The 142,823-nt window shown below is 48.8% G+C and overlaps 1 protein-coding gene and 3 long non-coding RNA genes across 4 annotated transcripts in view; 2 read left to right on the top strand and 2 right to left on the bottom strand.

The window, feature by feature from the left end:
• The window catches only part of CIMIP1 (ciliary microtubule inner protein 1), an 11,591-nt gene extending 2,349 nt beyond the window's left edge, over window positions 1-9,242 (bottom strand). Inside the window, exons 1-4 of the mRNA XM_036094423.2 lie at window positions 9,134-9,242; window positions 7,121-7,202; window positions 5,562-5,663; window positions 1-1,626 (exon numbers count right to left, since the gene is read on the bottom strand). The exon at window positions 1-1,626 is cut by the window's left edge and continues 2,349 nt beyond it. Coding sequence (XP_035950316.1) covers window positions 1,465-1,626; window positions 5,562-5,663; window positions 7,121-7,202; window positions 9,134-9,201 — 414 coding nt within the window. The 5' untranslated portion in view covers window positions 9,202-9,242 and the 3' untranslated portion in view covers window positions 1-1,464. The remainder of the gene's footprint in view (window positions 1,627-5,561; window positions 5,664-7,120; window positions 7,203-9,133) is intronic.
• A 35,436-nt stretch (window positions 9,243-44,678) lies between these two features.
• LOC144379177 (uncharacterized) lies at window positions 44,679-76,820 on the top strand. Its single transcript, XR_013441545.1, has 3 exons — window positions 44,679-44,753; window positions 74,694-74,873; window positions 75,530-76,820. It is a non-coding gene; the product is annotated as an uncharacterized LOC144379177 (long non-coding RNA).
• On the top strand, window positions 44,923-49,608 carry LOC118537069 (uncharacterized). Its single transcript, XR_004917938.2, has 2 exons — window positions 44,923-46,505; window positions 48,046-49,608. It is a non-coding gene; the product is annotated as an uncharacterized LOC118537069 (long non-coding RNA).
• Window positions 76,821-140,440: 63,620 nt separating the features above from the next.
• The window catches only part of LOC144379176 (uncharacterized), a 2,486-nt gene continuing 103 nt past the window's right edge, over window positions 140,441-142,823 (bottom strand). Inside the window, exons 1-3 of the long non-coding RNA XR_013441544.1 lie at window positions 142,796-142,823; window positions 141,561-141,794; window positions 140,441-140,517 (exon numbers count right to left, since the gene is read on the bottom strand). The exon at window positions 142,796-142,823 is cut by the window's right edge and continues 103 nt beyond it. This is a non-coding gene — a long non-coding RNA (uncharacterized LOC144379176). The remainder of the gene's footprint in view (window positions 140,518-141,560; window positions 141,795-142,795) is intronic.

The following is a 142,823-nucleotide window of genomic DNA, read 5'->3' as shown; positions in this document are numbered from 1 at the left end:
CTCAGAGGGACTATCAAGGCTTCCTGAGGTGGCTGCTTCTCTTGCGTTCTGGCTCTTCCAGGGGAAACCTGGGTTGGAGGAGGGCTGTGGGGGAACAGAGAGCCAACTAGGTGGCCGGGCGTAAGTTTTGCTATGTGGCTCCGTTCTTCGTACCTGAGTAGCCCACTTTGAAGGCGTCTACAGCCAGCATGGTGCAGTAAGAGGCTGCTCACTCACATCACGTTCTGCAGACTTTACAGAGAATAATATCTCTGAACACGAGGGGCTCTTCTGCAGGGGGCTTCTAGGATTTAGAGGCTCTGAGCCGCCCTTGCAGGGGATAGCCCAGATTCAGTAGGATTTCTGTCCCCCTGGTATCTTGTGCCCTCAACGTCATGGAATCCATGTAGAAGCCTGCTAGAGAGGCCAGTGCTCAGGGTTGGGGGAAGGTTCTAGATGAGGGATTCTTGGATTGTAAAGCACATCTATCCACACGTGGATAGGAAGGTGAATAGGAAAAGTTTGGGTGGATGGGCTTTGTGGGTGGATTGCACCCTACAGAAGTCCCCCTGGGCCCCAGTCAAGCAAACACAGGGAGGAACCCAGCCCGTGGGTCTGAAGAAGACATCGAGCTCTGCTACTGAGAAACCTACACAAACCAGCTTCCACAGCTTCTAGCAAACTCTCTGCTTTCTTGCTCCTTAGTCTGGATGGAGGGGCCTACGGGCATGCGGGCTTTTCCCCCCGGCACTCTCTCCAGTGGATGCTCCAGTTTCCACCCTCTTGTCTGTGCCTCATTTGTAGGACCTGGAACAAAACCTCAGGGTTAGTGTCAAATGTCTACGGCGGAAGGAAAATGGCCCATCTGTGCTGCGACAGGGCAGGTAAGGGGGGGGGGCAGGTTTTAACAGAGCCTGGGAGACCCATCCTCTCCTGGAAATCCATACTCAGTGGCAAATCTTGGGCTCATTTCTGCCTTTAAAGCTATTGACTTACTGCAAATATCCTGGGAAAGGAGAATCGAGGCATCCTTGAAGTGCTCTGTTCCTCCTGAAAAGCAGGCCCAGGAATGTCTGGGTGCAGAGACTCCTGGTCTACAATCTCATAAACAGGTGGTGAGAGGTACAGGATCGAAAGCAATATTAAAAGACCTAGACAAAATTTTGTTTTTAAAATAAAATCACGTTGTTTTTTAAAAAGCCATACTTAGAATTCCCAAAGTATAAAAAAAAAAAATCAGAGCATCTATTTTGCCTTATTCATTACATTAACCAAGAATGAGTGTGTGATGAGAATGTTCTGGAAGGGAGGGCTGATGAACTGAAAAAGTCAAAGGGCTATTTCATGTTCTTTGCAACATCCGCTGAGCAAATGTGGAGGGGAACCCCATCTGCTGGGGGAGCGCCCCCCTTCCTGGGCATGGACACTGGGTGCCTGGTGGTCGGGTCAACCCGCTCTTGCCCAGGGCCTGCAGTCTGTCTGGACTCAGTGGATGCCTTGCTTCGGCCAGCCTAGCTCTTTGGCATATGCCCCCTTGCAGCTTCTGATCTCATAATCGTGCTCCAGACACTTGTTCAGGCCAGGCACCCCGGATCTCCAGCCGATGAAGCCCTGGGTCGTCTTCGGGATTGGGGGGGATGGAAGGATCTGGAATGGAAAGGCATGGGGTTTAGCCACCTGGGACCACAGTGACATGAGGCTTGTCCATGGAGGCATCAGGATCGGCGTGGGAGACCTGATGGGGAAAAGACAGGAAAGAAAATATCCCTGATCAAGGTGCGCCCAAGGTATCCACGCTCCAATCACCTGGACCCTGAGACTCACTTCTCCCTGCAAAGGTCATGAACACCGAATGTGTTTCTTTATCTGGTCATGCTTAACACGTTAATTCACAACCTCCAGTAAAATAATTTTCATTTGACAAAAGAGCAAAAAGGGAAAAAAGAGTAAGGTGTAGAAATATCAAATACTACAGTTCACACCACTCTTTATAAAATATAGAACAATATTGTCAGATGGTATCCTGGCACTTATAAATCTGCCGGTTTTGATGGGAAGGCTTTATGATATGTGTGTGTATACACACCCACGCACACCCCAGACTGTGGGGACCACGGGAATGAAAAGCAGTGGAATTTAATTAAAAACCAAAGGGAAATGAGGTTCTGTCTGAGATGAAAAAAAACACAGTTTCATTTGTCAATTCCTTGGACAGACTTGAAATATTTGGAAAATGAGGGCAAATGTTCAGGCTGTTTCTCCCCTTCCATTTGAAATGATGTTCTGTTCTGCTTTTACAGGGTGATTTGAATGACGACAACATGAGGAATATTTGTTCTAACAGAGAACTGAGACAGAGCGGTTTCAGATGCGTGGGGTTATGCGTTCAGTGCTCAGCTCAAGGGATCTGTGCTCGAGGAGGTGGTGGGGGTGGCGGGGGGAGGGGTGGGGGTGGTCCTGGCAGGCTGGCTGCCCCTGCGCACAAGGCCCCCAAACGTACGTTCTCGATGAAGTGCTAAAATTAATCTCCTGAGAGGCCACATTCAGGGAAGGTCATCAACAGATGCCGGAGGGGCCGGCTCTTCCTCGCCTGTCCAGACGGGCCCTTGGGACACACAGACTAGCTTTCAAGTCCACCTCCAACTTGTAAGGGAGATGCAATCGAAAACCACCCTGGAATGCCACCTTTCATCCACCAGTTTGGCAGAGAGATGAAAACACCGCCGTTAACAAGGGCATTGCGGGAGAACAAGTGGGTTCATTGTCTGTGAAGGGTGACCAGAGAAATTATCTACCAAAAATGAAAATGCAAACATCCTTTGACCTGAAATGTACTCCCAGGCACTTGTCCTAAGACATCCTCATATCTGTGCGCGTGCACACCAGTGTTGGTGTGGGGGTTCACTGCAGCCCTGGGGTAAGAGCAAATCACCGGACACAGCCTGCAGGTCACCCGCAGGGGACTCGCTCAGTGGCGCACGATGGAATACGAGAGAATACTACGCGGCAGTCTAACACGGTGAGGCTGGCCTGTATGTTCTGAGACGGGACACGTTGAACATAAACTGCTAAGAGAAAAAAAGGTGCATAAAATAGATAAAATATGGCATAATTAGTGCAACAAGGGCAAAAAGACTAAAGGTCCACACAACACGCTTGCATGTGCCTATCCGGTCTCTGGAAGGGTGCCTGGGAAACTGAGAGTCAGAGGAGGAAAGAGGCTTTTCAGGGCATGCATTTTGGGGTATAGGACACCTGTTAAAAATAAATAGATTTTAAAAGGTTCTAGCCATCCAAAGAAGGGATGGGAAGGAGGAAGAAGGGGACTGTTTCTTCAGCAAGGAAGGACGTTCAGAAGGAAATGGGCCAAGTGCTTTTCTCACCTGGATCAAGGTCCTTGTGCCCCCAGGCCCTCTGCTTCAGTTTCCCCAAGGACGAAATGGGTTTGGTGGTGATTATACCTACCTTCTAGGGTTGTGGTGAAAATAAGATGACCATGTAAAGTACTTAGCATGGTGAGCAGCCAAGACACAATAAGAAGAACTAGCAATTTTTTGGGGGGTGGTGGAGGCATAGCAAAACATCCAGAAGGAGCTCCCCAAAATGCTAACCACGGTCAGGGTATATATGGATATTTTAATTTATTATTATTATTATTTTTAAATATTTTATTTATTTATTTGACAGAGAGAGCAAGAGAGCACAAGCAGGGGGAGCAGCAGAGGGAGAGGGAGAAGCAGGTTCCCTGCTGAGCAGGAAGCCTGATGTGGGGCTCGATCCCAGGACCCTGGGATCATGACCTGAGCTGAGAGCAGACACTTAACCGACTGAGCCACCCAGGTGCTCCTTATTTTATTATTTTGTTGTATTCCTAAAATATCAGTGAATCTATATTGCTGGATAATCGGGGGGAAAACACTCTCAACATATCTCACTGGAGTGTATTCATTCATTCAGCCATCAGACGCACACCCACTGAGCGCTCACCACTGAGCACTCATCCACTGAGCACTCACCCACTGAGCACTCACCTTGTACCTGCTGCTCCGTCTGACCCTGAGAGCATCAGGAAAAGAAAATTCATAGAACCTGACTCCTCCCACCCCTGGCTGCCTTCCATGTGAGTTTACATCCCTTCTTGCATCAGGACACAGAGCTGCTTTCTCCGTAGCCTGGCAGAGGGCAAAATCCAGGACCAAAATGATGGACCCATGAAGGGAGGCCTGGGGATGTACCCAGCTCGGCAGGTTCTAGAGGCATCTGACCCATGTCCACGGCTGACTGGTCTCAGGTGGAAAGACCATCTAAGTCTTCTCCCCTCTGGGATTGCCCATCGCTCACTCCGCAACCACAAGGATCTTTCAAAAAGGCAGTCCTCACCATGCCACCGCTCTGTTTCCCATTGCAGACTGGGCTCAACTCCTTCCTCTGGCCCCTGAGGTCCAGTGGAGTCTGGCTGTGCCCACTTCTCCATCCACCTCACTTCCCTTCCCACTCTGACCCACCCCCAGCTCACTAAATTCCAGCCTCACGGCATCCCTTGCTGTTCCTGAAATATACCAAAATTGTTCTGCCTCAGGGCCTTTGTACATGCTCCTCCCTTTGGCTGGAAAACCTTTCCAGGGCTGGATCCCCCATCCCCTGTTACCCTCCAAAACCTCACCTGTCTCTTTTCTCCATGGCATCTAGCATAGCAAATAGCAATTTTGTTGGGGGGCACCTGGGTGGCTCAGTTGGTGAAGCATCTGCTTTTGGCTCAGGTCATAATCCTGGGGTCCTGGGATCAAGTCCCATGTTGGGCTCTCTGCTGAGCGGGGAGTCTACTTCTCCCTCTCCCTCTGACTCCCCCACTCGTGCTCTCTCTCTCTCTCTCTCTCGTGCACACACACGTGCTCTCTCTCTAAAGTAAATAAATAAAATCTTAAAAAAACACCCCCAATTTTGTTGAATTTCTTGTTTCACGGTGGCCTCCCCCTAATTCCCCACCCCCAAACCAGACTTGTGGGCTGGAGTCTCCTCTTCTTGTTTGCCACTGTTTACCCAACCCAGCACCTGGTGCCTACTTACAGCTAGCCGTCCCTAGCGCTCTCTAAAAGTGCCAGGTAACATTCCAGATCCTTCACAGGCATTATCCCACGGAACCCTGACGCCACTCACTGACGTAGGTGCTTTTGTGAGCCCCCACCGTACTGGGGAAAAGGAGACATGGAGCGATCGAGTCACGTGCAAGACCACACAGAAGGTGAGCAGTCGAGCAGGATTTGGGTCTCAGTGGTCTGACTCCAGAGCCCGGGCCTTTACCCTCCCAGTCCCTGTAAATGTCTGCTGAATGACTGGACCAACCCCTTCATTCTCCTGGCTTCCCTCTGCTTCTGCAGGGCCGAATGCAGTGGCTCCTGCCTGTGTCGAGACCAGTAACCCGATGTGCTCCTTACCTGTGGGCTCGGGAAGGGTGTGGAAACTGGCCTCCCACCTGCCGGCTGCCACTGTGTTCTTACCTTTGGTGGTTGGCTTTGTGCTCCTGGAGCGAACACACTTATTTCTTACTTAGGAAAACAAGTATTCAGAACGACTTTGCAAACCTTGATGTATTTCTCCACTGGGGTCACGGGCCGGATGCGGAACCGCTCGGGAAGCTCGATTTTGGGCTTTGGGGTGGGGGGTTTTTCTTCACCCTTGAGCAACTGCAACATAATCCCCAGAGATGGGAAGCGTCAGACTGAGGTTAGTGGGAGCCTTCTCTGCATCGTCCCCCCAGGACACCGCATTTTGCAGGAGACCAAAGCCGCGCTGAGAAACGTTCGGGAGCGTGGTGCAATCACACAGTTAGGGGCCGTTCGGGGACTGGCTCTTCGGGCCGCTCAGCCTCTGGATACAGTGATCAACCGCCGTGTCCCCTACCACCTTTGGCAACCTGCTAATTTATACTCCCGAGTCATAATTTGAGAAAACTTCACAGGTTACAGACTCAAATAAATAATTGCCAACAAGGTTTCAGGGCCAATCTTTAAAATATTAGAGGAGAGCCCCCACCCCCCTTTTAATTTTTAAAACAATTTCGAACTCTTTGAAATTACAATTTAATTACATTAAGGAATATTAATATAGACTTTTTATGCATTTTATATTAATAAGGACTCATTTTATGCATAACATTTCAAGTTGTATAACTCTGTAAGTATTAAAAAAACTCATTAAGAATGGCATAATTTCAAAGCTAGCGGGATGGGGTGAATTACAAATGGGGTTACGCTGCCTTGAATCATGAATGTTTTGAATTATGGGATTCTCACGTGGTTCTGCATCCCCCCAAAGAAATGTGGCTTCTGGCTGTCTTGTCCTGGAGGTGGTTTGAAAGGCTGTAGTCTGGTGGCCACCATCCCGCTGAAGCCCATATAGGCATTTGGTATCTGTACGGTGTTTTATACATCTGAGCCACTATTCTAGACTCGGATCTCATTTAAACATGTGCATTTCTGGACTCTCTTGAACAATGGGAATATGGAGTTATCCTCTCTGCAAGCTCAGCCCTCGGCTGGGCTGATGGGGGCTCCCCCTGCATGGGGCCGGGGGGTTTCTGCGGACATCCTTACCACTCCTTATTGATTACACCTGGCCCTTTTCCCTGTTCTTGTTACCTAGCTGGCTTAGGAAAATACCGAGAGTATCTTCCCAGTAATCCCTCGTATATCCACCTGGCTTCTACTTCTCATCCCATCTGGACTTCCCCATCGCCCAGGGAGGCAGCTGAGGACTCTCATCCCTTTTACAGATGGGCAGTCTGAGGCCAAGAGGCTCTGGAATCAGACAGACCAGCTTCTCTCCTTGGTGCCTCCTTTTGTTAGCTGTATGACTTCGCAATTCTCTGAGCTCAATTTCCTAATTTACAAAATGGGCATAAAACAGCACCCTCCTCTGTGCAAGGGTCCTTGTGCGGATTAAATGAGCTGGTTCAGATGCAGCACCTGGAGGATGCCTGGCACGTAGTAGGTGCTCAATAAATTCATGAAAGAAAGGTTTCAGAGTTAGCGGTCTTCGTATGCAACATGAACTTTATTCTTGTGGAGTATATGCTTCCTTATCGTTTACTCCTTGGAATAATCAATTCTATCACTTCTGGGCTCATCAAATTTATACTTACCTCCTCGAGAGGGGTTGTTAAAAATCCCCAGTTCTGGGCCCAGTTTTGCCGTGCTTCAGTTTCAGCCTTTAGGCGGTATTTCCTGAAAAAGAAAGTTCCTAAGTGCTGGACGGTATTTGAAAAAGGTGAAAGTAGCAAACCCTAAAAGGATCCACTGGGGAACATTTTACGTTTTTTTAATGCACATTGACTGAATGATGACTCGGTGCCAGGAAGGGAGCTGGGTGCCAGAATAAGCTAGAGCCCCTGTCGCTGGGGACCGTGAGGGAGGCAGGTGTCGGAAGAACCAGAGGTCCTCGTTGGGTGGCACATTGGGGAGAAGACAGGACTGGAGGCCGGCTCTGCCTGAGGGGCCATCTAGGGATGAGATTCCTCATTTTGGTATGGTGAGTGAGGTGGGGAGAGTGAGGCTTCTGGCGTGCAAAATTTAAGGGGGTGCTTCCTTCCAGGTTCCTGCAAGTGCAGAGCCTTCACTTGCATGAACTTGAGAAGGAGCCTTCCTTAATATTGCCCACCAGGGCCCACTTGCCCCGCCCTAATCCTGGCCCTGCTTTTGCTCCACATTACATACCATTTATATAGAATGACCTACTAGTGGAGAGCTGGTGTGCCACATTTTGCAAACATCTAATTCAACATTCGTTCATTTCGATTTTCAAGTTTCTCTTCCTATTTTGGAATCAATATCTGCCCCCCACCCCCATCCCCCAGTGTCTCAACAGTTTTGGAGGCCCCCCTGAACAAGCTTTTTGCCCTGGGCACTGAGCATCTAAAGCGGAGTCTAGTCTAATGGAGATGTAATGTGAGCCTCAAATATGAGCCACGTACATAGTTAACAATTTTCTAGCAGCCGCACTAAAAAAAAAAAAAAAAAAAAAGTGAAAGTAAGCAGGTGAAGTTAATTTTTGATATTACTTTTTGGGGGTGTGAAATCTTTGAAATCTCATATGTATTTCACATTTACAGTTCATTCCAATTTGGACCAGTAATATTTTAAGGGCTCAATAGCCACTTTGGACATGGGACAGAAGAACAATCTAAGGGTTGAACCAGCTCTCTTCATATAGGAGGGGCCATATGATTTGGGTCTTGAAGGATGCATAGGAGTTCATCTGGTGAAGAAGGGAGGAAGGGGCATTTTAAATGGACAGAACATACCTGCTATGGTGATTTTGTAGGTATCCAAGTAGGAGGTACTTAGATAAAGACAAAGATTACAAAAATTAATAGTTGTGTATTTTATGCCAAATGATACTGGCTTTCCATTGACAAGAGTGATATAAAGTTTCCTATAAAAATAAATTTGAGTGAAACAAAGCCAGTTTAAAGAAAAATATGAAGAGATTAACACAGGTTTTACAAGGAAATGGCAAAAATCTGAGAGATGGCAAATAGGATAACTCAGTTTAAGAGGTAAGCAGTTATGCTTTATTGTTACTAAACTTTACTTACTTGCATCTAAATTAGTAGCTTCCCATATTGGTTAAAACCTCAAAGAGATGGTGTATTTAGCAATTCAATAGAATGCCAAATAAAAACATCCATTACAAATGTCTGCTCAACATAAATCTTTTAGAAAAAGGATTTTTTCATAAATCTTTTAGAAAAAGGATTTAAGTTAAAATTTCTTACTATTTAAAAAAGCAGGAGACTCAAGAGAGAATGTAAAGAGCATATTTATCTCTCGTTCAAATTGAACAAATATTAAGATTTTTGTTTTCCTTTTTATAAATTTCGGTAAATCTTAAAAATAACATGTTGGCTCTCAACAAGCAAAGCTCTGCAGATGGTTGTAAAGCCAGATGTAATATCTTTCATCTTCAGTGGTGTGCCTGAGAGAAAAGGAAGAAAGGCTTTCTGGTTGAGCTCATTGCCCCGACCACCTCCAGCGCACGGTCCTCGCGCCCAGAGGTCGACCACCTGCAGGACTTGGAGGGGAAACTGAGGCCGCCAGGTGCGTGCACTTGAGGTGGGAACGGCCCAGCCCACCGGGGACCGGATCCTGGACATTACCAGATCTCGTCCTGGGCCACGAGGTTCATGCGCTCGGCCGCGGCGGTGCTGAGAGGTTTCTGCGCCATGGGGCTCAGGTCTCAGGGGCGCCCGCACGCACCAGCCCCGGGCTCAGCGTCTCGCGTCGCCAGGGAGACCGGTTGCCCAGCAACGCGGGACGCGGAGGCGGAGGCTTCGCTGCACCTGGCGCCGGGTGGGGCGGCGTCCGAGCGCCTGCTGCCCGCCTCCGAGCCCCCTCGCCCTCCTCCCTGCCCACCTGCCTGGCCCCGGTGGCAGTAGCCCCCGTCCTGGGCGGGAAACCCCGGGGAAACCTCAACACCTAACACCCCGGTCCCTTTAAAATTTAGGCCTACATGTGAGACAAGTGTGCAAACGGACACGCGTACCCATCCGAGGTGTACCAAGCTTCATGAATTCTGTCACAGAGAACACACCCCTGCGGCCACCGCCTGGGTTAGGAAATAATCACCGTTCGTCTCCACTCCCGAGGAGGATTCCATCCTGCCGCCGGTTTGGGGCCCGAGATTTTGGCCACCGCGGTGCTGTTCTGAGTATTCCTGTCCGTGGCTTTGGGAGAACACATGCATGCCTGTCTGTCGGCATTCACTCTTTAGAACAATCCCCCAGTGAAACTCACCGATAAGATGGCCTGCAGACCCCACAGCCACACTCTCCTTCCTGCCCGTCAACACCGACCCCTCAAAATTGGGGCGCTCAATCGTTTGTTGACTGACTTATTGACCCAAAGCCTTCCACCATTGCACGTTGTCCTAGGCCTGGAACTGGAAAATGGGTCTACTGACTGAGTGGATGGACAGCACGGGGCAGGGGGACATTTTTCTGCCTGAGCAGCCATGAGATCCGCATGTGCGCAGAGCCTCCTGGGACTGAGTGAGGGGAGGCAGCATGCTTCTGCTGACCAATGGGTCATCTCCCAGATAATGACCAAGGCCACTCAGAGAGGGCACAGGTGTCCGTGATTCTCCCTGACATGTCTCCCTACCTCCCTTTCCCTGACCTCCTTCCTCCCTTGTCAACAGATTTGTGCCTTTATGGGGCTATTTGGAGGCTGTATTTTCTTATAACAATGCTCCCCACACCCAAGGCATGTGATGCTTCTCTTGGCTGTTGGAGGTGCGGGGTAAAGGCCCCAAATTGGGGTGGTCACTTTTGTCCACTCAGCCAAAATAGTGAGGGGACAGGCAGGGGCTGGAAGGAGAGAGGACAGGTTGATTCATGAATACAGAACACACTATGCCCACAGCTGAGCAAGCTGGCGGGATGGCCGGTTTGGGACAGGGGGGACAGGTGTCCAGGTGGGTCCAGGGTTTTCTTTCCGGCCTTTTCTGTGAGGTTGCCATTCTTCCAACAGTGGGTCAGTGACCTGGAAAGAAATGTGAATAGTGGATGGCTGGGGAGAGGAGGGTCCCTCATGCAGGAGGGGCAAAGACTGCTTCCCCCTTGGGAATCTTCCAAGATGATTCTGTTAAAATGATTAATTAAGAATAAATTCATTTACTGACTGTCTATATATGCTGAGCACTGAGGGTTCATTCATTCCATAAATGTTTGCTGAGCACCCCTGATGTGCCTGGGGATCCAGGAAGGAGGGATACCAGCTAAGTCATTGCCCCCGCCCTGGGGGAGGGGCGGCGTGTCTGGAGGGAAGATAGACAAGGAAGCAAGTGAACAAATGCACACACATGCTCAGGCCAGGGAGAGATACATGCCACAAAGCAGGTGACACCAGGAAGGAGGCTCAAGGTTGAACGGCATGGAAGAAACTAGTGTGAGTGGGTGGTCTGGAAAGACCTCTCCAGGGACGGGTCATTTGAGCACAGCTTGGATGAGGGGGGGGGCCTGCAAGGTTCTAGGGAGGAGGGAAGTTCAGATCCTGAGCTGGAACAGGCCTGGGGTGTCCGGAGAACACTAAGGAGGCCGCTGCAGCGGAGGCGCCCCTGGGAAGTGGGATGGGTACAGAAATGGAAAAGCAAGCACGACGCCTTCTGGGCAGTCCGTTGAGTAGGGACATGGATGTGGACCAGGTGATAGGGCCTCATTTTGTAGCGGTAGATGGAGTAAGACTAGGATGCGGAGATGGAGAGCACGCCCCTGGCTGAGGCAGGGAGGCACAGAGCGGGTGAGGAGTGACTTGGGCTTGGAAGGATGAGTGAGAGTTCTCTGGTCCTGCCCACTCTCCTCAGAGATACCTACAGGGGGCACCGGGGGGGGGGGCAGGATGAGAAATTGGGAGAGTCTTGAGGTTGAAAGCACAAGCTTTGGGACTGGGTGTGGCCTCAAGCCTTGCTCTGCTGTGTCCCATCTCGGGGACCTTGGGCAAGTTGGCTAATCTCTCTGAGCCGGTGTCCTCATCTGCCAAATGAACTTGTGGGGATCTTAGGAGGCTGGGGAGGTGGTGGGGGGAGCAAACATAAAAAGCTCCATGTGGTGTCGGAGCTGTTGGCGCTCACCAGCAATGGAGAGTGTCACCCGAGGGGTACCCTGTCGGCTGTCTCAGCTTGAGACACAGAGGGTTTGGGGGACAGTGTGGGGAGATGGAAATGGGGCTTTGAGCGGAACTGGGGTTTGCTCCTTGAGGATGTCAGTTTTGAAGGAGAGGCTGTGGATGGCTGCTGGCCTGGCCTGGACGGCAGGATTCCTTCTTTCCTGAGAGGCAAGAGAGCACTCACCTGGGGTGGCTCCTTGGGCCGTCCTGAGGCCTCAGAACCATCATGGCACCAGCCTTCGCCGGGCCCTGGCTGGGTGCTTGCCGACATTCTCTAATTTCTTGGAAGAGGGATTCCTTCGTGGCCCTTTTGTGGAAGGGAAAACTGGCTCCAACAATTGGTGGGTGAGAAAGGATTTGAAGCAAACTTTAAAGCCTCCTGTCTGAGCATGAACACTGGGTTTGGGGGGGCAGCCCTTCCTCCCCAGGAGCAGGGCCTGCAGGAGGATGGGGCGTCCACATGCCCTGGTCCTCCGCTCTCTTTGGACCCGTCACGATGCCCTTCTCTCTCTGGATGATTTTCAGGTGGCTGGGCTTGGCCGCGGGTGTCCAATCTAAGCAGCAAATAATAGTCGGGAAGAAGCCCAGCTCTGGCTTTGCCGAGGTGAGGCCTGACCGGGTGTGAGGAGTGGTCTTGCGAGGAAGTTTCTGGCCCTGCTGTGCCTCCACCTGAAACTGCTTCCAGGCAGCTGAAGCTGACGGAGGGCCCAAATGGTGCGAGGTCCTGAGCGGCCCCCCGCCCGGGCCTCCGGAACAACCTTCCTGAGCCATGGGCACGGGACTCACTTCAGCCAGAGTCCGGGCTCGCTGTCCTGTCAGGGTGCGAACGATCAGTCTTCGATCAGCAGGGCACCAGCATGGCCCACCAGGTCAATAGGGTTGCCACGTTCAGCCGGTACAGGATGTCCGGCGAAATCTGACCGTCCCCGAGCACACTTACACCAGACCGTACTTAGGCCAACAAATTACGTGTTGCTTCTCTGAAATGAAATCTCGCTGGGCGTCCTGCATCATATCTGACCATCCTTCCCTCAGCGAATTTCTTCGCGGGTATGCATACCATATTCAGCAAATGAGTACATTTGCATGTAGGAAATCCTGTTTATTTTTTATTTCTCGTGGTGGGGTTTTGATTTGTTTCATGGATATCCTTCCTCTCTTCTCCTGGTTCTGGGGGTGGAAGCCTCCTCCCTATGATATTTGAAACGAGACATTCACGGACCTCTGACGGACATGATTTTCTCCGCCTACTACTTGAGTTTTATTCTTCCAGAAAACGTGTTATCCAGCATAGATGTCACATGGGAAGAGCGGAGAGAGAAAAGGGACAGCCATCCTTGCTGATTGGACGTGGGGGACGAAGGAAATATTTACAGCTTGCGGAAGGTTTGCCGTGTTCCTGCATATTAATATTTTTGGCCCTCTCTCAGCATTCTGGGACAGTTTATTTTTTATTTTTTTCATCTTGCTGTTGCTTTATAAAACATTTCAACAACTGGAGCCAACTGCTTCTTTTTACTTTTTAAGCTTAAACAGTTTTCTTTTTTATTGCATGATTTTTTTTTTTTAACCAAAGAATGCTTTGTGCGGCCAACGTCCCCGCCAGCCGGCGTGCCTTTCTTGCAGTGCGGGTGATTATCACCCCCACTGCACAACAAAGACGTGAAGGCTTGAGCTGCAAGTGCCAATTTGCAGGGAAGGTATTTGATGGCTTCACGGAGTTTAAGGAACTCAAAAGTTCTAGTCTTTACAGCCCCATTATGCTAGCTCTGGTCACAGCCAAAGGACTCTTCTCCTACCTTACAAATTGTCTACACCCCACACACCTAAAGTAACAATTAACATCATTCCGTGGGGCTTATTGAGGAAGAACAAAGCTGAATCCCTCCCACGGCACCCCAACCTCCCGATCAGCTTGTTCTCCGCTGGGCCTGATTATCAAGCTCCCCCCTCCCCGCCCCCAGGTTGAGGGTGCATTTTGTTCCCCTCTTTCCCTCTGTCCTGCCCCTCCCTTTCCAGCTTCTCTTGTGCCAACTCAGGCTGAGAGAAAAGCCCAAGCCCTGTGTGAAAAGTCCGTTTGAATGCCAGGGAAAAGAACCAGCTTCGATTTCCAGGTGTGGCGAACGCACGCCGTCTTTGCAATTTAAGGTGGTCAAGTGCCCAAGAGCCCTCCTCGGGCGGCTGCAGATTCGAGAGGGAGGGTGTCCGCGGGCTTTCCCACGGTGCCCCTGCCGTGAGGGCTCCATGCTCCAGGAGGAATCTGCTTAGCAGTGCGTATGCTCGGAGAACTCAGGTGTTGCCCTAGTGACTTTAAGTTCCAGGTAGGTACCCGACTGAACTCACGTGGGGTCGTCACCTGTGACCTGCTCTCCCAGAGACATTTCATCCTGCTGGCCCAGCAACGCGGAGAGGGCTTTGCTGTCCAGGGAGGACCCACTGCCCTGGGTTCTGCCAACAGAGGGCTGGGTGGAAGGTTTTGAAGGAAAACTGGACCTTTGGTTGGGGAGGGGAGGCAGGCAATGGCTTCAATGTTCTGTTCCGTAAGGTTATGGCGGTCGTCTGTTTACTTACCTGGCGGCACTTGGCAGACTTCTCCATTCTCCACTGGCTGAGGCCTAAGGCAGTCTACAGTTTTGAATGGCCATGCATTTACTCATTCATTCAACCAACACAGTTACTGAGTCTCTTCTATGTGCTGGGCACTGTGCCAGGCACTGGGGACCCATCAGGGGCAAGACGGGACTGGTTCCAGCCTTAGGAAGCTTCCAGTTCCGTAAGCAAATAAACCAGGAGACTCTCTGATGGGGACGCGTGTTAAACATATAAGGGGTGGTGTGGGATGAGGCAGTTTTCTCAGTAGGATCGCCTGGGAAGGTGGCATTTGAGCAGGGATACAAGTGATGCGTGGAGGCCATCCCTGGAAACAACACAGGACACCCGTGGGGGCTGGGCCCTCCAGCAGGCCTTGCAGGTGGGCGTGGGGAATTTAGACTTTCTTCCAAGTTCAGTGGGAGGTGCTTAGTGCATTTGGGTAGCTCTGTCCAGTCCAACCCACGGGCTTTGTGGCCTTGGGCATGGTGTTGGACCCCCTAGGTCCCCACAGTCCCCCAGACAATATTCTCTGATGTTCTCTTTGCTGCTTTTTAGGGTTGGTTCAAGGCTGAGACCTCACAAGAGAGAGGAGGAAGGCTGTGTCCTGGAATCTTTTGCAGACTATCCCCTTCCATGCTTGGAGTGATTCTGGGATAGCAGCTAATTATACTGTCCTCCAGCCTGGCTCGGTCTGCTGATCAGCAGGTGGCATTTTCCTGGCCAGACAGGAGGACATGTGACTGAAGCAGGGCCAATCAGAGTCTTTCCCTGGGAGTTTATGAACAGACACCAGGCTGGGATGACAAAAGTCTCTTTTTGTGCCTGGGCTGGGATACGGAAAGCTTAGAGCTGCCTATGGCTGATCCCCTCTCTTCCCGCCCCTACTCATGCTGCTTACCAGGCTGTATGGATGGAAGAAGTCTAAATGCCACAGGGAGGTCTGAGGCCCGTGTGCAGAGAGTGGAGAGGGGAGGGGAGGGGAGGAGAGAGAGAGAAAATCTAGTGACCATTTGAAGGTCTGCCGCTCCCTGAGGCCAGCTCTGCCCCTGGGTTTCCCAGTTACTTGAACCAATTAAAGCCCACTTCAATTTTAGTTGTGATGGGTTTCTATCACTTACAACAAAGCACATTTCAGACCGTTTCACTCCGGAACCTCATCGAGCTCTTCTGCCCCGGGGAAAGTCGTGTGGCTACCAACTGCGTATCCTAACTCCATGAGGTCACACGTACTCCGTCTTCTTCTGCTTAATCGCACCACCCCACCCCCTGGTGGCCCCAGGTGCTTCGAGGGCTGGGTCTGGTTGCTGAGTGCCAGGGCCTGTATTAGGTCCTAGGGACGCCCTGTGGGTGAGGCTCACGCCCAGTCCCCCGTGGCTGGGAGACAGAGTCACTTCTAGAGGGGTAAGGAAGCAGCACGGAGGGCCTGCAGGGGTGGCTCAGGGACCAGCATGTTAATCTTGGAGCTCTGGGGACACCCTCATGTCTCCCCGTGACTCCAGTTAGCACCCAGAGGGTCTCTGTGGCTATTCCTTTCGAGAGTTTACTTTCTCTGCTGGGCTGGGAGTAGGGCCTCCTGAAGTGTGTACCGCTTAGCTGTCCCTGTCATGATGACGATGACAAAGAAGAGTTGAAGCTTATTTAGCACTTACGTAGTAAGTACTTCCCAAGCATGGCTGCCTTTCAGCCTCCCAGCAGCCCCATGATGTGGGAGTGATGAACATTCTTATTCTGTAGAGGTAGACACAGAATCAGAGAAGTCAAGGCACTTGTCCATGGTCACACAGCTTTAGAGCTAGAAAGCCAAGATGCAGATGCACTTAGTCATCAACGAGGCAAATAGCAAGGGGAAGGATCACCTGGAATGTCCAGGTAGGCCTCTGAGATGGAAAATAGGCAGCAGTATGCTGACCCCACCACACCCCCCCCCAAGCTTGAGTGGGTATCTGTGGGGTATCTGTGAAGGACCTACTGCATGCGGGGCTCCAGGTGTGGGTGGTCTAGGGACTAAGTGTCATTCCGTGCTCCAGACCCAGCCAGCGGTCAGTGTTGTGCGTGCAGTAGGCTCTCTGCAGAAGCATGTTTGATGGAAGGAAGGCTGTTCCAGCCATCCTGCGGCTGGACGCCTCACCCGGGGCATGACACGGCACCACGGGGGGCTGAGAAACGTGGTCCCCATCTCTGTGTCAGGCAGAGGCCTCTCCCTGTCATGGACGTGGAGACAGGGCTGGCTGGGACTCTGCATATTTGATCTAAGAGGCAAATTGATTTTGTGGATTCATCTCCTTCAGCGTCCTCGAATCGGTGTCTGGGGAGACGTCTCTTTGAGGCTCCTATTGTTCACTTTCAGATGACTTCATATCAAATGGATTTTAAATGAAATCTTGGGGGCTCCACAAAATGCAGAAGGCTAAGTGGGGAATGTGTTATTTCAGAGATTTGCCAGTGCTGCGATGACCGAGGAGCCACGTCCGGGCTGGGGTCTCTCAGAACCAGTGAGGATTGCAGTGGCTCTCAGCTCCGGACTGTCTGCCCAGTTGTCAGACTGACTTGAGAGGGGGTGGTGGACGGGGACTGGGGGCACCGCTGTCTGTGGTCAACCACACTGTCCTTCATTTTCTTTCTCGTGACTGGGGGAAAGAGAGGGAGAGCCGAGGCTGTGTTCAGGAAACACCTGCCAGCCACTGATGCTGTGGAGATGAGGTCCTGGCTCCAAGATACGGGGTCTCCCAGACTCGCCAGGGAGCTGCTGGTCCTCCTGGATGGGAGGGAGTTTGGAGCCTCCAAGGAGAATGGGAAGCCCGCTGCTGGAGACCCCCAATGTCCTGCTGACACCCAGAAGACCCCCAAATGCCCTGTGGTCAGCTTGCACTTTGCCCTCACTGGGGAGCCTTTGAAAGTTTGGAGGGAAGGGGTTACCAGGCCCCCTGGAGGAAGGGTTACTAGGCCCATTTTGTATAGGTTGCTCTAGCCTGGAGAATGGACCGTGGAGGGACTGGAGTCCAGGGGACCAGCTGAGGAGCTGTTAATGATACCTGGACAGGTAGCAACAGGGCCTGGGCCCAGAGGAATGGCATTTGGGGTGGGGAGAAGGAGATATGGTGGCGTATGGAAGAAATTAGCCAGGACTCTTCCTTGAAAGTGTTAGATATACCCCTCAAATCAGCGTGAATAACAAAAGGGAGATGTGTAGCTCCTGTATGTGGAAAATTCTAAGGCTTCAGGTAAGGCTGTATCCAGCAGTTCCTCAGGACTGGTGTCCTCCACCCCTTGACTTTGTGCAACTCCCGGCTGACTCATCTCAGGCAGGTTCTCTCTGGCCGTAGCAGCTCCAGCCCCCAGGTTGGGTGGAGGGTCTTCTTTCCCCATTGCTCTCCACAAATCTCTGGATTCTCTCTGACTAGACTGGGCTGCCACAGGTCATGTGCCATCTGTGACAGGATCACCATGGCCAGTGACAGAAGGAGCTGATTGATGGGCTGGGGCCATGTGTCCACTCCAACACCTGGATGGACAGGAAGGCACGTTGGTTTCAGGAGAGACGGTCAAGGTGTGGGCAGGCAAATCGGAATAAACCACCACGCAGGGTGGGCGGGCCCAGGGGGTGTGGGGGAGGAGTGCATGCTACAGGTGACTCTGAGCATCACGCTGGGATGCGGGGTGCGGTGAGCGAGCCTGCCGACAAGGGGGTATGAGGCAATGACATTTGGACAAAATGAAACCAGAGTAACCGTCTGGCTCTGCCCGAGGTCGGTGTTCCTGATTTATAGATCTGTGATGATCTGGCCTTTGTTTGCCTATAACTCAGCTGTCATTTCCACTTTATCTCTTACTTAAGATCTTGTCACACTGCTGTGTGTTCACTGCTCCTCGTTCAGGGAAAAAGGATGAGCCAGAGCAATTTTGCTTTTTATCTCCTGGGACAATCGGCTTATCACACTGATGATAATCAGGATGGGTTTTACAGGAAAACAACTTTTTTTTTCCCCCAATGAAACAAACGTCTTGCTGGTAAGTTTGTTGTGTGGAGGAACGTCAGAGCCTGAGCTCAGGGACGTGTTTGGGTGTGTCGGGGCAGCTCAAGCCATATGGTTAAATTGTGAGTCTCCCTCACCACCCAGCGTGGGGGGCTCCAACCCACCTGTAGCCTTTTGCTGGGTTTTCTAACAAAAATGTGTCTTCCCATCCACAGGTTCTACACCCTTTAAGACTCACATCAAGTCCTTTGGGATTGTAGGGTCTCCACTTGTCCTTGAGGTCCCTGTGCTTGTGATCAGTCCCCGTCTCTCAGAGGCTCCCCCATTTTGTCTGTGGTTCAAAAGCAGTGAAGGGCATGGGCTCAAAGGATGTCTGGATACTATTGCTCCTGAACTCTGGTCTCTAATGATAATCACCCAACAACCACACAGGAGCCACAAGTGGGAACCCTTCCACGGAGGCAGCCAGGGGTTATGCATCTCTATGCATGATCTGTGTGGACTCATGGGGGATGATACCATGTTTGCCACATACCCATGGTACAGCATGTCCACCACTCAGAGACCACCGGTGACTTGGCTATTGGTGACGTGGTTTTGTGAAACAACTCTGGATCTTACCTGGATGCATCCAGGACAAGAGAGGGACACACATGGGTCTGCAGGGGTGTGTGGGGGTCGGATGTTCTCAGGTGGCCGACAACTTGGCAGTCTCCTAGAACATTGACTTTGAAACAGAAAAGTGTCAGAAATCCTTGCTGTCATCAATTCTGGAAGCTTAAGGCTCATGACACCTGATGGCTCTATTTTAGTTCAGTTAACACTGAAATTCATTCATTCAACAAATGTTTATGAGCGTCCCAGGTGCACGTGGATAGGTGAGCAAGGCTTGTGTGGTCCCTGCCTTCGGGAGCCTTTCTGTAAGTCCCAGTTGGTGGGAGGTCCATGGTGGACAGTGGCGTACGGTGGGAGTAAGCCTCCGAGAGCTCCCGGGCTGTGGGGTGGCCGGACATGTCCAGTTGCATGTGGGCAGTGAAGGAGGGAGTGCAGTGTTTCATCAAGGACCCACCTTGTCCCAGCACAACATGGTCGAGGGCACAGGCTGTTGCAGCTAAGTCATAAAATCTGAGCAGTGGGGAGCAGTGGGGAGCCGGCCGAGAGAACCGGTGACACAGCACTGGGCTGGGAAATAGCATGTCCATGGCCCCTGACTTTGTTCACCTCCCATCCCGCCTGATGAGCCCCCACCTGGCCCCTTTCACTGCTCCCCATGGGCGGCCAGGGTGGGCTCGGCAGTCACATTCTGGAGCATGTACCCTCCCTAAACGCCCCCAATGGCCCTTCTTTGTCCTCAGGAGTGATGCTGTGGGAAGAACACTGGGCTGCTGAGCCAGGCTCCCTGGGTTTGAATCCTTCCCTGTTTACCAGCCCATGCCCAGTTGGGAAGATGCTTCCTCGTCTGTAAAATGGGGATCATGGTAACACCCACCTCGACAGTTGTCATGAGGACAGAATGACTTACTGCCCTATATGACAGCCATTTGCACCCTGCCTAGCACGTGTTAAAGACAAGTGTCAAGTGGAGGCTGCCCACGGCGGACATGGCCCTGCCTGCGCTGACCCGTTCACCTGGACCTCACCTCCAACCGCTCACGGTCTGAGCTCCTGCCACACTGGTTGGGTTCCATCTAGGAACCACTTCAGGCATATTCCTGCCTCCGGGCCTTTGCACTTGCCTTCTCTATGCCTGGAATGCATGCTGCTTTTCTTCCTCTTCCCTTAGAAAGTAACTCTGCTGTCACTTCCTCCAGGAAGGCTTCCCAGACCAGGCCAGAGGCCCTCCCCACAGTTTGGTAGCCCTTGTAAGAATGTTCTTTCCCTTATAGTGTGTTTCATAGTGAATTTTCATAGGTGAATTTTGCTCAACACTGAACTCTCAGAGTCCAGGACAATGATGGCTCTTGGTCGGCACTCAGTAAATAGTTGTCGAATGCACGGATGAGGTGATGTTGAGAGAATGTTAGCCTGCTTTTTTTTTTTTAAATTTTTTATTTATTTATTTTGAGAGAGAGCGAGAGAGTACAAACAGGGGGAGCAGAGGGAGAAGCAGGCTCCCCGCTGAGCAGGGAGCCCGACACGGGGCTCGATCCCAGGACCCTGAGATCATGATCTGAGCCGAAGGCAGACGCCCAACTGACTGAGCCACCCAGGCTCCCACAGCCTGCTCTTCTTACCACATGCTCATCCAAATGGCTGCTGATCACTGTGCTGAACGTTCGCGGGGGTGTTCGCAGAGCTCGGGACAAGGCAGGAACAGCACAAGACTGTCTTTCCACCTCTGTCTTCCTCCCTCCCCTGGGGTTTCTAGCTCTCAGGGGCGCGTGCTGCAGAACAAGGGAAGGTGCACGCCCCAGCTGGGCCCCCCCAGACCCCTGCCGAACGCCGATGACTGGGCCGGGCACATTAAGGCAGAAGTAAAAAGACGAAACTTTGAGTTCTTTGGCTCCTTTTGGGTTTAAATCAAACTCTTAGTGTAATTTCAAACTCCTTTTTTTTTTTTTTTTGGTGGATATATTTTATACAGAGCATGTTTCAAATCAAAGAGAGAGAACATTTTCCCCCCTTCTTCCCGTGAAAGGCAGGGGGTCTAAGACATTTTAATAGCTTTCATATTCCTCGCTCCAAATATATTATTTCAACACAATAGTTTCTTTGCGGGAGAATTGCTTAAATGATTCAAAATGGATTTAAAAATATATTTCAAGTTTTAATTTTATGCACAGAACATTAATGAGCAGAGTGCCTTAGAGACTGCCTGTCAGTTTAACATATTCACAATATTCTCAACACAGATGTTATTCCATCTAAATCCTTTTAGAGGGAAGAAACCAGTAATTTTTTTCTTGGAGGATGTCAGAAAATATATTATTTTTGAAATTGTATTTTGATCCCAGAATTCTGCACAAAATATCGTTGTTAGGGTCTGGGTGTGCTGAGTCACTTGGACACCAAACTTTTATAAAAGTCCAGGGAAGAGAAGCAGCCGAACTCTTTATCCATTTCATGTTCTTCGTGTTCTCTCGCGAGGACTCTGAGCTTCGACAAGCGGAAGGGGGAGATAATGAAGACTTCACCGCTCTCTGCATCAGCAGGGTCAGTCTTAGCGGTTAGGGTCGGAGGTCAGGGTCAGGCTTAGGGGTTAGGGTCAGGGTTAGGGTTAGGGTCAGGGTAAGGGTTAGGGTCAGGGTAAGGGTTAGGGTCAGAGTTAGGGTTTAGGGTAAAGGTTAGGGTTAGGGGTTAGGTTAGGAATTAGGTTTAGGGTTAGGGTTAAGGGTTAGAGTTATGGTTAGGTCTTAGGGTTAGGGTTATTGGTTAGGGTTAAGGTTGAGCATATTTCAAACAACAGCGATGGGTGAACACATACTAGATTTGATGTGGGAACATATTGAAAGAATGACTCTCATTATTTTGTTTCGTCTATTGAATGCTGCTGGCTCCTGGCATCAACGCAATTATATCTCCTTTGCTTCTCGGAGGGCAAGTCAGTCTCAGCCGGTTTTGTTCTTATATATATGCTGGCAATCAGTGCCTTTGTTCATAAATGTCCACATAGTCAGGGAGGAGCCCAGGGACATTGCATGTTTTCTTCCAGGGTGCTGCCAGCCCTGGTGGCTTTGGTCCTGCACAGAGCAGTGGTCTGGGTGTGGAGCAGCGTTCAGCCCAATTGCTCCGGAGCCTTGTGGATGTGGATGAGAGTGAAGCTTTCTAGAGGCTTCTCCATGAAATGGGGGATGTGGTTAGTGTGCAGCATCTGGCATAGGACACTGTGTGGCCCCGTGAGCACTCAGGGGCCTTGACCCCCTATTTTTATCCGTGTAGTGGATGTTTTCCTCGCTGTCCACGCGTTCTGTTGGCTGGGGGCCTCCCAAGCCCTGCAGACCCTCGGAGAGAGAACACATGCTCCGTCCTGGGCTCTCTGCAGTTGGAGCTGTGGTCGGAGCTGATTCGCGTTCAAGCCAGTGCCCTGTCCACAGGCTTCTAGCAAGGGTACCCAGCTCCCAGCCAGGAACGGGGTTGTAAAGTTCTGGGTCACAATCCTGCTCCCGCACAATGTGTTAGCTTGTCTGAAGGCGACTTTGCAGGAGGGGACTGGGCGCCAGATGTGGGGCTTCTGGAGTCTGGGGCTCCATCCTCCCATCCCCTGCCTTCCCGGTGAAGGAAGTTCAGGGAACGCCCCCGGAGGGGGGGTTGGGGGACCAGGGCCTCGTTCCAGATGGACCTGCAGCCACTTTCTGTTTTAAAGCTGGCATATCTTCATTCTTGGTGTATAAGAGAGAGCAGTCCTTTCCCTGTTTTAATAATGAAAGAAATTTTATTTTGAAAAATTATTAAAGTGATGCATAAAAACATGATCTCAGAGTTCATATGGAGGAATAAATGACCCCCAAATAGCTAGGGAGATGTGAAAAATGAAGACACTGATGGGGACTTAGCCCTCCAGATACTAGTTCGTGCTCTAAGGACCCCGTAAAGTCAGTATTGGTGGGAGAACAGGCACCTTGATGCGTGAACTGGTACGTGCTGGTGTAACTCAGGGGCCATCTCTACAGACAGCCAGTGTGCTGGTTCACTTTCGAGGAGGAACGATGGATCCATTGACAAATGCAAGAAAAATGGAACCAATCGTCCCCCATATACAGAAATAAATTCTGGAAGGATTAAAGTCTTACAAGTAATAAAACAATAGCAATAGTCTTGCAAGAAATTTATGATACTGCACATACAATCTAGGGGCTGAGAACTTCCTAATCAGGATTGCAAACCCAAAAGCTATAAAGAAAAGATTGATTTTTTTTTTTTACTCTGTGAAATAAAAAACTTTTCCATGCCAAAGATATCACAAAGGCAGTACACACATGGCTAAAGGAGGCAAAATATAACTTATATGTCAGACAAAGGGTTAATTTCTATGCAACACAGACATTCAAATAATCCAGATGGGTTTAAAGTAAAAAGTGAATGTTTTCCCCCCAGCCCGCAAGCCCCTTCCCTAGGGGGGAATCGCTTTTAGTGGTTTGGTGAATTTCCTTCCGGACGCTCTTTCTTCTTCATCACCCTGCAAAAGGAATTAATTTTAGTTTTCTTTTGAGCTGCAGCATAGGGAAAGCAGGAGAACCCACTTGGATTTTATTCCTGTTGATGGTCCTCATTCCCAAACCTGCCATTCACATCCCCCCACCACATCTCTGTTATTATTAATCTTTTTTGTACATTTACACACCTTCATTTAAAAAGGAAACTTTGAATCCTTACTGTAAATGGAAAACCAGTACCATTTGCTGTATGTAGAAGGTGGTTGGAAAAGTAATGGACACCAAGGTGGTGAAGGTCTAGTTCGATGTTGTAGCCGCTTGCCCTCTTTATTAAAAACGGGGTTCGCAGCATTAGGGATTGGTTGTAAGTAAGGTAGCCCCTACTTATAGGGATGCTCTTTGGCCAACTCAGGGGATTACGGAGGAATAACTTTGTCAGCGTGTTTCCACACTGTGTGAGCCTCTTGCACTTCTAGAACCACCTCTGACCTCCCTTTTGGGACCTGTCCCCTTCCAAGAACTGCTGTTTTGATGTCACTGGATGGAAGGAGAAGATAGTGCTCCTCAAGGTCAGCACAGTTTGCAACCAGCTCTTCAGTCTTGCAAATACCACGGTTTATCTTCAGAATGAACATGTCCTCCGAGGAGGACCCCACCAAGAAGGAAACTTGCATCTCCCTAACCGGACATTTTTCAAAACTCCCACAGCACTTCTTTTTATTACTTCAATTTGTTGATGTGGTATTTTGAGAAGCACTGGAATATTTAGACAAATTTGGTTGTTACTAATGACAACTAAATGCCCTTGCTTTTTTTTTTTTTTTTTTTAAGTAAAGGAAAAAGTGATCGTTTGGTGAAGTTTTCAGAGCGCTTGCCAGTCACTGCTGGGAAAGATGTTGTTTGTTTCTCGCAACTTGGGAAAAAATGAAGACTCTGATCTTGTGATTCTTTTTTTCTTCTTTTTTCATCTCACCACTTTTTCCCCTGACACTGAAAGGTTTGTCTTTTTGACAAGTTGAGGTAGAAAGCAGCACATCTGTGACCCACGGAGAAACAGGAAAATATGTCTAATCCCAGGGAGTTCAGAGACGGTAGCTTTGGTGTGAATTTTAGAAGAGATCTCGCTGAAATACGCCTCTTCTGAGTGTCCTGTGACCAGCTCAGGGCTGGGCATCGGGGAACACCGGTTACCGCCGGTGAATGAAAGGAATATTTGAGCCCTCCATTGACCATGCTGGGGAAAGGATTTGATTTCAAAGAGACTATTTCATAAAGCATCACGTTTGGTTTTAAGGTGTGCTCAAATTCACCATCTTCTAAAGGACTGTGGAGACAAGGAAATATTTCAAAGTGTTATTTCTCGGTGGCATTCTGCCATCCTGTAATTATGTGTTTCTATGTGTTACTATTTGTTACTGTCTGTGTTCCCCGCTGCTCTGTAATAAACTGGCTCATCTCCTGCCCCTGGTAACTAGCTCACTGCCTGGCACACATGGCAGAGCTAAAGAAAATGGAAATGCAGGTTTATGTCCCAAGGTATAAATAGACACAACAAGTGAGTGTGTTTCCAGTGATTAGCTCCATAATTGCAGGCAGAGAGCGTCAGACTTTCTGCTGGTCTCCTGAGGAGTGTTCAGTATCTAAAAACCTCCCAGCATTGTCAAAAGCAAGTGCCCTAATTAAGTTAATTCAACGAAGGCAAAGAAGGGGGAAAAAATTAAGACGCTTGCAGTTTGTGGCAAAGAACCAGGGAGGATGAAAATAAGAAAAGAATTCAGCAGAGGAACAAAACTGCAACCCCGTCTGAGTGCGGTTCTCATTTTCCCACACAAGCTGCCCCCTGAGAGGCCAAGGTCAAAGTCATCAGCAAAATGATGACTCAGCATCCGCTTGACAGACTGGTGGGGGCAAGGGGGGGTGAGGAGAGGAGGAGGGAGGGAAGGAAACTGACAGACAGTAGGGTCCCCTCACTCACTCACTCACTCTATTCAAGTCCAGAAGGGGTTGGTTTCCTGATATGAAGCCACAGAGGGAAAAAGTTTGAAGTCTTCCAAAATGTTTAGAGACTTCTTTAAGGCTGAATTTTTTAAATTGTTTTTTATTTTCATAAAATATGATACTTTATAGTGTCTGTCTGTGCCACGCGTTCTCCCTGCTTCCAGGCGGGCTTCCCGCAGATCCCAGCTTGAGGTCGCCTTCACCTGTTACTTAGCAGTGGCATGATCCCGGCTGCGCGCTCCCACTCTTCTGGGCCTCAGTGTGCTCAGCTGTAAAATGGGCATGACGAGAGCCCTAGCTCTGACCTTGGGGCATGCCCTTCCTCAAATGGGACTACTGCAGCCTGTAACCTCCGGTGACTGGTCACAACACCGGTCTCCTCAAGGAAGTTGTTGAGGAGGCGGGACTCCAGAGGAGACACAGACCAAAACAAAAATGTGAAAATACTTGTTTTTGGTAAGTAATAGAACTAATAGGCCTCGGATTACAAAGTGCTGTAACCCATTATATCTTGGGCATGAGTGTGGTGTGTGCATGTGCGTGCAATCATTCCCATTTTATCCACCAGGACACCCAAGCTCAGAGAGGTTAAGTTACTTGCCAGGGCCCCACAGCTAGTGAATGAAAGCATTACCCAGGCCCAGCTTTCCTGGCTCTTACTCCTGTAGACCCTAGGCCATTCGTTATGATGGTGAGGACCCCATTTCCTGAAGATAGGGGCTCAGAGGGAGATTTAGTTTGCTTTAAAGGAAAACAAAAGGAATCTGACAGTTTGGGAACCCAGAGTTTGTGGCTGTAGATTTATATTTGGTGCATAAGCCTTAGACAACTGGCTTACAAACCCAGGGAGGATTTATGGATGACCCACAGAGGGACAGGAGTGTCAGTCCTTGTCCCCGGGAGCTCTGCGTGGTTGTAGGGAAGGGAAGGGTGTGATCGTGGAGGAAACAGGAGAGCCCTTGAGTACCACCAGCTGAGCCCATCTGATGCTGCTGGGAGGTGATAAACACTAGCGTAAACCCGGGGGCGGGGGGCAGCCCCTCTACAGCTGGGGGGGTGGGTGAGGGGTGTGGGGGGAGGCGCAGGGCTGGGGGAGGGCGAGAGGAGGGGTGGGGCATCTCTGCGTGGGTCGCAGTCTCTCCACTGTGCGCGGTTGGCTGACGAAGTCCCACGACAACCTTCTACGTTTGCTACCGACCCCTGCGAGGAGGCGGAAAGGCTTAAGGAGCTCTTGGCTCCATGAGACCCTTATTAACAGCTTAAAAGTCAAAACTGGAGTTTGAGAGGGGCTGCAGGGAAGAGCTGCAGCTTTAAACGCATTTGTACTCACCCTGAATTTCCCTCGATGCTTGGGATGCGGAGGCAGTTGGGACAATTCTGACCCGACATGTGGAGAAACAAGCCTGCCTGTCGGTCACAGGCATCCACAACAGTGGGGTCGGAGCTCCGGAAGAGGGGTGATTCTGACAACAGCCGTGATGGAGTGGAATGGTTTTTTTGTTGGAATCCATGACTTTTTTGTTACTGCCAATTAAATGGGAACAAAAAGTTGGAGCAGGTTCCAATCTTCAGCTTAGTGTAGCTGCTCCCTGCATGCACAGGGATACTCGAGGCTGGAGTCATTCTGCCGCGACAGAGTGGTGTTTGGGGGTGCTTGGGTGTTCCAGTTTTTAAAGATAAGAATGATCTCATGACAGCTGGTCTGGCCTGGCGTTTCTAGAGGTGACGGTGGCCTGGAATTCGGTCTGTTTCATTTCTTTTTTATTTTAAAAAAAGATTTTATTTATTTATTTGAGAGAGAGAGCAGAGTGGGAAGAGGGAGAAGCAGGCTCCCTGCTCTGCTGGGCTCCATCCCAGGACTCCAGGATCATGACCTGAGCCAAAGGCAGAGGCTTAACTGACTGAGCCACCCAGGCGCCCCTGTTTGGGCGTTTCTAATCACTGACCACACCTGGAGTGACATGTGCCTGCCCAGGAAGTGGGTATGTGTGGAAGGTAGAGACTCACGGAAGGAGAGGGCGCACACACGAGAGGGGGCAGGTGCTAAGATGCAAGGTACGGAGGCTGAAGGCATGTGTGCACAGCCAAGCAGGGTGCAGATGTGGCCGTGGGCTCACTGGGATGAGATGGGTCTCTAGCGTGTGCTCACTTACAGGGAATACGCTGAAGCAAGTGGACACCATGAGGGACCTAGGTCTGGCTGCGCCTTGGTTAAACCAGCCGATGCCAGTTTCTACTCCAGTGGACCCAGTGGCCCTGTGGTCACCCCCCAAAAGGATGCTTCTGGATGACCATTTCTGTGAGGCAGGGCATGGGCACTGCTCCTCTTACTGGGCTTGAGGTCTTTGAGAAGGCTTCTGCCAAATGCTTTGCCTAAAAGACCCTAGCCAGGTGTAACCCTTCTCTCCCCTACTCCCTCGCTTCCCTCCCACCACGTGTGTAACCAGGGTACAGGGTGGCATAAGCAAAGTCTTATTAAAGTGGACTCCTTTGGGGTGGCAACTGTGTCTTATTTATCAGCCTACACCCCTCTGTGTAGGGTCTGTTCCACTCATCTGTTCACCTACCCATCATCCATCCATCCCTCCACACACCCACCCATCCACCCATCCATCCATCATCTGTCCATCTGTCCCTCCTCCGTCAACCCATTCATCCATCCAACGACCACGAACAAACACCTGCCACATGCCAGACCCTGGGCTTGGCATTGGGAGTAAAACAACAGGAAGGGTTCCTGTTGGAACCCCAGCGCTTGGTATACAGTAGTTTCTCATGTAATGTTTGTTGAATAAATGTAAGACAAAACAAATGATATGATGCTCAGAAGACATCTACACATCCTCATGCTATGGCTTATGAAGACTCGGCCACAGCAGGCTTTAGAATTCTGGGGGGGGGTGGAGGAGTTACGTGTCCAGCTCACGGGAACTGGCCAGAAGAGGCCCCTCCCTCGGTGCATGCCGCCCCTCCGAGGCTGTGATCAAGTTCTGTCAAACAACAGAGCCAGCAGTGAGGCATTTCCTTCCCCGCCCACCCAGCTGCCAGTGTGCGGCTGAGACTCTGGGGTTTACGGTAATGAATTCCATTCTGACTGCTGGTGACAGAACAGAGGTAGGGGTTTCAGGAAGGCACATGTGAGGGCTGAGGGTGGAGGTGGGTAGATTGCCAGGGGTGGGTGAGACAAAAGAGAGGTCTGCTCGAGGGGGTGTCTTTTGGGGGAAATGAATAACATCCTTGGCAGGGATTAGCTAACCACAAGTGGGGAGGAAAAGGAGTGGGGAGGTCTTCTGCCTGCAGGCAGAGTAGGGCTACTCATTTTCCACCTGTGGTGAGCCCAGTACATTGTCCTCAGAGCCAGGAAAAAGCTGGAAGCTTTCCCTAATGAATATTTCTGGGCTGCATGCATATATGGCTTGAGTGTGTGCATGTCCACGTCCTTGACTCTGCGTGTGTGAGCATGTGCCTACATGCATGTGTGGGGCAGTGTGGCAACACACGTGGAGTTAAATGCCTCTGTCTTTGGGTATGTGTGTGGGGGTCTGAGCATATGATATGTATTTGTGTCACAGTAATGTGTGCAATACATCTCAAGCAGTAATGTGGGGTAGTGGCCCAAAGCTCGACAAACCTGGGTTCAAGCTCAAATCTCACACTTAGCAGCTCTTACCAGGTATCTCGGCATGTGATGAAACCACTCTTCGCCTTTGCTTCCACCTCTGTAAAGTACAGCTAATACTAGTACCAACTCCACTGAGTTGCAGGTTGAAATGAGATACTCTATGTCAGGTGCTTCGAAGAGTGCCTGGCACATAGAATAGCAAATATCTTTGTGCCCTGACTTATAACCTCTTGCTTTCCCTGTAATTTCAGCTGTGTCTGTTGTGGGTTCCAGGAGCTTTCGCTCACCTCACCATTGGAGCCTCCAGCCTCCCGGTGTGGCGTGTGTAGCTCTAATTAACGCCCCTGCCCTGGAGATTCTCTGATGCCGCAACCACTGTTGGGAACCTGCTCTCCCATCACACGCTTTCCGCCTGAAAGTGCAGGGAAGTTAACGCCCCAGGGGAAACCCTCAAGCAATGGGGAATGGGAGTGTCTGATTAAATAACTCTCTAGGTAGATCCTTGGGTAGACAATTCTGAGAGGTGTTCTCTTCCAGCACTTTAAAGATGTCATTCCATCGTCTTCTAACCACCATTGTTTTTAAATGAAATGTCAGTATAATTCTTCCTCTCATCCCCCTATATATAAAGTGTTTCTTTTCTTTGGTTGCTTTCAAATTTTTTTCTTTGTCTTTGGTTTTCAGCGGTTTAACTATGATGTGCCAAAGTGGATTTTTCTTTGTATTCATCTTTTTTTTTTTTCCTTTGGATCTATCTTACTTGGGCTTTTCGGAGCTGCTTGGATATGTAAGTCTATGTTTTCCACCAAATTGGGGGAGTTTTTAGCCATTATTTATTCAAATATATTTTCTGCTCCTGTCTTGCTTTCTCCTCTTTTAGAGATACTCAGTACACATACGTTAAACTATGTGACGTTGTGCCACAGAACCCTGAGGTCTACTCATTTTCTTCAATCCCATTTGTCTCTGTTCTTAATGTTAGATCATTTCTATTCATCTGTCTTCAAGTTCACCAACTCTTTTGCCATGTTCAGTGCAGTGTTAAGTACCCTAGAAAATTTTAGATTTCACTTATTGCAATTTCAGTTTTACTATTTTTATTTGGTTCTTTTTTTTTATGTTTTAGGTTTTTATTTAAATTCGAATTGGTTAACATATAGTGTAATATTAGTTTCAGGGATAGAATTTAGTGATTCATCACTTACATATAACACCCAGTGCTCATCACAAGTGCCCTCCTTAAAGCTTATCACCCGTTTAACCCATCCCCCTGCCCACCTCCCCTCCAGCAACGCTCAGTTTGTTCTCTATATTGAAGAGTCTCTATGGTTTGCCTCCCTCTCCTTTTTTTTCTTTCCCCTATGCTCATCTGTTTTGTTTCTTAAATTCCACACATGAGTGAAATCATATGGTATTTGTCTTTCTCTGACTGACTTACTTTGCTTAGCATAATATACTCTAGCTCCATCCATGTTGTTGCAAATGGCAAGATTTCATTCTTTTTTTTATGGCTGAGAAATATACCATTGTATATATTTACCACATCTTCTTTATCCATTCATCAGTCAATGGACATTTGGGCTCTTTCCATAATTTGGCTACTGTTGATAATGCTGCTTTAAACATCAGGGTGTATGTGCCCCTTTGAATCAGTATTTTTGTGTCCTTTGGGTAAATACCTAGTAGTGTGATTGCTGAGTCATAGAGTAGTTCTTTTTTTAACTTTTTAAGGGAACTCCATATTGTTTTCCAGAGCAGCTGCACCAGTTTGCATTCCCACCAACAGTGTAAGAGGGTTCCCCTTTCTCCACATCCTCACCAACATCTGTTGTTTCCTGTGTTATTAATTTTAGCCATTCTGACAGGTGTGAGGTGGTATCTCATTGTGGTTTTGATTTGTATTTCCCTGATGACGAATGATGTCAAACATCTTTTTATGTATCTGTCAGCCATCTGTATGTCTTCTTTGGGAAAATGTCTATTCATGTCTTCTGCCCATTTCTTAACTGGATTATTTGTTTTTTGGGTGTTGAGTTTGATAGGTTCTTTATAAATTTTGGGTACTAACCCTTCATCAGATATATCATTTGCAAATATCTTCTCCCATTCTGAAGTTTGCTTTTTAGTTTTGTTTATTGTTTCCTTCACTGTGCAGAAGATTTGTATCTTGATGAAGTCCCAATAGTTCATTTTTGCTGTTGTTACCCTTGCCTCTGGAGACGTGTCTGGTAAGAAATTGCTACAGTCGATGTCAAAGAGGTTGCTGCCTGTGTTCTCCTCTTGGATTTTCATGGTTTCCTGCCTCACATTGAGGTCTTTCATCCATTTTGAGTTTATTTTTGTGTGTGGTGTAAGAGAATGGTCCAGTTTCATTCTTCTGCATGTGGCTGTCCAGTTTTCCCAACACCATTTGTTAAAGAGACTGTCTTTTTTCCATTGGATATTCTTTCTTGTTTTGTCAAAGATTATTTGGCCATACAGTTGTAGGTCCATTTCTGGGTTTTCTATTCTGTTCCATTGGTCTATGTGTCTGTTTTTGTGCCATTACCATACTGTCTTGATGATGACAGCTTTGTAGTATAGCTTGAAGTCTGGAACTGTGATGCCTCCAGCTTTGCTTTTCTTTTTCAATAGCTTTGGCTATTTGGGGTCATTTGTGGTTCCATACAAATTTTAGGATTGTTTGTTCTAGCTCTGTGAAAAATGCTGGTGGTATTTTAATAAGAATTGCATTGAATGTGTGGATTGCTTTGGGTAGATAGGTATTTAAAAAATATTTGTTCTTCCAATCCATGAGCATGGAATATTTTTCCATTTCTTTGTGTCATCTTCAATTTCTTTCATAAGCATTCTATAGTTTTCAGAGTACAGATCTTTTACCTCTTTGGTTAGGTTTATTCCTAGCTATCTTATGGCTTTTGGTGCAGTTGTAAATGGGATTAATTCCTTGATTTCTCTGCTGCTTCATTATTGGTGTAGAGACATGCAACAGATTTCTGTATGTTGATTTTGGATCTTGTGATTTTACTGAATTCATGTATCAGTTCTAGTATTTTTTTTTTTTTTTTTTTTGGTTTAGTCTTTTGGGTTTTCTACATACACTATCATGTCATCTGCAAATAGTGTAAGTTTGACTTCTTCCTTGCCTATTTGGATGACTTTTATTTCTTTTTGTTGTCTGATTGCTGAGGCTAGGACTTCCAGTACTATATTAAATAACATTGGTGAGAGTAGATATCCCTGCCTTGTTCCTGACTGTGGAGGAAAAACTCTTAGTTTTTCCCCATTGAGGATGATATTAGCTGTGGGGTTTTCATATATGGCCTCGGTTCTTTTTTTATAATTTTCATTTTGCTGCAGAAATTCCCTACTTGAACAATCATTAAGACCATATTTTCCTTGAATTATTTTAACATATTTATAAAAGCTGCTTTAACATCTTTGCTAAGTCCAACATCTGGACCACCTTGTTTCAGTTTCTATTGAGTAATTTTCATTCTTTTTTTTTTTTTTTTTTTTACTATGAACAACATTTTCCTCTTTCTTTGTAGGTCTATTGTTTTTTATTTATTTATTGAATCTCAGAGGTATGGAAACTATATTGTAGAGACTCTGGATTCTGTTATCTTACTCTGAAGAGTGTTCTTTGTTTTACCAAGCTATTCAATTGCTGGCTGTTTTTCTTGAAATTTTTTTGTAGGTTTGGTTTCATGCTTTCGTCCTGTGAGTCTGTATAAAACATAGGGGCATCCCAAGCTTCTAACTTAGTGAGACTTAACCTCTAAGCACTGCAGCCCCCTGTAGATCATATGAGAGCTTGATTATAGGCTTTGTTAGGGAAGTTCTAAAGTAGGCTCTACTCTATGATGTTCTTCTTACTCCTAAGGATAATGTGGTATCTCAGCTGGGTGTCAGGCATGTTAATGAGCTGTTAATAAACTCTCTTCACTGGTGAGGGTCAGAACCTCTAGTATGCCTCTACTCTCAATCACACAACAGCCACTACCTGGTAGACCTCAGATGGTTCAGAACCTATCTTTAATTAAGGAGGGGGTCCCCACATGGACCTCTGGGGTCCTTTGCACAAGCTTCCACATTTCTGATGCCCCAAATCTATAGGTTGCAGCTGCTTCAGTTGCCTTGAGCTCTGTTCTCTGCCTCCTCAGCTCAGTGGACCTAACAAATCCTACATGGGCTCCTCTTGCACGAGCCTAAGAATTGTCACTAGTTACACACTGGCATTGGTTGCATTCACTTCATGGGTTTCCTTTATTAGGGACTGTAGTCTTGTACTGCCTGTTGTCCATTGCCTGGAAAATGTTCTTTCATATATCTTGTCCAATTTTATATTATGATAGGAGGATTAGCACACTACTGATTCATCTGTCACGATGAGAAACAGAAGCCTGAGAGGCGTTTTATATACCTTTGGAAGGCTAGGGGCAGGACTGAACACAATTATCCTCTGGGAGACCTTAACAATGTGTCCCTGTGGTGTCATTTCCTCCTTGTTTCCTATTCCCACATTCCTGCTCCCTGGGATTGCCTCCCAAATGAATTATTTATGCACAGATCCTTCTCTCAGGCTCTGTTGTTTTGGGAGGGGACACGAAACTAAGATATAGAGTAAGTGTTGTATAAATCTTAGCTATCATTACAAGAGCAGTGTATTTGTATAGGCACGAAGAATGTGTGCCTGCAAACTCTCTGTGTTTGTGTGTGTTATGTCTGAGTGTGTCCCCAATCAGCACATGTGCATTTAGTTCACCCTACATGTCTTTATGTAGATCTGTGTTTCTCTGTGTGAATACACAACACACACTTGCAAATCTAGACTGGGAAGGCACTGCAGGTGACAGATCCTGAGAGGTCATAGTTTTTGTGAAGTCTAATTTGTCTATTTTTCTTTTGCTGTTTTTGTCTTGCGTGTCCTACCCAAGAAATCATTGCCAAATCCAACATCATGATGCTTTTGTCCTGTTTTGTTTTGTTTTGTTTTTTCCCCTAAGAGTTTTATTGTTCCTAAAGACTTACCTTTAGGTCTTTGAGCCATATTGAGTTGATTTTTGTATATGGGGCTAATTAAGGGTCAAAATTCATTGTCCTGCATGTTCCTATCCAGTTTCCCAGCACGATTTGTTGGGTGGGGATAGGGACCTGCTATTGTGCTAAGAGCTGAAACTGACTGAAGTTAACCAAAATTTACTGTCCAAGCCTTCCTTTGGAAGTTGCAAACCTTCAGTAGATCCCAGAGTTCCCAAATAGTTATATTAGACAGATTCTGCCAGAGCAATTGTTGTCTAGGTGGAGAGACAGATTCCTGATGCTTCCTGCTCTACCAGCTTCCCAGGATGCTATCTCGTACCCCTTCACTTTTAACCCATCAGAGTCTTTATGCTTAAAGTGTATTTCTAGTATACAACATACACTGGGTCTCGTTTTGAGGTACTCTGACAACCTCCATCTTTTAATTGTTGTATTAGACATTCACATTTAAATTGACCACTGATAAAATTTTATTGATATCAACCATTGATATAATTTTATTAACATCAACCACTGATATAATTTTATTAATAGAACTGGTTTCTATTCCATTACCAAAAGCTTTCTGCCTTCTCTGGTTTTAATCGACCATGATATAATTCCATTTTATCTCCTCTCAGTGTCAATTTTACTTCTTTTAAAAACATTTCTTTTTTTTTGTGGTTGCCCTAGAGTTCTCAGGATACATGTTTAACTATTATAAGTCCACCTTCAAATATTTCTGTAAAGCTTTATGTGTAATGCAGATGTTTCATTATGCAAAATTCTCAATTCCTCCCTCCTATTCCCTCTTCCACTGCTGTCATATCTTTCACTTATTCACATGCTATAATCACCCAATAAAATGTTACTGTTTTCTCTGTACAGAATTATGTCCCCCCCTCCTCCACAATTCATGTGTTGAAGCCCTAACACCCAATATGACAGAATTTGAAGACAAGGCTTAGAAGGAGGTATTTAAAGTTAAATGAGGGGAACCCTGGTTGGCTCAGTTGGTTGAGCATCTGCCTTCGGCTCAGGTCATGATCCCAGGACCCTGTGACATCCAGTCCCACATCAGGCTTTCTGCTCAGTGGGGAGCCTGCTTCTCCCTCTGCCTGCTGCTCCCCCTGCTTGTGTGCACTCTCTCTCTCTCTGACATATAAATAAATAAAATCTTAAAAAAAATAAAGTTAAATGAAGTCATAAGGGTGGGGCCCTGATCCCACAGGATTAGTGTTGCAATAAGAAGAGACATCAGAGAGCTTGTTCTTGCTCTATCTCCATGCGAATGATCCAAGGAAGCCATGTGAGGACAAAATGGCCATCTGAGAGCAAGGAGAAGGATGCTTGCCTGAAAACAAATCAACTGGAGCCTTGATCTTGAACTTTCCAGCCTACAGAACTGTGAGAAAACAAATGTCTGTTGGCTAAGCCCCTCCTTTCCCCCCAGTCTGGCAGCCCAAGCTGACTAAGAAACTATTGCTAATTTACATGGTTATCTTTTAGATTAAATACAAATAAGAAAAATAAAGGATTTTATTTTCATTTATGTCTTCTCTGACACCCTTTCTTTTTCTTTTTTTAATGTAGATGAGCTGGGTGTTATATGAAAACAATGAATCGTGACGGATCACTACATCAAAAAATAATGATGTATTTTATGGTGACTAACATAACATAATAAAATAAAATTTAAAAAAAATGTAGATCCAAGTTTCTAACCTCTAGCATTTTCTTTTTGCCTGAAGAAAATCTCTTAACATTTCTCAGAGAGCATGAACCCTGGCAACACATTCCCTTAGTATTTGTTTATATGAGAAATTATTTCTCTAGTGGTTTTGGAGGATAAACTTATGGGAATATAGAATTCTAAGTTGGTCTTTTTTTTTTTTTTTTAATTCAACATTTTAAATATTTTACTCTACTCTTTTTTGCTTGCATGGTTTCTGATATAATTCTTGTCTTTGTTCCTTCAGAGATAAGGTTTTTCCACCCTACCCCTGCTTCATTCAAAATTTTCTTTTTGTCTTTGGTTTTCTGCAGTTTGATTATAATCTGCTTAGGTGTGTAGCTTCTCGGCATCCTCTGAGTTTTGTGGATCTTCCTGGATCTATGCTTTGGGATCTGTCATTAACTTGGAATGTTCTCAGCCACTACTTCTTCAAATACCACTCTTTGTTCTTTTTCTTCTGTTTTTGGCATTCTAATTACATATGTGTTACATCTTTTGATAATTTCCTACACTCCTTGGGTATTCTGTTCCATGTTTATCCTTTCCTCTCTTTGTGTTTCAGTTTGGGAAGTTTCTACTGATGTATCTTCAAGATCACTAACTCCTTCCTCAGCCGTGTCCAGTCTATTGAGCGCATGAGAGACATTCTTCATTTCAGTTAGAGTGGTTTTGATCTTGAGCATTTTTTTGATTATTTCTTAGAATTTCTGTTTCTCTAGCTGTATTATCCATTTGTATTGCATAATTGTCTATTTTTTTTCCATCAGGGTTCTTAATATACGAATCATAGTTATTCAGATTTCCCTGTCTGCTGATTTCAACAACTGTGTCATATCTGAGTCCGGTTCTGATGCCTGCTTTATCTCTTCAGGCTGTTTTTTTTTCTTTTTCTTTTGGTGTGCCTTGTAATTTTGTGTCACAAGCCAGAAATGTTGTATCAAGTAATGGATATTGAGGCAAATGGGCCTTTAGTGTGAGGATTTATTTTAATCTAGCTCAGGGGTGCCGGGGTGGCTCAGTTGGTTAAGCTCCTGCCTTCAGCTCAGGTCATGATCTCAGGGTCCTGGGATGGAGCCCCTGAGTTGGGCTCCCTGCTCAGCGGGGAGCCTGCTTCTCCTTCTCCCTGTGCCATTGCCCCTGTTTGTGCTCTCTCTCTCTCAAATAAATAAATAAATAAATAAATAAAATCTTTGAAAAAAAATCTGGCTCAGAGTTCACTATGTTTCATGTTTGCTGTAGCTGTAGGTGCCAGAGGCTTCACATTCTTCTGGACTCTTTGTTTTTTAATTCCTTCCTGAGTTTGAACTTCCCTAACTTCTGCCCTAGAGATCCTGTGTCCTAGAGCCTTCAGTTGTAATCCCTGCTGTTATACTTACTGGAGCCCCGTTGGTGTGGTGCTAAGGAGTGGGGGACGGGCGTGTTCTATAATTTTCAGGTAAATCTGTCTTCCCGTGGGCCTGTGTGTCTAGTGTGTGACCCTCACAAGTGTGTCTCCCCAACACACCCATCCTTGGGTGAGACAGGGAGGTTGGAGGGGGTTGAAGATGAAGCCCTCCCCTGCTGGGAAAAGGCTCTGGCAAAGTCCTTTCCCTGGAGAGTAGGCTTTCCTTATGGAGAAGGCTCTAGAGTGTAATTAATGGGGATTACTCTTTCCTTCCCCTGCCAGAGCCAGGAGAGGATCTTTTTGGGATTTTCACAGTAAGAACCTGGTGGAGTTCCTGGTAAAAAAAAAAAAAGCTCATAAAATTGTGGGCCCCTCCCCAAGCCTGCAGCAACCCTCCCCACTGCCCCGGGGTTCTTCACTCTCACCAGTTTATACTCAGCCTTTAGCAACTCAGGAGAATTAGCACTTAACTCTTCCTACTGCTTATGGCTCCAGCACTTTTTGCTTCAGGTAAGCACAGTGCAGCTGTGGCTCAGGATCCATCCATCTGTCCAGAGTTCAGAGCAGCAGTTTATCTCAGAAGCCCAGTTCTCTGGTGGGTCCAAGAAAAGTAATCAATTTTTCAGTTTGTTCAGCTTTTTATTTATGTGTTGTTACTGTTGTAAGGGTGGGAGTGATGACTCCCAGGCTCCTTACATGGAGGAGTCAAAACTGGAGCCCATTGCAGTTTTCACGGCTTAGAAAAAATGTGCTCATTTGGTACGTGTTCTTTTTTGACAGACCACAAAGACAAACTTTGGAAGGAGGGCGCCAACAAGTTTTGTTCAGCAGCAGAGCATCCAATCCTTTGCAGAGTAGGTGCCATTTATTTCACTTGTCCTGATGACCCTGTGCCAAAGGGACGGATACCTCAATTTCCAGCAGAGAGCTCAGTGAGGTTTGGTCAACAGTCCGAAGTCACACGGCCTGCTGGGTACAAAGTTGGGTTTCAAACACGGCTTCCATGCCAGGGTCCTTCCCAAGAATCCAAGCCACAAGACCCTCTCAATGTTGTCATTGGTTGAGATGTAACTGCACGCCTAAAAATGGCTATCTTTCTAGTTGCTTCCCGCATCCGTCCTAATAGGTCAGGTTTTGGGGTTTTTCAACATCAACTGTGAAATTGAGCAAGACTCCAAAGATAAAGGTTTTATTCCCTCAGTCGAGTGTCGGCAAACTTCCTGTAAGGGACATATAGCAAAATTTTCCGATTTACAGGTCACATGTCTCTGTGGCCATTTACTCAGCTCTGCTCTTCTGCTCACAGCAGAGACTATACATAAGTAAATGGGCATGCAAGATGTCCATCAACAGATGAATGGATGAAGAAGATGTGGTACATATACACAATGGAATATTATGCGGCCATCAAAAGGAATGAGATCTTGCCATTTGCAACGACGTGGATGGAACTGGAGGGTATTATGCTGAGCGAAATAAGTCAAACAGAGAAAGACATGTATCATATGACCTCACTGATATGAGGAATTCTTAATCTCAGGAAACAAACTGAGGGTTGCTGGAGTGGGGGGTGGGGTGGGAGGGACGGGGTGACTGGGTGATGGACACTGGGAGGGTATGTGTTCTGGTAAGCGCTGTGAATTGTGCAAGACTGTTGAATCTCAGATCTGTACCTCTGAAACAAATAATGCAATATATGTTAAGAAAGAAAAAAAGAAGAAGAATGTAGCAGGAGGGGAAGAAGGAAGGGGGGGAGATTGGAGGGGGAGACGAACCATGAGAGACGATGGACTCTGAAAAACAAACTGAGGGTTCTAGAGGGGAGGGGGTTGGGAGGATGGGTTAGCCTGGTGATGGGTATTGAGGAGGGCACGTTCTGCATGGAGCACTGGGTGTTATGCACAAACAATGAATCATGGAACACTATATCTAAAACTAATGATGTAATGTATGGGGATTAACATAACAATAAAAAAATTAAAAAAAAAAAAGTAAATGGGCATGGCTGGGTCTCAATGAAACTATTTGTAAATATTGAAATTTGAATTTCATTTAACTCCCACATGTCGCAAAATAATATTCTTCTTTTGATCTTTATCTGTCCATTAACAAATGTAAAAGCTGTTATTTAGTTCAACAGGTGCACAAAACCAGGTGGCCAGCAGGGTCTGGCCCACCAGCTGTGGTTTGCTCTAAGTCCCACAGACAATGGTACCCGTTAAGAATGAAGGTCAAGGCTGCATTTGAAAGGGTGACACGAGCTTGGAAGGTATCTGATGTCATAGTTACAGAGAGGTGATAATGGTGATAATAATGGGTATTTATGAGCAGAATTGAAACAAGTCGTGCTAAGTCCTTTGTGTAGAGATCTTCCTCGCTTCCCTCCACAGCCCTCAGGAGGACCTATAATGGATGCGCCCATTTAACAGATGAGAAACTGGAAGCCGAGTCACACGCTAAGTGACAGAGTGGACATTCGGTCTCAATGGCTCCTGTCAGTTCCGCTTTGGGGGAGTGGTGGGGGTGGGCTGGGGTACGATGAGTATGTGAAATCTGCCATCTGGGACAGATTCTCTATCACACATTAAAAGGATGGGAAGAAAGGCGTCTCTCTGGATTCAGAAGCTGGGACACCCCTGCTTTTCAGCTTTCACGGACTCATTCTCCTTTTTCCTGGTGACTCTAGCACTGTATGTGACTCACTGTCCCCAAGACCGTCTGCTTTCTCTGAGCGGCCAGCCCAGAGCCCACCGTGTAGGATGTTACCCCTAGACCTGTGTTAGCACGGGAGGCAAATCGCTGAGCGTCGGAACATTGTTGTGAGCTTTGGCATAATGTGTCTTATTACCGTGAATCGGTGCTTAAGCCACCGGGGCTAGTGAGCGGCTAATTTAACATAGACTATAACTTAATGAAAGCCTGCATCCTGGCCCCTTAGCCTGTTCCTGCCTTCGTACAATGCACTTTGCACATTAAAGTAATTGCAAAAACTTATGAGGACGCCAGGAAAGTTGACTCTTCCTCTTTATGAAGAAAACAAATGTGTTTTTCTGCAGACTGCCAAGGCTCCGTTGTAATGATTTAGCAGATGGAGCCAGCACATGGGAGCCTGCCGGGCGCAGCTGTCTGCTTTTTCCAGTCTGAGGGGTTTGTGACTGCACCCATAGCACAGACGTGGGCAAAACATTCTCTCTCCCTGCAGCCCACTCTGCGAGCCCGCGATGTCACTCCGGGTGGGGGCGGGGGACCTGTTGGGAGACGGGCTGAGAACCAGCCCAAAGCATCGGCGCCTGAGAAAGCTGACTGCAGGTTCTCTACATTGTTTTACTCACATTTGGGTTGAAGCCCCTCCAAAGTGCCTTGTCACTGTAGGAGGGGGGTGCCCCGGCTGGCCCATGACCTAGGCGGGAGGTCAAGGCTGAGCTGCTGCTCTTCTCCGACATCCCTCCTGCTGTGCTCCAAAAATAAACCGTTTGAGGGCAAGGGGGCAGCAAAGAGAAAGGGTAGGGAATCTGCTTTTGAAGATTCACCTGGCTGTGAGATTTTGGTTCTATCTGTTAAGTGCTTTCTCTTTTGAATTCAGCCAGAATTCAAAACTTAGGTGCTTTTTTTTTTTTTTAACTGACCCATCTTTAGTATGAATAGTTTAGGGGAAAAAAAACAAGAAACAAGTTTAGGGTCTGGGCTTATGAACAACCCACTATGCAAAGTTATATTTGTGTTCGAACAAATGAAGACAAACTTAGTGGCTTAAAACAGCATAAATTTATTCCAGCTCTGGAGGTCAAAATCAAGGTGTTAGCAGGGCTGCACTCCTTCTGGGGGCTCTGGGTGGTGGGGTGTATGCTTTCTTGCCTTTTACAGCTGCTGGAGACTGGCTGCACCCATCGGCTTGGGGCCCCTTCCTTCGTCTTCAAAGCCGACAACGTAGCATCTTCTAATCTTTCCATCTCTGCCTCTCCTGCTTCCCTCTTTCTCTTATAAGACCTTTGTGATCACACTGGGCATACCTAGATAATCAAAATAATTCAGAATAATCTTCCCATCTCAAAACTCTTAACTTAATCACATCTCAAAGTCCCTTTTTGCCACAGCAGGTGGCAAATGCACACGTCTCGTGGATTAGGATGTGGGCATCTTTGGGAGGTGATTATCCTGTCTACCACAAAAGCATTTTGTATTAAATTTCCCTTTCCTGATGGGCCAAGGACTTTCCCAGGAATAAGGTCTCCTGGTAACGGTTGGAATCACAAGACCAAATTATATGGCGAAGGCTTTTTTGGTTGTAAGTAACGGAAACCCACTTGACTAGCTTAAGAAAAAGAGGGGGTTTGTTATTGCTGAGGTCTGAAGACCAGGAAGTAGAGTCAGACCCCATGAAGGTTCAGAACCAGGACCTGGAAAAATTCTTCTCCATGGAACACATGACTCTCATTTCTGCTTTACCTCTAGGCTCCTCTTCCCCACTGGCCGGTTATAATAGCTCAGGCTGTCATAACGAAGGACCACAGACTGGGAGGCTGGAACAAGAGAAATTAATGGTATCCCAGTTCTGGAGGCCGGAAGACCAAGATCAAGGTATCAGCAGGGTTGGTTTCTTCTGAGGCTTCTCTCCTTGGCTTGCAGGTGGCTGTCTTCTCTGTGTCCTCACGTGGTCTTCCCTCTGTGTGTGTCTGTGTCCTAGTCTCTTCTTATAAGGACATCAGCCATTTTGGATTAGGGCCCACCCTGGTGACCTCATTTTCACTTACTCACCTATATAAAAGACTCACCTGTCTCCCAATACAGTTACATTCTGAGGTACTGGGGTTAGCATTTCAACATATGAATGGGGGGGTATCACTCAGCCCCTAATACCAGCTTTCTCCTCTCCTCTGAGCATCTGACCACCCTAAGGTGCCTGCTTGAACTTATCTGCCAAAAAAGACCACTTAGGCTCCTGAGCACCAAAGCCGAATTCTTTGGGGGAGGTAATTCAGTGGGTCTAAGTTGGGCAGGGCAGTCACTCACGTGCCAGGCGCTGCTGGCCAAAAAAAGTAGGGATTCCCTAGCCTGTCGGTCTAAGTGGGCCAAATGCTGGGCAAACAGCCCCTCGATCTCAGTGGCTTCACATCATCCAAATTTGACCTCATCCATGGCACAGTCCCCATTGCTGACCGCCATGGTTCCCCAAAGGGTCTTTTCCTCTTCAAGCTAATGAGCTCCCAAGCAGCCACCCACTGGCTCACCATGCGCCTCTTTGTTAGGGTGACCAACTGTTTTCCTGGGCCCAAGAAGGACCCTGGCACACAGGGACTTTCAATTTTAAAACTGGGATAGTCCTAGAGAACCCAGAATGAGCGGGTCACTCTCATGTTTGTTCAAACACATTTTTCAGTAACAGAGAGAACTCACTTCGCCACCCTGGAATTAATGAGAACCCGAGAGAAGCTGACATGCAACCATATGAGCCACGCTGCTGGCAAATGTCTGTTCCCCAAATCTCATGGATCAAACTCTCTGCTTAACATCTGGCCTGAGGGCAGGATCCATCTGAGGCTCCCTGGGCCAAGCACCTGGACATTAAAAAAAAAAAATGTGACTAGGTCTCATCCTTGGGCGATCTGAATTAATACAGTTATCTCACTACTCCTGAAAAACCAAGAGGTCGGGTACCAGGCTGTGTTCTCCACAAGGCAGCATCATCTGGAGCTGTGTGCAGGGTCCTCTGGGATGGGGACTGGGGCGTTCAGCCCCCCGTGGTGTCACCAATCTCTTTTCTCTCCTGTCTAGCTCACTGACCGTGACATCCCTGGCTGGCCACCGAGGCAGTTGTGTTGGTCAGAGGTGGTGTTCACTTCCAGACTTTGACCCAGTCAATCTTGGAAGATGAAATCTCAGTGTGGATTTCTTCTCATGAAACACTCATCTTTTCGGGGCAGTTGTAAACTCCATCCCCCCACACCCCATCCAATCTCAGTTTTCAGGCTCTATATTACCTTCACGGGGAGAAAGAGGTCAGGGAAAAGGAAGCTAGGTGGGCAGAACCCGGTTTCCTGGTGATTTTGAGTCGCTCAAGCCGGCAGCCTGCTCCACCAGCGTCGTAATACCCAGACAGGTAGCCCGCCCTGGGGGCCTCCGGGTTCCGGGGGCTCAAAGCAGAGTCCTCACCTGTCATTTTTCTTAGCAACGGGGCCTCCACTGTCTCCACGCCTTGTCTTGCAGTGTCAGGAGTTTCTATTTACCAGCCAAAAAGGAGGCTGAAGGGTTTGATGCTTGCTTTGAAATCAGCACCTGGGGTTTGGATTGTGTTCTCTGTCTCCTGGTGGGCTCGTGTTCCTCTCCGAATCAAAAGCAAAAGGAAAAGAGACAGACTGGGGTAAAAATATTGGAGAAACTTGAAGAAAATGCTGTCCTAGTTTATCTTCAGAGGATATTCACCCAGCCCTTCTGATGGTGCAGGAATTCGCTGCAACTCTTTCTGACTCCCACTGACCCTTAAAAAATTAAGGGACAATGACAGTAAAAGAGGCTTTGTGACATGTTAATTTACTGAGTGTGGGTGGTGGGCTATGTAGTGATGGGGGTTTCATGCATGGGGTCAAAGTGGCTTTCTTGAAATATTTATTTACTTGACAAATGTCTGAGAGTGTCTATCATGTTTCTGGCACCAAAGTGGGAAGCCTAGGGTTACGATGGCATCCCAGGGCAGGTCTTCTCCCAAGTAGACTGTATTAGGGTTCCCCTGAGAAAACCAATAAGGAATATATATATATATATATGTGTGTGTGTATATATATATATATGCATGTATATGTATATATATATGTATGTGTATATATATATATATATATATATATATATATATATATATAATTTATTATAAGGAATTGGCTCATGCTATTATGGAGGCTGAGAAGTCCCATGATCTGCTATTTGCAAGCTGGAGCTAGAGACCCAGCAGAGCTGGCAAGGTTCTTTGCTGGCCCGAGAGTAGGAGGACCCCCGGTGTTGATTCCAGCCTGAGTCTGAAGGCCTGAGAACCAGGAACCCTGAGGGCAGGGGAAGAGCTAAGTCCCCACTCAGTCAGGCAGAGAGCCAACTCAACCTTCCTCTGCCTTTTTATTCTATTTGAGCTCTGAATAGATTGGCTGAGACACACCCACACTGGGGAGGGCAATCTATGTGCTTTGTCTATGGATTCAAATGTTAGTCTTACCCAGAAACATCCTCCCAGACGCACCCAAAATCATTCTTGACCAAATGCCTGGACAACCTATGACCCAGCCACATTGACACATAAATTTACCCATCATCAGGCGGGCGCGTCCCCATCTCAGCCCAAGAAGGCCAGGAATCTTTTACCAGAGGGAAAAAGGTATAGGGCAAGCAAAACCAGAAGATGTCCTTCCCATCACTACAAGGTTTCCAGGGTGGGAGGGACTGCTTCATTTGCACTTTTCTCAGGCTGAGTCTGTGATCGCAGCCTCTTCCAGACCAGCAGCAGGTGCCCCTTGGGTTGGCCACGCATCCTGAGGGCAGGTGCACCAGCTCAGTCCAACTGAGGACTTGTTCTTGTTGCTGGGTCCGAATGACTGGATTGGTCCTGGCCCCTCCCTCTGTGACGCCGAGTCCTCTGTTCACCCTTGTCCCAGCTCCCTACCTTGCAGCCTGGGACGATGGTGCAAGTCTGGTGTCGCAAAAACCTCTGGGTAAGTGTCACCATAATTTATGCAATGCTGTGGGCTCCCCACACAGAGTCACAGCTAGATCTCTGCTGCTTGCGAAACGTCATTTATTTCCACGTTTGTTACTTCCATCTTGCAGCCTGTGGGCAGGCTTTCTCTAAAGCAATTATAATGGGGCGGGGGGTGGGGAGATCCTTGGACCTGAGTTGGGCAGCTGTTGACGTCGCGCTGGGTAATGTCATAAGTGCGATCAGCCCGTCCGAGGATTGAACGACTGCAGGCATTTTGCGAGGTGATGACCACGCACTGAGATTCTGGAGCCAAATAGCGTCTAGTCTTGCCTCCCTCCCGCCCTTGGTCAACCCACCCTGCACACTCCGGCTTTGTTCTGAAACTGGCCGAGGTCCTCTGGAGCTTGGAGCGTGACTGGGCCGGACAGAGTGGCCTTTGGACGCATCAAGTGCAGGGGCTCTTGAAGCGCACACCTGTTGTTGCCTGGGCGCACGGGTGTGGCTGAACACGGCCGGGAACCACAAACGGAGCAACCGTCGCTTTTCTGTTCTTTTAAACGGCTCTCACCGCTTCAAGGGGAAAGTCTCAGTGGGGTGCAAATCTGCTCTTCCTACTTCCCTCGCCTTCCAGCAAAGAGAGAGGGGGACGCAGGCGCAGAAACTTCAGGTGGGGCTCCGTAGCCAGAGAGCATCACAGAGAATTCCACTGTATTTATGTTCGTGGGTAGTTTTTATTTGGGGGAAGGGATGCCTGTTTTTCCTTTAAGACAGTTTTTTAAAAGTTACTTGTAAATACACTTAGGACACAAAAGTGAGAATTCAAGCAAGATACCAGGTTTGGGGGGGTGGCAGGGGATGCGCCGTGAACCCCACCCTTGGCTACGGCCTGCCACACGTTGTTGCGTAAATGCCTGGCTCCCGGCTCTGCAGTGTGCTTCGGGCCGGTGCATGGGCGTCACCTGGGAGCCGGTGAGGGATGTAGGAGCCTAGGCCAACCCCAGGCCGGCTGAACAAGAAGCACTTTAACAGGAATCCTGGGGTTTTGTGTGCAGGTTAAAATTCGAGGTGTCTTGATCCAACACCTAGATATGTACATCCTATCTCCTGGTAGACTCCTTGAGGTTAGAGACCCCACTCCATAAGACCCAGAGGCACCACTATCTTATTTAGCAAAACAGACACACAATAATTTTGGTGTCACCAGACCGTGCCACCTCATTACTCAGCTACCAGTCGTGGAAAGAATGGAGATATCGCTGCAGCCAGAAGCAATGAAGGAAGGAAGGAATGAATGGACATACAATTCTTACCAAGTACCCACCATTTCCCAAACAGATGCTAAGCTAGGAGGTGTAGCGAAGATTAAAACAAAGAGCTTGCCCTCAGGGAAGTCAAGTCTCCTAGAGGAAACTGAGGCACGAACACATAATTACCACCCAGTGGATTGCATGAGGCAATAGCACTGTACGCAGGGACTCCTGGGAACCAAAGAATAGGAATATTGTTTGGTGCAGGCCAGAAGTTAGGGAGGGCTTCTTGGAGGAGGAGACTCTTCTTGCTGTATTTGAAAAGATGAGAAGGATTTGAGCAAAGAGGGGAAGGGAGGAATTCTAGGCACTGGGGGTGGCACAAGGAGAGGCAAGGGGTCAGGAATAACAAGGTCTGGCCTGGGGCCTGGTTTGGAGAGGGAGGCAGCGCCAGATCACAGAAGGTTCCAGAAGCCATGGTGTGGAAGCTGAGCTCGTTGAAGCAGGGGAAAAAAGAGGTCAGCATGGTCATATGTCTTAGCAGGGGACACCCTGGTTCAGGGTGGAAAATGAGGGGGCGGCGTGTGGCGCGAAACTGACCCATGTGGGGGCTGCTGTTCTGGTCCAGGTGGGAGGTGAGGGAGTCTGGAACTGGGGCAGGGGCAGGGCGGGGACAGTGCGGAGAAATACCTTTTCCTCCCTGGGTTCCAGACTGTGGGAGATGCTCCTGCTCTCTGCTTCAGCAGGGATGCTGAAGAGAGGAGGCATCCCTTTCTTTCTTTCTTTCTTTCTTTTTTTTTTTTTAAGATTTTATTTATTTATTTGACAGAGAGAGAGAGAGAGAGAGAGCACAAGCAGGGGGAGCAGATAGAGGGGGAGGGAGAAGCAGGCTCTCTGCTGAGCAGGAAGCCCGATGCGGGGCTCGATCCCAGGACCCCGGGATCATGACCTGAGCCGAAGGCAGATGCTTAACCGACTGAGCCACCCAGGCGCCCCAAGGCATCCCTTTCTTTGCTCAGCCTGCAGCCAACCCCAAATTTCATGGGCACCTCCTTGTGGCAGCCAGCTTGAGATGAGTTTTTCTTGATGGAACATTTGTGGGAAGTAATTCCCATCCCTGCCTTGAACTCCTGCCTTCCCACTGTGATTTCAGGTTCAAAATTGTCCACTGCTCTGAAGTTTGTGTTGGTGGTGTGTGGGGGGGGAGTCCTCCAGTTGATTCCCCACCAGACACAGGCTCTCATAGACACAGTTCATTTGGAACATGAACCCGGGAACCTCCATACGGGTGTAAGTAGACAGGAAAGGGAAGGAAGCCAGGTGTCATCAAGCCAAGGATCACTGAGGGCACCTGGAGCTTGTGCGGCTGGGGAATTCTGGAAGCCAGTGTGGAGGACTTGACTGAGTCATCCCAACTGATGTGCTTCTACCTCTTACCAGCGAGGGGCGCCCATGTGCTCGGCTCTCCCCAACTCTGCGTGCGCCCAGTGACATCGCATTGGTTGCTTGAGATGGGCCGCGCGTGGTAGGAGTGTTCACGGGGCTGTGGGTGCAGGGGGCTGCCTTCACGGGTCCAGGCTTCAGAACCATCACTGGGTCCTTCTCTTCATTCCTCCTGTACCTTCGGGGATGTGACAAGAAGTGAACGGGGTCAGGCACATGGCCATGCTAACTGATTTTAGATGTCGTCGCAAAGGCTCTCCGAATCAATGACTGGGACAAGGCTCCCTGTAGGGGAGGGCCGCCCGGCGCCTTGGGGAGGGCTGAGGACTGGCCCCAGACATCGCGCAGTGGAAAGCAGGAAATGACCAAGAACAGGGGTTGGTTGGGTACACGTCTAGTAGCCGCACAAGGAAACGCCACGCGACCAGTGATCACCGTGGAAAATAAGCCAGCTAGAAACAAGTATTTGCAATAGGATCCCATTTTGGTAAGAGAGGTAATCTGGGTGGTTATTGCACTAAAATGCAGCATTGGTTTGAGAGGCTAATTTTAGCTTACTTGTCATTTTTACAATGAGCTATGGAATTAAATGCTGTGTCTGTTCTTCAAGGACAGGGTGTCCATCAGTGTCAGCTCAGTGCTTTCTCCACGGTTACCCGGATCTTCGATGACTCAGCTGTGAGCCTCGGTTTCCTCAGCTGTAAGGCAAGGATAAAAGCAGTACCTGGCTTAAAGGCTCAAGCAGGGACATGCAATAAAAGTGCTTTTAAAATATAAGATTCAGTGTAAACGCTACTTATTAATTTATCCCAGGGATGATGGCCCAGTTTCTGCTGCGATGAAGGAAGACATGGAGACCCAGAGAGAAAGAGCAATTGGAAAGGCCACTGGGCACCGGCAGGGCTGTGCTGAAACCAGCCTTTGGCCAAAATCCATCCGGTTCCACAGCCGTGTGGCCGCGCAGCCCCAGGACTTTGTAAAGGAAAGAACGGTGGATGAGTTTCCTGAAATGAATACTCCCCGAGCCCGTTTCCCTAGGACAGCGTGTCTTTTCTTTTCTTTTCTTTTAAAATGTTTTATTTATTTATTCATGAGAGTCAGAGAGACAGAGAAGCAGAGGCAGAGGGAGAAACAGGCTCCCCGCCTAGCAGGGAGTCCGATGCGGGACTCGATCCCAGGATCCTGGGATCATGACCTGAGCCGAAGGCAGACGCTTAACCATCTGAGCCACCCAGGTGCCCCAGCGTGTCTTCTCTGAGGCTGTTTTGAAATGATAACAACTAGAAATGCAGTGATTCCTCTGGGAGCACCCCCTACCCCCCACTCTAAGGAGCCCCTAGAAGGGGCTCTGGCCAGCAGCGTCCTCTGGGGTAGACACAGCAGTGACCCCACGGAAGAGCTGGAACTTTCTCTGCAGATGCAATGTGTCTTTGTTCCAGGGTAGGATGAGGTAGGGAGGGAAGGGGAGGGAAAGGCTGCCCTGGAAACCCAGACCCCCAGCAGCCCCACTGCTGGCCTTGGATTCAAAGGGCACTAGCTACAGACCGCCTCCAGAAAGAATGAAGATGCCAAGATGATAGTCTCTTTTCCTGTGAAGTCACCTGGCCCCAGTGCTCTGATGCTCTCCGGAAGGTTCCCTCTGGCAGGAAGAGAAGGTGAAAATCCCTGGAAGGGGAGGGGGGCTGGAAAGAAATGGAGGAGTGGGCACCAGTAAAAAAACCCGTCTGTTTCTATGAAGACCTGAGGCTGGAGTTCCTCGCTTGTGGCTGCAGCTGTTTCAGAGGGATGGAGGGACAGAGGCACCTGGACAGTGAGGACAGTGACAATGACCGCGGTGACAACAACAGCAGGGGCAAACGCCCTTCTAGGGTGCCCTGGGGGGGACAGGTGTGCAAGGCTGAAGGTGGGGGCCGGACTGTGGCTTAGGAGCCTTGGTCTGGATGCCCCACCATCCTGCTGCTAAGACACTCATTCTTAGGAAAAAGCCAGTTCCATGGAAGATTATCCTCAGGAAACTAAGAAAAAGTGGGTCCCCATTCAACCACAGAAGGGCCATGTGATCTGGGTGGGTTGTGCACACAGACCACATTTCTGGTTGAAGAGAGCAGACATCTGCATGTGCCCTCCTCCCTCCCTCCTTCCTCCCCTCTTCCTCCTGCCTTTCTCCCCTCTCCTTCCTTCCCTCCCTCCTCCCTCCATCCCCTGCTTCTCACCTCCCTCCTTCCTCCCTCTTCCTTCACTTCCTCTTTTCCTTCAGTCCACAAACACTTGTCAAGCACCTACTGGCCCCCCCATGCTCTCTGCTGGGCACAGAGTAATTCCAAGGGGAAGAAGACATGGTCCATTTTCTTGCAGGAGTCATGGGCTGCCGGGGAGATGGACTTGACCCCAATAAAGGCCAAGCCACATACTCTAAGAGAGAGATGCGTGCACTGCCTGGCGCGCAGATCAGCACCTGCCTCTTATTATTTGCTGCCTGCCTGGCAGGTTGGCTTCCAAATGACACTGTGTGCATACTCATCTCCCCTGAACATTCGATCTGTTCCAATAAAATCCTATTCATCTGAATGCCAGTTGATGAAAATTCATAAATTAAGCAGATTCAGATGGAGCACCTCGCAGTTTTGGCCGCAGGTTGAGGTGTCCTCTGCCACCTTCTGGGGTGAGAGCTCGTTCTGTCCCTCTCCTGATGTACCCCACTGCTAGCCAGCTGGGTGCCATGCTTCAGAGGAACGTGCCTCCGTCTTATGCTCAGAAACAGTCCTCTACATGGTTTGAACAACGCCTTCATGGTCTGGGCAGTAGCCGGGGCTGCTCGGGGCTTCCTTAGCACCCTTGGGTGCATCTGAGAACTTTCCTGCTGTCCCTGGCGGGAAGGGCATCTGCTGTGGTCATGGCAGATGAAGATGGCAAATGAGCTCTTCCACTTTGGGTCCAGGTGGGCTCTTGTCACTGTCCACGTGGGCTGCCCATGGGGTGAGGGCCGTGGGTGCAAGAGGCTGCCTTCATGGAAGGACCACTGTGTGGCTGAGTGGGTCATTAGGGCAGCCTTACCCAGATGTCTCTGAATTTTTGCTTCTAAATGAATCTCAGTGAAAGATGACCTGTCCCAAGGCCTGAGGCCTCGCCTTGCATTTCTCTTCTGGGGGAAGTAAACTCTGATGGGCGTTTTCTCCTATAATTCACACCTGTCTTGTTTGCCTGCCTCCAAACACACCTGGATTCTCCTCGGAGCCCCGCTGGCCCGAGTGGAGTTGGCACCACCCATCTTCAGGGACAGCAGGAGACCCTGGTCTCAACCCATCAGCCGGTTCCATCCCCCTGCCCACCGTGATTGGCTCAGGGGTGTGCTTGTGACCAAGTTCTGGCCAATGAGGGCTTAGAACCTGGACTTTTGCAGGGACTGACAAGGAAGAAATAGTTCTTTTCTCTGGGGACTGGACCCTAGAACATTCTTTTCACTCCAAGCATCTGGGAATTCATATTTCAGACCTTTGAATGTGTCTACCAAGTATAGATTTAAAAAACCTCCTTGGCATTTCGTGTTTTCAGTAATTTCTAGTCATTCGATGGTTTCCATTCTTGATTGTGAAAGCTTTAGTTCTTCCAACCTGTTCTCCTTGGCAGGAACCATGTTGCTCAATTATTTTGGTCTCCATTTGCAAAACGTGTAGTGATGTGGGCATCTTCAATGTCTTTGCTTCTTCCCCTGGTACAGATGGCTTCAGTCCAGCAGCGACAGACCCCGGTCCCCACTGGTCTAGCTGATGTTCTCCCTCTTTCCTGGCTGGGGGGCGTGCCCGAGCTCCGGGCACACACCGGCAAGGATTGATGTGCCCTAAAGTCAGTTGATTTTGCAAGGGTCACACTCCCTTCTTTGCTTTGGGTCTGCCCCCAACTTTCATGGTTTTCTTTCTTCTCCTTGGCCCCGTAGCAAGAGCGACAGCATCACACCTTGAATTGGGACTCAGACACCTGCACCACATTTTAAATCTTCGGCATAATTTCAAGTGGGGTGGGGCAGGGAAAGGATGCTGGCCTCATCCGGTAGAAGGACTGCGGGGGGTCAGAGCATTTTTTTGTGGGGTGGCCGGCTGGCTGCGTGCTGGTGTGGCCAGGCCGGCTGGGAGGATGCGGGAGGGACAGGGTGCGGGGCGCCCAGGACCATGTCCACTCCTTCCTCCATGGTTGCTCTGAGCCACAGCTGTCGAGGCCCCCCCACTATTTGTTTATCCAGCTTCCTTCATTTTATTTTCCAAAGCTGGCTTTGTTTTTCTCATGCCTTTGTTTTCCTAGGAAAATGGAATACCCACTTTCTAAACCCTCTCTGACCCTGAAACCCCCTTGTGATTGGAATTACATTAAATTCACTTATTAATTCAGGAAACACTGGTATGTTTACAAATATTGAGTCTCCCCATCCAAACACACTGTTTGTATCTCTGTGTATTGGGGTCTTCTAGAATGTTCTTTAATAAGATGTTGTGGGATTTTTCCTATAGATTTTGCAGTTATTTCTTAGTTTACTCCTAGATATTTTATAATTAAAAAAAAGCAGTTGTGAAGAGACCATATCTATCTGTTTATATGTTGAACTTTCAACATATATGTTTATTTCATGTGCCTTTCAAAGAGCATGTTCTGGGATATGCTCATAAATTCTGTTTTTCTCTGTTTTCTAATTTTTTAATTTTTATTTTATCTTTATTAATTCCTTCTTGCTCTCCTTGGGTTCGTTTTTTCTTTTTTTTAGCTCTTTGCTTTGACTGCTTTCTTCACTAAGTTTAGTTATTTCTTGTTCAAATATGAAAACATTTCAATCTCTCATTTCTTTTCTCAGAGTGCAGACTTGGCCACATCCCATACATTTTTATGTGGATTGTTGTTTCTATCATATTTTGTAAAAAAAATCTAATTTCAGTTTCGATTTCTTCTTTGACTGAAGCAATTTCAAAAAGTGATTTTTAGTTTCTGGCAGGTTGGAATTTTTTATTTGTTTTTTAAATTTTGGTTTATCCTTTCATTATAAGGTCAGAGAATGTCATCTGTATAGTTTCTCCATTTTGATATTTATTAAAGTTTTCCTTTGGCCACATGTGTATGGTGGATCTTTACAAACAGCCACAAACATTTGAAAAAAATTGTGTGTTCTCTTAGGGATACAGAATTGAATATGTATCTATGTGTCATACATTTCACAAATATTTATTGGTAGACTGGTGAGCATTACGCTGGGCATTGAAGAAAATGAGCAAGACAGACGTTGAGCCCCCCACCCCAGCAGCTGCCAACTGGGCTAAAATACCAGTGGGAGTGGGGGATGGGTGGTTAAACAGGTCATTATAAATACTGACATACATTTTGTGACGAGGCAGGTAGAGTGACCCATAGATGCCGGGAGGCATCCTGGGAGGTTTTCTGCAGGAAGAAATATCTAAGCTTAATGTCTCGAATCTGTTTTCTTCCTAGATTTTAGCACTATGTTATTTAATACATGAAGATTCTTGACTACTGTATCATCATTGTGGTTGCTGGCTTTTATATATATAAATACAAAATAAACTCTTTGTCACACTTTATGTCTTGAATTCTATCGCTTAATCTTTCCAAGAGTCCTTTTTTGAAGTTGTTTCTTTGGGTTTGCGGTATGTACGCACACACACACACACACACAATATACATCTCTGTGTGTGTCTCTTTGCATAGCTCTTGTGCGTACCTCTTTGTATTTTGCCTGGGGGATGGTGTGATTTGATTTTAGGTGTGTCTCTCATAAGCAGCATATAAGCAGATGTTCTTTTGAATGCCACTGAAATGACCTTCAATGCCCTTTGTTCTCATTATAGGCAAAATGAGAGCTTGGGCCACTTAGGTGAATAGTTAAAGTAAATAATTAATTGTCTAAAAGCCACTGCGTCACTTGCCATGCACCAGTTGCTGTTTTAACCACTTCACATAAATCAGTTGATTCCAGAAGCAACACTCTGAGTTAGGAATTTTTAATGCTCATTTGCAGGTGAAGAGACCAGAACTCAGAGGAGCCGGCGGCTGGTCCTGGCTCTCAGCTGTGGTACCTTGGGGATTCCATCCAGGCTCCAGAGAGCAGGCGTGTAAACCCACCCCACACTCCCTCTCCATTCCCGCTTACTGGTCAGGAAACTGAGGCCAGAGCACTCTGGAAGTGGGAGCAACAAGGTGGGGTGGGGGCAGCAGTGTCCGTTTTCCCAGGACTGACAGGGTTCCTGATGTCGGGGGAGGGACTTCCAGTGCTAAGGCTTGGTCCTCCCCGAGTACAGACTCCACCTCCTACTCCATGCTGACCCCCGGCCTCTGCGTCCTCTGCTGTTGCCCCACGGAGTCCTGGAAAGACATAGCCACGTGGAGGACAAGGTAATCTGGGGGAACTGTCTGGAATTTAGGGGACATGCTTTGATTTATAGCAAACGGAGGGACTAGTCAGTTCATGGCTTCTTTTATGAGTCCCACCCGCCCTGTCCCCCATACAAAGAAGTCCTGTGAGCAGCGGAGGACAATAGGGCCCTTCAGGGCAGGAGAAAGGGCCCTTTTATGCCTGCCCAGGACCTCTGTCCTTTGAGGGACCCTCCTTGTCCTGGGGGTTGGGGACTGTGGGAGGATCAGAGCTGGGATGATGACAGGGTTGGGTGGCTATCAGGACAGCCTGTGGCCAAAACTGGGGGTGTGAGTGTCTCTGCAGGGACTGAAGTTGGGGGCCCATCACAGGCCTGGGGGTTGTTCGGAGGCCGCCTGAGGAGGCCCAGTTCCCAGTGTGAGCTGGCCAGGCAGTGCCCACCTGAAGGCAGGTTATGGGGTCAGGAAGGGGTGGCACCTTGTCCCAAATGACCTTGCCTACTTGCTCAGATGGAACCTTCTCTGTAGGGCTTTTCAACTTCCTTCCAGAGAGAGCCCCCCTGCCTTCTGTAGCCCCCACATAGCCTGGGGGGGCAGTTACCCCACCCAAAGGAGAGCTACGGGTGCTTAATAGTGTTTGTCTATCAGACTGGATGCAGAAAAATGGCCTGTCCGCACCCTGCCCCCAACCCTCCCTCCTTTCCTTGACTAGATGGAACTCTGTAATTACTACTAGTTACACACAGGACTAGCTGGCTGTGATTGGATGTCACCCATGATGGCTTGTCCCATGGAGGGTCTCTCTGTTACCTTCTGAGGAGGGGGAGGAGGGAGTGGAAAGAGGCCACTCAGCTGTTGGGGCCTGTCCCCTGAGGCCCTCGGGGGACAGCCCCCAACAGCCCCAGCCCAGGAAGAGGGTGTCAGATGTCCTGATGGAGAGGGGTAAGGGGCGTTCCCTCCGCACCTGGCAGAACCACCGCAGACACCTGCTGAGTTAGGGTCCCGGCTCTAGGGTCTCTGTCATCCTCCTCACCCCTTTCTTGGGCAGCTCCTTCTCCTCGGACCCCTGCACCTCCTCACAGATTGCAAACCCCAGTGTCTTATGTCTGGGACGTTTCACTGCCTGGGCTGCTGTGGAAAGTCAAAGCGCCTTTTAATCTGGAATTCTCGCTGCTGGTGGCAGAGGTCATGTCTCATGGGAGGGGGTGAAGGTTGGGGGCAAGGTGGGGGCCTCATCGTGAACCTTGGGGCCCCCTCAGTCTGGTGTTGACCTTGCTGCCCTCTGTCCTGACAAGGGTACCTCCCATATGCTCCTCCCCCCTTCTGAATTCCGGGGCTTCCTTTTCCTCCATTTGGGGGGTGGGCTAGGGAGGGAGGAGGGAGAGGCCTCAGGGATACAAGGTGGGGTGCAGAGCGGCTCCAGGGGACTCCAGCCCAGCTTGGGTCAGGAAGGCTTCCTGGAGGGCTGGCAGTAGCTAAGCTCGGAGCTGTAGCAGTGACAGGAAGCAGAGGTGCCCTGTGCAGCTGGGAGGGGGTGTTGCGAATTGAGGGAAGAACAATGAGTGGTGCACCTCCCCACGAGCCTGTCTACTCCACAGCAGAGTGTGTCCCGGGTCTGGGGCTTCTCCCCACCTCCATGGGGCTACTGTGGTCCAGGCCCCCAGCTGGGATCCCTGCTGCTCTTCCAATCCCTCCGGGCCTGTCCTACACCACAACCAGACTGACTGTGAAAAGAAAAATCAGATCACATCATGTCCCTGCCCAAAGCCTTCTGAACCTCCCCACTGCAGGTGTTCACACTCCCGACCTCTCCTGCAAGGCCAGTGGCCCACTACTGCCTCCCTTCCCATTCACTCTGCTCTTGCCACTGGCGAAGCACTAAGCTTGCTCGCACCTCAGGGCCTTTGCACATGCTGTTCTCTTTGCTTGGCCCAGATGCCCCTATGCTCCACTCTCTCACCTCATTCAGGAGGGGGAGAGGACACCCCAACCCATGTCCATATTCCCACCTCCCCATGTCCCACCCCTCCCTGCTTTCTTCCTCTCCTGCTTTCTTCCTGATATTCATCCTTGTCTTGATTATATTATATATTTGCCTGCTACTTATTTAGTATATCCCTTCTGCACAGATCATAAGCTCCTGCTCACCACTCAGTACTTAGCATGTAGTTGTTGCCTAGTAAAACATCTGTTGAATGAATGACTGGTGGGAAAACTGAATCTGTATGATATAAATGTACGAGGCAGGGTCGGATCATACAGGGCAGTGGTCTTCAGCCCTGGCTGTACGTGGAATGCTTTCCAAAGACACCTGCTGCTTTGTCTTCAGGCTGAGGGCAACAGGACAGGGAATACTGTAGGATTTGGGGTTTTCAGAGATCACCTTGGTTACAGCTCCGAGAGCACTGTGAGAGCAGGAGGAGTGGACGCAGGGAGCCCACTCAGGCTCAGACTGTGGAGGTTGGGGAGATGTATGGGGGCGCCATGCTCATTTCTATATTCCCAGGGCTGAGCATGGTTCCTGGTACAGAGCAGGGGACCAACAAGTATTTCCTGAGTGAATGATGCCTCGCTGAGGAAACAGTCCCACATTCTTCCCACCCATCAGCGCCTATACCCACTTCTCAAAATGTGGTCCTCAGACCAGCAGCATTAGCCTCACCTGGGAGCATGTTAGAAATGCAAACTCTTGGCTGTATACCTGACCTACTCAATCAGAAGCTTTGGGTCATGGGTCTGGGTAAGACAAACCATGTTTTAGCAAGCCCTCTGGGTGATGCATGGTCAAGTTTGAGAGCCCCTGCCGGAGAGTGATCACGTGGGTGCATTTCACATTGGGACGTACATTTCAAGACCTTGTACAAAGAACAATTTCCAGCAAAGCCTGTTGTGGGTGATGCTACCAAAAGACAACACTGCCTTTCCTTTACCTGATCCTAAGATCTTAGAGTGCTATGGTAAATGGCCATAAACTGGACTCAGCCCATCTTTGGGTCTTTATTAAGCTCTTATTGCATCCTCAGGAAAGTGCCAGCCACTCTGGGGAGGGTTTATAAGACGGACGCAGTTGGTGCCCTCATTCTGCCCCCTCATCTGGTTGAGGACTGTATTCCTTTCCTTGGGCTGGTGTAACAAAGTCCCATGAGCCGGTGGCTTAAGCAGCAGAAATGTATTCTCTTACATTTCCTGAGGCCAGAAGTCCGAGATCAGATGTTGGAGGGGTTGGTTCCTTCTGGAAGCTCGGAGGGAGAACCCGTTCTGTGCCCCTCTCCTGGCTGCTGGTGGCTTCCGTCTCCACTTTGTTTCTGTCCTCACACGGACTTCCTCTCTTTGTCCTCCTGTCTCAGATCTCCCTTTCCTCATGAGGCACAGATCGCCAGCTTTAGGGCCTACCCGAAATCCAGGATGATCTCATCTCAAGATCCTTAACTTGATTACATCTCTAAGGACCCTATTTCCAAATAAGGTTCCAGGGGTTAGGACCAAACCCTTGGAACAACATTGGGACAGGCCAGGTAGCCCGGGGCTAGGGCTGGCTTCCCTCCATCCAGAGAAGAGAGGACAATGGGAGTTCTTCCCTGTACCCAGAGTTCTCCACCGCCGACAGTGAGTTTCCCACCCCTCGAAGCTGGGGGACCGCTTGCTGCATGTGTGCTGAGACATTCAGCCCCAGGCTCCTCCAACTTGGCCAATGCTCAGAATCATGGAACAGCTGGGCCCAAGCCCAGAGGTTGATCAATCTGTCTAGGGTGCAGCCTGGGGGTCGATACTTCTAGGAAGCTTCCCAGCCGGGTTTGGACTAATGCCTTCAGCAGAAAAGGATGGTTCTATTAGATTAGGGTTGCCAGAAAAAATACAGGATGCCCACTTGGTGTTTGCATCCCAGGTCAACAATGAACAGTTTTTTAGTGTAAATATGTCCCAGTATTATATAGGACATACTTATACTAAACAAATTATTAATCATTTATTTGAAATTCAAATGTAACTGGCATATTGTTTTTTTGTTTGTTTGTTTGTTTTTTACTAAACCTTGCTATCCTATACTAGACGATTTTTTCTTTTTTGGATTTTTTCCAATTTGAAGAGTCACAGAAGTGTCAAAGATTTATCGGACACTTTCTATGTTCCCAGCGATGCTCTAGGCACCAGGAAAGCAGGAGGGAAGAACCTCTGCCCTCAAAGACCCTATATATTCTGTTTGGGGGTAGGGAGTGGGCGTGAAGCTACAAAATCAGATAAATATACAAGGGCAACTGCTGCTGGCAAAGGTGGCCATAAAGAAAAGAAGACTGTGACTGATGGCAGGGGGGGTGATGAGGGTGGGAGTGAGCCAGAGTGGGTGGGCAGGGAGGGTGGCTCTGGAGGCAGCTCTGGGCTGAGACCCAGAGGAGGGGGAGCAGCCAGTCCTGAAAAGATGGTCCAGGCAGGAGGAACAGCAAGTATGAAGGCCAGGAGGTGGGAGGGAGCCCAGCATGTCCCAGAAGGAGAAAGGAGGCCAGCAAGGTGGAGCAGAGTGAGCAAAGATGATGGGGATGGAGGAGCCAGGTTACCTGGGCTCCTGGGTCTTGAGAAAGAACAAGCCCAGACAGGCACCTGTATTTTCTGTGCAGTGGAAACCATTGGAGGGCTTTGGCAAGGGAGTGACAAGATCGGATGTAGGTTATAGAGAGATCAGTGTGGCTGTCGCTGGGAAGCGGGTGGGAGGTGAACAGAGCAGAAGTGTTGCATCTTCCTTCAGCTGAGCATGTCTGGTGAGCCGGGCTAGCGCGGGAGTGGTAGAGCACCAGAGAAGTGGGAAGTTTTGATGGATGCTTTTGGGGTAGAGCAGGCAGGACTTGAATTGGATGCAGGGGATGAGGGAAAGTGGCTCAGGAGTGAGTCCTGGGTGATGGTGCTGGTGCCAGTTACTGTGATGGAGGATGGGGAGGAGCAGGTTTGGGATGGGAGCATGGGCTCAGGAATTCTGTAGCTCCAGCAAAGGACAGCCCAGGGGAGGAAGGAGGACCAGGGTAGGTTTTTGTGAAGTTTGGGAGTGCCCTCTGCACGTGTGCTGACTAGGGGGGATGGGGGGGATTTGGCTGCTCTTCGGGCATGCCAACCTTCTCTACCCTGAAGCATGACCACAGAAAAACTACTTCAACATGTCACTCCCCTGGCTCTAGGAATTTTGCAGCTCATGCGGTTGGCCGACCACCATGAGTTTTTAATAATAATAAACATGAACCTTGAGCGGAAGATGGGGAGCCCATCTGAAGGGGTGGACAGGAATTCAAGAACCCACAGTTTTCCAGAATTCTTTTCTGGGGCCACTGAGCCTGCTGTGTGTTTTCAATCATGAATCTTGGCAAGGACAGACTGAAAGCATCTTATTGAATTGCTCTGATATCTTCCTTCAGGCTGGTCCAATGCGGGACATGGGAAGGCAGAGAAATACCTATGATAGTGGGTTCCCTCTTGAAAAAAATTCTCGTCTTGGTGGTCAATCCACTGTCTGCGCAAACAGAGGAGTCCATCCGTCCAATCTGGCTTGGAACTGGCCACAGGAGGGACAAGCCATTCTCAGAAAAGTCCCTGAGATGAGAGCTGGACCTTGAGGTTCACGCAAAGCAAATCCTAAAGAATGCATTCAGCTGTAGGTTACAGCAGATCCACCCACCCTGGGTTCTTTATAAGCAAGTCCATGGGTAGGAGAGCTATTGGTTCTGGGCTGAGCCTTCAACTATGTCCTCAGGGATCCAGCCTTTTCTATCTTTCTGTTCACCATTCTTGGGATATTGACTCATTTTTCTCATGTGCCTCATGGTCACAAGATGGTGGCCATAGCTCCAGGTGCTAGTTCAAGGCAAGAAGAAGTGGGGAGGGTTGCATTAGTCACGTGACTCCTTTAACAAAAAAAGAAGTTTTCCCAGAAAACTCACCATCAGATTTTTACTTGGAACCAAATCACAAGACCACTCCTACATGCAAGGGAGGCTAAAAGAGTAGGAAGCCAGATTTCTGAATTGGCTTGGATGTTTCAAGTCCCATTGCTGGCCGTTGATGCTCAAATCCCACTTGGGATCTGTTCACAAAGAAGAAAGGGACTTGATCTCTTGATCTCTTGACAGAGATCTGGGAGTATCTCCTATGTGGTGCTGTCCTCAACATTGACCTGCCTCCGTCCCTTGTAGAATGGAGTCTATTGCACATAAATCCGGATCAGTCAGTTAGGAAGGATTCAGACCCAGCTCCTACACTGAGCACTGTGGACACACAAGTGAAATAGGAGCGATGCTTATTAAGTGTTTACTGTATGCTTACAACTGGACAGTAAAGCACAATTTTAATATCTATCTCAAGAACCCTATGAGGTGGGTCTTTTTCTTGTTTTCATTATGCAAATGAGGAAACTCACGCTTTTCAGAATAACTTGCCCAAAGTCAGATAAGTCACAAGAGGCAGAGTGAGGATGCAAAGCGTTTGCTTCTTGAATCTGGGCTCTGCACAACTCAGCACTGGTCTCTCCTCCCAGGGAAATCTGGTGCACTCGGTGTTCTCACATCTGAGAGGAGAGCACAGAGCACAGGACACTGGGACTTGGGGCCAGTAAAACTATCACTAGCTTTCTGTGCCAGACAGCAGGCTTCACAGTCTGTGATCACGGGACTTTTGTGGGGTGTCTGTCTCCCCCATTAACATGTGCTCATGGACACAGGGAATATGTCTGCCCCATTCATTGTTGTATGTGCTGAAAATCAGTAGAACGCTCAAAAATGAGCCACAGACCTGAAGTCACTGCAGCAGATGCTGCAAAATGCAGATGTTGGTTTGCAATTGAGCTGCATCAGACACAGGCAACTCTAAGTGTGAGCTCTGGGGTGAAAAAGAGCAAGGATTTTTTAAAAAATTTAACAAAGTGTAATGATTCTCCGGAGCAACATTGGGCTGGCCAGCTAGGAATAAAATCAGAGAGTAAGTAAATAATGGCGCTTTGGATCTGGTCGCCTGGCTGGAGTTCTGGGCTCAGACCACGAGGGGGCAGCACTCGAGAGATGATGCTCCCAGGTATGTGCTGCCTTCTCCCCTAGGGATTTTGCAGTCAGACTCTTTGATTTGGCTGGTTTCTCTTCTGTCCAAGAACAAGCAAGCACCAGAATTCTTAGAATTAATTTTTACAGCAGTTAAAGGCCAGAGAGGAGAGTTGGGGTGCAGCTAGAAGTAGTCCAGGAAGGCTGCCTGGTGGAGGTGCATCTTGGTCTGGATGGGTCAAGGTTACTTGTACCAACTTCAACAATTCAATTCACCAGTGTGGTGAGATCCTGTCCTAGGTGCAGTGGGCATGACAGCAACATCAGATGGGACCTCTTGGGGTAGGGGACCCCTTGGTTGGGACCCAAGGGGATGCTCACATAGCTATAATGTAAGACAGAAGTCGACAAAGGCAACAAAGAAAAGATAAAAAGTTCAGATTTATCTTGACTGATGGGATGTGGAGAAGTATCTCAGAAAAGGAGACATTGCAGCTGGACCCTGAGGAGCGGGTATCATTAATCAGGATGGCTCATGGGGTCTCACCCTGAGCTTTTTCCACCTGAATTGAGAAGTGACACAAAGAAAGCACTTACCACGTGGTGTGTGTGTGTGTGTGTGTGTGTGTGTGCGCGCACCCAGCTGTGTGGTTAAGAATGCAAACTTCAGTATTGGGCAAATCTGACTTCAAGTCTCAGCTTGGCTTTTACTAAGCTGGGTCACCCTGAAACTATTTAACCTTTTTGCATTTACATTTTCTCACTTACAACATGGGTCATAATATTTGTATTTACCTCATAGGTTGTTCTGTAGGTAAATCACATAAACAGGGAAAAAGATTGTCAATATCTTGGGACCAAAATTCCAAATAACTTACGACCTAGGAAGAGAGAGATATAAAGGCATGTATTCATTCATTTAACAGATATTTATAAAGCACCTACTATGTACCAGGCACTATGCCAGGCCCTTGAGATATAACAGACTGGAAAAAGATAAATATTCTTGTCCTCATGGAACTAGTGCAGAAGAATAATAGACGAAATAACCCAATTATAGCAGGTCAGGTGGCCTTAAGTTTTATGGAGGAGATATGTCAGGGAGGAAGGTAGGAAATACCAGTTTGGAGGGAGGGGTGGTTTTGTAAGTAGTTTGCTCAAGGACGTGGCCTGAGGGCTTGCCTTGGGGGAAGTGGTGGTAAAAAGTAAATATTTAAAAAATTTTGATACTGACAGAGAAATATAGGTTTAAATATGTTTGGTAAAACCTTTAAAGGCAAACAATAATCAGATTTCCAAAGTCTAAGAGAAAGATAGGGGGAACAAGGAAAACTTAATTCAGTAAAAATAAAGGAAAGAAAACACAGAGTAAGCATAAAATGAAATTTGATGGCAAATGTATGTTACCAAACAGGTGGATTTCTAGAGACTCTCAGATTTGATTTAAAAAACAAAGCCAAACTGTTACCAAGAGATGTACAATAGAATGACCCAGAGAGGTTAACGATAAAGAGATGAGTGACGATCAACTAGGCATCGCAAAGAGAAAAGCAAGTCGGGATGGAAATGCTAAGATTGGGTTGGGTAGAACTGAAGGCCAAAGGCAGTAAACAGGAAAAAGAAAAATATTTTGTATTGATAAAATCTGTAGTCCACCAGGGAGATATACAGGCATGAATCTTAACCCACCAAACGTTTCACTGAGTGCAGACGCTAATACAAGATCTTGACAGAGCCAGGATCATGGTAATAACAGGCAGTCCCCTTTCAGAATTCTGTAGATCATGTGGGCCAAAATGCAGATAAAGAATTTCAGCAACACAATTAACAAGTTTGATTAATTAATTATGAATACAACTTTGTCCAAAGGAACAACCCCATTCTTCTCTGCTCATTGAGCATTCTCAACGTTAAGTAATGGCCTTGGCTTACTGGTAGATTCTTAGCAGCAATGAGCAGAAACCTGGACTCACACAGGGTTAAACCAGGAGGAAAAGTGTGAGCCCACATGCAGGAGGTCTGGGAAGGGTGAGCACCGGGGTGACTGGGGTCTTCTGCCTCTGCACTCTGCTGTCCTTGATAATGCCTCCATCCTAAGGCTATGGAGAGGATTAACAACAGAGGCAGAAGCTCCTTTGTTCCCATCCACTGGGAAAGAGAGAGGAATTTCTCTTCCATCCATGGAATAAAAGTCCTTCTCTTTGGTCAGATTTGGACTAACTGATGTCACATACCTGCCCTCGAATCTAAAAAATTTTGCCAAGAGAATGCACAGATTGGCTTAACCCTGGAACCTTGGGCAAGATGGATGGAATCATGGTTGGCCAAGATCACTCATGACCCACCCCTAGAGCTGCGTGGAGTCAGCTTCCCTATGGGCTGCCTGGGGACAGGGGATCCTGGGGCAAAATTAGGCTTGGGGTGGGAGGGAGGAAGGGGAGAAGAGAGCTTTTAAGAGGAATCTGTGGAGACCATCACTCTGGCCAAGAAGAAAATGTTAACAAATTCCAGAAAGGAGATAACTTACAGGCCACTTCCTCTGCCAATAATGTTTTATAGTATTTGTAAGAAAACTAGATTCTGCCCCCCCTTAAAAATGAAAGTATATACTACATACCATAAAGGGCACAAACATTAAATGTACACCTCAATGAATTTTTGCACATGTGAGACCACCTGGAACCTCCTAAAGATTCCCCAATGTTCCCTCCCTGGAGGCAGCTACAGTTCTAACCCATAGCCACAGATTAGTTTTTCTGTTCTCGAATCTTACACAAATGCAATGATGTAGCGTGTCTGGCTTCTTTTGTTCCACAGGATGTGGGTAACATTCATACATACTGTAGTGTATATCGGTCTCGTGATTTAATTCTACATAGTATTCCTTTGTATGAATTTATTACAACTTAGTGAAATTTTCTTTAGTTGATAGATAATTTCACTGGGAAATTTTAAACCATACTCCTCTAAATAATTTTTAGATCAAGGAGGAAATAAATCCTTAAATATTATCTCTTTTAAATATTCTTATATTGTAACAACAACTTGGATGTAGCCAAAGCTATATTCAGAGGAAAATCGATAGCCTAAAATATTTTTATTATTAAAAAAAAAAAATGAGTGGATATGAATGAACCGACAATTCAACCAAATAATATAGGAAGGAAACAACATAAATAAACCAGGAAACAGAAGGTTCTTAGAGATTAAAGCAGAAATTAATTAAGAAAAATAGTAAAGTTGATAAATAGTTGGTTATTTCAAAAAGACTAATAAAATAGAGGGGCGCCTGGGTAGCTCAGTCATTAAGTCTGCCTTCAGCTCAGGTCATGATCCCAGGGTCCTAGGATCGAGCCCCGCATTGGGCTCTCCCCTCAGTGGGAGGCCTGCTACTCCCTCTCCCACTCCCCCTGCTTGTGTTCCCTCTCTTGCGGTCTCTCTGTCAAATAAATAAAATCTTTAAAAAAAAAACAAAACAAAAAGACTAATAAAATAGACACCACCTCATAAACTTGTGTTATAAAAAGAGTAAGACAAATATTTGCACCATAAATAAAGAGAAAGGATATATGATCCCAGATATAAACAAGATTTTAAATATTATAAGCCAATATTTCAAAATTTAGTGAAATATTAAATCACTTTCTTAAATAGTATATAAGTATATAAAATTGACACAAAAAGACTTAAAAAAAATCCCTACACAGAACAACCATATGAGAAATTCAAAAGCATGTCAAAGATCTATCATAAAAAATACTTTAAGTGAATTTGATTTTATATGGGTTCAAGCTAATCTTCAAAGAAGTGATAATTCCATTTAAACTTCATCAGACCGTTGAAAAAGAGCAAAATCTTCTTAATTAATTTTGTGAGGCTGGCAAACTCTGCACACCCCACTTTGATAAATTGGCTCACAAACAGAGCCACACAGGGCAAGGGAGGACCACTTGGCACTGGGTTCTGGCCCAGGTATCACCACTTGGAAATATGGGCTCTGATTGGCAGCATCTCGTTTTTCAAAGAAGGCCAACAATCGAATGTTTGTGTTTAATTTTCCAATTTTTCCGTGTTGGCAACAAATGCATTTTTTTTAACACCCAATATGGACTAAATCAAATCTGCTGACTGGCTTTGTATACCCTTTTGCAACCTTTATTCAAATGGCCTTGGACCCACGATTTGAAGCAGGGAGCCCAAGGAGGCTGCTCCTTACTGTCCCCTTCAGTTTCTCTGAAAAGAAACCCTAATTCTGCACTGTTTAGTAGGGATATAATGTGAGCCACATGTATAATTTTATATTTTCTAGCAAAAAAAGAAATGAGAAACGCACTAAAAAATAGAAACAGATGAAATTAATTTTTAAAATATGTTTTATGTATATCCAAAATGTATCATTTCAGCATGTAAAAACAGAAAAATTATTGGTGAGATATTTTGCCTTCTTTTTGTTTTGTTTTAATTCTTGACAATCCAGTGTATGTATTTTATACTTACAGGATATTTCAATTTAGCCACTAAGTTTTTGTCAAAAATAGTTGATCTGTATTTAGATTTTATAAAGTTTACAGTTGAAAAAACTAGACTCCTATATCTAAATTATTCCAAACACGCCAAAAAGCTTTCCAATAACTAAATTGTATATAAAAGTCACTTTCCTTTAATATTTGCATCTCCATTTATAAAACTGGACCATCTTTTTAAAAAGCGATTTGACTTTGAAGCAAAAGCATATGAGTTTTAAAACTGTTGGAGGTAAGTAAATTTACTAACTTTTGTGCTAACTCAATGTTATCAACGCTGAAGGCAATAAAAGCATCCCTTCAATGGAAAAGCAACTTTAAATTTATCATTATCAACAAAGAGCTCTTCAAATTTTTCTTATAGTTTTTTGCAGCCAATTTACGTAATGCTGTCAATTGCGATTAAAATCTTCTGTGTATTGATTCATGTTGGAGAAGTGTGAGAGTCACTGTTATTGATTTGGATTATGAAAGGTTTAAATCTCAGCATAAATTCTCGTACCTGTCTAGCGAGGTCACCAATAACCTTTTCTTTTTTTGGAGCTTATAGTTTAGCTCTTTCTCATGTTGTGTGATAACAATGAGAAAACTTTAAATCAAACCACCATTTTGTTTGTTTGTTTGTTTTTGGTCTTCGATTGTTGAATATTTGGCAAGTATATCTTTTGTTTCAAAGAAATCTTGAATTGGAATTAACACTACAGCAAATCTTTGTAAAACTCATGACTCGACAAATAAGCAAAGAACACAAGATCATTAAATTTATTGTCTTCTTCTTTCTGAGTTCTATAAACTGATGATGATTCATAGAATTTGCACATAAATACTAAATGACTTTAACTCTTGAATCCATGACACTTTTCAGAGTCTTCTCCAGAAAACGGAATGCAAATATTTTATGTGTATCACAGAGTGGAACAGAACATGAAAGGAAACATCAGTCTCAGGTTTTAAAATTTCAGTAAATCTGAATTTTTGATCTAACAAAGCTGAAGCATCATCTGTCGTCATAGAAACCAATTTTGTTATTTCTAGCTGAAATTCGTTTTTGACAGATGTAGAAAATGCAAAAGTATCTATGCCAAGAGTTCCATGTTTTTAAAACTAAGATAATTTTTTAGAGCAATTTTAAGTTCACATTTATACCCCTTACCCCCCTCCTCCCCCAGCCTTCTCCATTAGCAATATCCCCCACTAGAAGGGCACTTTTGTTACAATTGGTGAACCTATACTGACACATCAAAATCACCCACAGTCTGTAATTTACGTTACGGTTCATTCTTGGTGCTGTACATTCTATGGATTCTACGGGTTTGTCTATGGGTATGACATGTGTCCATCCTTATGGTATGCCTTGGAAATCCTCTGTGTTCTGCTTTCATCCCTCACCGCAAATGCCCCCCAATCCCAGACACATATTAATCTTTTAACTATCTCCATAGTTTTGCCTTTTTCAGAAAGTCATATAGTTAGAATCATACAGAATGTAGCCTTTTCAGATTGGCTTCTTTCACTTAGTAATATGCATTTACTAGTCCTCCACATCTTTTCTTGGCTTGATAGCTCATTTCCTTTTAGACCTGAGTAATATTCCATTGTCTGGATGGACCACAGCTTGTTTATCCACTCACCTACTGAAGGACATCTTGGTTGCTTCCAAATTTTGCCAATGATGAATAAAGCTGCTATAAATATCCATGTGTAGGTTTTTGTGTAGATTTAAGTTTTCTAATCTTTTGGGTAAATAGAAGGAGTATGAGTGCTGGTTTGTATGGTAAAGTACATTTAGATTTGTAAGAAATCCATCAGACTGTCTTCCCGAGTGGCTGCGCCATTTTGCATTCCCGGCGGCATGAATGAACTCTTGCTGCTCCACATCCTCGCCAGGGTCTGGTGTCGTCAACGCTCTGGATTTTGGCCCTTCTCGGAGCTTATCTTTGCTCCATAGTATTGCTTTTGATATTTTGTCAAAGGTCAGTTGACTAGAGTTATGGGGGTGAATTTCTGGGATCTCTGTTTTGTTCCATTGATCTGTTTGTCTATTACTTCATCTATATCACAGTGTCTTAATTATTGTAGCTTTTTAGTAAGTCTTGGAATCAGGTAGTATCAGTCTTCCAACTTTGTTCTTCCAGATTGTGTTGGCTGTTCTGGGTCTTTTTCCTCTCCATATGCACTTTAGAGTCAGTTTGTCAATACCCACAAAATGACTTGCTGGGATTTTGATTGGGATTGCATCAGTAGGTCAAATTTGGAAGAACTCACATCTTGACAATATTGAGTCTTCCTAACCATCCACACAGAGCACTCTCCATTTATTTAGATCTTCTTTGATTTTCTTCATCAGAGTTCGGTGGTTTTCCTCATCTAGATCTTGAACATATTTGGTGAAATTTCTACCTAAGTGTTTCATTTTGGGGGGTACTAATGTAAATGGTATTGTGTTTTTAATTTCAAATTCCACTTGTTCATTGCTGGTGTATAAGAAAGGGATTGAGTGTTGCATATTAACCTGTATCCAGAAAACCTGCTATAATTGCTATTAGTACCAGTTTTTTTTTTATCGGCTCTTTCAGAGTTTCTGCATAGACAATCATGTCATCTCTGAACAAAGACAGTGTTATTTTTTTCCTTCCCAATCCCTATACCTTTTGTTTCCTCTTCTTGTCCTTATTGCATTAGCTGAGGCTTCCAATCTTTGATAATTTTAGAAAGGTTTTGAATTCTATAGTCAACTGCTTGCTGGTTTAATTGAAGATCTTATCCTTTTGGCAACGTATCTTTTTTAATGTTTTCCCCATATTCTAACAATTTTTTTAACTGACACCATAATTTAAAAAAATCATTTCTCCATCTAAAAATGGTTTCCTTTTTCTGTGCAAGTATTTGGGTCATTTTATAGCTGGCCAGAGTTGCAAGCTCAGATCCTGTTAAAGTTCATTAAATGTTTTTTATTTAGAAATTTTATTTCTTTCTGATTCTAGTTGGTTTTTGTTGATTCTTTTTGACGGTTGGGAGGAAATTTCTTTTCAAATCCTTTATGTGTTTGCTAAAAGTGTCTGTTACTATTGTCCATTTTATTATCTTTTACCCAACAAACAAAAAACTTTTTCCCTTGCTAAATCAAATTGCAATTACCATTCATCCCAAAATTTGTGACATCTCACATTGTCTTTATGGTTTCCATGTCTACTTGATTCTGCATCAGTAGGGATTCCTCCATTTTAAACCTAAAAATCTGTTCATGCTTATTTTTTAACTAGAAAAATAACTATTATATTAAAATTAAAATAATAAGAATTTCCATTTAAGTACATACATATCATGGTAATTTGTGCTCTCTGCATAAAATATTTAGATAAAAATATTACAGTGTTACATTTGTGTGTAGAAAAATAATCATCCCCACTGAATCCATGCATTGATACCACCTAGGTGCATGATGTGTTTATGTACAATATTCGAAATCGTGCACTTGCCCAACACCTGCACGATGCTCCAATAGCATCCGATGGGATGGAAAGGTTAATGCGAACTGTACTGTGGTAGTCGGAATAGGGTGCCCCAAAGATATCCGTATCTTAGTCCCCGGAGCCTGTGCATATGTCACCTTACATGGCAAAAGGGAAGTAAGGTAACAGACGCAATGAAGGTTGCTGATCAGCTGACCTTGAAATGAGGAGCCGGTCAGTTCTGGATTATCAGGGTGGGCCCAATGAAGTGAAAATTTTCCCTAAAAGGAAAGAACCATTTGTGACCAGACGGAGCCAGGACCATGGAAACAGAGTCAGAAGGATCCAACACAGAGGGAGATGGAACCAAGAATGTGGGTGGCCTCTGGAAGTTGGAAAAGCAAGCAAAGGGATCCTCCTCTAGACCTTCAGGAAGGAATACAGCCCTGCGGACATCCTGATGGTAGCCTGCTAAGACCCACGTCAGACTTCTGCTCTCCAGAACTTCGAGAGCAAACATCAGTATTATTTTTAAGCTACAAAATTTCTGGTGATTTATCATGGCAGCAGTAGGAAACGAATACGGTAGTTCCACGAAACAACAAAGTCTTACAGAAACATATTTTACTGTTCACTTTTCACATTCGAGTTTATTAAAATTAAATAAAATAGAAAAATTCAGTTCTCCAGTTGCACCTTCCACTTTGCAAGTGCTCAAAGACCAGGTGTCCCTAGTCGCTGCCGAACTGGGCGGTCCAGGTGTCGGTGGTTGGAAGCTCTGAAGGGGGAGGGCGGGGGTGCGTGGGACCCTATTTGCCATCGCCAGTAAACCCTCTGGGGGCAGCTGTGCAAGCTCTGAGAATGTGATTTAAATTTCAAGCTCTGTTTCAGGGTTGTTTTTGGAGACGCCTATATTTTAGAAGGCCTGCTGGCTGGTGAGGGGAGAGCATCTTAATAGAAACTTACATCTTTTGTTCTGGGGACTCAGATCGAAGATACAGCTTGTGGTTGCTGAATAAGCATTTGAGCTCCAGGATTTCCCACGAACTTTTCCAGCGCCTGACTCTGCTCCAAGCAGGATGTTTGGAAAGGCTGGTGAGCCACACTATTTATCTATTGGTTTTGATTTCCATCTCCTCTTGGGGCATAGCTAGCTAGAGAGGAAGCCCATCTCCAGCCCCTACCCAGTGCAAGCACAAGCCGGGGGTGGAGTCTGGGGGGAGGGAGGAAGGGGGTTGAGTTGAAACAGCTGCAGGGCTCATAGAAACCAGGGACTGCCAAAAATGAGCAAAGAGAGGCTTTGGGCAGGGGACGGACGAGCAGGGGAGAGGGAATGAGTCAGGGCCAGCTGGGGGTTTGCTGCTTGCTTCTGCGATCAAAGAAAACACCCAAGGGTCTGCTTAGAGCTTGAGGGGATGGGGGTCATGGCCAGGGAGGGGTGGGGGGCACGGGCTCTTGGGAGTTTGTGGAGGAAACACAACTTCAGCGCTATTTCTGAAGTTCATCCCAGCAAAGACTGCAGTGTCTCAGGGATCTTTTGTCTTCTCTGCCCTCCCCTCCTCTCCCTTCCTTCCTCCCTCCCTTTCCTCCCCTTCTCCCTTCCCTCCCTGCCTCCTGAATGTTCCTTCCTCAAAGCCACCACCCCTCCCTTCAGGTCTCTCAGCTTCTTTCCCTTTCTTTTGCCCTTCTGCATTTGTACTCCCTCTCTTTCTCTTCTCTGTGACCCCAGGCTTTGCCTCCTGGCAAAATGGCTAAACCAGGAGTGAGGGTCCCACTCACATCTACTTTTTACTTAAAATTTAATGACTTGACCTTTTTCACCATGAAGCAACATGTTTAGTGAAAGCATCTGAAAAAAAAAAAAAAAAAAACAACATAAAAGGAAAATAGACACCACCTGTAATTGATCTAATTAGAGGAAAACACTATCAAAATCATGGTATATTTCTTTGACACCTTTGTCGTGTGTGTGTGTGTGTGTGTGTGTGTGTGTGAAGTGTGGTTACAAATATGGAGGTCTTTGGGTAGTTTTATAGCCCCTCTTTTTGCATGTGATATTGTATCATAGACATTCTGTCACATTAGTAAGAGTTTTAAAAAAATAAATTGTTGATGGCTGAATAGTTTTCTAGTGTACAGATATGCTATCATTGACCTGTTTATATGGCTTCTAGTGGTTGTTGTTTTTCCCCCCAGAGATTGCTAGTTGCCTACCCAACACCCATCTTTAGTAACAGAACACTGATTTTATTTTGGGTGGCAATGTGCTTATCTAAAAGACTACATTTCCCAACCCCTATTGCAATCAGAGGTGGCCAGTGAGATATAGATAAAAGCTGTTTGTTTGTTCTCTGGGAATGCACATAGAGTCTGTCCTTTTTCCCAACGAGGAATGCAGACGATATCGCTGGCGCACCAGCAGCCATCTTGGATCATAAGATGACCTTGAAGAAAGAAACTACACACTGAGAATAGAGGAATCCAAGGATAGAAAGCACGTGGGTCCCAGAGAACAATGTGTGGTTGCCACAGCAACCCTGGACCATCTAGCTTGGGATTTCTTTTATGTGCAGGAGAAATAAACTTCCATATTGCTTGCTTTCATCTCCTATTAGTAGCTGAGTATAATTCCTACAACAGATTCATTCATTCAATAGTCAAATGCAACAAATATTTACTGAATGTCTTCTCTGTAGCAGTTCCCACTTACATACCAGTGAACAAAACATAGAAAATTCCCTGTCATGTATGGAGCTGACATTCTGCTGGGGAAAGACAGATGATAAAAAGGTAGACAAGTGAAATATTTTGGTGGGTTTGATCATAAGTGCTAAGGAGAAACAATAAAGGAGGGTAAAGGGATGTGTTATGTTTTGGGGGCTTGGGGTGATGTTGAAATTCTGGGTAACTCAGAGAAAGCCTCGCTAAGGTAATTATTCTCTAACCTATGAATTCAAAATGGCATCTTGATAGCACTTTTCACATTTTTTAATGCTTAGAAATTAGTGGCTAGTGGGGTTGCAGAAGAGTTGGTGACTAGACTCTTCATGAGGATTGTCTCTGACATTATAATTAGTTGCGCTTCTTTCTGTTGCAGGTGCAAGAAACTCAACTCAAATAGGCTTAAGGAAACTGGGGAACACTGTGACTCACAAAATTAAAATATCCAAGGGGTGGTCCCAGCATGGCTGAAGCCAGGTGCTCAGAAACGTTGCCAGAAATCTGTCCTCCCCATGTCCTTGTCTTGCTTCCCTATGTGTTGGCGCCATTCTCAGCTCCCCGGGACGCCCACCTCGGGAGGGAAGCTGGCCTCCTGCTGCTGCAGACCAATGACCGGTAGCCTGGGATGGGGGTGGGAAGGGGTCTCTTTCCCAGTCATTGCCACAAATATCCCAGGGCTCACTCTCATTGGCTGGGGTTGAGTCACATGCCCAATCCCGAACCAATGCCAGGGCCCCACCGGAGTCAGACAGGCTGATGGGTGGGGCCTGCGTCCTAGGATCCCTCCCGCAGCTGGTGGAGTGGGCCCGCCCCCCGGGGCTTAGAGCTGGGGGCGCTGTGCAGAGGAACCCCGCAGCTCCCACCAGCAGGGGCGCACCGTGCCGGGCAGGCTCTTCTGCAGCTGCTCAGCCCCGGGGAGTAGTCAGATCCGTTTCTTCTTCAGCTTTCCTTTTGCCTGGTGATTGTTTTCTCCCACTTTACAAATGAACAACCAAATGCCTAAAGACCATAAATTATAAACGAGCCGTTCAAATGAGGCGAGTGATGGCAATGAGTAAAATCTAATTAAGCAGTTTGAGATCTAAGCGATATTGTTATTAAAGTGCCGCGTTAACAGAGCGTCTGATCAGCTTCTAATCTGCTATGTGAGTTAGTTGGAGGTGAGCTCCGTTCTGATTGACATCGAGATCAATCCATTCTGTAGCGAGAGATAAAGTGCAGCCGCACGGAAGGGACGGAATTCTTGATGAGGGTTTGTCCTTGTAAGCAGCCGGCCCGGGCCCCGCGTGTCTGCGCTCCTTCCACAGCGCCGCTCACAGTCCCGGCTGGAGGATTTGGGGTACCACCTTTAAAAAGCACGATTGCCGGCTTTTTAAGATCTCCTGGGATTTCCAGAGCTTGGCTCTGACGTTCACTTTTTCGTAAACTCAAAGTGATTTAGCAAGCGTATCCTGCGTGCCAGACACTGCCATTTGAGGGAGAGAGATGGGCATGGTCTCGGCTCTTGCGGAGCTCACAGTCTGCGCCCATTCTGGTGGTAACGATCTGTCTTCAGGGAAGAAAGAGGAGGCATTTGAGCCATTTATTCCTTCAGCCCCCAGGTCTCTAGAGAGAGGTTCTTGGTAAGGAGGCACCAGGACCCTCCAGGCTGGGGTTTGTGGGGGTGGGGGCACCAGCAGGTGGCTGCAAAGTGTGAGCCAGGGTTGGGGGGGGAAGCTCCAGTCTTGGTGGGGAGGACCCCTTTGTCTGCTTTTGCTTCTCTGGGTTGGGGTGGTTGAATTTGCTTAATTAAATTTTAGCTTGGGTTCGGCGAGTTACCCCCTTTCCTAGCCACAGAGGCTGAGCACGCAGGGGCTGAGCAGGATACTCAAAGCCACTGGGGCAGGAGCTGATGGACCCGGTCAGACCCAGGTCTGTCTCAGTCCAGAGTCCAGGCTTTGGCCTGCGCCTGGGCTGGCTCTCTACCAGGCTGTCCTGAGGAAGGCTGAGAGAATGAGCTCACACTGGCCTGACTTAGCCCTGGTCCCTCCGGTGGGAGTTCGACATCCCCTCCAAAGCCTGTGGGGTACTGTGGCCTTCCCGGAGCTCCACGGGACCCTGGGTAAGCCCCAGCCTTGCAGAGTGTGGTGAAGGAGAGCAGGGGCTTCTCTTTCCTCCCAGGACAGACTCAGGAGGGAGGAGGTAGTAGTTCCTGGAAACGCTGGGAAATTTCTCCATATTTCTCCAGGCTCCATCTCACTGTCTTTTCACTCCACCCTAACCATTTCCCACTCTTTTGGCTTAGGGAGGCTCTTTCCTTCCCGGGAGGCAAAGACATCTCCTCCCTCTTGATCTCTTAACCAAAGAGCTTCATTTGGTAACAAAATTTGGTACTTCTTGGCAGGTCCACCCAGTCTTCCCACCTCTGTCTGTGCTCTCAGGATCATTCCGGTGGGAAATGATCTCTGGAAGTTGCTTACCTCTCAACACATGTTCCATGGTAGAAAGAGCCAGGGCTCTTGATTCTGTGTGGCACGTGTAGGCTGTGTGACCTTGGGCAAGTCACTTACCCTCTCTGGCAGTCTGTCTCCCTGTCTGTAAGATAGAGACCCTAGCACCCATCTCACAGAGTGCTCTTAGGTATTAAACAAGCCGGTGGATGACAGCTCATACTGCACAACTAATGTTAGTTACTTTCTTTTAGGGGAAATGAAGATTTTTCACAGGGGCTCACCCATGCATTAACCTCTAAGAGCCCTCGGGGGCATTGACTACATACAACTTTGTCTACCTGTACCTGCTGATTAGAAGAGAGATTCACCCCCATTTTTCTTTTTTTTTTTTTTTTAAAGATTTTATTTATTTGACAGAGAGAGACGCAGCGAGAGAGGGAACACAAGCAGGGGGAGTGGGAGAGGGAGAAGCAGGCTTCCCGCCGAGCAGGGAGCCCGATGTGGGGCTCGATCCCAGGACCCTGGGATCATGATCTGAGCCGAAGGCAGACGCTTAACGACTGAGCCACCCAGGCGCCCCTCACCCCCATTTTTCTATAGGGCTGTTTGTGCTGCGTCTCTCTCCTCTGCTAGAGAAGGAATCCATTTCCCTCTTTGAACAAATCCAGGCCAGAGCCAGTGCAGAGATTGTCTCTCTGGGATAACTTTTGGGGTGTGTTCATTCACTACAGTCTTTGAAACATCTCGTCCCTTCAGGACAGACCGGTTAGAGACTGAAGAGCAGAGAGACCTCTACGGAGCTGCTCTACCAAGTGTGGTCCCTGGACCAGCAGCACCCGGGAGCCGGTTAGAAATAGAGTCTCGGGCCCTGCCCCGCCCCCTGCATCAGCACCTGCGTTGCACGGGACGCCCAGGGCGTTCTGGGCACATCACGGGGTGAGTGGCATGGCACTGACATCATTCCTCTCTCCCTCAGCAGGTGAGCCAGCCGGTGAGGTCGGGCTGACCTCCTCTGATGGGCGTGGGGGCACCTGAGGTTCATCCCGGGTGCAGTCTCTGGCCAAGGGGGCGGGGAGCGAGAAGGGGGAACAGGAGGTTCTCTGGGAGCCCAGCAAGGGTCTGCAGGTGCCTGGGGCTGAGCGAGCTGAGGGTGCCGGCCGAGGGCTGGCGGGGGAGGCTGGGGCTGTCTGCGTGTGGCTGCAGGGCTGACCAGCCCCCACTCAGAAACCGCCACTGGCTTGCTGCTCCCGGCCGCACTCAGCTCTCTGATGGAAAAGCGTGCGGGCGGGCCCTGGGGAACATTCTGAAGTGCCCGTAGGAGTGACAGAACAGATGACCACAAACTGGGTGGCTTGAAACAACAGAAATTTATTTATTCTCTCACAATTCTGGAGCCCAGAAGTCCAAAATCAAGGTGTTGGTCGTGCTGCACTCCATCCGCAGACTGCGGGAGAATCCATTCCTTGCCCCTTCCAGCTTCTGGTGGCTCCTGGTGTCCCTGACTTGTGGCCACATCACTCCAGTCTCTGCCGGTGTCATCACACGGCCTCCTCCTCTGTGTGTCTATGGGTGCCTCTTTCCTCTTCTTATAGGACCTCAGTCTGCGGATTTAGGTCCCATTCTGATCCAATAGGAACCATCTGCAGGGACCGTACTTCCGTCCACTCCGTGCATCGACCTGGTATTGTAGGACTGTACTTCTAAATAAAGTCACCTTCTAAGGTTCGGGGTGGACATGAATTTTGAGGGGACACCGTTCAAGCCACTGCAATACTCGATAGGACTTTGTGGAAGAGTTGGCATCTTCTCTCTCTGCTTTCTTTCTTCATTTGCTATTAAGAGTAGAAAAAGAAAGTTGATTGGAATCTTGAATGGATTTGAAATCTCCCTTCTCCCACGGAAGCCTCAGCCCCGTTTGAATTTCGGCTGCGAGATTGTGTTCAATGACTGTGGACAAAGGAGAGCTGGAGGACCAGCCTCATTAAATATTTATATTTAGTAATAATTTGGTTTGCAAAACTGCCTGGGCATGGCCAGAAGGCAGGGCTGCCCTTCCTCCAATAGTGTTGATGCAAAGAACCCAGTTAATTATCTCTTGCTAAATATAATAAACCTCTCAAAAGTCATTCTCTGAGCAATGCCTTGAGGGTCCTGTGACCCGTGGGTACATTTCCCGGGTCTCGGGGCCTGCCGTGGTGGGAATTTGAGCCCAGCAGGTGGGGAGGCGGGGATCATGTCTACACTCGTCTTCTGGTGGTGTTTCTTCACCTCTCCCAGTCTCAGTCACTTCTTCTCTAAAATGGGAATGAATTTAGTCAGCAGATATGGATTGCCTGGTACCATGTGCTGGACACTGAGGTTTAACGGCAAGCTAGGCAGACGTGATCTCTGTCCTCACAAAGCTCTCTTTTCAATAAGAGACACAACAACAACAAACAAACAAGTCTATGCAGCCTGATGCCAGGTGGGGAGAGGTGCCATAAAGGAAGGTAAGACGAGGTAAGTGTGTGGAGAGTCTGGAGGTCATGCCGTTGTTTTACCTGAGCAATCAGGGAAGGCTGCTCAGAGGAGGTAGTATTTGAGCAGGGACAGAAGGAAGTGAGGGAGAGAGATGGGATTATTTGGGAGGGGAGGAGAGCAATCTGGACAAAGGCCATCGCAGGGGCAAGGTCCCTGAAGAGGATCCTTGCTGGGGGAAGCAGAGTGACTGATGGGAAGGGGGGTGAGCCATGAGACCAACTGGGCTGGGGGCAGATCATGGGGGCTCTTAGGCCCCAGAGAGGAAGGATTCTGCATGTTGTTCTGTGTGGGATGAGAAGCCTCTGAAAATTTGTTCCCATTTTAAAAGCATCAGCTGGCTGTGGTCAGGAGAATGGACAGTGGAGTGGGAGGGGAGAAGCAGGAGACCAGGTGAGGGGAGGTGGCCTGGTGGGGGGGGTGTATGGGAGGTGGGGGGGATGGGGGCTGATTCCCCAAAGGTCTCGTGGTCCGGCACGGCCAGCAGCCTTCAGTTCAGTCCACTCTTTGAGTAGAAAGGTCCCCACAAAAGAGTCGGTCACTAGGGCCTTCCTGGGCAGAGCAGGTGTGGGACCACTCAGCCCTCAGGTCCCAGTGACACATCTCTATTTGTGATATTTTTGTTTATTTATGTGATGTTTATGCCCCTGCCTAGTTCCAAAAGGAGCGTGAGGCCTTACAAGAAAAGGCAAGGAAATAGTGACAACCTGAACAGCAAGCAGTGGCCAGAAGCACCTCATTGACCCGTCAATCGGACTGCCGCCCTCCTTCCCTCCCCTCCCCCAAACCCGGCAGAGAGGAAGGCGGAGTGAGAGGCAGGCTGACTCTGACCCGAACTTCAAACCCCTTCTCGATGTCAGGGCCGGTGGGGGGACTTTGATTTCCTTCATGGGGAGTCAGGGGGTCCGTGCTTGAGAGGATCCCTGTGTACTCAGGAGGGCTGGGAAGTGGCTTTGAATAAGCCAGGCAGAGCGAGCTGTGCCCGGGAGAGGGAAACCAAGTCTCATGAGCCTTGCTGAAGCCACCGACCATAGGAATTCTCCAGAACCTTTCTGCAAAGCTCACCAGACACACAGTGTGTGTGTATGGGGGGAGGGGGAGTCCAAGGTTTGGTGCTGAGGTCACGGCGGTAAAGCAGGAGTGTAACACAATTTGGTCACTGCTGTGACAGGTGGCGGTGACATCAGGGAGGACCTCAGAAACCTCGCTGAGTTCAGAGTCAGCAGTGCCCCGGAGTGCTGAAGCCTGCCTGCCCAGCACCATGCCCTCTCTTTTCCGTGTGAGCACCCCGACTCCTTTGGGGACCTGCTCTTCCCTGGCATGGGCTCTGGGATGGATCAGCATGCAGAGCATCAGGGGACAGGGAGGCCAGCTTTGTGACCTTCCAGGAGAAGAAGTGTCTGCTGGGCAGGGGTGGGGGGAAGGGGGGTGGGAAGGAGGATTCAGGGAGGGGCAGAGCATCCGTGCTGGGGACGGTAGACAGCCACTCCTGTGAAGTCATTTAAACTCTTAACCTCTTCACTATTGCAAACCCATGAGTCCAGGGCTGCTGCCGGGCCGTAGTATTATTTTTCTCCTTCGAAGGTCAGTGACGTGTTGCGGCTGATTATGTCCCTGAACCGTACAGACAGGCAGACCCTGTTCGCCGACTTCCCTGTGTCCCCGCTCCGGAAGACGCGAGATCACACCGAGCCCCGTCCATCACTGGCTAGCAACTGGCACTTGGAAATGAAAGAGACTCGTTCCATATTCCCAATCAATGTCTGTCTGCCATCTCTGTCGATAACTGCCGGGCGGTCCAATCTTTCCCCTGACAGAAAGGCACCCAGGGGGTCAGCCTGAAGATGCGCTGGAGGGAAAAGGGGGCCGTTTGATTCAGAGCCTCCTCGCCGGGCTGGAATTAAGTTGGCTTCTCCTCTAATGAAACTGACTCCAAGGGTCTCCGTGTGCCAGAGGTTCAATGGCTCTCGGGAGAAGCAATGATAGTTCTGGGGCTGAAGCCGTGCACACAGGCAGCCTCGCGCTCCTACCCCCTCTGATGAGGCTCGCAAGGGGCTTGGAGCCTCGGAGGAGGTGGCCACCACCTGGCACGCCGTGCAATGCATAGTAAGCACACAGTGAATGCAGAGGGCCTGGCCCCTGGTCGCTGCCTTTCCCAGTCTTTTGATGGAGAGACCAAGGCATTAAAAGGCCTGGAAGCTCTCTCGTGGTTTGAGTCCCTTACCACGGTTCTCGTGTGTGCAAGCGGCAGAGGCCAAACCACAAAGGAGAAGGTACTAGGGGGGTTAGGGGCTCCGCCTTTAGGCAAAGCTCTATACTGGAGTCTTGAGTCCCAATTCCAAATGACCAGAGGAAAGAAAGATTCCGATCGGCCCAGCCAGGGATAGGCATCCATTCCTGTCCAGTCAGCTGTTACCAAGAGGCTCGGGGCCTCATAAGGTAAAACTGGCACCACGCGTGGCTGGGGAGGGGAGGGGCCAGGTATCTCCTGGGCCACTCTACTTCAATAGCCGCAAAATAAACCCCAGATTTGGGAGTTGCTTTCCTTGCAGCTGGGTGAGAATTTCATTCAGATTTGTGGATCAGTGAGGGTGAGAATGAGCAGACATGGTCATCAGAAATTGGGTTGAAAAACCCAACCAGAAGAATGCAGGGGGCTTCTTTTCTTGGAGAAGCATGAGGGGCAGGGGAGCCTCCTGGAGCTCGGGGCAGCCACAGGTGGAAGGGTCACGCTCAGTGGCCCTACTCTCTACCCTGGACATGGCCTGCTGGAGCTCTCAGTGGACCCTATGTCCCCGCTCCTAAACCTGTCTGTACGCTCATGCCTCGGTGAGTGTTCACAACTTCACTGGGGACACAGCCCCTACCCCACGTGGTGTCCACCCATTGGAATCTTGCCCCAGTTTCTTAAAGTGCCATCATTTACTGGAAGCCTCCTGTGATCCTCCATCAGAATGACTCCTCTTCCTCTGGTGAGCACTTGTCAATGCCTTGGGCTTCTTTTCCTGAGAGTTACTTACAGCTTGTCTACTCTCTCCCTGCAAGTCCCAGGAGCCTCCAGCACGACCAGGCCTTGTGGAAAGGAGGAGATAAGATTTACATTGAATATAAGATTGGGTTTTTAAAAGTATTTTATTTATTTGAGAGAGAGAGTGAGCACGAGAGGGGGAAGGGCAAGCAGACTCCCCACTGAGCAGGGAGCTCAATGTGGGGCTCGATCCCAGGACCCCAAGATCATGACCTGAGCCAAAGACAGAAGCTTAACCAGGCACCCCAAGATTGGATTTTTAAACTGGACTGACTTAATTGTGACTTGAAAGTGATGAAATCTGCCGAACATGTCTTTAAAGGATGGTATATTCTGGTTTGGTTGTAAGACCCACAAATAACATTGGACAAGACAAGATAGAAGTTGATTTTTCCTTCTTGTAAAAGATTTCTGGAGGTGGGAATCCAGGCCTGATGTGGTGGCTCTGTAGCATGAGGCTACCAGGGACTGGGCTTTCTACCCCACCATACTTAGAATGTGACCCTTGTCTACGTGGCCCAATATGGCTGCTAGTGCTCCAGCCAACACAACAACATTCTAAGCAGTAGGATGGAGGAAGGGAAGACTTCCTTTTGAGAATTACTCCCAGGCATACACCACTACACTTCCTCTTCTGTCTCCTTGGCCAGAAGTTAGTCACATAACCAAACTTAGCTGTGTCAGTGAGCGATGGTGTTCTGTTACTAAAGTAGAAGTAAAGACTGGTATTAGGGCAAAACCAGCGGTTTCCACTTCAGATAAGAAAAGGAGGCTGGCAAGAGTTCTGTGGAAAGCAGTGATTGGAACAATTCGCCTCTGACACCATCTCCCCCCGTTGAGACTGGGAAAGAGGAATTTAATTTGCGCTGGGAGGTTATGAGCAGGGTTACCAGATAAAATACAGATGTCTGCTTAACAAATAATTCTTTAGTATTTGTATGTCCCAAATAATACATGGGCTATACTTACACTAAAAGTGATTTGTTGTTTATCTGAAATTCAGTTTAACTGCGCGTCCTGTATTTTCATCTGCTCAATCTGGCAACTTAGTTATGAGGGGAGGTGGGAAACCCTCCGGAGGTGAGAAGATGCTGGGGTGGCGCCATCTACAGAGCTTGCCGTGGTGTTGGGAAATCACCCTCCCTCTCTCCCCCTCTTGAGGATGTTGGTCTTCTCCCTGGTGCCCCTGCAATGGGTGGTCTGTCAAGAGTCCTCAGAACTCCTCCACTAGCCAGAAAATTCGGAGGCACTGCAAATTTATCAAGCCCTGCTGATAAATTACATATGTAAGTCCGATTACTTGGGATTTATGTACTATTCCCTTCCACAAATGATTTGCAGAAATTTCACAGACTCTGCTGATGAATTACATCTATAGTTACATTTTCTTAAGATTTATGCTCCTCCTAGTTTCTTAAAGGATTTGAAGGTATTTTATAAAGTTCATCCCAAGGAAAAATCACAGGTCAATTACAAATTAAAAAAAAACAAACCCAGAGCAAAAGCTACTTGGAAGAAGCAGAGCAATGGATTTCAGGTCCACGTGGAGTGAGCTCTGTGCTGACGAAATGTGATTTGGCACCAGGGTGGAGATGAACATTACCATGGTGTGCATAGATCTCGATTCAGTGCGTGGAATTCAGTTTCTACCGAAGATAAATCATGGCGTTGTGTTGTACTTTAAACAGTGATCCTGCAGGTTAAAAATCCCTGTGGGTTTTCACTGTATCCCGGGTCTCCTTGTGGGAGGTGGTCCCAGGAGGACAAGCCTGAGGACGTCCTGCTTGCTCACACTTGGTGGGTCAGGACAACCACCTGGGAGGCTTCCAAACCTCAGAAAGCCCAGGGCACACCCCAGGCCACTACCTACTTTGCAGGTAGTAGGTGCCCAGGTGCCAGGATGATGAAGGCTCCCCAGGGGATGTCCACCTGGGAACCACAGGAGTAAAGGGTTCTCTTTCATTTTCTGGGTGGGGAAGCAGAGGCTCAGCAAGGGAGTCACTCGATCTGGTGGCACTATGACAGCTGAGACCTTTGATTCTCTGACCCCGGTTCACTGCTCACTCCGCACACACACTATTTTGTCAACGCACAGCTCTCCAAGTGCTGGTGAAAACCCGTTCTGCTGACTGACCTCAGTTGGGGGCAGAGACCATGCTGGCGGAGACGTGCGCCGGCCCTCCCGCCTGCTGGCCGTGGTGCTATCGTGAGCGCCGGGCTACTTCATACTGACGGTCCGTGTAAGCCTCGCAGCAGCTCTGCCGGGGAGGCGCCTAACCAATGAGAAGACCGAGGCCCGCAGAGGGCGACTGGCCCCAAGCCACAGATCTGGTGAGTGATGGAGCCCGGACTGGAATCCCCCCAGCCTGACTCCAGACCCTGTGCATTAACCATCTCACCCCATAAAGCACCTCCCATCCTTAAAACCGGCGCTTCCCAAATGCAGTGAACACACGAGTCACCCATACCTGCATCACACGGGTCAGCGGGTCTGGGGTGGAGCCAGGACTCCGCGTTTCTGACAAGTTCCTGGCGCTGCGGCTGCTGCTGATCCGGGGACCACACTCGGAGTTGCAAGGATGTAAAGCATCACCATCGTCATCACTGTTTTCGGTGGTTGTTTTTGGCTTGTTTTGCCTTTAAAAAACACTTTTACAGGGGTGCTTGGGTGGCTCAGTTGGCTAAGCATCTGCTTTTGGCTCAGGTCATGATCCCAGGGTCCAGGGACTGAGCCCCGCATAGGGCTCCCTGCTTAGCAGGAAATCTGCTTCTCCCTCTGCCACTCCCCCCACCCCCCATGCTCTCTTTCACATGCTCTCTCTCTCTCTCTCAAATGAATAAATAAAATCTTAAAAAAAAAAACAAAACAGAAAACACTTCTACAAAATGAGTGAATGCTGAGCGCAAGTATGGATTTTGTCACATGTCCCCACCTGGATTCAACAAGGGTCATTATGACTTCGTAAGGGTGAAATTAATCAATAGCAATGTAACAGTACTTCATTTGGATTTAGATTTCTCCTGACCTTCGTTAGGTAGTCCATTTGACAGCCAGGTAAACCCAGGAGATGTTCTCAGCTCGGTTTATAAATGTTAGAGTAGATGCCCATATTAATGAGAAAAGTCAGCCCCTCGCTCTGACAAATTGGAATAATGTCTTAGTTTGGGTTCCTCTTAGAGCAGACTGAGACAAGCTTTGGGTACAAGTAGTTGATTTGGGAGGTGGGGAAGGGAAGGGAGGCAGGGAAGGAGGAAAACCAATCCATGGGGGAATAATGCGGGGGGTAACTGGGCGCAGCCCTCCTGGGGTCCCTCCAAGGTACTATGTGGACCACTCCCTGGAATAGTCACACCAAGGAGCAAGGACGTTATGGTGCTTGGGCAAAGCTCACCTGGGCAGAGAGGTGCAGGTGCTCGTGGTCAGATGCCGCAGGGTCAGCTGTCCGCTGTAGCTGGCCGTGATGGGCCAAGCCTCAGCCACTGACAGCTGCCATCACCTGACTGAGGAAGCAGGGACATCATGCTGGGCTTGTGTTATTAGACATTTCCAAGGGGAAGCTGGGCCTGTTTCTAGAAATGAAAAACCAGCAGAGACTCTTGGTCAGCTTGAGAAAGAAGGGGACCATTTCCCAGATGATGCCACTGAGGCAAAGCTGAGAGACTGGATGTGCATGAGTTTGGGGACATCAATCTGATACTTGCCCAAAAGAGTAAGCATTTCATCAACCATAACCTCTTTGTGATCATTCAACAGCAGGACAGGGAGAGGCACGGGGACGGATCTAGGGTACAAAATTTAAGGAGGCACTCACTTCTAGGGTCATCCAAGTGGGCCCTTAAATTACCTTGGCATCTTTGTGGAAAATCAATGGACTCTGTAAGTAAGGATCTATTTCTTGCATCTAGTCTGTCCTATTGGCTTGTTTGTCGAACTCTCTGTCGATACTGCACTGTCTTGAATACTGTAGCTTTATGGTAAATCTTGAAATTGGGCATCATGAGTTTAAAGTTTTCTTTAACGTCCTGCTGAAATTCCCAACAAGCTTTTTGTAGAAATGGACAAGCTACTTCTAAAATTCATATGGTAGTGCAAAGGCACTAGAATAGACGCCCTTCCATCTCTATCTCCTGCCTGACAACCTGCCTTGAGCTTTAATTGCAATGCAGGGCCGTTGGCGACCAGTCCTTCCGCATTTGTATGTCTGAAAAGTCTCTATTTCATTTTTATTTTTGAAAGGTATTTTTTTCTGGGCATAGAAAGATAGGTTTAGTTTTCTTATTTTCTTTAGTACTTTATTTTTTTTTTAAAGATTTTATTTATTTAAGAGAGAGAAAGTGAGCATGAGCTGGGGGAGGGGCAGAGGGAGAAGCAGACTCCCCGCTGAGCAGGGAGCCCGATGCGGGGCTCAACCCCACGACCCTGGGATCATGACCTGAGCCGAAGGCAGATGCTTAACCAACTGAGCCACCCAGGCGCCCCTTCTTTAGTTTAAGATGTTACTCTGTTGTTTTCTGGCTTGCATTACCCCCGCGCCCCACTCCGAGACACCTATTGTCAACCTTCTGTTTGTTGCTCTTTATGTAAGGTGCTTGAGCTGCTTTTAAGACATTTTTATCACCTGTTTTGTGCTACTTGATCATGATGTACCTTTTTAACATATTTCTCGGGCTTGGTGTTCATTGAGCTTCCTGGTTCTGTGGGTTTATAGTTTTCATCAAATTTGGGAAAAAAATCCCAGCCATGAATTCTTCTGATCTTTTTCCTATTCTCCTCTTTCTCAGGGTACTGCAAGTGTACATATATTGGGATGCCTGAAGTGGTCCCTGAGCTAACTGGGGCTCTGCTCATTTTTCCCCCATTCACTTATCTCTGTGTGGATGATTTTGGGTAGTTCCTATTGTTACGGCTTCAAGTTCACTAATATTTGGTCCGGCCGTGTCTAAGCTGCCATTAATCCTACTCAGTACATCTAATAGTTTTTGTGTCTCTACTGTATATCATTGAGAGTCTGGATATTGTGTCTTTTTTTTTTTCAAAGAACATTAGGTTTTATTATAGCAGGAAATTAATTTCCTGGAAGATCACCTTCAGTCTACTGTGACTTGGTTTTGGACTTTCTTGGGTTGAGTGTGCAGTAACCCCACAGTCTATTTGCAAGAGTGGATTTTGTGGGCTGTCCCCTGAATAAGGGCACACAGTGCCTCTCCATCTGGGTTGGTCTGAACTCCAGCGTCTCTTAGCTCTGCCCAAAGTTAGACTCTCTATTCACCCCCTGTCCTCTGGCTCCCCGCTCGTCTCCACCAGACCTCACAGAAACTCGCTCTGTACATATGCAGCTTGATATTCAGCCAAAGACTGAAGGGATTCCTCATGTAGATTTCTGGAGCTCCTTCTCTATACAACTGCTTCCTCTGGGGTTCTCTGCTCTGCATATTCCGGCTGCCTTGGGATGCCGAATGCCGATCTCTCTTTCCTCTGTCCGGTGGGAACACTGCTGTGTTTGAGCTCCTCTTCCCTGCACCAGAGTTTGTAAAGATCCCCAGTCAGTGACTCCGGATATCCATGGGGCTCCCTTATGGGAAACCACTCAAAGATCACAGCTCTATATGGTCAGTTGTCCAATGAAACAGTCGCTTTATAAGAACGCCTCGTTCGCCCCTGCTGGTGGCAGAGGGTAAGTCTCAGTCGTTACACCCCGAGGGCTGGATCTGGGAGTCTGGCGTTCTGTTTCTCTATGGGACCAGCCCCAGTGGAGTGTTTGGAGCAGAAGGGCTGTGCTGAAGCCTGAGCTCCCGTGCCATCTTGCCGGGAAGCACACAGTGGTTTCAAGAGAAGTTTCCAGAGGTGTTCTTGGAGACGCTGGTTGAGTGACATCTGATGACACAAAAGAGCTTCTGTTGGCTTTCCCTGGTGCCAGTCCTTTGCTGTCGTTTTCAAGGGCCTCCAGCACTAGGGTCACTCTGGGTCCCAAAGGGGAGGAAGCCGTCAGTGTCACCAAGCCCACCTTTCACCCACTCTGCCTCTGGTGAAGGGAGCCAAGGAGACAGGATCTAAGTCAGAAACACAAACATCTCCTGTGGAAAAAGCTACCAGTTTTCTCCCAGAACTGCCATCTTGGCAGCATACCATTGTGAGCCTGGGGCCCGCGGGACCCCAGGTCGGCTGGAAGATGATGGAGGACAGGGCAGCCCCCCGGTGGCGGTGACTCCAGGGGGCCATGGGATCTTGCAGTGTTCACTCCAGCCCAGAAACAGAGCAGGGACTGTGTCCATGGGTGCTGTTTCGGGGATCCTGGTGGGACTTTTGGATTTCTGGGCATTCCACAGAAACCAGCGTGGTCAAGATAAGTGAATGTTCAAACTAGTTATGTGTAATTTCTACCTTTATAGAGTGCCTGCTGTTCGTGAGCCACATGCTAATTGCTTTACATGCATGGGACAGGCACTCTCTCTCCTTTCTCCAGGTAGGGAAAATGAAAGTCAGAGAGGTAAATGCACCAGCCCAAGAGCACACAGCTTGTATGTGGCAGTCGCGAGGGGATGAACCATGACGTGAGGCTGCCTTCTGTGTTCAGGGTTTAAGCTTGAAAGGGTTTCTAAGTCTAAACATGTTGTTGGGGGAAGAAAAAAAATGGGGAATTAACATCCAATCAAGTCCTTTAGTAAAACAAATGACAGTATAGTTCGTTGAACTTTCCAAGTACCTTTCTTTTTCTTCACGTTTTATCGTCTCTGAGATTTGGATTCATCTCCCACCGATGGTGGGTCATAGATGAATTGCTGGAATCCTTCTCTTTCCCAGCAACACCTGAAATGACAGCGTGCCTCGCCGTCTGCAGCTTGGTCGGCAAGCTTTCTCCGTAAAGGGCCAGGTGGTAAATATTTTGGACTCTGAGAGCCCAGTGGTGTCCATCACGACTCAACTCTACCTGCCACTGTAGTGTGCAAGCAGCGAGACACCGAGCGAGCAAGCAGGGGTGCCCGTGTCCCGGTTCGGCGTGATGTGCAGAAACCCGGGAAGGGCAGATGTGGCCCGTGGGCCATGTTTGCGGGCTACTTCTCCAAGGCACCTTGGGTTTGCTGAAGCCTGGGGTTAACAGTAGCCATGCGGCAGCAAGGACACATGGAGGCCGTTGAGCCCGCAGTGCTGAGCTCTGCTCTGGGGTTTCACACGGGCTGCGCCGCAATCTGACATGGGGATGCTCTTACCCTACACCTGTTTTCAAATGCGAGAACAGCTTCAGAGAGGTTAAGGTGCCTGCCTCGGGTCATCTGCAGTGAGGGCTATCAGCAGCTGGCCTGAGCGGTGAGCACGGAGTTGGGGGCACGCTGAGCCCTCTCTGGGGGACCCCCGAGGCACACAGTCCCCTAGCTCCACGTATTCATGTCTGGCGCCTTCTGTTGTCTAATTCAATTAAGTATCAGGTGGCAACAAGAAAGAACATTTGCCTTTGAAAGAACCAACAGCTCTCCTTGCTGGATTCAGAACTGTGGATGGAGGAAGAACAGAAAAACAACACAGCTGACTGCACGTGTGGGGGTGAAGATGCGCAGGGCAGCCGTGGCCCTGGCACCAGGGACGGTGACATCAGTGACATCAGAGCGAGGGTCTGGCAGTTTACCCATGAACTTGGGCTGGCGTCTTGTTCCTGCAAGCCAGGCCTGCCGCTGTGCAGAAGACACCAAGGGCCAGTGCTTGTTGTCCCAGCTGAGGAGGTCTCTTTAGTCTATGAGTTCTAGACTATGTGATTCTACAAGTTCATTTCTAGATCATGGAACCATGAATCCAATTTTCCAGTTCAGGTCCCACTTCTATGAGACGCGGGCACAAAATAGGAGGGAAATGCCCTGACCGAGGAGACGATCTGGACCTCACAGACACTGTTAGGTTGTCCCTTGGACAACCCCTGCTGTCCAAAGCCAAGTTCAAATACACAGACTTTGGTCAGTGAGGTCATTGCTTTGAATGCTGCTCTCTGCCCAGCAGTGTGCTGTCGGGCAAATTCCTTGGTTTCGCAGAACATGAAATGTGGACGACACTAGCAGTTTCGCCTTGGCTGGTTGTTCTGTGCTGGTTCCCAGGGAGCGTGCCTGGTGCACAATGAGGCTATTATTATTATTTGTGGTTATTCTTATTGATGAGCTTTTTAAAAGATTTTATTTATTTATTTGAGAGAAAGAGAGCGAGTGGGAGGGAGAGGGAGAGAGAATCTGAAGCTGACTCCATGCTGAGTGCAGAGCCCGATGCGGGGCTCGATCCCATGACCACAAGGTCAGGACCTGAGCTGAAACCAAGAGCCAGGTGCTCAATGGACTGAGCCACCCAGGCGCCCCTCCTACTGATGATTTCATGAGGTAACATACAAACCACAGTGCCGCGCATGGAGTGCTTCATAAATGGTCACCATCATTGTTATGATTATTATCTTCTGCAGTGGGTGTGATCGAGACCAGACAGTATCATGTGAATCTGAGGAGCAGGAGTGGCTGCAGAAGCTCGAACAACACGTTTCATCCCATGATGTCAACATGAGAAATGGAAAGTTCCCTCAGGAAGGGCCTGGACTTGGAGAAGGTGACTTCATGCTGTCTTCATGCCCCAGGCTGCAACCCGCCTCTCCCCGTGACCTCTTTCCCACCATCATGCTTGGGCTGTGACCCAGGCAGGGGGAGAGCATGCCAGAGGTCCTGGCGGGAGCAGGACAGGTGCCAGGCTGGGATTAGGAGTCCCTCAGCCTGGAGGGACTCAGGCTTGTTTAATCAGAAGGCAAGGCAGCCCAAGGAGGATTATCATGGGGCTGAGCCTGGGCCAGTTACCCTGCCCCAAAGATCCCCATGCCTCCCCTGGAGAAAGCCCAGGTCCTCCACCCAGGCCGCATGGGAGCCTCCTCCCATCTGGCTCCTGACGCCTGGTCCCAGCTAGCTCAGACTCCTGGGCTCACTTGTCCTCCTCCTTTCCTGCTCCTCCCCTCAGTGACACTCCACTCCTGCCTCTGGGTGTCCATCATGGTGCTTTTTATGCTACCTGGAGGAGTTTGCCCATTCCCTGGTCACCTCCCTGGGCTGTGGGCTTCTTTCTTCAGCTGGTTCTGCCCAGATCCTCAGTTTCTCTCTCTGTAGAATAGGGATAACAAACATTCTTCCTTACAGGGTTGTGGTGATAGAAATAAAAAGCTCAGAATGTTACTTGGCTTATAGTAAGTGCTCAATAAACCCTGGCTGTTACTATCATTGCTCTTGTTATTCTCATCTGCATCCTCCAAGTCCAGCATGGGTTGGCACAGGGCAGGTATGTCAGTTCGTAAATGTATGCCTTTCTAGCAGAGACCTTCCAACGTTCATGACAAAATGGCTTCTGGGTATGTTTTGTGGATATTAAAACTAGGATTTATAGCTTGTCAGTGACCTCCTGCCTCCCCAGGGCTCCTAAGGGCATTTAGCTCTTCTTTCTCCCTCCCTAGATCCCTCTCTTCTTTCTTTCCTTTTTCCTCCTTTTCCTCCCCTCTCCTCTCTGTTCCATTCTTTCCAATATGAGGAGCAGAGCCGTGCTGTGATGATTACATACATCCTTGTGGCTATTTCTGCCTTTATCTTTGGGCTTGGTTTCTAGCAGAGGACCTGATCACTCAATAAAACCAACTAACTGCTCCTAAGAAGCCCAAGAAACCCTGAGCCATGCTGGCACTCAGTGGATGCCTGTCTATCCACCGTTGAATGCCTCTGTCCTTCTGTTGTCCATGGGACACCACATGCTCTGGGTCCCACACCAGCCCTTGAACCCGTCCCTTATTGATTCAGATTCTTTCAGGAACACCAGTGATCTTGCCCCAGGGCCCTGTCCTCAGCAGACAAACAAGTCATTTGGTTATGCCTTGGGCCTGGCGAGTCCTATGACTCATGCAGAATCCAAAGGAGCTGCCCCAGGAGGGGCACTGTGGGTGGTGATGTCATGAGCAGCCAGATGTCAGGAGACTGGGTGGCCTCAGATGGCAAGCTTTGGATTTTAACTCTTCTTTGTTCCTAACAATTGGAAACTCCAAAAGCACTCAATGAATGCCCAACCGGAAGACTCGACATGCATAAATAGGCTTTGAAAGCAACCCCTGACTCAGTCACAGCTCCCCTTGTGTGGAATGTGCATGGAGATAGGTTCGTGGCTGTAGATTTTAAGCCAGGGCATCCCTGGGAGGAGCCTGACCTTCACCTTCGTGTTGGCGTCCATTCCTGGAATCACCAGTCTGACCCCCCTACCAGGATCCCTGTGAGGAAGCCAAGAATACAGGCTTTGCCGCCAGTTGGTGCTGGGTTTGACTGTGATTCTGCCACCTGCCTGGGAGCCTCTTAACTTCCCTGAGTCTGTTTCCTTCCCTGAAACATGGGACGGTAGTAGTATTTCACTCCCAGAATGCTTCTGAGGGCTGACACATAGCAAATACATTATGAATTATTATTATTTCTATTGTTGTCATTCTAACTTCAAGAACAACCTGGCTAAATTATTCAAAGCACATTTTCAGCAGGAAACTGAGTTCAATCATTATATTCTTCCTGCTAATAGCCTGGCTATAAACAATTACTCTTCCCAATTTCCTTGGCTTAGACAGGGTTTCCTCTGAGTCAGTCTGTAAACAAACTGCATCCTAATTAATCCTCATTATCCAACCACTCAGAGCAGGTTGAATGAGGACAACTACCTGTCCCTGCTCCCAGAAATATCTGTTCTCTCATCACCAGCAGGCTAACTGGGTGCATGGCTACCCAGACTACAAGACTACATTTCCCAGAAGGCCCTGCAGCTGGTAGGGGCTGTGTGACCACGTGTTAGCCAATGAGAAGCCATAGGGACAAGTTCCTAGTTATGTCCTTTAAGGAGTGGGAGCTGCCCTCCCCTCCCTTTCTCTCTGCCAGGACAGGGACATGCTGGCATTTTTGGTCAAGGGCTACACGCCAGGGGAGGTGGAGAAAGAAGATGGAAGGAGTTTTGGTGCTCCATGAAACTGCTTTATCAGCCATAGGTGGTTACTGAGGAGAGAAAGTAACTATTTTTTTTTTTTTGGTGTTGTGATGAATGATGCTGACCACCTTTTCCCATATGTTTTGGCTGTTTGTGTATCTTCTTTCAACATATGCCAATTTGGATCATTTACCCATGTTTTAATTGGGTGTCTTCATTGCTGAGTTGCAAGGGGTCCTTTATATATTCTGGATATAAGATCCTTTCCAGATATATGATTTCCAAATATTTTCTCCTGTTTTGTGGATTGTTTTCACTCTCTTGATAGTGTCTGTTGAAGCACAAAAGCTTTTAATTTTGATAAAGTACAATTTATCTACTTTTTTCTCTGGTTGCTTATAATTTAGTTGTTATAGCTCATAAAGCATTCAAAGGTAGGGTCTGTGCTGAATCTATAGATCAACTTGGAGAGTGTCCAGGTTTTTGACAATATTAAATCTTCTGATCCATGACCTTGGTATGTCTTTCCATTTATTCAGGTCTTCTTTGGTTCCTTCCAGCAATGTCTTGTAGTTTTCAGTATACATATCTTCTCTTCTTTTGTTAAATTTATTCCCAAGTATTTTATTCTTTTTAATGCTATTATGAATGGAGTTACTTTCTTAATTCCAGTTTTGGATTATTTATTGCTGATGTGTAGAAAAACAATTGAATTATATATATATATATCTTTTATCCTGCAAACTTTCTCAACTTGTTTGTTGGCTCTAATAGTTTATCTGTGGGTTCGTTAGGATTTCCTATACACAAGATCATGTCATTTCCAAATAGAGATGGCTTTACTTCTTCCTTTTTATTTCCTTTTCTTGCCTAATTTCCTGGCTAGAACCTACAGGATGATGTTGTATAAGAGTGGTGAGATAGAAATTTTTGCTTGTTCCTGATTTTAGAGAGAAAGCTAGCATTTCGCATTAAGTATAGCTATGAGTTTTTCATAGGTGCCCCTTATCAGATTGAGGAAGTTCCTTATTTCTAGTCTGTTGAGTGTTTTTATCATGAAAGAAATTTTTCTGTGTCTATTGAGATGATCATGTGGCTTTTGCCCTTAATTCTATTAATGTAGTGTATTGCATTGTTTTTCATGTGTGGCCACTGAAGTCTCTGCTCAGCTAGCTGACTGGTAAGCTAATGATTGGACAGAGATTTCCTTAAGTGATTGGGACGATGGTACTCTGTGTGTATGTTGGGGCACATCTTCAACACTTGGCAGATTTGTCTTCCTGCTTGTGCTGACCTTCAAGGTCAAACAGAGGTGAGATCATAGGGCTTTCTCAGGTCTTTCCTAAACATTCACACAGACCTATATGGCCTTCCAAATTGTCAGGAATATGTTGGAAATTTTCAAAGCCCCTGTGGGCATATTCTCCAGCTTTTTATTTTAAGCTTTTCAGCTATTGTTTGCCCCAACTATTACTCACCACCTCAGGGGGCCAGGAAGCCAATCAATTACTTCTCATAGTTTCTGACGGATGCCCAGGCTTTTCACACTGGGCAAGGTTCAAGTAGGGTCAAATAAAGACAGCCTTGCAAGTAGAATCATCCAGGGACCTACCAGACAAGTCCCGTGATGACAGTTCTCTGGGAATGAGACTTCAAAGGAGCTCCAACCTTGTCTTGCCCCTTCCAGTGGCTCCAGACTATTATTTTTCACTGTGATTGCAGGCTGTTGTTTTTCAAAGCTAACTCAGAATTGGAAAGGAGGGGATGGAAATAGAGCAAGTTAATATGCCATGAAACTCACTGTTCTTACTGAGATTCAGCCATTTTTCTTGAATAAATGCTCTCTAGATTTCTTTAAGCCTCCGGTTAATTTCTGTAGTTCTGAAAAAAGTTGATTCTAACATTTCTGCCAGTTTTTGTCTTGACTTTTATAGAATAGAGAATTTTCAGAGATCTTTTGTCTGCCATTTTTACTGAATCTCTATGGTTTCCTTTTATTCATTCTAAATGAATATCCACCTTTTATTCATGTTAAATGAATCTAAATCTCTACTTGATGATGATAAAAGATTCCCTTTTAAATAAATTTATTTAAGTAAAAAAATAAAGTGATTTGAGGAAGCCAGTCTGAAAGGCTACATCTTGTATGCATCCAACTATATGACATTCTGGAAAAGGCAAAACTATAAAGATAGTTAAGAGATTAGTGGTTACCAGAACTTCATGGAGAGGTTATAGGAATGAGTAGGTGGAGTGCAGGGCAATTTTTAGGGTAGTAAAAGTACTCTGTATAATACTGTAATAGAGGATGTGTGTCATTACGTATTTGTCAAAACCCATAGAGCTATGCAACATAAAGAGTGAGCCTTAATGTAAACTATGGGCTTTAGGTAAAAATAATGGATCAATATTGGTTATTCAGTCATAACAAATGTATCACCCTAATGCAAGATGATAATAATAGGGAAAAGGTGTGCAGGGAGGAGAGGGAAAATACTCTCTGTACTTTCCATTTATTTTTTCTGTAAATCTAAAACTGCTCTAAAAGATAAGATCTATTAAGAATTTTTAAAAAGTGGGTTGATTTTAGGAAACATACTCAATATAGAATAGTAGGTGTTATAAGAGTATGGCAAAAATAATGTGGGAGGTATGTGGGTGCTTGACATTTGGGAAACATGATGCAAGAAATATATATTAAACTGGGGTCTCTTTTAAGGCAGGAAAATGGAGAAAAGAGCCAAATAGATTGAATAAAAAAACAAAAATATTTGTGAATAACTTGGGATCTCTTGGAACTGTCTATTCTACACTGGGTACAGCTGCTGGTGAGTTTTCTCTGCTTTGAAGGTTAAGAATAACTTGGGAAGAAACAAGAAACAGTAAAGGTAAGACTTCTAATACAAAGCGTCCACTGGCCAATGGAGAAGCTCATCAGGAAGGGGAAGAAGAGACAAGTAAGAAATGTTGGAAGTCTCAGTCGAACACTTTGGGGACTGTCAAAACCGTGAGCTGAGTGGTTAAGTCTTGTAGCTTCCCACACGAATGGCTATAGCCATTCAACATTAGCCAGCTCTGTGCCTCTTCCTGGTACCATGGACAGCAGCCAGACCTACTGGGGTGAGAGAGCTCGTGACTGAAAAGGGCAAGAATTTTACCTCCATTCCATGGTGTCTGGGTTTGCATTAGGGTCCGTTTGGTATACAGGGAAGAGCAAGGAGTTCATCTACTGGGACATCTGACCCTTTCACATAGAGCTACATAGAAGTCCAGGAGGCATGAGGGGAGTGTGCTGGACGTAGAGTAGGAAAGGTTGGTCCAAGCTGCCACTTGGCCAAGTCACAGGGTTAGTGACAGAGCATGACCCCTCTTGGAATCTCCCTTTCCTCTTCTGCAAAATGAACTTGATCCTCCACTGGTTCCCATGGCACAGAATAAGTGCCGGACAGACATTCAGTGAAAGGGCTTCAGAGGATACTTCCCTTGGGTGTGGGGCAGCAGCTGAGGTGGCCTTGTTTAGTGCTCTACCTCTGCCTCCCAGCACATCATCTGCCACATAGTCAGCACTTCAGCCAGCGCTCAAGGAAGGAAGAAAGGAGGGAGGATGCGTTGCTCATGTACCTCCCTACTCAGCCTACAGTGCTGAGACTGGCACCCAGGGGCCCACTGCCACATCCCTCCTTCCTAAGCAGCCTGTGTCTCTCTTACAGGGTGCAGAGCCCAGGAGGCAGCCTTACTGGCACATTCGACTCATCTTTAGCAGCGGCAGAGCTCAAAAGGAGTGGTGGGAGCCTACCCCCACAGCACAGGGCCCATTAGAAGGTCCAGAGTGCTAGGAGTCTTGGAAATGCTCCCTTACCTCCACCTCTCAGCCTGGAGTTCAGGAATATTCCTCCCACTTCATTTCCAACTGCAGACACCTGCTGAGGCGAGTCCCTGGGGAGTCTGGTTTGTAGAAGGCTGGCTCTCAAGGCTTTTGTGATGAAGTCACAGGCCCTTGATGTATTATTCAGGCTGGGTACCAATCAATGCCAGACGCCCATCCATCCTCCACTGGTCCCCCTGCTTGGGTTCTGCTGTTTCAGAAACAAGTGCTAAAATCCAAAGAGAAATTGCCTGCCTTTGTCTAGCTGCAGTGTAAATACCTGGCACCAGTCACTGGGGAGCGATGCTAGTTCCATATCATCTGATCCCATTATTTCCAGTTTTCTTGCTGGTTGTAATCACCCCTTGTGCCTTTAACCTTAGGGGGAGGATGCAACATTTCAGCTGCAGGTAAAAGTTGGGCTAGTTTTGGATTTGCTGAAATGCTGTATCTCGTTTTGTCTCCATGTCTAGAAAGAGATGTGATCAAAAGCAAAATACCTTGGAAAAAATCAGAATGGACCACCAGGTACCAGCCAGATACCTGGGATGTGCAGAGGGCTAGGAGAAGTGCAGCACGGTGGGGGGCTGGGTGCTGACTGGGCATTGGGGTTCGGGCTCCTGTCCACTCTACCACTTCTGAATTGGGGCAACTATGGAAAAGTTACTTAGATCTGCTTTACAGAAATGCCAAGATGTATAAGGCGAGATTAGTCCTGTCCACCCTGCCCTCCTCATGGGGTTCTTGTGCACATAAAATCCAGTAGGAACTTTGACATCATGCCCTGGGGCCAGGTTGGCCTGAATTCGAATCCCAGCTCTGTTTTTCAGGAGCTGTGTGACTTTGTAAAAGTGACTTCACCTCTCTGTGTCTCTCTACGATGGGGAAAATAATACCCCTCTCATAGGGCGGTGAGGGCTAAATGTGTTAATCTATGTAAAGCACTCAGAACAATGTTTGGAATATAGGAAATGTTTACTGAATGGTAGCCTCCATTATTAGTGAAGGATATTAGTAAGTGCTGTACTCCAGGTGGTGTACTGACTCAGTTACATGCATGATCTAATCTAATCTGCACAGAGCCTCAGAAGGGAAGTTTGATGGCCCGCCAGGAAACTGTCTCAGAGGATGAAATAAGATCTGAAGTTTCTGCTACTCACCATGTTAGACTTTAAAGCACTTTCTTAGGGGCGCCTGGGTGGCTCAGCTGGTTAAGCGGCTGCCTTTGGCTCAGGTCATGATCCCGGAGTCCTGCGACTGAGCCCCAACTCGGGCTCCCTGCTCAGCAAGGAGTCTGCTTCTCTCTCTCCCTCTGTCTGAAGCTCCCCCTGCTTGTGCTCTCTCTCTCTCTGTCAAATAAATAAATAGAATCTAAAAAAAAAAAAAAAAAGTGTTCTCCTGGTCTTGCTGGGGAAACAAGCTGAAGAAATTATTACTTATTTATTTATTTAAATAGATTTTTGCATATTTTTCAAGATTTTATTACAGGCACTTCGTAACCTGGAGTGCTCCTGGGTGCGGTGACTTCTCACCTCTAGCCCCGTGGGTTCCACCGCCCAGGTGTTCACCTAGCACGCCGGCCTCCTGCACACGGAGCCTTGACTGCTCTTCTTGGAGCCCTCGGGGCGGGCAGGTGCCTTGAGGGAGGCTTTGGGGCTCCAGACCCAGGTTTGAATCCTGGCTGTGCCTTTGTAGCTGGGAGGCCTCAAGCATGTCTTTGTCTTCTCCAAGGTCACTCCCTTCCTGTATATGGGGGCCGTAAGGGGCCACTCGGTGCTCGTGTAGGTGGGCTGGCCTGGAAGATCGGCCAGCCTGACACCCGTTTTCAAGTGTAACCTGGTCCACGGTCCCACAATGTACAATGCTGTTGTCCATTCTTCCCTTGTTGGTCACGCTTGACATTTTTCCAGATGGAGGGGAGTCCACGTCATCCCTCAAGCTCTAGAACCCACGGCTGTAAACGCCAGCTGGAGAATTCCACTGTGCGGCACTTTCTCTCACCCTGCCTCGTGCTCTCCTCTGCTCCCCCCACCTGTGCCTGTCCGATGGATGTTCTGACAAGGATGCAGGGCTGCAGTGGCCTGATCTTATCTGCCTCCACCAGTCGCTACTTCACTGCTGCCTCCTGCCTCGAAAGCCAGTCCCAGGGGCTTGGAAAAATAAATGACAGCACCTGGCTTCGGCCCCAGCACTCCCAAACTCCAACAAACCCTCTGGCACAGCGTCCTTCTGGGCAGGCCACCTCCTAGGCGGGGCCCAGCGTGGAGCTCATCTGTGAGGCACGGGCCCTGGGAACTGATGGACGCCCACCCTCTGCAGATGGGTACGGCGCAGGACGGCTGGCCAGGGCCCTGGGGGGGCTACAGCAACAGCCAAGCTGGGGCCCCACTGAGGTCCTTTGAGCCCCTCTGCACCACCTGCCCTCAGCTGTACACCCTCGGCAGGTGCTGTCCCCTGAAGTTCCTTGTTGCCCAAATAGTCCAGACCCCCTCCCCGCCAAGAGGCAGGCCCACCTCTCAGTGGGCTGAAAGACCTCTTTACCAGGCAGATATGATCAGATCAGCCCAGATTTAAACACACGAGCCTTGGAATACAGACCGAACTCTTTACCTTTGTCCCCCAGGCCCTCCAAATTTCCCAGCTTCTTCTCATCCTTCTCCGCCTTATTGTGTGCTCCCCTACCCCAGCCTTTCCTCTGCCCCCTGCCACCCAGGGCCTGTGCCCGTGTCTTAGCCTGCAAAGCACCCCCTCCCCTAGGCAGCCCCACCGTCCCGTCAGATTTCATCCCAGATGGGGCCCCTTCCAGACCCGCTCCTGCCCTGTGCCCTTTTGCAGGTTGGGGCGGCTCCCCTTCACCAGAGACTTCAGCTGCCATTTTTAATGGGTCTTTGATTCCTTCTCTGCACACGGACCAAGAGAGCAGGACAGGGACTTGCAGGTTAGGCTCTTCAGAAGCACAGAATTTGGGGTCCGGCATGTTTATCAGGGATCGGCACCTGTCAGAGGAAGTCAAAGACGGGAAGCGGGACTGAGCAGAGGGAGAAGTCCAGCACTGGCGTGGCAAGGCTGGGCCCCGCTGGCGGCGGGGGGGGCGGGGCGTGGAGGTGGAGGGGGGGTGCTGCGCCAGGGGATCCCAGCATGGTCCTGCCTCGAGCCCTGCCTCGAGCCCCGACAGCCAGACCTTTGGCCCCAGCGAGGCTCAGTTGCCAACGCCAGGTGTGCTGGGAAGGCGTGACCTTGTGAAGGACGCTCTCACAGCTGGGCAGTCCTTCCTTGAAGGGGGCAGGGCACCTCTCCTTGCACAGCACGCATGCGTCCGTGGGGCTCAGCAGAGGGTGTAAATCCAGCCCGGTGCTCCTATTCCAGTGGAGCAGCCTCCTCCGAAGGGGATGTGCTTCCGAATTTGCATGAGGGCAGCATATGGCCTGGCAGCCCCAGACATCCCAGCGGACAGAACGGAGGAAGACTCTTCAAACGTCTAGCTAGGGACCCCAGACACATGCAGCTGCCCTGGCCTGGCCCCCCATTTGCCAAAGAGTTGATACCAAGCAGGTTTGTGCTCAATTAGAATTCTACGCATCTGTTTGTTTCTTTGATGGAAACACCTTCAGTCTTGTTTTTCAAATCCATCAGCTGGCACTCCCCAGCCCCAGAGTTATGGGACAGCAGGGGCTGGCCCCGTTCGTCTCACTCTCTCCACCGCCAACAAGAACTTGTTACTGTTTTCAGGTGTGGAGATGGAAGGTGCAAAGTGTCTGTGTGTCTCTTGCACAGTATCGGGGAGGAGCAGAGTGGAGGAGCCAATGAGCTCAGCTCTCGACTTATCTCTTCATTTTCAATATCATCAGAAGCATTGAAGGACTTTTTCCTTCCCAGGGAGAGTTCGTTCAGTAATATTATCTTGGCCAGCTGGGCAGGAAGAGAGATTTTTCTAAGCCAGGACCCAAGTACATCTAAGTGCACTCTTCCCTCGAACCCCCTGCTGCCCCCTACTTGAGATTTAAATGCAATTTATGTCAACTTCACTTCTATTTGCCAAGTGACTTTCATTCTAAACATATCCCATAATACTTCACGCAGATAAAGAGTAACATTTACGAAAATGTGTGATGCGGATGTAGAGAAACCTTGGGCTAGATTTCCATGAGTCGTAGAATGGAGCAGAAAGGGGGAAGGCAGGTTGGAAAGATTACTAGGAAATAAAGTAGTGATGGGGCAGGTTGCTAATTAACTAGAAATGAAATTTTTTCTACTAGTTAATTTTTAAAATGTTTTCCATAACCAGTTAACTAGTTTAAAAGCTTAAAGGAGCCCTACGTGTGGGTCAGTAAAGCCACTTCCTGAGGCTAAGACATGTCAAGTCCCACCCACCTTGGGAGGAGGCACCACGTCAACTACCATCACATGACTGCTCTTTACTGAGCCCTTGCTGGTTACCGAGCTCCTTACACGTGTTTCAATCTTTAATCAACCCCATGGAGCTGTCATTCGATGTCTATTTCGTAGATAAGGCACCGAGGCAGAGAGAGCTGCTCCTTGCCCAAGGTCAGCACTGTCTATGTCCATGGTCCACCATCTGCTCACCCATTCGGTGCTCGTCTGAGCCCAGGAGAGTCCACCTAAATCTCCTTCCTGATCGCCCATCTGGCTTCATCTTGGCTCTGGACCCACAGGGCTTTATGAAGCGACGCTGATGCGTTGTGGATAGGAGCACCTCGGTGGGTGACAGCTGGGTTCAGATCCAACTTCTGGTATTGGCACGTTGTGTGACCAGGGCAAGAAACCGTGTCTTTCTGAGCCTCTGCTTTCCAACCTGGGAAACAGAGGGAGTTACAGGAATCCCCCAGTTTTCAAGTTTGCATATTGTGACTCTGCTTCTATAAGAGACCTGTGTTAGGATATGGCTAAAGAAAGAAATCCAAGGAGAATTTCTGCTTTTACAAAAAAGGTGAAAAGTGAAAATCGAATTCAGCGTTTGTTTTGCATTGAGGCTTCACAGAGGCTGCGAGGGTGGTGCCCCCCAGCTCCTTCCCGGGGAACCACACGCAGCCTCTCAGCCTCCAGCCTCCAGAGCCCGAACTGTGCCTGTGGGCATCCGTGCTTTATCTCGATCTATTTTGCGACTTTGTTAGCAAGATGTGTCCTAAGGTATCAGAAAAACCTGAGAGATGATTTATTGGGTCTGGGAACACTCAAAGAATTGTCCATGTAAATTAATGGTAATTGCTTCTTGGCTTTGTGCCATGGCTGCTTATGAAAGTTTTCGTAGGAACACTCTACTTTCAGAGAGCGGGGGAGACCCGTATCACCTTGTTGAGTTGTTGTTAGTAATAAGTGAAATGGTTAAAAACTGTATCTGGCACATTGCGGACACTAAACTTTTCATTGATATGGCTCTTACATGTTACCAAGTGCTTCTGAGTTCACCACCCTAGACAGTGTTTTTCAAAGTATGTTGCATGGACCACCTTCATTAGGGTGACATGGGAGGCTTGTAAAGCACACGGATTCCAGGGTCCTACCCAAGCCCTCCTGAACCTGAATAGTGGGGGCCGGGCCCGGGAGTCTGCATTCTTAGGAGGCCCCCACCCCCTGCCAGCCTGGTAATTCAGCTGCCTGCCAAGTCTGAGGACCCTGAAGTATCACAGGTCAGTGGGGATGAGGACAGTGAGCCCACACAAGTGCCAGGGACTGAATATTCGGGTCCCCCAAATTCATAAGTTGAAATCTAACCCCCAAGGTGATGGTGTTAGGAGGTGGGGCCTGTGGACGTGGTTAGGTCATGACAGGGGAGCTGGAGCCCCCATGGTGGGATTCGCGGCCTTTCAAGACCAGGAGAGCCCATCTCCCTCTCCACCACTTGAGGACACAGTGAGAAGCAGAACTTCTGCATGCCAGGGAGCGTGCCTCCACCAGGAGATTCGCTGGCCAGCGCCTTGATCTTGGACTTCCCAGTCTCCCCATGTCTGCTGTTAAGCTCCCCACTTATGGATGTTGTTACTGCCCCCCAAACAGACTAAGACAACCGGAACAAGAGAGTTAAATCAAAGAGCCTTGAATGTACTGTCTTCTACCTTCCTGGAAACTGGATAGGAGCGGAGGTAGCCGCCAACACAGGTCTTACTTGGGAGGAGGGCGAGGATCTGGCGGATGGGACGGTTCCCTGCGTTGCTCACCTCGCGTTCCCCAGAACACAGTAGGCAAAATCATACCCAACCTTCTGACCTTGAGGGAGCATGGTGACCCGCATCTTCTTCCCCAAATCTGCCCCAGCTATCCAAGCCCACTCTTTCCTTCACTTCCATCACAGGGCTGCATTTTTAGAAGGGAAAATAAATTGAGCCATTGATGCACAGCAAGTTATCATATGAAAGCAACAGGGTGTTGAGGAAAGAACTAGGACTTTGGAAGCAGACTTCCATCACCAATGCATCGACATACACACACACACACACACACACACACACACACCCGGACCATCTGCCATCTGCCAGGCACCACGTGGGCATTTGGGATGGCGTGGTGGACAGGAAAGCGGTCCTGGCCCTTCTCACAGGATTTACACTCATGTGCGTGCCTGTGTGTGCCAACAACTTACAAAGCACTTACTTCGCGGTCCAGTAAGTGCTGTGATTAGAGAAATCTGGAAGCAGGGAGACCGGGACCCTTAAAGGAACAAAGAAGCTTAGAGCAGGGAGAGAAGGGGTGAGAGAGAGACACAGGGAGGAGAGAGAGAGAGAATATGACAGAATGAGAATGGATATAAGATGTTGGTAACCGGGCTGGACGGGAGGTGGGGGTAGGTGATGAGCTCCTCTAGGAACCACATTAAGGAGTTTGTACTTTCTCCCCCAGAGCACTGGGGAGCCCCTGAAGGATACGGAGCTCTGTAGGTAGGGCTTGACCATTTAGAGAGCTCTGACTGCAGGTTGGCGGATAGACAGAAGGACTGGGGTGGGGGGTGGCGGGCGGTCAGGAGCTGTGTTGTGAGTGCGGAAGCGCCCCGTCTCACCTCTTGCTGCCTCTGACCTGTTGAGGCCCAGGACTCCCATGGCACGGAGGCAGAGGGGCTCCTTGCGTGCAGGGCTGAGTAAGTGATCATATGCGGGCCAGGCGGGCACACTGTGTACGTACATCAGCAATGGCAGCGGTCCTCTTGTGGCTGCCCTTTGGCCCCGTCCTGGGCTTGGAGTCTGGGTGACTTCCTTCATGTCCCCGTTAGTGCCTCGGGGGCTGGAGAAGCCCTGCCCACACCAGCGTCAGGACCTGCCAATCATTCCAAACCCCAGGGCTCGGGCGGGGGGGGTGGGGGGGGCAGGGCTCTGAGGTCCTGACAGCAGCTTTTCTCTGCAAGGAGACCCTGGCCCGGCCAGCAGGTTGATGTGGGTGGGGCCCCCGCACGCCCCTGGACCTGAGCCCCAGCCCTAGTCAGAAATGCGTCTTTAATAACGACTTGTACCCCTCGGCTGATGGACGGGCCGTCAACTTCCCACAGCCCGAGCGCAGAGCGAACGAGACGAAGGAGGGTTTCGGAGACGAGTGTGCAGGCGTCCAGCGCCCGGCCTCTTCCCAGGCCCTTCCTGGCATCCGTCCTCTTTGTGCAGGGTTCAAGACCAGACGCGGCCAAGTTTCTGCCTGCGTCTCTTGCCGTGGCAGCCGGTCAACATCTTAATAGCTCAAGCAGCTGACAAAAGCAAGGGGAAGCCGAGTGTGCACAGAGAACTGTTCACTCCCCGGCCGCAGGGCAGAGGGCGAGGTGGGGTGGCAGGGGGGCCAGAGAGAGGCCCTCTCCTCAAAACTACAGAGGATGCTGGCTGCCTGGGCGTTCAGAGGGGGGCCTATGCTCAGCACAAGCCTTCAGGCCCTTCTTAGGGGATGAGATGCTCCGAGGAAGCTGGCCAAGGAAGAGGAAATCCACCGGGTCAGAGACGGTGCGAGTGGCAATTCCCCCGTGCAGAGGGACTCCTCTCTGTCCACTTGCTGACTCGCTGTCCACAACGCGGTGGCCTGCTGCTCTCTACAGAGAGGCTGTGTTCTGTGGCGGTTCTGGGGGGGGCGTGGTGCAGACGGCCCAAGTTCAGGTCTGGCTGTGTGCTTCCGAGGGAGGGAGGCCAGCCTGAACTCGAGCCTCTGCACCCGGGATGCAGGATGTTGGGAGGATGAAGTGAGCCACTGGCCGATCGGAAGCCAGGACAGTGCATGTGGGATGAATGTGCTAACACAGGTTTGGGCAGCGCAACAAGAATGTGATGGGCGCTGGAGCTGGGAGTGAAGCAGAGAACAAGACGCTGATGTCGTTCCGGTGGGACAGACAGACCCAGGAGGAGTTGCAAGTGCAAAGGCCCTGGGGTGGGAGGGAGTGTGGTGTGTTTGAGGATGCACAGGGAGGCCATGGGGCTGGAGGGGAGTGGTTGCAGGGGGAGGGGCAGAGAGCGCTTGAGGGCGGGCAGAGCCTGAGAGTCATGGTAAGGACTGGCTGCCAATGAGGGAGGAAGGCATGCGGGGTTACAAGATACGTGTTATAGAGCACCTGCGGTGTGCCGGGTGCTGGGGATCCAAGAGTAGGAGGGCAGGTATGGCTCCCCTTCAGAATCCAAGGGGACTTTCTTCTGAAGAGCTCCAAGGCCATCTGTGAGGATTGCCTCACTTACGCCCCAACCACCATGTCCAGCAGCTTACACCCATTTGGCAGGTAGAGAAACCGAGGCCAGAGGGGACTCCCATACCCAGGAAGACTGCTGTGTGGCCCGGCTCCCTTGCTCTCTGGTTTCTGGTTGGGTTGCCTAACGGGAGCCTCCAGCACTTGTTCAGGGGGTGGGAGGAGAGAGGGGCTGTGGTATCTATGTCTCTGGTTGCCTCTTTTGGAGCTGGGGTTGACTGCACCTGCATTCCTCCACCTCTGTGGGGTGACCACTAGCTGCAGGTCTTGCCAGGGGCCAAGAGCCCTTCCTTGGAAAGGGGGTAACAGCTTCCGTGGTTGCTAGTCTAGGGTGGGAGCCCTGCGTCTTGTGGTTCCCACACCTTTGTAAAGAAGACTGTCATTAAGTTCATGGTTTTCACCCCTTTTGAGTGGGTGCTGTTCTACCCAGGACCTGCCGGAGACACAATGAACAGGGAACAAAACAGGAAGATACCAGGGAGGGTCCCCATGACATCACCAAGTTGCTGAAGCCCATCCTTTGCTGGATGTCCTGTTACAAGAGCCAGTTACAGTCCTCATGCCATTCGGAGGTCGATTTGCTGTTCCTTGCAAAGCGATTCAGTCATGCTGAATTACTTCCCCCAGGCACCCAGCATCTGGTGAAGAACATAGACTCCAGGCCACACAGAAGTAGGATCAAATCCCAACCTGGCCACTTAAGAGCTGTGTGACCTTGGGCAGGTTACTTAACCTCTCTGTGCATCAGCTTTCTGTTTCCTACCCTGGGAAGGATAACGGTTCCTACCCCACGGGAGTTACGGTTGTAAGATTCAATGAACGACTTCACAGTGCCTGGCACATAGTGAACCCTCTAAAGGTTGCTTAGCGCTGCTTTTTTACCCTTACTTTTGCACACTGAAAACAATTTTGCTGCATTTCCATTACTGAAATGAAGAAATGGTGCTCATAATTTTTTTCTGCCTCAACATACCCATTAGTAAATAGCACTTAGATGCTGCCCTCGGTGGCAGTGGCATTCATGAGGATTCTGTCTGTGACTTGAACACTGCTCCATCTCTGAATCCTGTGCCACCTGTGACATGCTGGGTGGCACTCTGCTCTGAGCCACCGTGGGGTCTGGGGGTGGTTGTCTTAATGCGGAGGAGGGCGCGTCCCAGGGTGCTCACGTAGGACAGCAGGTTGTGTCCTTCCCGCGTCTTCTGTGGGGCATATACCCAGCAATGTCCCTGAGCCTGGCTGTCTCCGGACAGAGGGGCCAGCGCTTAAGGAACCCATGACGTGCAGCCCAGGACCTCAGAGCACCAGCTGGGGAGGCAGCAATGAGTTTTGATGGATGAGTCCATTGTTTTCTGAAGAGGACTGATGTGAGGATGCCAATTATTTTTCCCCTTCCAGGATGTTTAAACTTTCTGGATCCATCATCCGTTCCTTTATTGCATCAATACGTATTGACTGCCCTTTATATTCTGGTGACTGTTTTAGGTGCTGGGGATATAATGGTTAACAAGACAGAAAATTCCAAATACAGACCTTTCCTCCCTCTGGGACACCCAATTAAAAGCTGAAAGATGAAACAAGTAGAAAATAGACACATAATTTTTTCCTCCGATTACAAGGCCGCAGTGGAAAATATGGAAAGGCGCTAGGAAGAAAGGATCCCGTTCCCCAGAGACCATCACTGTCATATTTCAGGGGATTTTCTTCTGTTCTTCCAACATGTGTATTTTAAGTACCATCAAGACAATTCAGTGTTTGCAGGGTTTTAACCTTCCTTTATTGTAAAGTAAAGCAGACCGAAAGCCACTCTAAACAAGTGTATAGCTGGGTGTGTTACTATACTCTGGACATCCTCGCAGCTCCCCCGGAGCGAAGGAGCAGGACTTTGCCTTCCATCCTCAAAGACCCTCCGCTATCCCCTCCCCTGCCTCCAAAAGGAAGGGTTCCCGCCTTTCAAGCAACCGCTTTCTTGCATTTCTCTATGGTTTTACCGCCCGGGTGGGCTGCCCTAGCCACTATGGTTCAGGGCTGCCCATTTGAGAAAATCTGTTATGTCTTTCAAATCTCTTTTAACCTACTGTTTCCTCCTCTTCCCCTGCCACCCTTCCCTGGATTTGTTATAATCTGTAGCAGAGCCCAAGAAGATTGACCTGTGGAATTTCCCACGGTCTGGGGCACTTTAACATATTTCTTTGTCCTCAGCGTTCTCTGCAAATTGGCAGCCGGTTCACTGGCCATTTAGGCAAAAGCAGCAAATGACTGAGAAGAGAAATTATGTGATTATACTTCTTTGAGTCTTGCAATTTTACTTTAGAATATGACCCAGGGATGGTCCTTCTGGGTGAATATCCTCAGGTACCGTGTACCCTCGCAGTATGTAATTTTAAATCATTTTTTTAAACGGACGTATAGTTTGCCTACAGTGAAATTCACGCTTCATGTTGTACATTTTTATTAGCCTTGACAGGGCCATGTAGCCACCGCCACGATACAGATCTAAAACAGTTCCATCCTTCCTTCCGTAGGAGGAGTCCAATCTCCTTGTGTTCAGCGATGTTTCCTGTTGGTTGCGTGTCCTTGCTTTGCTGGGTTTCCTGGGAGACTCCTGTTATCTCTTCCTTACAGCTTCTTCTCCACGCTTCAAATCTCATCACTTTTCCAGAAATCCTCTTCTTTTTGTTGTTCTTAGTTCTCTCTGCCTTTTTGGGTATTTTCTATTGTTAAGTATTTAGGTTCACGCCTCTTTTCTTCTGTGGTGTCTGGTCTGTTAGGAATCGCATCCAGGGTGTTTCTCTTGTCAGACATTCTTAGTTTCATCTCTAGAAGTTTGGGTTCTTTTTTATATTTTCCATGTATCTCCTTGATGCTTTCCCCCATCTTCTTGACAATCGATGTCACCTCAAACCAAAGTAGTTACCTGGATGTTTTTCCCCATCCTTCTCTCTGGATCCCATTCTTTCTCTGGTGTGACCACTCGCCATACAGAAAAGGCTTGTTGTTCATTTGTCCAGCCCTCTATCTGTTCAGTGTACGTTTATTGAGCACCTACTGCATGCTGGTCACTGGGCTCACGGAACAGGGCAGACGAGGTGCAGTCTCTGCTCTTACAGAGCTTTCATTCCACTATGAGAAGATAGAAAACAAACAAGGAAGCCGATGTATAATCAGAAATTATGACGATGCTATGAAGCACAAGAATTTTGGGGGAAATCTACAAAGAGGTCTGAGAGGTGGTGACATTGAAGCTAATCCTGAAAGAGCAGAAGGATCCAATCGTGGGGGCAAAAAGAGATTCTGGGCAGAGAGGATGGCTTGACAAAAGGCCCTGGGGCAGGAAATGGGTCTGAACCAAGGCCAGCGTGTGGTTTTTGGTGCTGGGAGAGAAGAATAATGAAAGGGGAGGTTGGAGTCTTGATTCATAGAGTTTGGTCTTAATCCTAAGAATGAAGGGAAACCATGGAAAGTGTTCAAGTAGGAGAGTAAGATAATAAATTAAATTTCCTGGAGACATCAGTGGTAGTGCAGAGGATGGACTGGGAAGAAGGAAAGTGAAACAGGGGGGACAGGTAGGGAGTGACCTTTTCAGAGGGGATGGCGCTGGCCTTGCTCAAGGAGCCAGTGAGCAGTAAGGGACTTGGGTAAGTTTGGGCGGTAGAAGAGATGGGCTTGTGGTGTTGGGGGAAAGAAACTTGATTCCATCCTTGGGTTGGCCAGTGGTCAGCTGGATGGACCTGGAAATTTCTCATCCCTCCCCTCCCTTTCCTCAATTTTCCAAATTGTGGTAAAACTTACATAACGTAAACTTTACCATCCAAACCATTTTTAAGAACACAGTTCAGTGGTATTAAATACGTTCCCAGTGCTGGGCCGGCACCACCACCACCATCTCTAGAACTCCTTCATCTTCTAAAACTGAAACTCTGTGCACGTTAAATTATAGCCCCTCACTCCCTCCTCCCCCAGCCCCTGGCCACCACCACTCTACTGTCTGTCTCTATGGTTTTGACTACTCTAGGTATTTCGTATAAATGGAAGCATATAGCACTCATCTTGTTGTGACTAGCTTACTAACTTAGCATAATGTCCTCAAGATTCATCCAGGTGGTAGCAAGTGTCAGAATTTCCTTCCTTTTTAAGGCTGAATAATATTCTGCTGTATGTACGGACCACATTTTGTTATCTCTGTGTGCCTCAGCACCTGATAGGTGGTGCTTCATGTGTTTCACGAGTGAATGGAAAGAGACATGGATGGATGAACTGATAAGTTGGTGGGTGGATCCATCCATGCATGATGGATGGGTGGATGGATGGATGGGTGGATAGATGGATGAGTGATGCATGGGTGGATGGACACACGGATGGATGATGGCTGGTTGGGTGGATGAATCAGTGGGCAGGTGAACGATGACGAATGGATGGATGGAATGGTGAATGCAGGTGGATGATAGATGCATGGATGGATTGATGCATAAACAGCCTTTCTGCAAGAGGCATTTCCTGAATGGCTCTTTCTAAAGCTCTCTGGTGTGGCAGAGGGAGCCACCGATGGAAAGAATGTGCTTTGCTTGATCCTAGGCAGTGTAGAATAGAGAAGAGTTCTCAAACCAGAGGCCTGGGGGCCGTAGTCAGCCTGCAAATGGTGAACGCTTTCATCAGATTAGTTGTCAACTCTAAATGTGAGGTTATTTCCCACAAAAATCCAGATGTTCTGACTCTCCTGGGAACTTCTTAGCTCTGGCCTCAGTGGGCTCACATTTCTGCCTTTTTGAAAGTAAGTGGTTGCAGCTGAATGGCAGACGTTCCCTCTGGGGGCCCGGGCACCCCATTCCTCGGTCCCCCAGCATGTCCACCCTCCGGCCTCCTTCATTCTGTATTCACAACTGAGTTAGCCAGCCCTGGAGTGGTGGGTTTGGGTACAGAGGGGCCTGGGTCAGAGTCTAACCCCATCCTAGTCTCTGCGTCCTTAAGCACATCACTTCCCCTCCTCGTCCTGCTTAAGAGGCAGTGGAAGAACAATGAGCTACCACCTTACACCAGTCAGAATGGCTAAAATTAACAAGACAGGGAGCCACCAATGTTGGTGAGGATGCGGAGAAAGGGGAACCCTCTTACACAGTTGACCTGGATGGAAATGGAGGGGATTATGCTGAGTGAAATAAGTCAGTCAGAGAAAGACAATTATCATATGGTTTCACTCATATGTGGAACGTAAGAAACAGCACAGAGGACCATAGGGGAAGGGAGGGAAAACCGAATGGGAAGAAATCAGAGAAGGAGACAAACCATGATGGACTCTTGACTCCAAGAAACAAACTGAGGGTTGCTGGAGAGGAGGGGCGGGGGCTGGGGTAACTGGGGGATGGGCATGAAGGAGGGCACGAGATGTGGTGAGCACTGGGTGTTATACGCAACTGATGAATCATTGAGCACTACATCAAACACTAATGCTGTACTCTATGTTGGCTAATTGAATTTAAGTAAATAAAAAGTAAATTGAAAAAACAAAAAGAGGCAGTGGGAGAATCAGCTTTTGCTAAAGAGAGTCCCTCAGCTGGCTGCTCGTCCTTGCTTTGCCACAGATTCGGCATCTGAGATGTGGGGTGATGACCACGGCGGGGGCTCTTACTACCTGCATCAGCTGGCGAATCCTTCAGTGGGGCGGGTCGTGCTGCCACCCCACTACATGAGGAGACCCAGGCCTCCCAAATCCGCCCCGCCAGGAAGCGGCTGAGCCGGGATCGGAGCTGAGTCCTCGGTTCCCAGAGTGTCTGTCTGCTTCCTACAAGAATGCGCGTGACGCGCTGAGCCGAGGCCCCTCTGGGCAACCCACGGCTCCCCTTTATTGTGCGTTTGCGACAACCTTGGGACAGGCAGTGCGACCCTGGGGCCTCTTCTCTGTGGAAAGTCCCGATGTAGAATCTCTGGCATGTGATTCTTCCTCTCTGGTCCCACTCCAGGCGCCTGGCTGCTGGGCTGTCCCTTTCCCACACAAAAGGGCCTGGTGGGTACTTGAGCAGCATGTCAGACAGAGCAGAGGCCTGTGTTCCCAGCCTCTGGGAGCCCCAGGGACTGGCCAGCACGTTGGAAGCTGCCCAGCTTCAGAGCGCTTCCCAGTCAAATGTGTCCAGCTGCCTGTGTTCCCAGGGGACAGTGTGCTTCCCACGGCCGCACGGGTCCCTGGAGTGGCCTTGGCCACCGGCTTGTCTCTGAGGTCCTCCCAGAGGGGTCCTTCTCTCCCTGGGAGGCAGTGGGGACAGGAGTGAGAGCGCAGGACGGGGGACTCAGTGAGATCTGGGTTTGACTCTGGGCAAATGCCTTCTCTTGTCTGAGCGTCACTCTCTTCATCTGTAGGTTGGGGTTGATTATGCTTTCCCGGGGGCATCAAAGAAGGTGCCTCTGACAAGTCTTTCTGCCAAAGCAGCCTCAGACTGCATGTCCCCTGGGAAAGGCCCTTAAATCACATACACCTCCTCGTGTCACTGGTCAATCCATGTGCTCTGGAGTCTGCAAAGTTATTGGGCTTGTAAGTTCTCTGCTGGGCCCAGGAGCCAGACTCTAGCCACCTGATGTGACTGTCAGGTCTCATCCTAAAAGGACACAGGGCCCCTCTTTGGTGCCGCTTCCTGCTGGTGAAGCAAAGCAGGCTCGGTTCAGAAGTGGGTGTACGTTTCTTGAGGGGCAGCTCCTGGGGACCAAGGACATCATTTCTGGGCAAAGTGGGAAGAAAAGGAAATGTCGCATCGTCTGCTGTCCTTACCTAAACGAGATGGAAAGGAGATAAGATCAACCCCCCAAACATGATGGGCATGATATAAAGTTAGTGCACGAGATTCTAAAATGGAAAAAAAAAATCTGATGACTAGACAAAAATATTACCCAAATTTCAGGTCAATTTAAGCCTTGAAGTTGGGAGCTGCGAGATTGCCTGAGAGAAGGTAACATCACCGAGAAACAGCGGGCATTTGCCCTGACTCCGCTGAACGTTAGCTGAAGTATTAATAGGGCTGCCAAACAAAGAGTCTTAAAACTGAAGGCCTCCAGCCCCTCATCTCTGTTTTATATTAAACAAAAATAAAAGCATATTCCTCAAAGAACATGCTGCCCATCCATTTCAAATGAACAGATGAAGAAAACATGAAAGTGTGGACTTCTTTGGAAGACCCTGAAGGCCCTCCAGCCTCATCATGAAGTTAACGTGCTTTCCCTCCACCGTGGGAAGCATCATTTGTATGTTATGGGGATACATGCCTTTTCCAGAAAGGGCACTGGAAATATTCCAGCCACTGTCAGGGGACATGCTTGCCGGCATCCCTGATGTGGCCTCTGGGAAGCAGGACAGTCTGTCTGTCTGCTGCACCTGCCTCTAAAGAGGTCACATGCAGTGACCGGGGAGTGTCTGAGGGGGGCAGGATGCCTCCCCGTGGGAAAGAGTCACTGATGTGGGCCCGACACTCTGGGGACCCCTTCAAAATGGGGGCCAGAACTACTCAGACTTTAAAAAGAAATCACACCAGAAGAAGGTTAAAACCATGTGAGTGATTTCTGAATGATAATTCATATGGCTTTGTGTAGGTAATTGTGAAGGCCAGTAGAGGTGTCCGCCTGACGAGGTGACAGTCCCCAGGTGTTCCTTCAATCCCTCATCCAGGTGCCACAGTGGAGGTATTTTGTAGATGTGATTACAGTCCACAATCAGGTGACTATATGGAAAGGAGACTGTCCTGGATGCTCTGGGTGGGCTTGGTATAATCAGTTGAAAGGCTTTAAGAGCTGGGCTTAGGATCTCCTATAAAGAAGGAATTCTGCCTGTGGACAGTGGCCTTGGCCCGTGCCTGAGGGTCACAGCCCTTCCCCAAGGCCCGTGTCACGGATTCTAGACCTGCCTAGCCAACCCCAGTCACCCATGCCTACACCTGGCAATAAATCCCTTATTTGTCTCCTACTAGTTCTTTTTTTTTTTTAAGATTTTATTTATTTATTTGAGAGAGAGCGAGAGAGAGCGCGCATGAACAAGGGGGGAGGGGCAGAGGCAGAGGGAGAAGCAGACTCCCAGCTGAGCAGGGAGCCCGATGCGGGGCTCCGTCCCAGGACCCTGGGATCATGACCTGAGCTGACGGCAGACGCTTAACCGACTGAGCCACCCAGGTGCCTCCTTACTGGTTCTTTTTTGCTATTAGAACCATGACTGTTACAGTAATAAAGGGGAAATAGAAAAACAAAAAACAAAAAAACACCACCTTTTTTTTTTTTTTACTGACCTTTTGAGCTATGTCCTAAAATTTTCACCTAGTCACTAAGTTTGAAACAAGCTAGATCTTGTCCCCCTAAGCTCTCCCCATCTTGGATCTTTGCCCTCGCTGGCGCCTCTGTCAGGGACAGCTCTCCCAGGAGCTGGCTCTCACATGGCTGGAACCCTGTCCTATGCAGGTTGCTGAAGGCATTCCACCTTGTGGGGGCAGCGGGGAGGGGGAGGGAGAGTGGGTGCTAAAGTAGCCCCTCCCCCACTGTCCCTCTCAGACCCTCTGGTGCATTTCTTGCTTTGCATTTGTTTTCGCCTTATTTGACATTATCTCATTGATGTTCCTGCTTCCTGGTCTATTGTTCACCCCTCTCCCTCCTAACACTTAAGTCCCTTGGAACTTGTGTTTTCTTTCTGCTCTATCCAGATAGCATGGCCCAGAGTCATGGCCAATGACCACGGTGGAACACAAGGATGAGTAAATACATGAATGATCTGGAGGCAGAACGGTGAGGGCTGCGGACATGGCCAGCCTTCTCTCAGCCTGGTTCCTGCTTTTGCCTCTTGCTCTCTGGGGAAGAGCCTCAGCATGGCTTGGCCCACCCTCCTGCTCCAGAGGTCCCAGAGGCATCTTGGAGGGAGCGGGCTCCGGCATGTCCCTGCCCTGGTTACCGGGCACCTGGCCTCTCTCCAGTTCCCGTGGTTCCCACAGAAACTCTCATCTGCAGCAGGATTGCCAACAGCTCTGGGCCACACAATGTGTTCAACCTACTTGTTCTGATGGAGACGCCTCGTTTTCTGTTAAGACAGTGGGCTGCACATGGCCGGAGAAAAGAGTCTGGCCCGGTCCAGGAAGTAAGTACTTCAGTGGACTTGAACCTGTCTCCTGGCCTGGGCTCCGAGGTCATGAATCAGGCTGGGAACGCAGTAAGCTCAGAGTCCTGCAGAGGTTGCAGGGTCTGGAGTCAGCCCTTCCCTGAGCCCGGGCTGTGCGTCCAGATTTTTATTCCTCAGCCCTGGAAGCTTCTTGAGAACATGCCCCATCTTCGCTCCACGCCAAGACCACACACCCCATAATAATAGAAATACTCCTGCAGAGCCGTGTGCAAGCTCACCACACACAGGGTCCCATGGTACCCCCAAAGCCCGGTAAGAGGGTATCATACCTATGGTACAGAGTTGGAAAATGAGCCTCAGGAAGGTGAACAGACATCATGCCCAAGGGCGGGCAGTGGGGACGGTAGCCCAGGCGTTCTGATTCTGTGGGTATGGGGACAGCGAGTTACCCCCACTCCAAGGAGGAGGAGGGGGTCCCTCATTTCACATGAGATGAGGGGCTTTGTGGGACCCCTCAGAGAGCTCGAGGTGCATCCCTGCTTTTGGGTGGCTCAAGAGACTCATTTCTGATGGGGCCAAGCTGTCCTGGGTTGGAGACTCGAGGCTCTGTCTGGGAAGATGGTCAGTGCTGTTAGATCCTGGGCACCGGGAGCCTGCGGGCCGTGTAGGGGCAGAGGGCTCCTCCCGGACAGTGGTCCCGGGGTGCAGCCAGGGCCAGCTATGAGAGGCTCTGGTCACCACCCAGGGGTCCTAGTTCACCACCCAGGGGTCTTAGAACCCCTGCCCCGAGAGGGAGCCCCACGCAGTGCAGGACCGTCCACCTTACTGAGCCTCCCCACCCCGCTCTACCCCTGGGCCTGGGGTGAGGGCACCCTCCCCGCAAGCAGCCTGCTCACTGCAGGCCCCTGGGAACTAGGGTCCTATTAAACCAAAGAGCAAGTTTTGCTGATTGCCCAGGACTGGGCTCCCTGAAGGCAGTGCACGGTGCCTTCCCTACCCGCATTGGCCTGGCACCTCACCCGGGGCTTGGCACATTCTAGGTTGTCAAAAGGACTTATGGAGGAAACAGGGAAACGTGATGTCTGATGGGTCTGCTGGTGTGGAGTATCTTGAAGTAAGCGGATGTCCTCACTGTCGGTCATCGTGGGACCAAGTCAACCCTGGGGCAAGGGCCAGGGCTGCAGGCGAGGTGGGGGACGGGGAGCCCCACTTCCCGCTTACTTCCCACCGACTCCTCGCGGCAGGCCCCCTCTCTGAGTGCCTTTGGTGGTGGGGGCTGGGATGCCTCCGGCCACAGGGAGTGGGATGGAAGGGGGCCCCTTGTGGTGGGAGGGGCCCTCTGTGTCGCTCCCCTCCGGGCTCCAAACCTAAGTGGCACTATCATTTCTCTCTGTCCTTTCCTTCCCCCACCTCACTGCCCCCTCCCCCCACATCCCTGAGAACCTTCTACGTGCAAGGCCTCCCACTAGCCCTTGGGTGATCTGTTTGCTCCGCCAACGGGGCTAGCTCCTTCCCTGGGGGCGCTCCGTCCCTGGTGCCTGGGCACGATGGTGAGCGGCCAGGAGCGAGCGGGGAGCCAGGGTGGGGAAGGGGAGGCGTGTCCCGGCAGAAGGACCAGTGCGTCTCAGGGTCGGAGATCAGGCAGGTGTGAGCAAAGGGCAGAGGGGAGGTTTGGGGTCAAATCATGGAGGGCTCTGTGTGAAGAATTTTGATTTTATTCTTTTTTTTTAAAGATTTTATTCATTTATTTGAGAGAGAGAGCTCGCAAGCAAGTGGGGAGAGGAGAGGCAGAGGGAGAGGGAGAAGCAGACTCCCCCCTGAGCAGGGAGCCAGACGTGGGGCTCCATCCCAGCACCCTGGGATCATGACCTGAGCCGAAGGCAGACATTCAACCAACTGAGCCCCCCAGGAGCCCCTGATTTTATTCTAAGTGCAGTGGGAAGCCGCTCAGAACTTTAAGCAGGGGAGCGACGAAACACGGATTTTTTTGAAAAAGGCACTGTTCGTTTCTAAGGAAGCCCCTCTGAGCTGGAGACAGAGCTGGTCCCTGCAAGGGGGCAGCAAGCAGGTCTGTTCACGGGCACCTCTGAGAGCCGACTGTCCCCCATCCCACTTCCTCCCATCTGCCTCACTCCGCGGCCCCTCCTGGGGGAGAGGATGTTGTCATCATTTCCCTTTGGAGGTGGCCTCTGGAGGGACCCACCAGCATGACCTCCCATTGACCCATCTTCTGCCCCAAGTCCATGGCTGTTGGGTTGTCTGAATAGCCAAGAGATGAACTCATCGCCACCTCCCGCAGGGCCACTGTCTGAGCGTGTCTGCGGCTTAATCGAGGGACAAGCATACTGTGTCCCAGGGTTGGGCCCGCCAACGTCCTTGATGAGTAACTGGGACAGTCGAGGGGACGGGGAAGTGGCGACAATGTTACTATTGTTCTTTGGCTCCAGGGCCCCGAGCGCTGGGTCTGCACGGCCGGCTGGGCTGGGCTGGGCTGGGCTGGCGGCCACAGCTGCTGGCTCAAACCGCCGGGCAGCCTGGTCAGCGCAGCGGGGGGCAAGGGGGCAGGTCCAGCTGCTCGGGCGGCACCACCCCCGCAGACCCACCAGAGGCTCACAAAGCAAACATCTCTTCTTGTCTGCAAACCACAGAGTTCCTTTCTGCAAAAGGCCTGGGCATCTATGCACCATGGAGGCCATCCAGATTCATTTGCGCATTCATTCATTCTTTCCTCATTCAATATTCATCCAGCCCCTTTGAGCATTTTACCCAAAAGACAAAAATAAGCAGTCAATGCTGAACTGACATACAGTTTTTTGGGGGCTGAGAGGCTGACTTCATTATGACATTGAATCCTCACAATGTACAGAAGCCTGGGGCCAGTGGCTGGGTTTGGACTCTCCCCGCCCCTCCTGATGGTGTGGCCTTGGGCTGAGTCCTCCACCTCATGACATACAGCACAGTGTGGGGATATTAGACACCTTATTCAGTTTCTATTCGCAGATGTAGAGACAAAAGTAGACCCATAGAGGGTCTGTATAATTTAATTAACAAACGCGATCTTATCGGTGGCTAAAAAAAATGAAAGGATACATAGAGAATATACTTTCTCTTCCATGAGATATCTATGGGACAATTTTTTTAAAGTCACAAATAAACCCTACAACCTCAATACATTCCAAAAAAGAAATAATGCAGACCTATTTTGACGATAACATTGAAAATCAGTCATAACTAATGAAAACAAAACCCAAAAAGAAGGTAAGTATTTGTGATTCACTGACTTTGGGAAACTATTAGGCATGTCTAGTAGGTCTAGAGATGAATAAATGTCTGCCCCCACCCCACGATTTTCTTCCTCGGTGCACGAGCCCAGAGAAACACGGGTACGCGCTCCCAGAAAGCAGCAATGGGCTAAGCTGCTCACACGGGGCAGAGCCAATTGCCCACATCTCTTTACACCTCCTCCTTTAGGGACCTCACCATGGCAGTTTGGAGGTGGGAGGATTTACACCATGGAAGTTGGCAAACACCAATCAGGGCTCATCGTCTGAAGAGTCTTTGCCAGTGCACTACCTTTCAAAAGCCACAAAGAGAATGTTCATAGCAGTGATTCATCATCACCCCAAAGTGGGTGCTACCTGGATGTTCATCGGCAGTAGAAGGATAGATAAAGCATGGTAGCCTTTCACGCACTAGAACACTCAGCAGAGTGAAAGTGAGCGCACGCCACCATGTACAGCAACATGGATGAATCCCACAGACACAAAAGAATTTGCATTTTGGGGTTCCATTTATGTAAAAGAAGCAGGCAAAACTAGTCTATGGGGTTAGAAGTCATGATAATGGTTATCCCTGGATGGCGGGGCATGGGGTGCATCCGGAAGGGGCACCAGTGGGCTTTCAGAGGTGATGGCAATATTCCATTCCCGCATCTAACTGCTGGTTACATGCATATGTTTATGTGGTGAAGACTCATTGAGTTGACATTTATGATTTGATGTGTTTTGGTAAGTATGTTAATATTCAAGAAAAAGTGTACTAAGAATATAAGATTTATGAATAAAATAGAGCACGACAAACCAAAATAAAGAATTATCTCCTAAATAACTCTCAGGCCAAAGAGAAAACCAAAAGTGAGCTGGAAAATATGATTTGTCCTGCGAAATTAATCATGAGGCTGCTGATTACAAGGTGGTTCAGAATAGTAAAAAATGGAGTATCATCCAAGTGCTTAACAGAGGAAATTAGGTAAACATATTATGGCATAGTCATGCAATGGAATATTATACAGTTATTAAAATTATATTGTACAGAAAAATGTTTGATGATGTGGAGAGGTTCATAATGTATTATTAAGTGGTTATGATAGTTTTTTAAAAAACATGCATTTTATATAAGGAAAAATAAGTGGATACAAGTACATCACAATATTAATAGTCATCTCTGAATAACTGAACAGCAGGTTACAAAATTATTTTTTATTCTTTTTTTTACATTTTCCAAATACCCTGTGAACATGTATTATCACTGTAATCCCCCCAAAGTTTATTTAAAACAAGATAGCTTTATTATTATTATAGCACCTAGAAGGTGCCTCCAAGAGAATGAATTCCCGGTGGATGTTTGTCGAATGACTGAGTGATTGATTGCTAGAGTGAAATCTGAATGCTGTGACAGAAGACGGGGGACAGGGACGTTTTCCTGGAGGATATGGGGAGAATGGCAGTGAATAATCACCGTTTGTGGGAGGAGAGAAGAATAAAGAGGATTGTGGTCTGGGGGACTCAGAAGCTTTCCAGGTTTAGAAACAGCAGGACAGAGCAGAACGGACAGGGTTTTACGAGTGTGATTTTTGACATCAGGAGACTCTGCCCCGCCCCCTGACCTTCTGCGGCCCCCGGGGTTACAGATGGTGGCATACTTCATCCATTTTCGTTTAATAAGTGATAACTTATGGACAGAAACTGAGCGGATGCCAGCTGGAAGAGGTTGTGAGGGTCTACTGTTAAATATTTGGACGATTCGAGAGCTGGTTCTTGAACCACTGATGGCCTGTAATCAGCCATTGCAGAGCATTTACACCCCCCCGCCCCGGGTGTAAAAACTGGTAAACGCTACGAACCAGGGGATTTCTGCCCCTTTGCTCTGAAGAGCTGGCTTACCAACACAGCCCTGGATTTCATCTGCTGTTCATAAAATCATTGCAGCACTCAAAAAATCCCCTGCTAATTCTGGTGGGGGTCAGGGTTTAAGATGCACTGTGCATCTTCCTGTTTCAGTCAACCCAGGGTAGCCCCACCACCCAGTAAAGCTCCACAGGACAGCTGGCTTGGGCCTAGCGGCCCTTTCACACACTAGCTCCTGCCCACCAGCCCCTCAACAGATGCGAGACCCTCCCCCAGCCCCTCTACCCAAAGTCTCCTGGTATTTCTCCTCATGTCCAAACCTGCCCACCAGTCAGTTCCTGTGATTCCTCTGCTGAGGTGGTCGTGAGTGTGGGAGTGGGGCCAGACCATGGCAGTTCGTGAAATTCTTTGGGGCAAATGATGCCTCTTTATGCGGAGGGTGAATGCCCCAGACCAGCCACTGGGGAAAAGTAAACTGCTGGAGAAGCCACCAATCACCCTACAAATAGTAACTTCCTTCTGAGCTGTATCTCCAAAGACGTTAAGTTAGCTGTGTGACCTGAAGAAGACACTTTCTGAAAGAGAGGAGCTCTCTCCTCCCTCCACTTCCCTCCCCCCTCCCCCCTGCTCCCCTTTCTCTCTCTTCTCCTGCCCTCCCTTCCCCTCCTCCCCCATCCTGTCTCCCCTCTTTCTGTCTCCTTCCCTTCTTCCCTTGCCTTCCAGCAAACTGCAGCTGTCCTGGGCTCTGTGCTGGGCTGGGCCTAAAGGGGGTACAGACCCTCGCAGCCCCCACACCCCACTATCTGACATGTGCTCATCACGATGACCTGTAATCAGAAGGGTGACCCCAGACTGTGGCGCAGCCTGGAACATTCTTCTCCTACCTCCCCCAGCGGTCCATCACCTCTGCTTTCAGCTGGGCAAGTCTCTCTCTTCCTCAGGGCCGCCTTGCCAAATGCACCAATTTTTATGCCTCAAAGGTTTAACAATAACATCCCCCAAATATCTGTTGAGCACCTACTATGTGCCAGACTTACATTAGATGTGAGAAACCCCTTTCTTGTTTTTTTTGGGCCTCTGCCCCAAAGCACCTGAACTTCCTTCCTTCTAGGACCTTCTATGTGCGTCTCTCGGACTTATATAGAGCTTGTGGCATGGTGGGAGCTCGGTATAGATTGAGGGCCCACTACGTTCTGTTTCTGTTAGTCACTCACTGAATATTTACGCAGAGCCACTGTTGACAGCCCTGAGCCTGCTGAAAAGACGTGGATTTGCCTCGATTGAGGGTCTGACACAATTTTTTCTTCCCTCTCCCTTCCTGTTTCAGCTCAATTTTCCCAGAAAGTGGTATTTTCCAACTTGATGAACAGATGCCATTTTTACCTTTGATCAAGGTTAACAACTACGATCGAGATGTGCAATGTTGTAATAAAATTACACTAATTTACTTAGTGCTGCAGGTGTCCCGGGGTTCCTTTATCTGAACATGTTTTGCTCATGAAATTTCTGCGCTCAGCACTCACTGATGCAGCCATTAATTGCCAAGACCTCTGAGCTCTGACCCACTTAGCAGATCGATGCAATAGAGTGCGAGCTTCTCAAACATTCCCGAATTTTCTGGTCATGAGAACAAGCTGGTGGCAGACAGGTGGCCGAAAGTGCCCGATAGTTTATCTGGACGGCACTGGGATGGCGATTACTCATACTTCCACGGAAAACCCTAATATTGTTTCAGTAAGTGGCGTTCTTTTCTCTAAGTAGGGGCATTTGGAGAAGGAGCACTCACAGGACACGTTGGACTGGGAAAAACAATGGCTTCCCAGCGAAGCAAACACCGAGTGGAAGGGCTCCAACCTTGAGGCCAAGAGAAACCACCACCTCTGAGACACGCCGCCAAAATCCACCTTCCGCAAACAGTCTGTGTGATTCTGGCCAGTCAAGCTGGAGGCTTTGTTTGCCTTCAGATAATTAATCTGACTGCAGTGGGTTTGCGGGCTCTGAGCACCTAACCTGGCTGGGGTGGGAGAAACCATCCTGAGGGCCCCAGCTCCAGGGTTTTCTGCCCAGACGGGCTTCCTGGGAGCACCATGGCCATTTTCCTTCTGGAGACACACAGCTTCTCCACCCTGAAGCTGGCCAAGCAGGCCCCATCTTTGTAGGCAGCACCAGCCAGACTTATTTCCTTATTAATTATTAATTAATAATAAGCCACTCATTTCCTTGCCTCCATCACCACCTGCCACCTCTAGCCTCAGCCGGTGCGCTGCTCTGTGTGATGAGCGGTTACACACGCAGGCTCTTCCCTGCACCGCCTGGGGTGGGATCTTGACCCTGCGCCTCTAACTCTGTGATCTCAGGCATGCTGGCTCACCTTTCTGTTCCTTTGGTTCGTCATTTATAAAATGGTGACAGTGATGATAACCAACACCCAGACTGAACTCGGGATTAAATATAGTAATTTGCATAATGCCATTAGTGCTTGGTGCTGGGAGGCAGGGTAATGGTGGCGAGTGGGGGCCTCTGTGACTATCGAAACATATCTCCATGTCCCCCTCTTCCTCTCTCCCCTTTGTCCCTGCCTTGACTCAAGCTGTTATCCTGCTCCAGGAGGGCCAGGGGACAGCTTCTGATGGGGCTCTCTGCTTCCTCCCCTGCCCCCGGAAACCCGTTCTGCAGGTTTCAGCCAGAGGGAACTTTTAAACATTGCTTTAGTTTCCAAGAATGTCATTCAAATTATCACACACTTGGTGGCTGGAAACAACAGATATTTATCCTCCTATCTTTCTGGAGGTCAGAGTCTGAAATCAAGATGCCAGCAGGGCTGTGCCCCCTCCTGAGGCTCTAGACAAATCCCCAAGACCCCCGTTCTGTGCATTCCTATGGACTCAGTCAATGATGGATCCTGGGGGTGGGGGGGTTGGCGGTGAGACCTTACAGGGGCACTGTCTGGTCACTGAGGTTGCAAAAACTGTTAATAACTGTCACAAGAAGGGCGCCTGGGTGGCTCAGTCGTTAAGCGTCTGCCTTCGGCTGAGGTCATGATCCCAGGGTCCTGGGACCGAGCCCCGCATCGGGCTCCCTGCTCAGCGGGAAGCCTGCTTCTTCCTCTCCCACTACCCCTGCTTGTGTTCCCTCTTTCACTATGTCTCTCCCTGTCAAATAAATAAATAAAATCTTTAAAAAAAATAACCGTCACAAGGAGAATGCAGTCAGAGCACTGCCCAGGGGCCAGGCCAGGTGCGCCCTGTAGGTCAGGATAGGATCCAGATTATATTCTAATTGTGACGAAAAAAATCACTGAAGGTTTTGAGCAAGGAGCAAATAATCCGATTTGTACTCTACAAAAGTCTCCCTCACTTAGGGTTGCCGAATTTAGCAAACAAAAACACAAGGTATCCAGTTAAGTTTCAGTTTCAGATCAATAACGAATACATTTTAAGCCTAAGTATGGGCTAAATTGGGGCATACTTATGCTAAAAATGTATTCGTTATTGATCTGAAACCCACGCTCAGCTTGACATCCTGTATTTTGTGCAGGGATCTGGCTGCGGCTCCTGCATGAAGAGAGGGTCAGAGGAGGGCAAGGCTGGAGACTGGACACCGCGAGTCTGGGCCATTGCCCAAGGGGGCGAGGATGGCGGCTTGGGTGAGGTGGCGTCCATGCGGATGGAGAGCAGGGAACGGAGCGGAGAATGTTTTAAGAACAGCTCACGTCTACGCGAGCTTTATCTGGATTATCTCATGTGATCTGTACAATCACCGTCTAGGTGGGTACTGGACCCACTATACAGATGAGAAAAACAGAGGCCTGGAGAGTAACTGGCTAGTTTGCGGGAGAACCAGGATTCGAGGCAGGTTCCCAGGGTCTAGTCCTAACTATTCTAGGCTAGTGCTTGTGTAGACGGACCCCCCCACCACACCGTAGCCCCCTACGCTGCCCCCTGCGCCGAGACCCCAGCTGTGCGGAGGACAGGGTGTGGGCAGATGGGAGCAGTGAGACGGTGCAGGGGCCCCTCCACGGAGTGACGAAGGCCATTCAGGGCAGTGACGGTGGGATGGGGAAGTGGAGAGGGGGGCACTCCATATTCAAGAGACTTGGGGAGACAGACGTGGCCCCTCGGCACTCAGCTGTTTGCCTGGAAATGAGCTGTCTGCGCCCCTGCTCCTAAGATACGCGGAAACACGAGGGGCCCGTGAAGAACTGTCTCCCCACACCCTCCCCGCAGGCAGGGGAATGGACTGCGGGGCGGCACCGGGGAGCCCTCACTGAGCCCTGCCCGGAGTCACGCTGCCTCACCCCGGCGCCGCTCTGACGGCGGTGTGCGCAGACGTCACCTGGGGATCCGGGTCAGGGGCCCGGGAACCTGCATTTGTAACACGCTCCCACGCTCCTGCAGCGGGGGGCAGGGCTCTAGGTCAGTGGTCCTTGGAGTCTGGTGCCGAGACCAGCTGCATCCGGGTCACCTGGGCCGCGCGCTGGGCTTTCCCATCAAGGCGTGCTATGCCAAGCCCTCCAGGGGAGGCTGATGCTCGCTGAGTGTGGAGAGCTGAGGGCCACGCAGCTGTGACAGAGGAGGGGCCCCCTGGAGGAGGGGTGGGGAGCTGCAGGCCCCAGTACTTCCCAGCAAATGCCCCCAGTCCTGGAGCGGTCTCCCATAGGTGACCGTGTGACACAACGCGGCCAGGGAGAAGGAGGAGGGAGACGGAGAGACAGAGAGGAAGGGGGTGCACCTCCAGCCACTGTCCCCCAAAGCTCTCCCCCAGGGAGGTTCACACAGAGCCATCTGTCTGTCCGTCTAGCTGGCTACCTGGTCAAGACTTTGGGCGTCACACTAATTTCTCTACGTGAGACTTGGGCACCCCTGAACCACTGGCCTCTCGCACTTCACGCAGGGAAGAGAGGCCGCAGTAAATGCCCCCTCCCCATGATCATGGGGGAGGCGATGCTGTTTCCCATGGGTCCCTGTTTCTGAGCCTCTTGCCCCTGCTTCCAGCCGCGTGCATCTGGGGCCCCTGGTGGGAGTGCTGGGAGCCCGTCCTCCTCTTCCTTTGTTCACTTATGTCAGATGAGTCAGGTCACCTTGGCACCCAGTCTCACAATTGAGTCACATTCAAATAAACAATGGCTGAGGGGCAGAAATAATGGCAAAGCAATTTCAATGTTTTGCTGAAATCTCTCAAAAAGGCTCAAGGAGCTCCCAGTCTTGGTGCACACTGACACTCTGTGACACCCTCTATCCAGGAGGGGCCCGCCCTACCCAGATGGATAGGTGCAGAATTCCCGGCGCCTGGGCATGCCCTTTGCTAAAACTCCCAGTGTCCCCAAGCCCCAGCCAAGTGGGAGAACCTCCCCAGATTTGCTCCCAGCCCACCCTCCTCTCACTCCCCTGAGTCCCCTTTACCTTGCGCTTCTCTTCATTCCCTCTTTGCTTCTGCTTCTCTGCCCTCCCTGTCACTCGTGAATCCTGTTTTTAGGACAAGGACCAGAAATGAGCTGGCAAAGCCAAAGGTTCTTCTTGATAGGTAGAAGGAAGGACAGGAGTTGTGGGTTTGCCTATTAATTTGGGGGAACACACTGGTCTGCCAACATTCCTTAATGCTCACTATGTGCCAGGCATTGTGTGAGGCCCATGGGGGCAAAGGTATTGAAATAAGAGGATGAGAAAGGGCTGTGGTTTGAGGCAAGCAAGTGTGAGGCAAGGACAATAAAGGTCGAGACAGAGCGTAAGAACCGTGGCCGGTTCTAAGTACCAACCACCTGCTGGATTCTGTGCTCAGTCAGTAACGTGGGTTAACCTGTTTGATTCTTGTAACAAACCTGTGGTTTAGGTACTGATGTGAACTCTCATTTTATAGATGATGAAACCAAAGAACTGAGAGTTTACTTATTTGCTTAAGGTTACACAGCAGGTAAGAGGTGGAGCTGGGATTCTAATCGGGGACTTCTGGATTCCAGAGTCTGGCTCTTTCCCATAGTGCTATCTACACAGAAGGCTGTGGGGTGAGAGATGGGATTTTGAACAGCCTGGGAAAGCATGCTAGGGCACCAGGGAAGGCTTCCTGGAGGAGGCAAAGCCTGAGCTGAGTCTTGAAAGATGAAATGTTTCATCAGAGTTCCTCTGTCTCTGTCACATCTAGTATCTAGGCTGTGCCTGGATTAAGGCAGGACATGAAGGTCAAGGGGAAGGAAGGTGGCCAAGATACCCAGAGGGATGTTTCCTGACTGTGACTTGAACAAGGGAAGGAAATATAAAAAACTAGATTAACAACAACAACAAAACCCCAGAAAATTTGCTGACACGTGCGTCTTCAAAGTTGAGCAGTTTGGCAGCCTTCAGGCACGGTTGTATCTAGGGGGTCATTTGACAGCAGCAAGACTTGACTCTTCTCCCACAATCTCTAGGCTTTTCTTATTTCTAGTTGGTTTCATTCCAAAGCAGGCTGGGTTCCAAATGACAACAGAGATGGCCTCCAACAGCCCTGAGCCTCCATTTCCTCCACAGCTGGGGGAAGTCAGAGAAAAAAGATCACAAGCTTTTCCTCCAAAGGGGGAATCCATTTCATTCCCCCAAAGACTCTGATTGGCCAGCTTGGGTCACATGCCCAGTGGCATCCGTGCAAAGGGGACTCTGGCTCCTGATGGAAGAAGAAGGATGTAGACCAGCCACACGTTTGTACACGATTAGACACAAACAGGACTGGTCCCATTGCTGGAACTGTCGGAAAAAGAAAAAGAGAAGATGAAGGCACCCTTGAAGGTGAAATGAGATGGACTGTGAGGCTGAGCACCATGAAACTGAAAAAATTTCGTATGAAGCTCGTGCATCATTGTCTGGCTTTCTGATTAGCATTTGGGGCACCTGTGACAACAGCATATGCCCGACTGAGGACGTGGAGGGAGGGGGACCTCGGCTGGGAGGGTGGGCCGGGTGCCCGGGGGCTCAGTGGCTGGGCCCCAGGATGTGGGGCTGCTCCTGTCTCCATGGAGACAGACCTGCCCCCCCCATGGTTCCACAGACAGGTGGGAAGATGATCGTCAGGCCAGGTCCAGGTGAAGCAGTGCCGGAATCAGAGTCCAGGGCTCCTGGATCCCCGAATGACCTGAGGGAAAACACGTCCCCTTCGGAACTTCAGCGTCCTCACTCTGTAAATTAGCAGTGGATCCCAGACGGTACGGGCCGACGCCGGGTACGGTGTCGGTAGGTGTGATGATCAGTCCAGTGGTACAGAAGCAAGTTAAAAAAATGTTTAATATCGATGTGCTGATCTTTACAGCCTCCTTCTATTTCTGTTTCTCCATCCATAGCTGTGATACAGGTTTTTATTTAAAAATAAGTCTGGCGGTGGCTCAGTCAGTTGTGTCTGCCTCTTGGTTTTGGCTCAGGTGGTGATCTCAGGGTGGTGAGATCAAGCCCTGCCTTGGGCTCCATGCTGGGCGTGGAGTCCGCTTGGGATTCTCTCTCCTTCTGCCCCTCCCCCTCCCTTGCATGCGCATGCACGCGCTGTCTCTCAAATCAATAAATTAATTAATTAATTAAATAAAATAAGTTTGCTTTTTGTGAAAAGGGTGTGTCAACTGAAAGAATAATTCTCAGGAAATTATAGTGCTGGTGCCCAAATTGGTAAGGCCGTCCCCACATGGTCAACATGTGGGAAATGCCAGTGGGCTGCCCTGGGATTTGGGGCAGGTGAAGGGTCAGAATCTTGGTGTTATGCCAACAGGTATGAGTACTTATTGTATTTGCACGCCGGCCATGGGCAGAAGTGTGCAAAGAGCCCCGGCGCCCGGCTGTAACGCTTGGAGGGAGCACTGAGCTTCCTGGGGGTGCCGTCCCCGCGATGCTCCCGCTCACCTCCTACATACGCAGCTGTCACCCCCAATGACACGCCGTTCCGAATCCTGCTTTTCGAGACTAACATTTGCCGACAGTCACTGCATGCTGTCAGACGGATTCCTCCAACAGGCTTGTCGGTGCTGCTCCCAGGTCCCGCTTCGGGATGCCCTAGAATAGGCTTAACTAGCTGTTTTTTTGAAAGGATACTTCTATTTCTCATGATGATAAACAACGGTGTTCTGAGCTTCCCGCACGGCTCTCTTGCCTGATGATTCCTGAGGATGCCTTCCTTGGAGGGGTCTTGGCTGGATGCCTCTGTTTAAAGTGGGGGGGGGGTGGCTGCCCCGGCTGCAGCCCCAAGCTGCTGTGTCCCACGGCAGGAGGCCATTCAGCTCCCAGCTCTGTCTAGACAGCGAGCGTGCCAGCCAGTGCCAGGCCCGAGCTGGCTCTGTGTGTGTGTGTGCGTGTGTGTGTCTGTGTGTGTGTTTGTTAATTACCCTGGAATGTCTGCTCCGGCCGCCACCGTGGAAATGTAGGTCATCCCAGTGAGGCGCGCGGTCATGAGAAGGGGGGTCGGGCCAGCCGGCGGCGCACACACCGTATCGAGGTCACAGCCGTCTGGGAGCCAGCCTAACAGGGCCCAGGCACGTGAGAAGCAGACCGGCTGGTTTCTTTCTGTGGCTCTTTCTCTTTGTGCGTTTCATAGTATTGCTCACATTTTCAGCCTCAAGCATGTCGCTTTCCTGTGGCAGAGGCGAGGACAAGTGTCCCATTGTACACCTCAAATTGGATCTTTCATGTAGCAATCTTTTACGGAGCCAGGACATTCTATTAAGCAACTTCCCCTGCATGGTCAATGGCCTTTCATCCTTCAGAAGCCCTAGGAGGAGGGTCCGGTTATCCTCACAGAATATAGTACATAATCTCCATAGACACTTTACAGATGAAGAAATGAGACTCAGACACATTACCCAGCTACTAATGATAATAGGGAACAGTTATTTGTCACTGACTACATGCTGCTTTCATCTGGTCTCAGCTCTTTGTATGTAGTATCTCTGTTGATCCTCCAACAAGCCAACAATGGTTGTTCCCATTTTATAGATGAGGAGATAGAGGCGCAGAGAGCCAGCCTATCACAGCATTAGTGGGATTCAGACCCAGGAGGTCCAGCTAGAGGCTGAGCCCTCAAACCCTGTACTCTCCATCACTGTGTTAAGGTCCCCGAGTTGGGTTGGGGTCAGTCTTTGGCTTGGATAAACCATTTGGACTTAAAAACCCAGGAGTGAGAACAGGACTATTATACCTCCTGCAAAGAAGCCTTGGGTTGGAAAGCTTTAAACCCGAGTCCTGGTAAACTGAGGCGGCTCTGGGGGAAGTCGCTTAGAAGCCGGATCTTCTCAATGTGCTTGCTCAAGAGCCCAGGTCTGAGACATCTCTTACGGACACACATCCCCACCCTCCTCGCCCTGGGTTTAAAAAATCATCTCATCTAACAGACTTTCCCATCTGTGGAACAACACACTGCTGTGTGGGGGCTTTGTTTGTGAACCTGCCAGTAATAATTGTTCAAACATTTATAAACTGTGTGGTTATGAGCAAAAGGTTTTAAGAAACTAAAAGAAATGTGAGGAAATGATGCTTTAACCACCCTCCCCTGGAGGGCTGGGGCAGACTGCGTTTCCCTCCCAAAGTTGCATCATAAAAATTTTCAAAATGACAGAAACGTTGAAGGAACAAGACGGTGAACACCCAGATGCCCGCCATCGAGATGCTACCTTGAACCATTCTTGCTTTGTCACACATCTATCCATCCCTCTGTCCGAGGCAGGCTGCACTTTAAAACGACACGTATAATCTGGGGTGGCTTTCTCTCCAGAGGGAAGGTATTCCCAGGCCTATGGGGGTTCAGCCATGACTTTGAAAGGATAGTTGAATATAATGTTTGAGAAGGCGGTAACAGTGGTGGCTCCCAGGGGTTGTCTGTGCCCCGGCCGGGTACCACGCACTCCGCGAACACCATTGCTTTCAGCCCTCACGACACCCTGAGCTTCTAGTACTATCACCCTTCTCCCTATCACCCCCCAGCGTGGAAGCGGCAGGGTAGGGATGTGCCCCCAGACACGGTGCCGCGCCTCCAGGACTGTGCCTTCTGATCCTCCTCCCAGCCTGGCACAGTGTAGACGCTCCATCAGTGTTTGCCTAATTCACCAAGAAAAGATAAAGTCTCTGCCAGGTTCAGGATGAAACACCTGACATGCGTTATCTCATTCAATGCTCATGCCAACTGTAGGAGATGGCTGAGAACATGGAGGCTTATAAATCAAGTGGAGCGAGGGTTAGAAGACCCGCCCATTGGACCTTTCACCTTCTTGGTCTGGGTGCTGGCCACGTCTGTCCTGAATGCTGCAGGGCAATAGGCTTCTTTGCTCAAAAGGTCATTCTCACGCCACTCTCCCTCCTCCTTCCAGAGGGAGGCCTTCCAGCTGCCCCAGGCGGGATCAACCTGCTAGTGCTGATTTCCGTCTTCCTGAATGGGCCTGTGAGAATGTGGAAGAGCCAGTCTTTGGGAGTCCTACAAACCTAGATCTAAGTCTAACTGCTGTCTGTGATCAACTGTGCAAACTTGGACAAGTTTCTTTGTGTGTAAAAAGGTAGGGATCATGCTTTCTGAAAAAAAGCTGATGTGAGGTTTTGAAATGAAAAGGAGGGTATGTGAACAGCATCTTGCACATGGCAGATACTCAGTAGAAGGTCATTCTCTCTACTAACTTCTGCTGAGCTTATGGGCTGTGGTGTGTGATTTGCACATGAAGGGGTTGGTACTGGGACTTCTGTGACACATGGCCAGGAGGATAGTTAGATCTTGGACAAAGTGACAGAAAGGACCCCTCCTCCCCAAAGCCTCACAGGGGTGCATCATACCCTGTGGGGTTGCTCAAGGAGAAATGTGACTTAGCTTGATAATCTGACCACAATTTAACAATGAATCATATATGATTCTGGTCTGTTTCTTGTGTATTTATGCCTGTTTCTGCCCTCAAGGAGCTTGAAGTCTATAGAGATATTTTACCTCTTTCTTATGAGACCACAAGTACCTAGCAGAGGGCTCAGTGTGACTCAGTGCTGCTCAATGCACCCCATGCCAACTAAATATAATCTAACCTAACCCTATCCCACTCAACCCAACCCAACCCAACTCAACCCAACCCAACCCAGCTCAACCCAATCCAATCCAACCTAACTCAAACCATCTCAACCCAACCCAGCCCAGTGCCACCCAGTCCAACCCAGTCTAACTCAAACCAACTCAACCTAACCAGCTCAGCTCAACCCAATCCAACCCAACCTAACTCAAACCAATTCAACTCAACCCAGCTCAACCCAACACAACTCAATGGCAATAGTTGTTCAGTGGAAAGCACACACAATTTAAAGTCAGAAAGTCCTGAGGTAAAATCTCAGTTCTTTCCTTTACAAGCTGTGTGCCCTTGGGCAGGTCACTTCACTTCTGAGTCTGTTTGTTCATCTTTAAAATGGAGATTAAAATCCTACATTTGCCAGTATATAAGATTAATTTTCTGTTCAGGGGTGCTTGGGTGGCTCAGTTGTTAAGCGTCTGCCTTCAGCGCAGGTCATGATCCCAGGGTCCTGGAATCAAGCCCCGCATCAGGCTCCCTGCTCAGCAGGAAGCCTGCTTCTCCCTCTCCCACTCCCCCTGCTTGTGTTCACTCTCTCATTGTGTCTCTCTCTGTCAAATAAATAAATAAAATCTTTAAAAAATTTTTTTCTGTTCATCAGGTGCCTCCTTATGTGATACCATCAAGCCCACCCTAAGCCATTGAATGGAATAAATCTCAGCAATGTGCCCCTTTCCTCCCCTGGCCCACCTTCTGCCCCAGCAAAAACGAGCAAGAGGAGCACCTCCAACCCAGTCCTCCTGGTTGCTTGGCATTTCTCTGGGAGGACTTGGAGTAGGAGTTAATATTTTTCAGAAAAGCTTCCTGGTAAAATTGAGTGACTTCATATGCACTAGCTAATCTTTAGACTGCAAATATGGTACTTTCAAAGTGTTGTTGTGAGGTCAGACATTAATGCAGGGCACTCCCACTAAATATGTAGAAATTACTGCAGCGGCCACAGCCCCCTTACCACCCATCGGGACACGGGAGTGGAAGCTCTCTTTACCTGCCTCTACATTACAAGACACGAGACTAACTCTGTAAACATCATGTGGATGCCCACAGCACCTTAAATGTCTGAGGATGGTCAGCAACACCCCAATGAGCCCTCCGCTTCTACTCCCGTGACTCTAACGAGTCATCTGGTTACCAAGAGTCAGATGGATTTGTTCCTGAAGTTGCTTATGCCAGTTACACGTGTAATTTTAATTCTGTAATTCAATGGAGTTATTATACAAGATGAAACACCGTGAGTGTGAAGAGAAAGATAATAGTCATTTCTATGAAAAATAAGTCAAGTGCTTTGGAATGACTTGATCAATATGAGTTGCTAAAAATCTTGCTAGAGAATTAGGTGTGGGAGAGACTACTGCAAAGATAAAAAACTACCTGAACTATGAAGAATTCTATATTCTGAAACTTTGCAAACATCTGTCAGTTCTTTTAAGTTTTCATTTATTCATTCAAGTAATCTCTACACCCAACGTGGGGCTTGAACTCACAACCCCAAGACCAAGAGTAGCACACTCCTCCGACTGAGCCAGCCAGGCACCCCTGGCTTCAGTTCTTTACTTCATTTTAATCATTTTTTAAAGGGGCACCTGGGTGGCTCAGTTGGTTAAGCATCTGTCTTCAGCTCAGATCATGATCTCAGGGTCCTGGGATTGAGTCCCGCATCGGGCTCTTTGCTCAGTGGGGAGCCTGTTTCTCCCTCTCCCTCTCCCTGCCTGTCTGCCTACTTGTGATCTCTCTCTGTCAGATAAATAAATAAAATCTTTTTTAAAAAGTCTTTTTTTAAAAAGATTTTATTTATTTGAGAGAGAGAGAGAGAGAGTGAGTAAAAGCAGGGGGAGCAGCAGAGGGAGAGGGAGAAGCAGACTCCCCATTGAGCAGGGAACCAGACATAGGGCTCAATCCCAGGACCTTGGGATCATGACCTGAGCTGAAAGCAGACATTTAACTGACTGAGCCCCCCAGACATGCACATATGATGTCCCGGAGCTTGGCTCTGCAGTGGGCTTCAAACATGTGTATGACCCATGTGTGACCAGTTACATTAGTAGAAAGAACACAGCCTGGCAGATGGATTCCCTCCCTCCCTCTGCTACTTGCTTGCATGTCTGGGTGACCATGTCACTTTCCAGGGCTGAGATTTCTCCCTCAGCAGAAGGGGGTGCTAAGAACTACCTCACAGGGTGTGAAGGTCAAGGGAGGGGTAAGGAGAGTTCATAGCTGGTTTCTGACCCAGGAGAGGGGCTGTTAGGAGCACCTTCCCTCCTCACTGCAGGCTTCCCTGTCCCAGAGGTCCCATGTGGGTCTGACTTCTTTGTCTCCCAGCCCTGAGTGGATGATTTCAGCTCTCAGCTGAAGGACACTCCGGGGCGCGATGTCTATGAAATTGTAAAGATGTCTATGAAACACACCATCCCTCCAGCTCAGAAAATGCACTTGACACATTGGTCCCTTGGGGAGCCTGAAGTTTGGGTAAGGCTGAGACACTGTAGAGAGCAGAGCTGTACAAGGGGAGGGGGGAGGTCCCAGGAACGGGGGGGAGGAGTTGCCTTCTGGCTGTGTGCAGGATTACAGAAGCGTTGCCTCATGGATTAATTAATGATGGCAAGCTCATTAACCACTGTCTGACCTCCGACGGGCAGGCACTCTGGGTGGGCAGTGCTGTCCAGGGTCATTAACAATGACGTGTGTGGATTTATTGGAAGGACAACCATTTTTCTCAAGACCCAGTTTCAAATTGAAAATTGAAAAGGCACTTGGCTTCTGGGTCTGCATTATTCCTGGTATAGAAATAAAGAGAGAAAGGCTGTGGGCTTTCTTGGAAACATGAGAGAAAAGTCTGGACACAGTGGGCCTGGGGAGGGTGGGCCAGAGAGAAGACCCACCATGTGTCCAGACTTCAGGGAGGGTCTTGAGAAAGGCCCTCCCTCCAACTTCCCTGACTTTTAAAATGCAGCTAGCCCACCCTTGTGTGCTGACTTGTGCCTGGCACTGTGCTAAATCCTTTCCATGTGTGACTCAGTGTCATCCTCAACAACTCAGGGTGGTAAGTTCTATAACGTACCCATTTTATGGAGGAGCAAACTGAGGCACAGAGAAGTTCAAAGACATGCCCAAGATTGGTAAGAGGTGGATCTAGGGCTGAACCAGTTCTGTCGGACTTCAGGAATGATACTGTAATGATGAAACTTTACTGTGTCCTTGATGATGATTCTAATAAATCATCTAATACTAATAAAGTATTTGTCCAGTCATGATGAAGGTCCAGGTACTTAATGCACATGAAGTTACGAAGCCACCCAACAACCCTATGAAGATGGTGGAATGGTCTCCTGATATCTTTTGATACTTGCTACCCCCCACCCCGAAATTGAGGGTGGCCTTTGGCCTTCTAGGTGGGATCTTGTCAAGCAGTGGGGTCGCCTGATGAAGGTAACTGGCTTATACATCAGGCAGATCTGGGCTGTGGCCATCCACCAGCCTCACACTTCACTCCACCTGCCCGAACCTTACTCTTTTAATCTTCAAAGTGGAACAGGAGTGCACATGGGACCAACCAATCTAGAGAGGCTTCTGCCAGGAAGCTGAAGGTGGGAAGATGGGACACCTTCTTCCCCATCATGGGTCAATACACTGGTTTGCTTATGGACTAAAGGAGGATTTTTGTTTTTTTTCCTTTTAGGTCTTGGTAGTTGGATTTCATGAATTGGGAATTTTGGTTTGAGTGCTCAGATATCTCGACGTGGACTTGACTTGACACCTTCTGCTCAGATATCTTGAGTCCCTCCTCCCATCTGACACCTTAGAGCCTCTGTTCCCCACTTTGTCCCTACCTGGTAGGGTTGCCAGATCAAACACAGGATGCCCAGATAAACTTGAATTTCAACTAAAAAGGAAAGAAATTTTTAGTAGAAGTATGTCCTATGCAATATTTGGGACATATTTATACTAAAAAATTATTCTGGTTTATCTGAAATTCGATTTTAACTGGGTGTCCTGTATCTTTATTTGCTCAATCTGGCAACTCTACCACCTCCTGTGGGGTGGAGGGGGGAGGCCTCAGGGCACCTTAGTTGGGACTTGATCCTATTAATGACCATGTTTAAGATTTGTTTCTTAAGAGCCACTCTGCCAGGCATCTGCTGAGTCCTTGATGTCCACCTTCCCACCTTTAACCCTCAGGATCTTTCTGCAGATGTGGAAACAGAGGAAGAGACCTGCCCTAGGACACATGTCACTGAAGCCTGTGCCCTTACCTGCTCTAACCCCTGCACCCTCCAGCACCAAGACCCAGGGGTTCCCAGACTCCCTGTTCGCCCCACTCTGGTCCCTCCACCAGAGATGCTGGACGGCTGGACCGCATCCTCCTGCTGCCGGGACCTGATTTAGATCACTGCTATTTTTAATCCAGGGCCTGTGCCAACACATAAAGCCTGTATTTGTCCCATCCAAATCAGTTCCTGGAGAGACCCAACACCCTCCCCGGCTTTTAGATGCCTCAATTTGGCTCATGACGGGAAAGATGTAGCCCAAACAGCCCCGCCAGCTCTCCAACGAGGCGGTCGAGTGTCCCTGCTCTTGGCTGCAGCCCCGGCCTGGTTCTCCGTGAAATGTCTGCAGGAGACCGAGTGCCTTCGCAGCCGTCAGATGGTACGGATGGGGCGGAATCGCCTCTTCCCTGGGCCCGTCCCGTCTCAGGGGCCGTGAGTGCCCTGAGACCCACAGTTTGGTGTTGCTGGTGACTCCTTCAAGAACAAGCAGCTCACTCTGACCCAAAAGGTTGGCTCTCCCTCTGTTTTGTGTTTGATGTGGTCAGCCTTATGGGCGTGGTTGCCCGCGGAGAACCAGCTCGAGAGTCGTGCTCCAAACCCAGGCTCCGCAGAGAACCGAATTTCGGACACAGGTTGGCCTGTTCTGTGTGACTTTGCCCCGGGCTCTCTGAAGCCCACCCAGCTCCAGCTCGGAAAGAGAAGTCATTATGGAGTGAGCTGGAAGGTGGCAGAGTGATCAGATGAAGCCAATGATACCATGTTGCAAATGCTTGGGGACAAGCAGCTCTGGGAACGATATCATCGTCGAGGCAATAAGGTTCATGGCCACTGAGGGTACGCTCATGTATTCACTCATCTGATAGATGTTTACTGAGCACTTACTTTGTGCCTGGCATGCTAGCGCCAGTGATACATGGAGATAGTTAAGGCACGTTCAAGGCACGTTCATTGCTGTCCGGGGTTCTATCAGCTTCAGGGGAGTTGGACACACACAGACGGTCTAAACCCACATGATGAAGGCCATTGCGTGAAGACCACTGAGCACCTACAAGGGGACCCCCCTCCCCACGCCCCTTTGCCTGACACCGTATTTTCCAGCCCCTGCTGCATCCACAAATGAGACGCAAGTTGAGGTCTGACAGGGAGTGTCTGAGAAATAGTGTGCTCTCCTGCTAAAAAGGCCATATTCACTGGCTTCCCCTTTTGCTTTCCTTTCATCTTGAAAATGTCTGACTCCAGCAGCCATCTTGAGACCAAGAGGCCCCCAAACCAAGGACAAAAAGCCACGGTGCCTGGAATGCTGGAGGGGTGGGCAGCGACAGCCTTGGTCCCTGAGGGCGTCACCAAACCCGGGCCCCAACCCAGCAGCCCCCCTCCTTACTCCTCGACATACAAGAAAAATAAACTCCATTTGTTTACTCCCCTGTTAGTTGAGTTTCGTGTGACTTGCAGACTCTAGCATTTTTAACTGAAGCAGAATTCAGTGACTTTTAGCTGAAAGATTCTGGAAAATCTAGACAGAAGAGGTTAAAAAAAAAAAAAGCACAAAGTCCCTTGTTCTCAAAAATTCACCACCAGTCGGGGATAAATAACATGAAACCACGGCGGCTTGTGCATTCGGCAGATGGAGGAACCACACCTTGTCTGCAGGTCTTCTAGATTATTCCCTCTTGCAGTCTGACAGGACTTCTCAGCTGTGGATTCTAAACCAATTCCCTGGGGTTCGGATAGACTCGGAGTGGCCAGCAGTCCTGGTTTGCCTGGGCCAGGGGGCTTCCCAGGATATGGGACTTTCAGTCCTGGCAGACTGGGAAGGGTGGGTCGCCTTGTCTAGACTGAAGCCTGAATGATTAAACGCAAGGCAAGACAACTCAGTCAAGTCCTTGGAAGCAAACAGGGTAGACGGCTGCTGGTGTCCGTCAGGGATTAGAGCACCCCAGGCAGATGAGGGCATCAGTCACAGCACCACTCCAATGAAGTGGGACAAGACTGCTCTTTGGAATTTCCTCTACATGTCCCAGACCTGGGTCTGGAGGCCTGGACAGTTGGGGGGATACAAAAAGCAAGCCCCCAACCCCCTTGGGCTTGCTGCTGCCATGTGGGGCTGGAGGCGGCGGCCCCGTCACTGCTCCTTGCCTCGGCCCTGAAGACTGGGGTTGGGACAGAATGAGGTCGTGGATCCTCTGCACCTCCGGGGTTTATAGGGGCCTCCCCGCCTCCCACGGCACTGGGCTCGTAATGACTCGCTCAGCTCCTTAACGGAAAAAAATGTGCACTCGTTCGCAGCTGAATGTCCTTAATTTGCCTCATTTGTGCCTAAAGCACGGGGTACAAGAGTGTTAAGCTAAAAGGCTCTTGCCAGAATGTGGTGTCCCTCCTTCCGAAAGCGTGTTCTTCCCCTAACCAGACGGGGTGGTGGGGAGGGCAGCGCTGACCCGGAGACCACAGGCGGTGGTGAGATTCTGCCCTTTCTGCTCAGAGTAGAGCACTTTTACTTTGGGGCCCTTTTTTGTTTTGTGTTTGTGATTTTAAGAAGTGGCAAATATTTACAAATGAGAAGATTTTAAGTAAAAATCCGTATTTCTGATTTCTCTTAAATCTAGCAGTACTGACTCCAGATTGGGACACATAGATGCCTCTTCGCTGGGGCTGAGGACAGACCGCCTGCCCCTCCGGGGCGGTGGGGGCCGGGGGGGGAGCACCGGGAAAGGGGATGGGAATACGAGCTCCCCAGCCAGCCTGGCCCCTGTGGCAGTGAGTTAAGGCCTTCTCTGAATTGTTTCTTGGGTTATTTTATTCAGTGAGCAACATAGGATTAGTAGCATGATCAGCACGTTATCAGTATTGGATTCACTTTCACAAGTAATTTCTGATTCACTGCCCCTCTGAAGACGGGACTCCCCACATGGGCTGGACTTTGCACGAACGCAGGAACGGAAGCACAAAGTCGTGAGGCTCAGGTCAGCTCAGGGGCTGCGTCCAGGGCCGTGGGGTGGAATTTCAGAATTAAAGTTTCACATTTCCTATAATTGTGCAAAAGTGCATATTCATTGTGAAAATCTGTATGAATTTTTCATAGAAATACTTGGAAAGAACATAATGAGTATTTATTAAGGGAGAGATGATTCCACATGTCCTCCAAGGCATCCTAAGAAGCCATCCAGAAAACACCCCTCACCAGCGGCTCTGAAGTCTTTCCCTAACGCACTTTGAACAGGAAGGGTTCGTTTAGGTATCTGTGGGGCGGAGGTCTGCTTGAATAATGTAAAGACCTGCTCCTTAGTAGGCAGATCTGGAGTAACTGAAGGATCGGGGTCATCTCATTGCTTGATTTATTATTTTTATTGGGAAGCAAATTCAATGCCATGAAAAAAGTGTTACCATGAGCTACAAGAAAAGTAGCAAGGCAGAGTGCGGTGCATGATCCCATGATAACTGAGTAAATACTTAAATGTGTCTGCAAAAAGAAAGACGAAGCGCTCCAAGTCAAAGTGTTCGCTTTTACTGGTGGATAGATAGTTGGGTCATGTTTTCTTTTGATTCTGATTTTTTAACAAATCTCGGCAATCAATTCTATTTCTCAAGTTAAATTTCCTTCAAACTGCTCAATGATATTAGCAAATGCTTGCCAAGGATCCAGTTTGAGGCCTTAGTGAGGGTCAGAAATGGCCAGTAACAATAGCTGTTGTCGTGGTGGTGTGCTGATTTGGATTGTGTTAGGCTACATGAAACAGAAACTCAACAACAACTCAACAAAATCGGGTTCACCCCCAACCCCTAGGCCCCATGTAACATGAAGCTCAGAAACAGGTAATGCAAACAATGACTCCATAATTCTACAGGAGTCCAGCCACCCTCTTTCTCTCACTCATCCTATGGTGTGTGCTTCGGCCTCATGAGAGCAAAGTGGTTGCTTCATCTGCAGACATTGCATCCATAGTCTCAGAGAGAGAAAGGAAGGGAAGAGGGCAAATGCTAAAATTCCTTTTTAAAAAAAATTTTAAATTTAAAACCCTGCCAAAGGATTGCTTCTGACTTCCCACTGTCCTGAACCACATGGTCATTTCTAATTGCAAAGAGGTCTAGGAAGGTGAATATTTTTAAACAGGTACCTTACTGCCTAAGCAAAATTGAGATTCTGTTAGTGAAGAAGAAAGAGAGTGGATACTCGTTAGGGACCTTGCAATATCCTTCTCCACACATAGTGATGTCCCTAACATCACTTCCTGTGGTTTCACCACCTGCTGTGCTCTGTGCTGGGTGTCCGACATGGTTCGGATCAGTGATGCAGGACTACTATTACTTCCTACCACAGAGAGAGAAACTGAGGCTCCGAGAGGCAAAGCCGCTCACTCCACTGTGTCAGGCAGACCGGGATTCTAGCGTTGTCTCATCTGAGTCCAGAGCCCACGCGCCTGATCACCAGGCATACCAAGAAAAACAGTCACTTGGGTATCAGCACAGACGTGTCGAAGAAGAGTCATTTCTTCTTGAATCCGGACCTGTGGCCTCTTGGGTCCTGTAAGACCAGCGCTTCTCGAACAGAATGTGTATCCAAATCATCTGAGGATCCCATGAAGATGCAGATATGATTCCTGGTGGGCCTGGGACTCTGCCCTCCTGACAAGCTCCCAGGTGATGCCCTTGCTTGTGGTTGCAGACCACACTCTGAGCTGGAGTCCCACCTCCCTAGAGCTGGCCTCCTGGATTCATACTGGGCCCACAGAATGCAGGGCCACGGGGAGCAGAGGCCACTGCACAGGACCCAGTAGGACGACTCTTCACACGATGAAACCAGGCCAAGGCGAGCTTTGCTCCTGCTGTTTCCTCCAGGAAGAGTCTGCTCCCTGCAATAAGTGAAGTCCAGGCCTCCAGAAGGACCAGGAGGCAGGTCCCAGCCCACGAGGGCCTTGAGAACTTGGTGCTCTTGAGACGTCGGCCCCCATGTTCATCTTCAGAGTCTCAGGAACTGGTGGGTCATGACCTTAGCTCTTTGCACTAAGATGGCAATGAGGAGGAGGATGGGGAAGAGGGCTATGACGAAGAAGATGAGGAAGCAGAGTAGGAGGAGCGAGCAGAAAGAGGGAAGAGCACGCAACGAGGAAGAGGAGGAGGAGGTGGTAGATGTTGAGGGAGGAGGAGGAGGGAGGTGACTGAGTTTACTGATTATGCCTGACGTCATACAATCCTCAGAGTCGCATAGGGAGGGTTGTACTACCTTTGTCCCCATTTCACAGATCAGGAAGCTGAGCCCAGAGACACCGAGGAGCCTGCTAAAGCCCAGGCTGTGGGCAGGTGATGGATCTGGAGTGGAATTCGGACGCTCCCTCATCCTGAAGCTTTGAAGGGCGCACCCCCCATCGTGGGCCTCTCTTCCGCTGGGTTCAGCTGGATCTTATTCTCCCCGCCACGGCACGCCATGACTCCCACCCACCCCATGTACCTCAGTAGAACCCCTGGAGCCAGGCTACCATGGAGGAAAAGCAGGAAAAGTTTGTAGAAACGTACCGTGGAAAAGAACGATCTGGATGCCAGAAACAAGCCAGCATTCCCCTGACAGCCCCACCGTTGGCTGGATGCAGTGGGGCTTCCGACAGCGGCTTGGGAAAACACAGATGTGCTCCAATGGGGTCGATAGATTAGTGCGCAGTCTGAACACAACAGGCCTTTCGTGTTTGCTCAGATGCGACACTGACCTTAAGAAATACTAGGTGAACGTGGACAAGTGCTCCCGGCTGGATCAAGGTATCTTTTTTTTTTAATGTGTTACTGATGACATTTTGCGTGCTGCGTTCCTCACCCCATTTTTACCGTAAGCCCTGCGGTTGTGATTGTGTCACTTTGCATGGCGTGGTGATTTTAGGAGCCATATGTCACCTCAAGGCAGAACTGACTGCGCTTCGGCGACACCATGTTCCTGATGAGACTATGCAGCTTCATGGCCACCGTCTCGAAAACCTCCTCCATCCCCCAACAATAACTAATGTAGTTCGAGTGTATATTTTCCTATAAGGAAAGGAAATCAAGTTAATTTTTAAAATTGGGAAGAAAAAATCCGAAAGGTGTAAAGGAGGAATGGGAAATTCCACGTGTTCGACCCCTGATCTATCTCTCAGTAGATTTGATTCCAGGCCCTTCTCTACGACACGTCTTCTCTGGGTGACATGGGCTAAGGATCCGGTGTTCACTCAGCATTATGTCCCAAGCATGCCATTTTCCCTTTATTAAGAATGCTTTGTAGACATCAGTTTTAATAATTGTATAAATATTCCACCGCAAGGACATTCTATAATTTATTTAACCATTTTTTTTGCAGGGTTGGACATTTAATTTTTTAAAAAGTCAAATAACGCCATGATTAATGTCTGTTTATATTAACCTGTTTTCATTTCCTGATTATTTTCTTGGGCCAGATTCCCAAAAGTGGAACTACCGAATAAAGTCCATGAGTGTTTTAAATATATTTCAGGTGCACATACATCAACAAGTTGCTTTTCATCGTGAAGGTGTGTCTAATAATGTGTGAGACTCTGTTGTTCTCCACTCTCCAGGCTCTGAGTATTATTATTTTAAAAGACCTTTCTTCCATTAAGTTCTAAAATGGTCTCTCACTGTCTTGATTACATTTATCAATTCTGAATATACTTTTTCCACAGGTCCATTGCTAATAATTTTATAAATTAGAGCCCTCAAGGGAACATCTCAGCTGGGTTCAAGGGCTTGTCCTCCCTGAATGAGCTCGAAGGGGCCCCACTAAGATACCCGCCTGCCTTCGCAGTCCAGGGCAGCTGGGCCGGAATGCCAACAGCCCCAGGGGAAGGAGGTTACCTTTGTGATTCTGCAGCGATCTGAGCTTTAAGGCTGCACTGGCATTGGAGGCCCTGAGTGGGGATGGATGGTCTGGGTTTTTCAGGCTAGGGGACCGGGGCATCAGGCACAATTTGGGGTTTGCTGTGCTCTGGAGAGAACCCTGCGCACAGTTGTGGTGTGATGGTTCTGTCGAGTGGGTCTGAAGAATACTTTGGTCGGCATAGAGGATTATAAAGACAACAGGAACAGGGATATCTTTTCATGGGTTACACTACATGGCCCAGCTGGGGGTGGAGAACTCCGGGTGACTGGCCCACAGGGCCCTGGGTGACTTTCATGACTTTATTCAGCTGTAACCTTCGGGAGGCGTCTCAATGAGACCAGCGGTTCAGCTGGCTTACCAGACATGCTTTTTCTTCCCAGGACTACATCCATCATGGACCTAAATTCAGGAACTGCCTTGGCATTTATCAGTCAGCCAGAAAGCAGATCCAGCACCTAGAAGACATCTCATTAATTCTGCAACTTTGATTTATGCCCTATTTAAACTATGGATTAAATTCCACGCGAGGGGAAAGAGAAATCAAACAATTAAAGTAGTCTTCTCTCTGGGACAATTTTGAGGTTCGTGGAACGGTAAGTGAGCACCGTGGGGAGGCAGAGGAGCTGATGGGCTGTGGCATTTGGAGTCAGGAGATCCAAGTTCAAGTCCAGCTGGGTGACCGCAGGCAAGTCAGAAGCCCCTGACCTTCAGTGTTCTCACCTGATGTGTAAAATAAAGCAGCGTGGTAAAAGACACCTCGTGACCAGCAAAGCAGCATCCATACAGCGGGGGTGCGGGGAGGGGAGGTGCAGCCTACCTCCCTTCCACGATGGTTTTGGCACAACCAACCGACTTTGTAAAGTAGTGGAATTATATAAAAAAGACTACTTTTTATTTTTATTTTTTTAAAGATTTTATGTATTTATTTGACAGAGAGAGAGAGGGGGAGAGAGAGAGCACAAGCAGGGGGAGCAGCAGAGGGAGAGAGAGAAGCAGGCTTCCCGCTGATCAGGGAGCCCGACACAGGGCTCAATCCCAAGACCCTGGATCATGACCTGAGAGGAAGGCAGATGCTTAACCGACTGAACCACCCAGGCACCCCCAGACTACTTTTTAAAATGAGAGAAACTTTTCTTTTTTTGTAAACCCTGTTGGTTACTTCACCATTGCTTCCTTCATCAGAATGCTTTTTGAAGAAAAACCTACAACGGAAAATAAAAAATCGGACTGAGCCAGAGTTTCCTTCATAACACTGGCTGGGCTGGAGTAATTTTAGCTGGCGATGTGGGCAAAACAGACGCTAGGATAAGCCTGCCCCTGGAATGAGCCCCACAGTGGCCAGATAGAGGCTCCTGGTGACAGATTTAGCATCTAAACTCTAGCTTCATGGTCATCGAGTGGCTGCAGACTTTCTCTGTGTTTACAACAACCTCAACAACTCATTCGTGCTTTTATGGTGATGATAATATTTATCTCTCCAGGCAGATGGCCACGTTCATGCTCATTTAGCCACAACAGACTGTCCAGTGTGGGGCTGGCTTGCTTCCTTCCCCAGCATTATCCGCTTGGCTAATTGAGTTTGGTTAATCGAGGTCGTGATGAATTGAGCCCGAAGTGGCTGCCTGGGGCATTGCTTGTTGGCGAAGTCAGGTGGGGAGACCAGTCCTTCCAAGGGTGGGCAGCTTCAGAAAACCTGAACAGGGCATCTCGACAGGACCCCTGGCATGGGGTCGATTTCTCCCTAAGCACAGTGCCTAGGGAACCCAGGACTATCAGGGGCCCATGGGAATGGTCCAACATCTTCTGGAATCAGGAGAAACAGTGGCTCGGAGGAGACAGAGAGCAGGGTGTCTGGAAAGCTCTGGGAGGCTGAGTGTGGGAGGGGCTGACAGGGGTGGGGGAAGGAGGGTCCCACAAGCATGCTGGAGACTTGGGGGGTCTAACCAGGGGGCACAGGGACCCGGGGTACATACAAGATGACACTGGGGTAAGGACAGGGTGGGAGCCCTGGGGATGGAGTGCAGGGGTACGAGACTGCGGGGCTGTGCAGGGGGAGGTGGAGGGTCTGGGTCTGGGACGTGGAGAGAAGTGGAGAGCTGTTGTAGCCAGACCAGCACATGCTCCCACCTCCCTTCCCCATTTGTGCCCCACTCTTCCTGCCGCAACCCCACGGACTTTTATGCCTCCTTGTGCCGCCTGCCAGCTCACCCTAGCCCCTGGCCGCACCCCTCCACCTGCTCCCCACCCTCTGCAGAGGTGCTGCTCGTGAGCATCTCCGCGACCTCCCGGTGTCCCAGTCCCATGCCTGCTCTCTGCTTCTCATCCGACGACATGGTTTTCAGGAGCTCGAAGCGCGAACTAAATGACCCCTCTGTCTTCTAATCTTCATCCCAGCTGAGTTGGAACTTCTCTAACGTTTCCACCCAGATTCCACTAGAAGTCAAAGCCAGGGCTTGTCTCCCCGGGACCTGGGGAGGGGCTGCAAGGTTGGAATTTATTTAGAGCTTGTGTTTTACCTGGAAAACTCTCACAGTTCTCATTCTTCTACAATATATGTCTGTAGCTTCCTCAAGGAGCAATAAGTCTCCCTGGCAAGTCTCTGCGTGAACTCTGCACTCCACGAAGACCAGCTCTGGGCGAGGCCGGCAAGGAGTCCGGGCTCCAAATGTAAAGAGGGGTCCCTGTCCGTGCGGACCCTGGGCGAGCACGACCCTGAAGCTGACACCTCCCTACGTTGTGCACCTGTCTGCGTCTTCCTCACTGTACGCCCGGCCTGCCTGCGCCGCATTTCGGGAGATGGGAGTAAAGGTAAGGGGTGCTGCTACAGCTGCGCCCAGCATCCATCGCCCGTGCACCAGAGCAGATGAGATTCTTACAAAGCGCCTCCTTGAAGATCTCAAGTGGGGATAACACAGAGACAATTAGGTCCTTCACCAGGTTAGCATCCTAACATTTACTTATTCACTCTTGAGAAATAGTTTCTGAAAGCTGACTGTGTCCAAACGCCTTGCTAGACACTTGGGAAACAGCAGTGCCCAGACAGGCCAGGTGTCTCTCGGGGTCTGGCATTCCAGAGGCTTCTGTGTATTTGCTCGAGCAAAACCAGACTGGAAGGTAGAAAAATGCGTCTGCGTCTGGGTGAAGCTGGGCGCGTTCCTGGCCATGCCCAGCTTTCCTGCTTCAGCATTTGCAAAAGTGGCTGGTCCTTGGGGGCGCGCGCCCCAAGAGTAAAAGGGGGTGCAGTGTCAAACAGACTTGGGAAATGCTGGCTAGTCGATGCCCTTGAGAGATTGGCTGATGTGCATTTGCAGATTAGATTCTGCATTTCCACAGGTAGCCCCCTTTTCCTGCAACATCTGTTAACATCTTGCCACCGAGGTCCTGCCACGCCCACTTCCAGAAATGCTGATCTTGAACTTTTCCACTAGTTTGTTGGGCTCAGCATTTTCCTCATTTGTCTATATCTGAGGGATAGCTTACCGCTTTCCTCCTTCTGAGAACTTGTGAA

This window comes from Halichoerus grypus, chromosome 10, assembly GCF_964656455.1.
Source record: "Halichoerus grypus chromosome 10, mHalGry1.hap1.1, whole genome shotgun sequence".
NCBI lineage: Eukaryota > Metazoa > Chordata > Mammalia > Carnivora > Phocidae > Halichoerus > Halichoerus grypus.
This window is presented reverse-complemented; position numbering and strand designations above follow the sequence as displayed.